Source organism: Cervus canadensis, chromosome 28, assembly GCF_019320065.1.
Source record: "Cervus canadensis isolate Bull #8, Minnesota chromosome 28, ASM1932006v1, whole genome shotgun sequence".
Lineage (NCBI taxonomy): Eukaryota > Metazoa > Chordata > Mammalia > Artiodactyla > Cervidae > Cervus > Cervus canadensis.
The window spans coordinates 29406540-29550718 of record NC_057413.1 but is presented as its reverse complement, the minus strand read 5'-3'; the positions used below and the strand labels follow the sequence as shown (position 1 = coordinate 29550718).

General features: G+C 38.1%; 3 protein-coding genes and 1 long non-coding RNA gene across 7 annotated transcripts; 2 read left to right on the top strand and 2 right to left on the bottom strand.

Annotated features, from left to right (window-relative positions):
- Positions 1-26620: 26620 nt before the first annotated feature.
- On the bottom strand, positions 26621-44821 carry LOC122430156. The gene is made up of 3 exons (XR_006266246.1): positions 44723-44821; positions 34217-34222; positions 26621-26654 (listed from the first exon to the last, which is right to left on the bottom strand). It is a non-coding gene; the product is annotated as an uncharacterized LOC122430156 (long non-coding RNA).
- A 16577-nt stretch (positions 44822-61398) lies between these two features.
- On the bottom strand, positions 61399-94482 carry MMUT (methylmalonyl-CoA mutase). Of its 4 annotated transcripts, none has more exons than XM_043450098.1 (13): positions 94280-94482; positions 87706-88130; positions 86502-86869; positions 83171-83328; positions 82522-82693; positions 81046-81294; positions 75962-76073; positions 75177-75292; positions 73221-73336; positions 71259-71390; positions 69737-69884; positions 66842-67009; positions 61399-61868 (listed from the first exon to the last, which is right to left on the bottom strand). In XM_043450098.1, the coding sequence occupies exons 2-13, from the start codon at positions 88088-88090 to the stop codon at positions 61740-61742; spliced, it is 2253 nt and encodes a 750-aa protein (XP_043306033.1). In that variant the 5' UTR covers positions 88091-88130; positions 94280-94482; the 3' UTR covers positions 61399-61739. The 4 variants fall into 4 exon arrangements, with proteins under 4 accessions (XP_043306033.1, XP_043306034.1, XP_043306031.1 ...); XM_043450099.1 differs by having other exon boundaries at positions 94304-94465; XM_043450096.1 differs by having other exon boundaries at positions 87706-88184; positions 94304-94458.
- A 70-nt stretch (positions 94483-94552) lies between these two features.
- Positions 94553-110777, top strand: CENPQ (centromere protein Q). Its single transcript, XM_043450589.1, has 10 exons — positions 94553-94652; positions 94926-95025; positions 99215-99351; positions 100128-100182; positions 101238-101364; positions 101942-102010; positions 105836-105965; positions 108861-108980; positions 109139-109213; positions 110263-110777. Exons 3-10 carry the CDS (start codon positions 99253-99255, stop codon positions 110392-110394), a joined length of 807 nt encoding a protein of 268 aa, XP_043306524.1. The 5' UTR covers positions 94553-94652; positions 94926-95025; positions 99215-99252; the 3' UTR covers positions 110395-110777.
- Positions 110778-117928: 7151 nt separating this feature from the next.
- Positions 117929-143452, top strand: GLYATL3 (glycine-N-acyltransferase like 3). The gene is made up of 6 exons (XM_043450941.1): positions 117929-118014; positions 124066-124178; positions 133513-133620; positions 134080-134206; positions 137756-137879; positions 142032-143452. The coding sequence occupies exons 2-6, from the start codon at positions 124101-124103 to the stop codon at positions 142456-142458; spliced, it is 864 nt and encodes a 287-aa protein (XP_043306876.1). The 5' UTR covers positions 117929-118014; positions 124066-124100; the 3' UTR covers positions 142459-143452.
- Positions 143453-144179: the final 727 nt, after the last annotated feature.

Sequence of the window (144179 nt, the reverse complement as noted above, 5' to 3'; positions counted from 1 at the left end):
CAATAAAAGTGTAAATACTCTTACTTTAACACTGAATGGGATCAGATATATAAACATTAAGCACAATCATTAACCAGGCCTTTTTAAGTAGTGCAATACAAAAATAAATTGAGAAAAATTACAGGCCAAAATTCTGATGTTTGCAGAAAACCCAGCACACCAGGTGCGATCAATTTATTATTCTCAACAAAGAGCTTTAAGATAGCAAATACCGTTTTAAGGTATGTTCCAAATTTTGCTAAAGCCCTCTGAGGAACAATTAAGAGAAAATGTTTGTACCATACAGTGGTACAAAATACCACTCATATGGTTACATATGAGCTTCCCCAGTGGCTCAGACGGTAAAGAGTCCGCCTGCGATGTGGGAGACCTGGGTTCGATCCCTGGGTTGGGAAGATCCCCTGGAGAAGGAAATGGCAGCCCACTCTAGTATTCTTGCCTGGAGAATCCCCATGGACAGAGGAGCCTGGTGGGCTACAGTCCATGGAATCACAGAGAATCAGACACAACTGAGCAGCAGGCATGGCATGGCATGCTTTATTTTTGTTTGAATAAAATTAGAGAGAATAAACTTTACTGCATTGTGTATCCTGCAGAAGGGAATATTTAATATTCTCAGAGCATCGTGTGGTTATATAGATTCATGAGATATTACAGTAAGAAAAAATTACATTATGTCTCTGGCTTGTGAATGACCAAGGGAAAATTGCTTCCTACTTCAAAGGGAAAAATCATAGAATTACAGAAGTTAAAACTTTAGGATGTCATTAAAACTGTTTTCCTGTCAGATGGTGTCTAAGACCAGATTTTAGAAAAGCAATAATTGAGACTTACTCATCTCATAGTGATGTCTCAAACCCCAACTCCAACACACAGATATGACTAAATGTTACAGGGTCTGTTGTGACTCCCTTTTTGATAGATTGTTGTACCTATTTTTCATATCATTCTGAGGCAGCAATGCATTTTAAAACACAGATTCACTAACAGAAGTCCCTGGGTTTATATTCTGGCCCTAGAAACTCTTAGCTATGAAACTTGCTAAACTCAACCCTTTTGTACCTTAGCTCCTTCATATGTTAAATGAATAATGCATTTACCTCAGTCTGTCCTGAGGATAAAACTGCAATAGTGACTGATGCATAGCAAATGTCTTTTTTTTTTAATTTGGCCTCGGCACACAGCTTGTGGGATCTTAGTTCACTGTTCAGGGATCAGACTAGGGCCCTGGTAGTAAAAGTGCTAATTCCTAACCACTGGAATTCCCAGTGGCAATTACCGCAAAAAAAGTTATTTACTTTTAATAAAATTTAACTATTATTATTAATCATGATTCATCAATTTCCCTCTGCCTGTTTTCACATTTTTGTATTTATATTTTCATATTAAATCATTCCTTGCATCCTGAAGTCAGATATTTCTTTTCTTGACCCCTTCATGCTTAATGCATATAGTAGGACTCAGCAAAACCATTTCAAACAAATGCACTTGGGTTTAGAAACCTCTGTATATGTTTGTCAAACGTGTGAAAAGCACTTTGCACAAAGAGGCAGATTCACTATGAGACAGACAAAAATGATACAGTTTAAATCAGTAAAGAGACAAATGGTTCAAATGGCCAAGAGCTAAAGGAGGACAGTCACAAGCCAAAGAAAACTGAGTGAAAATTTTATGTGGACTCACAGCATTAAAATGTCTTATGAAATTTTCTTTAACTTTCTACTTGGCCCTAGGTTCAAAGAGAGGGAACCTGAAGCAGAAAGCAGGACCTTGACACTGAAAAATTTCTGTATTGAGAATAATCCAAAATTTTCCAGAAGAAAAATTTTAAATCCAGAAAAAAAAATTTAAATAAAAATTCTAAATAGTCAACTGCTTTTAAAGAAATTTTTAAGATAGTTGCCCTAAGCCTCTGAAAAGTATTATGGTTGAATATATTTTATTCTTATGTTAAAAGGTTTAGAGTCAGTTTAGGAGCAGGGCTGTAGGATTACCCGTAGCTTTGTTTGCATAGCAAACATGTATTTTTTACTTACATAAAATCCTGGTGATGCTCAGTCATGTCCTACTCTTTGCAGACCCATGAACTGTGGCCCACCAGGCTCTTCTGTTCATAGAATTTTCCAGGCAAGAATACTGGAGCAAATTGCCATTTCCTATTCCAGGGGATCTTCCCAAGTCAGGGATCAAACCCACACCTTCTGCACTGGCAGGTGGATTCTTTACCACCAACACCATCTTTCTCTTTTTTCACCTATTGCATCTAGCACATCAGGAAATCCTGTTGTCTCTACTTTAAAAATATATCCCATTTGCCATGGTTCCTCCAGGAACCAATCATCACTCTGGTCCAGGACCCTGACATCTCCACCCAGGTAAGCAAGGCTGCTCCTTCTCTGTGTCTCAAGTCTTTTCCATGGGGCCATCAGAGTGGGTCTTTTAAAATAGAAATCAGATTATGACACTTTTCACAGAAAACTCCAAAAACGCTTTATCTCACTCAGAAAAAAACCATAAAATATTAAAATGATGTAAAAGACCCTCCGGGACCTGCTACCCAGTGAGCTTCTCTGCCCATCTACACGCACCCCTCATTCACGAAGCTCTGCAGCGCTGCCTCCTGGCTGGTCCTCAGACACAACAAGCATGGTCTCCTCAGAGACCCCGTGCAGCTGAGGAGCTCTTGGCCTGAATAACTCTTTCCCTGTATTTCACATGTCCAGCCACCTCAGTCCTGCAAGTCTCTCCTGGGATATCTTGTTCTGTGAAGCTTCTAGGATCATTCTAGCCACTTCCCAGCACCATTCACATCTTTATTTTCCTCCGTAGCACTTATTCTATCTAATGTATTTCATACACACACACACAGATCTCCGCTAAAGCATATTTTTCATGAGGCAGACTGTTATCTGTATTGTCAGTGCTACGTCCTCAGAGCAATAACAGTGCCTGGATCATAGAAGGAACTCAATAAATATCTTTTGGATGAACTGAATGAATCAATATTATGATTGTGTGTTTATTTATGAAAATTTGAGTGGATGATATATTATAAGATTTGGTAGGGAGACTGCCAAAGCCTTATCTCCCATCCCTGGTCCTCTCCTACCCTCTGGTGACAAAGGAGACGTGGTCCAAGATCTGAAAAGTTTATCTGGAGAAAGGAGGTCAGTGGGACTACACCCAAGTTAGAGAAGTGGGGGGGGGGGGCGGTGCAGTTGTAGGTGATGTCAGAGATAAGGTTGCCAGATAAAGCACAAGACTCCCAGGTATGTTTGAATTTCAGATAAACTATTTAAATTTAATTATGTCATGCCTTAATGCCCATTTCAAATATAATTATCAGTCAATCTCTAGATAATCAAGGTAGTTGCACTCTTATGATAGGATCAGGGGCTCACTTGGTAGCCATTTATAAAAATTATGAGTACAAAATAACTGTAGAAAATGAGTCTCACAAATATGAACTTTAATCTAAAACTAATAACCTATCCTGAACATGGCCTGGATGAAAACAGCCATACACTTGTGGATTAAATATAGATCTATTGTGCACTTATTTTTTTAATTACACCTATGGAATTAATCATTGAGATGATAAAGGAAAATGATTATATGAATAATTTTACTCTAAAATTTATTCCTCTGCCTCTCCTATGACACTTAGATTTCCACATCATAACTTTTCCATAACATAATTACCTCAGACTTCTAAAGAGCTCTTGCATTAAAAAATTAATTCTAAAGAGGAAGGAAAACTAATAATACATCAGATCATCATTTCTCTTCCTTAAGGTAAAGAATGTCATGGCCAGAACTCTTTCTTTGCAGCTTATCCTGGTAATTTAAACAATGAAAACTATATTTGGCATTTCATGAAATTTTTAATATTTCATGAATATTAAAAATATTTTAAAATATTTTTTTAAAACAAGAGGGTCTTTATTCCCTCTTTAAACTAGTGGTTCTTAACTATTTTGCATACAGAAGACAACACTGAATTTCAGAATTTAGGAAAGAGAATAAAATGCTCAAACAACATTAACAAATCATCAATAATTCCAATGCCTTACTGAAATTATTTTCAATGCCTTACTATTATTCAAAACCTTAGAATAATGTGTCATGGTGTTAATGTTTATGTCTTGGTTATATTTCAGCCTTGAGCAGCTATTTGAAAAAAACAAAAACATTGACTGCCCTCACCTCGATGATAGGCACTAGGGACAAAATCCTCTCGTGTTTCAATAAACATGTGATTATTTTTCTTCAGAACTAGCTTGATTCATGCTTATTCTAAGAAAATTAAAACCTTCTCTATAGCACACTGTATAATGTCCCCATGACCATGTAATATACATTTTACTTAGAGCTTTAAAAAGTTTTATAAAGAATGATTACTAATATCCTTAGTGAAAATTTCTTTTTTTCAGTACTATCAGAATAGTCTTTAATACATTAAGGATATTTAATTGAAAACAGAAGTCAGCTTCAAAATATTTTTCTCATTTAGAAATGCCTCTCTGTGAGTTTAGAAGGTGTTCCTCATTCATATATCCTTATTTACAAATTGAGAGAATTGTGTATTGACTACAAATTTAGATACCTTTAACACCTTCCTTGACCAACCAAAAGTAAATATAATGAATGTGGAATTCAGATAGTTAGAAAACAAACAATTACAACTTCAGTTTTGATGATCGCATATGGCATGGGAGAACACATGTAAAGCCAGACAGGACCTAATAGGAAATCCATAAATAAAGTTGATACCATTGAAAGGGAATAAATAAAAATAAACTATTAATAGAACTAAGCTGACATATAGAAGAGGACTCCAAATAAATTCTATTTAAACTTTGGCCATTTCAAGTAGTGAGAGGCAGCTTCTCCCTTGAGGCTCAGAAGCTATGCATATTTTTGAGTTAAAATTATTTATACTACGTGTGCATTCTAGTTCAGAATGGTAGTGTTTCTTTGCTCCTTGCCCATTTCCCCTCAAAAAATCATATGTTTTGTTCATTTAAACATGTGTTGAATGGGATTACCTATAGCCATGTAACAAAAGGAAATTAATAAAATATGTCCTCTTTTTAGATTCCATATATAAGGAATGTCACCTGATATTTCTCCTTCTCTGTCTGACTTACTTCATTTAATATGACAATCTCTAGGTCCATTCCTGTTGGTACGTTGCTTCATTCTTTTGAATGGCTGAGTAATATTCCATTGTATGTATGCACCACATCTTCTTTAGCCCTTCCTCTGTCGATAGACATTCAGGTTGCTTCCATGTCTTAGCTATCATAAACAGTGTTGCAATGAACACTGAGGAGCATTTATCCTTTTGATCATGTTTTTCTCCAGATCCATGCCCAGGAGTGGGATTGCAGAGTCATATCCTAGCTGTATTTTTAGTTTTTTAAGTTTTTTAACACTCCAGATTCTTGAGAGTCCCTTAGACTGCAAGGAGATCAAACCAGTCCATCCTAAAGGAGATCTAACCAGTCCATCCTAAAGGAGATCAGTCCTAGGTGTCCACTGGAAGGACTGATGTTGAAGCTGAAATTCCAATACTTTGGCCACCTGATGCAAAGAACTGACTCATTGGAAAAGACTCTGATGCTGGGAAAGATTGAAGGCAGGAGGCGAAGGGGACGACAGAGGATGAGATGGTTGGATGGCATCACTGACTCAGTGGACATGAGTTTGGGTAAACTTGGAAGTTGGGGATGGACAGGGAGGCCTGGCGTGCTGTGGTTCATGGGGTCGCAAAGAGTTGGACACAACTGAGCAACTAAACTGAACTGAACTGATACTGTTCTCCATAGTGGCTGTACCAATTTACATTCCCCCCAACAGTGTAGAAGGGTTCCCTTCTCTCCACACTCTAGCATTTATTGTTTGTGGATTTTTTTGATGATAGCCATTCTGGCTGGTGTGAGATGATATCTCATTGTAGTTTTGACTTGCATTCCTCTAACAATTAGTGATGTTGAACATCTCTTCAAGTGCCTCTTGGACATCTGTATGTTTTCTTTGGAGAAATGTCTGTTTAGATCTCCTGCCCATTTGTTGATTGGGTAGTTTGTTTTGGTGCTGCGAAGCATCTTGAGCTGTTTGTAAATTTTAGAGACTAATCCCCTGTTGGTCACACCATTTGCAAATATTTTCTCCCAATATGTGGGTTGTCTTTTCATTTTGTTTATTGTTTCCTTTGTTGTACAAAAGGTTTTGAGTTTAAGTAGGTCCTATTTGTTTGTTTTTGCTTTTATTTCCATTATTCTGGGAGACAGATCAAAAAACACACTGCTGCAATTTATGTCAGGGAGTGTTCTGCCTACGTTTTCCTCTAGGAGTTGTACAGTGTCCGGCCTCGCAATTAGGTGTTTAATTCACTTTGACTAACTGGCTTGAGTTTTACTAGAGCCTGGCTTCCCTGGTGGCTCAGCTGGTAAAGAATCTGCCTGCCATACAGCAGACATGGGTTCGATCCCTGGGTTGGGAAGATCCCCTGGGGAAGGGAACAGCTACTCACTCCAGTATTCTGGCCTGGAGAATTCCATGGTCTATATAGTCCATGGGGTCACAGAGAGTTGGACATGACTGAGTGACTTTCACTTCACTTCACAACCAATCTGGAAAAAGGGAAATACTCACCCCTCCCCCAAAGGAAAACAAAACAAACAAAAAATAAAAAAACAAGCTCTTGTGAAAGTCACTGCCCAGGAGCCCAGGTCCACTAAAAGGCCAGGACCTCATCACAGGATTATGTAACACCTGCCCTGTCCTCACACCTTATCATCACATCAATCATGTTCCTAGAAGATAACAGGGGATTACAGCTAAAAGAACTGCAAGGCTCATACCCAATTTAAGAAAGAGTCTCAGGAAATCCAAAGAATGGGGGACACTCAGAAATTTTAGCCTCCGACACCGACAGCTACAGCAAACAGTAAGCATAGCATAATTCCTAGCGAGATAAGTGTAAAACTTTCCAAAAGGCCTATTTACCTCAATTTCTTTTACCCGATACACTATGGACAACTTTCAACAAAAATTGTAAGGCATGCTAAAGGGCAAAAATAGCATATAAAGAGACAAAGAAATATCAGAACCTGATTCATATATAACAGATTTTGGAGCTATCAAGCTGTAATTTAAAGCCAGTGTGGTCAATATGCTAAACTCTAACAGACACAGAAGATATGCAAGGACACCTAGGTAATGGAAACAGAGAGATGGAGACTTTAAGAAGGAATCAAAAGGAAATGTCAGAAATCAAAAGCGTTGTAAGAGAAATGAAGAGTGACTTTGACGGGTTCATTAATAGACAAAAGTAAATAAGAATAAAGCAATATTAATGTCTGTATTAGTTATCTACTGTTGTGGAACAAAGTATCACAAACTTCATGTCTAAAAAACAACCCACAGTTTTTTCCTTCCAGTTTTCTTGAAATATAATTGACATATGCACTGTATAAGTTTAAGATGTACATCATAATGATTTGACTTACACACATCATGAGAGATTTACCACAATAAATGTAGTGAACATCCATCATCTCACATATTACCAAATTTTTTAAAAAGAAAAAAGATGTATTTTCCTTGTGATGAGAACTCTTAGGATTTACTCTATCAATTGCTTTTATATATAACATACATTTCTGACAAGTCTTTCAGACTATATTAACATGAAACAAAGGGAAATTTAAGGTAAAAAGAATAGTTAGGCATAATAAAGTTTTTCATAATGAAAAAATATTTAATTCACAGGAGATATAAAAATCTGTTTTTATTCCCCAATGACACACATTCAAAACATACAAAAAATAAATAGGAAAAAAATCATAATAATAAACTGGCAAATTCCAGTTTATTAGAGGACTTTTAAAATACCTATCAGTAATTGAGATAATCAATAATGATAATATCAAAGAATTGAAATACAAAAATTAGAAAAACTTGAATTGGCAAGAATGTATCTTACTATTTGTATAAACATCACATTCAAACATAATAGAATACACATTTATATCAAGTACAGATTTTATAAAGTGACCACATAATAATGTATGATAATGGAAATTTAAGCTATGAGGGTGGACAGACTCGTCTCTTTTGTACACAGATAGAAAGAAAAAATGAAAAGTTTCAGGCAGAATCCTGAGTATGAAGCTGAGTGTAATGGCAAATTATGATTCCCACTAAATCTATTTTCCTGGTCTTAACTTCTTTTCTGCTTCAGCTGAAAATATCCACCTGGATTTCTATAGGTGCATCAAGTAAATTATTTCCCAAAATCAGTGATCTTATTTACCAAATGAATCCTCTTCCTACGTCTCTATTTCAGAGGCTGACACCTCTACAGACTACATTAACAGTCTCTCTTTACTCTGACTTTCTGTTGGGTTTAACCAATAGGGGATGCTGAAAGGAGACCAAAGGCTGCGAAGAAGAGGAATTGGGGTACTTACTGACCCACATCTCATCCATCTCCCAGCTTAATTCGGGCAAAGGCTGCTGCTTCCTGCTTAAGAGGCTTCCTAGCCTCTGCAGCTCCTAGTGCTGTCTGCCTAAAGAAACCTTACTTGTTCCCATTGCTCTGAACTCACTCCTGTGTTAATAAATAGCTTTTCATTAAGTTATTTCTAGGTAAACCCTTTTGAGTGTGCTGTTTCCTGCTGGGGGAGTGAGGGTCCCTCACTCATAAATTCCAAACTTAATTCTTAGACAAATGCAAAAGTAATCATGTACCCTTAATAAACCGAAGCTGACAGCCAGTCTTCTAAAACACAAACATAATATGTGTTAAAAGGCAGAGGGTTTTCCTCACAGAGGAGCATAAATAATTCAGAAATTTTCATCCACTCCTGAATAAGCAAGTACTCAGCTGTATACTGTGATTTATATTCCCTTTTTTTTTTTCATACAAGACTCAATAGTATAGAGTTTCCTAGCTTCTTTTATGTGAGGTCTGTTTAACTAACAGATAAAAATGGTAAAATAATCTCCTGATATTTACAGCACTTTCATTTTACCTCTAAAAGATGTGTATCTATGAATAGCAATTGTAAACACCAAACCTATTTTCTGTGAGGTTTTATTTCTTTTGGGCAACTCCCTCAATTTTTTATTCCTTATGCTGTTCATTTTCTCTTGATCAGTGGGAAATCCTCAATGCCATTTCTTTTTGAGAAATAATTTATCTCTAGCGTGCTGTCAGGACCCTTATCATCTGTGGATTAAAATCCATGCCTCCCATAAATCAACTTGACTTAAACTTCCTCTTTGGCTAAATCTCTCATTCCTTCTCTAATCTTCCTCTCCCCACTGTCTTATCTCTTTCTGACTATTCATGGAACAGATATTTAGTCTGGTCATAAAGTTATGTGTTAAGGATATTTTTCTAAGTGATTTATCTCGGCCATTAAGGGTAATATCTCTGAAGTTCTAACAAGGTAGCTCCTCAAAGACTAGCTCACTAGCTAGATAGTAGGTCTAGTGACAGAAACTTCATAGGTGAATTGCATAAGATCCTCAAAACCCTAAAGCGTCTTGTTTCTGCTTCTTTGGGAGGTGAGGATAATCAGAGCAGTTTTTTGGAGATACAGGCATGTTGACTCTGACTATAACCTGCTAGTAGGAAAATGTTGAAAGACCAAAACTGGGTTAAACCAGTACACTGGCCCCTAGTTCCAGAAAAACAGAAGAAGTCTGAAGGAAAAAGTAGAAGCATATAGAAATGTCATCCTTCTCCCCTCTAAGGAAGCAGAATATTACTGGGCAGTACCCATAATGTGAGTCCACAGAAGGCTACTTTTAAATGTACACATCTGACAATGTAACATCAATCAGATGAACATTCTACAAAAATTTACAATTCTGTCATCAATTTAATACCAGGAAGACAGAATGGATAACTTCTATTGCCTGGGCTTTTAACAGTAGTGCAATATATGATCAAAACAAATTCTAAGCCTTTACAGTTCAAGTCTTTAGATCTATGAAAAAAAAAATATACTCCAGAGAATACCATCATATATACCAGACTCTTTGTAACAAGGCTTTGTTAGTACCTGCAGGCTTAATCATTGACTCTGTTAAAAATGATTTCTACTTCTGAGTGATTTTTCATCTTGAGATGTCAAAAGACAGTTTTAACAATAAATTAAATAGAAACACTCAACCAAAGTCATATTTGTAACATTTAGCTAGTGATCTCATACTGCTTCCTGTTTTTTAAATATACAAAATTAAAAATTAATTTGTAATTTTCTTACTTAAGTTCAACTGCCATATCTTTCTGATTTCCACTGCAACCTTGAAGAATACAACCAAAACGATGGATCTTATTAATAATAATTTGTACATCCACTAGAGAAAACAATGGAAGCAAAATCCTCTTCATCTCACCCTATAAAAGCCCTCCTACCCCTGGCCAACTCTCAAAATGGTTCACCTAATCTCCTCAGTGAATATTAAAATCTTTTACTGTTGCCAACAAAGGTCCATGTAGTCAAAGCTATGGCTTCTCCAGTAGTCCTGTACGGATGTACAAGTTGGACCGTAAGGAAGACTGAGCACCAAACAATTAATGCTTTCAAACGGTGGTGATAGAGAAGACTCTTGAGAGTCCCTTGGACAGCAAGGAGATCAAATCAGTCAGTCCTGAAAGAAATCAACCCTGAATATTCATTGTAAGGACTGTTGCTGAAGCTGAAACTCCAATACTTGGCCCACCTGGTGTGAAGACCTGACTCACTGGAAAAGACCCTGATGCTAGAAAAGATTGAGGGCAGGAGGAGGTGGGGACAACAGAGGATGAGATGTTTCGATGGCATCATTGACTCAGTGGACATGAATTTGAGCAAATTCCAGTAAATAGTAAAAGACAAGAAAACTGGCATGCTGCAGTTCATGGGTTTGCAAAGAGTCAGACATGACTGAGCGACTGAACAACAACAAAACTGTCTCCTTGTAGGCTGACACCCCTGCATCCCTGTGTCCTAAACTGTGATGCTCTGTAATGACTTCAGCATGATATGAACTGACATCAGCATGGTTTTGGTCCACTGGACATGGAACAACAGACTGGTTCCAAATTGGGAAAGGAGTACATCAAGGCTGTATACTGTCACCCTGTTTACTTAAATTATATGCAGAGTACATCATGTGAAATGCCAGGCTGCATGAAGCACAAGTTGGAATCAAGATTGCCAGGAGAAATATCAATAATCTCAGACACACAGATGACACCACCTTTATGGCACAAACCAAAGAAGAACTAAAAAGTTTTTGATGAAAGTGAAAGAGAAGAGCGGAAAAGTTGGCTTAAAACTCAACATTCAAAGATGAAAATCATGGCATCCAGTCCCATCACTTCATGGCAAATAGATGGGAAAACAATGGAAACTGTTACAGACTTTATTTTCTTGGGCTCCAAAATCACTGCAGATGGTGACGCTTGCTCCTTGGAAGAAGAGCTATGACCAATCTAGACATCATATAAAAAGCAGAGACATTATTTTGCTGACAAAGGTCCATCTGGTCAAAGCTATGGTTTTTCCAGTAGTCATGTATGGATGTGAGAGTTGGACTATAAAGAAATCTGAGTGCCAAAGAAATGACGCTTTGAACTGTGGTGTTGGGGAAGACTCTTGAGAGTCCCTTGGACTGCAAGGAGATCAAGCCAGTAAGTCCTAAAGGAAATCAGTCCTGAATATTTATTGGAAGGACTGATGCTGAAACTGAAGCTCCAATACGTTGGTCACCTGATTCGAAGAACTGACTCATTTGAAAAGACCTTGATGCTGGGAAAGATTAAAGGCAGAAGAAGGGGATGACAGAGGATGAGATGGTTGCATGGGATCACTGACTCAATGGACATGAGTTTGAGCAAGCTCTGGAAGATGGTGATGGACAGGGAAGCCTGGCGAACTGTAGTCCTTGGGGTCGCAAAGAGTCAGACATGACTGAACGACTGAACTGAACTCAATGACTTATTGAAGCCATTCATGTGATTTTTAAAGGTCTTTTTCCATCCATAAACCATTTTTATTCCTATTATCACCAACTTTAATAAGCTAAAGAAAAAAGAAACCCACCTCTGACAGCAGGATGGAATTTTCTACAGTCTCTCAGCATTAAAATGAAAGGCACCAAGAGCCTTCCAAGGAACAGGCTCTTATAACCATACCAGATGATCAGCCGAAGTCCCTGAAGGGCTGTACACTGACAACACGGAATGAAACAGATGCATGCTAAAAGGCAAGAAAAAACACAATCTGAAAAAACAAAGCCATCTTCAGAACCAACACAGATATGACACAGATTTGGGAATTATCATATAGGGACTTTGAAATCACAAGATTCATATGTTAAGGTTTCTAATGGAAAGAGTAAACGATATCCAAGAAAAGATAAATAATATAGGCAGAGAGATGGAAATTCTATGAAAGAATAGAAAGAAAATGACAGAAATAAAAAATACTGTAACAAAAATGAAGAATGCTTTGATGTGCTCATAAGTAGACTAGACAGAGCCAAAGAAAGAATCAGATTGCTTAAATATATGTCAGTAGAAACTTCCTAGACTAGTTATCATGGAGATTGCATATATTGATCCTGTGACATCAGTTCATGGGCCCAAAGAACCTACATGAAATAAACCAGACATAAATTTAGAGTAGGAGGAAAGAAAGAAAAGTACTATTATTAGTACTTCAGAGTACAATAATATGTAAACCTAAAGTTTAGGAAAATAATTTAAGAATAAATTAAATAGGTGAGAAATGATATGGTATTAATACATATAATTTATAATAAAAATAATATCCATTAGATAATTATATAACATATTGCTTCACTTGATCCTTAGGGAAAGAGCCTAAAGTAATTTTTTTTAGATGACAACTTAAAGATAATTTCATTTTAGGCTATTGAAAAAATATCTTAACTATATTGTCCATTGATTGCTATAAAAACATTTGGAAGTTTATTTTAATTCTGTGATTCATTCTCTCTGTCTTTCCCCCTGCAACTTCTGTTTCCTACCCCCAGATGGATCAGAGGTTCCTCTTTACAGAGCACATCTTCAAAAAGGTCCTTTTTCTTCTCCTATCCTTAACATTTGTTGACATTTCAAACACTGTTCCCAGTAATAAAAGCCTATTCTTGTTCCTCACAATAAGCAATAAAATCCTCATTATACAAATGAAGAGACTAAGTAGCAAACCAGGGGAAACGACCTCTTTTTAAGGTCATACAACCAATAAATAGAAGAATATTACTGAAATCTTACCAAACATATTTAGTCTTACCAATCTTCACTCTTACCGGAAGTGCCTATATGAGGTCTTTCCAACACACAGGATTGGACATGTTTAATACCACTAGGACAACTCTATTCACAGGTAGGAGAAACTAGAGGGCATTTAGACCTGGTACCATGCACCTCCAAACACTCAGCTACCTCCTATAAATAGAAATATGGCCACACATTTCATTTACCCTCCCAAGGCCAAATGGAAGATCCTTCACCTCTTATCTGAAATACGTTTTTACCACCCATTGTTAAACTCAACTTTCCAATATTAATATTATACATTTCAGTTAAGTTATTTACTATTTCTAGGCTATATATCTCAGTTTATTTTGAGGCAGGGTCATAGATAGTTTCCCTGACTCATTATTTTACAAAGCACTTAGTATGTTCTACATATTATGTTCACTATGAGTGTATGCATGGCTGCTCAGTCGTGTCCAACTCTTTACAACCCCATGGGCTGTAGTCAACCAGGCTCCTCAGTCCATGTAACTTTCTAGGCAAGAATACTGGAGTGGGTTGCCATTTCCTCCTCCAGGGGATCTTCCTGATCCAGGGATCGAACCCAGGTCTCTTGCATCTCCTGCATTGGCAGACAGACTCTTTACCTCTGTGCCACCTGGGATGCCCCCATTCTTAATGATACCAAATTTTACATGTTAAACTTCCAGAGAAATTTCAGAACAAAATTTAGTATAAAATGGCCATAAATCAAAACCAAGTGACATTTCATTATTTTACTTCTTAATCATATTTATCTTCCTCCACATAAAGATATACAGAAAGGAAGAAATGGCTTGCTATATATACATCACTTTCAAGCCTTAGGAATAATTATAATTAAAGAAATGCTGTTATCTTCTAAGCACAGCCATTTAAACTCTATCAGAGTCTTGGCATTGTTTTGCTTAATGCAGTTCCTAAAATATGTACAAATTAATTGAATGAGTTTGGTTCATATGTGTGTTTTAGCAATAAGACTTCAGAGTGCTAAATATAATTAAGAAAAGAACACTAACAAGGCATGGAATAATCTACAATTTCTACTTATTTGTTATTATTACTCATTAAAAAATCCTAAAAACTCATTCTCTCAAATTTTCATGAAATTAGTGATTATAATTTAGAGCTAAATGGCTCTTCCATTTGTCTATTAAAGAAAATCTCCTGGGCCTCATTGAAGGAGGGAGGCATGATCAGAGAATTTGCTGTACAGGGAAAATAACTGGCTGAGCAGATTTTCATATCAAAAATGTCCAGCAAATGTACCAAACCACAAATTAAAGATAATAAGATAAAGTTAAAGTGAAAAAGATAATGATGCTTTTCCTATTTTAACTTCATTAACTATTAACTGCCACTAATATCCAGGATGTTCTGCCCTTTGATAAATATGAGGGCAATTTTCAAAAGAGGTCTGGACTCAGCAAAATTTATGCACTGAATAAAATTTGAGTTAAGGGACAATGTTTATAAAACTATTTTGGAAAATTTGCAAGAGAAAATTCCTAAGCTGAAATTCAACTCTAGGGCAGTGATCTTATTAGTTTCAAGACTAATATTTAGAAATGCGTATGATCAGCTTTTGCAACTCATTTGGGTTTCAAATATCTTCTGTTTCTGAGTGTTGTTCCTGACCTGTATCCACAGTCAATGATGGCCACGGTTGCTATAATGTGATTGTTATTAGGCCAAAGACAAAACAGTAAAAGAATGGAAGCCTGGTAACAAATGTTTTAGAAAGGGCATACCTAGAAATCATGGCTGAGAAGCCAAGAGGTAAAAATGACCTCTTTGTAAGGGCATATATACATACAATCATACATGCAATAGTTAATGGAGAGCTAAAACTGAAAACTAGTTATCTTAATCCTAAATCCATATGATAGCCTCTTCTAAAATGACCCCGATGACTGCTGCCTCGTTGTACTCAAATCCCTGTGTAATTTCTGCTCATGTTATACTAGTGCTGTTCTGTGTGATCGACAGAACATGGCAGAAGTGATGACAATTAGCTTCTGATATTAGGTTATGAAAGACATCACAGCTACCATCTTGCTTCTTCGATCTCCTAGATCATTTGCTTCAGAAGAGGCCAAAAGTCATGTCATAAAGAGCCCAACGCAGAGGCCCATGTTGTGAAGAACTGAGGGGCCTTCTGCCAACAACCATGTGAGTGATCTTGAAAGCAGATCCTCTAAGACCAGCCAGCCTTCAGAGGACTATAGCTGGTAGGCAACTGGACTGCAACATTACGGGAGACTTTAAGCCAAAACTACCCAACAGCCAGTCCCAGCAGATAGGCAGATAGTACCATGTACATGACTGCAACCTAGACTTTGTCCTTGTTGAACCTAGAAAAATTAATGGATCTCTCAAAAGGGAAAAACAGAAAAAAATAATTTTAAGCCACCAAAAAAAAAAGTGTTCACAGATTACACCATTTCTCAGCAAAAGAAATAATGCCCTGAGCTCCAAGAAAGCAATCCACATGGAATTGATGTTGTGGCTTTGGGAAATATCAACAAAAAGCATTGTGTTTGCTCTATGTGCAAACTATGTGGGAGATTTGGATTTGGGTAGCATCATGCATTATAGAAAATTTTGCATAAAAAGATATCTCCTTAAAACATGTATCTATTCCTTAAAACTCTATAATTCTATTCTAATTATGGAGATTTTGCCATTATTAAAATTAAAATATTAAGGTTATAAAATTAGTTACCTAAGATAAAGGCATTGGGCACATTCCAAGTGTGAGGAAAACCTCTATCTTGACATGAGTAACAAGGACTACTTGGAACTGGACACCCATGAACCACCCTGTACATGTAAGTTGATGTTATTGCTGGGATCTCCCAGGAGGCCCAAGAAATAGGATATACTTCTGTCTCCAAATTCTAGACACATTTAGAAATAAAAGAAAGGGAATCTGGTAAAGACCAAAATATCACTGTAATAATTCATAAAGACTAAATTGGAGTGGAGAGCTTAATGTAAAGCTTTCCACAAAAAGAACTTGCCTATGTTCAGACTTCCTGAGTAAAGGAGCAGCGGGTATTCACTCCTGGCTTAATGTCTTCATAAATTTGCCAGACATAAGCACCCCTTTCAACTGGAGTAAGGTAGGTAGCTAAGAGGTGGGGGGGAACATAGTATTTCAGAAGTTCAGCCCCCTCAGAAACATCAGGAGGAAGAAAGAAATGTGCCCACATTACTACTACCACTGTTACTATACTTTTCAAATGAATCTATTTCCTTAGATGAAGAAACATTTCTGTCCTTAGTAGTGTTTTTAAAAAATGGCCTCAACTTCCCATGATATGTGTTTCCCCAAGCTCATTAACATACATTCAACTTTCTTCTCCAGCATGGATGAGGAAACCTTCTTTATTTCTCAGGAGTCAATCTTCCCACTAGTTCCAGGCCTTCCCAACACAAAACTGTAGAAAATATTGATCGGGGAGAAATCACTGACCCTTCCTGAGGCTGGACCATCTGTGAGGGCCTCACTTTGCAAAGTGCTAAATCTCTTCAAACCAGTAGACTTAAACACAATCCCACATCATTTCAGATTTTATGGACTAAGCAACTACAGCAGAGTACAAAAACTAGCAGTAGAAAGCATCTATGAACTGTGGTTTTGCATATTTATTATGGGATAATTGTCATAAAATATGTATCTCGGCTAAATCCTGGGTTCCAGCTGGAACTTTCTGAAGTTAATGCTTTGGGGGATAGCACTTGAAAAGTCTCTTTTAAATTGAGTCAGCCAGCTAATTAAGTTTCCACTTCCCAGAATTGTTTTAATAAGACATATCAAAGCTATTAATAGACTATGCAGCAAAACACGTTTTTTACCATCCTACAGACCCACAGTACAGATCTTTTAAGTTTTGATTAATGCTTAAAAAGTCTTTTAACAACTAAAAGTAATTCTTATCACTTGTGGTTCTTCTTAAAAATGTATAGATACCATAAAAAAGTTTTTCAATAAAGCATTTTCTTTAAGAGATATTTTCCAAATTCCTCATAGATGGTATATCAAGTAGCCAATAGCTATCTATCCAACCTTTAAAATTTCTAAGCAACTGACTAAAAATTGAAAAAGATACTAGATACTCAAAATATCTCAGACCCAGGATATGGTTAGCTCTTAAAATCATTATAACACAATACATTTTACCAGGAGGCCATTTGGACTGCCTGACGAGGTAGTAAGCTACAACTCAAGAGATAAATCTGGCTATTGATAAGATACTGGAATCTAAGCCCGTTTGCTGCAATGAAAATCACTGATTTTAGTTTAACTGTTAATAAACGAAGAAACACAACAGATTGCCATGAAATGATAAATGAGTTGGTAAACTGTTTTGTGTGCCTACTCAGTTGTGTACGACTTTGTAACCCCATAGATTGTAGCCCACCAGGCTCCCCTGTCCATGGAATTTTCCAGGCAAGAATACTGGAGTGGGTTGCCATTTTCTTCTCCAGGGAAACTACTTTACCTAATAATAAATCCACAAAGATCTATAAAGCAAAAGCATCTTTAGGAAATCTTCAGATTAAAAAAATTAATGACCAAGATAAAGTCCAGGAAACTTTTGGGAAATTTATCAAACTTGGAAAGTGAAGTTGGAAATTTACCTGGACCTTTTGGAAGTGAGACAAAATTTCTTCCAAAAGTCTGAATAATATAAAATAATGTATCTCTCTCAGTGTAGAAAACCTGTCTTTTTTTCACTTAAAAATATGTTTCATTAGCTTCTTTCAGAAAACCTTAACAATAAGAATTTATGTCTTTGCATTAATGTAATTGATGTTTTCAAACATATGATATATTTGAATGATTATATCTATTATGACATAGATAAGTTAGATCATTGTCCTAGTCATACATGAAAGTTAGTGTCTCGTTTAATGCTCCTTTGTCTCTTTTGAGCATCCCAGTTTTGTACACATACAGTTTCTTAAGCACCTAGTGCCTTCATGCTGTCCATCACTGCCTACTCCCTCTTGTTGTGTTGCCCTCCCTAGACCTATATTTTCAGAGCAGTTCTTGGTTGCTTGAAAACTTTCTGATTTCCAGTTGCAAACATAGAAGCACTATACCTTCTTAGCACTGTAAAGTATAACAATTGAAAAGAACCTTATAAGATATCTAGTTCAATATTTTTGTAGATGAAGTAAACAATTTACTCATTGTCAGTGAGTAACAATTTAATTTTCTTTTCTCTCATGTTCTGGTTTTGAAAATGGAAAAATTATACTTTCTCCTAGGCGAGGCACATGTTTCCTAAGGGGATTCAAATATAAATAATGGGCATTTCTGTTTACATAGGTTGAGGGGAGCCAGGCAACCATTCTCATGATGAGCAAGAGGCAGAAAAGGTATACTACAAAAGTTAAAATCCACTCATTAGAAAAAGTCTCAGCAAGCTAGGAATGCAATACTGAATGATTCCTTCCTAAGACTGGGAGTGAGACAAGGACATCTGTCCTCAACCCTCCCAGTCATCATCAGTCCTGACCAGTGCATAAAGGCAAGAAAAATAAAAGACATGCCTATTGGAGAGCAAGGCAAATATGTCTCTTTGTCATGACTTGACTGTCTAGGCAGAAAATCCAAAGGAATTTTATTTATTCATGTATTTATTTACTTATTGGCTGCACCTTGCAGCTTGAGGGATCTTAGTTCCATGACCAGGAATTGGCCCCAGGCCTGGCAGTGAAAGCACTGCCACAGGACCACCCAGGAATTCCCATAAATTTAAAAAAAAAATCTTTTGAAACAGTGTATTCATCAGAAGCCCAGTAAACAAGATCAATATACAAACAAAATAATAAAACCAAAAAAAGTTAAACAGATAGTTGATAAGTCAACAGTTTAGCATGTAAAAAGAAATTATTATATAAAATTAACAAAGAGAAAACCTCATGACATCTTAATTGCTTTCTATATATCTACTAAATAATTACATAATATTCTAAAGAAGCCTAAATGCATGACAATTAGAAAATATGAAAACAGACTGGACAAAAGTTGAAGATGAGTCATGAAGACAAATCCTATTTTCATCTCAAGATATTTGGTTACATCTCTTCAGTTAGTAAATCCAAGTGACAAGTTTTCCTCCTCAATAGTTAAATTAACGTATGTTCTTTAAAAAGGAAGCCTTTTTAAAAATTTTTTCTTAGCTAATAGAATGACCTCTGAGATGAAAATAATATTTTATTTCTCATTTCACACTGAGAAGTAACTACTTCCTATGGTTAAGTCAGTTTCTTGATTTCAAAATTATTCTCATTCATTTAATCCTAAATTAGTTCAAAACCTAATCTGCAATAAAATGCAAATAAGATGAGTTCTAACTAAAAATCAAATTCAAAAAGCTGTTCAAGACTAATTTTTCATTAAAATTCCCAGGCTAGATTTCACACCTCATAATACCACAAAATTGTTTGGTACAATACACTGAAGTGAAATGATACACAGATACTTCAGTGTATCAAAAAAGGGGGCATCAATAAACCTACATGATATAGCAAATATTAAGCCTTCAAAGTATTTAGACTCTAAGTAAAAATCCAAATTATTTTAACCCAGAGATATTTAACTTAATACCCCCACCCAAGTTCCTCAGTTTTCTATTCTTTTAACAAATGCTACATGTGCTTTCATTGTGGCAGGCAAAGTATGAGATATAAAGATATGTGTCATTTTTTTACCTGAAGGAGTTTATAATCTGTTTGCTAACTGAACTCTGCATGTGGAAATTCAAATAACAAGAGTATAATTAACATTTGAAAAATAGGAAAGATAGTCCTTCATTACCAAATGAGTGATACAGACAACAAACACATTTGAGCTCAGAAGGGAGGATCCAGTTGAGCCGCAGTGTCATAGGAGCATCTCCATGATGCCAAGGCTTGGGCTACATGCAGGAACACAAAGAATATGACATGTTCCTGCCTTCCAGGAGCTTTCAGTCTAGTTCAGGGATTGGCAAAATGTAATCACAACGCAAGGTGAGCTGTCTAAAACTATATGTGAGATATGAACATATACACAAAAGAAAGAGGAGCACTGCAAGTGTAAAGAACAGCTTGGTGAAAAGATAGAATGTTTTTTTTAAATAAACTATAGGCTAGGCATTTTACATATACTACTTTTACATATACTACTTTTACCTTCCAAAACTACATTACAAAGTTTTTGTTGTTGTTATTCTCCCTTTCTAATGAGGAGACAAGTTAAAAGAAGTTAGAGAACTTGCTCCAAATCATTTGGCTAATCCTTTACTAAATGGCAGATTAATAACTTGAGCCTACCTGGCTGCAAGTCTCCCGTCCCAGGAGCAAATGTGAAAAAGGGTGTCCTTTGTCTTTCACTTATTTTATGTGAGCAGAAAGTCTGTGCTCCCCTCTCACTGGAATCTACAGTCATAAAAATTCTAAACCTCAAATATTACCTCTGAATGAAGTTTCTTGGTTTTGTTTGTTGGGACAGAACAAAACCAGCAATTTCAAACACACATTTATTATCTCCCTGATTCCGTGGGTCAGGAGTCTTACCTGGGTCCTCTGCTGAGGGTCTCACTGGCTGTAACCAGGGCGGGAGCCACATCCACCTTCTCATCTGAGATGAGGGGTCCTCTTTGGAGTCCATGAGGTTGCTGGCAGAATTCAGTTCCTCACAGTCTCAACGTTGAGACCCTCAGCTCACGGAAAGTGCTGCCAACTTGCCACCACGTGGCCCTCTCTACTGGCGATCCCATCCCAATGCACGCTTCTGCAAGGCCAGTGGGAGAGTTGTTACTCTGGGAAGGCCCAGTTTCTTTTTTGAGGGTTTTCACCTCATTTCACCTGATAAGCTCCCTATTGATTATTTCAAAATCACTGATTTGGGACCTGCATCATATATGCAAAATCTTTTCACCTTTGCCTTATAACATAACAATCAAGGGCGTGACATCCCATCATGGTTGCCTTATTTTATTGATTAGCAGCAAGGCACAATATAAAAAGGCAAGAGTTTCAGAAGAATAATAGCAAGGGGACACCATAAGGTCTATCTGCCACACCTCCATTCACTACTTAGTACGTGTTCCCTTTCAACGTTCCTCTTTAGATTAAATGCAGAAAGAAGAGCAGTAAAGGGTAATTTGGGGTATATAACCTCTGCTCTGAGCCTCTAGCTAGAGTGTGAAAGAGAAAGTGTTAATTGCTTACTCATGAGTGACTCTACCCCGTGGACTGTAGCCCGCCAGGCTCCTCTGTCCATGGGATTCTCCACACAAGAATACTGGAGTGGGCAGCCATTCCCAACTCTAGGGGATCTTCCGGACCCAGGGATTGAACCTGGGGCTCCCATTGCTGCTGCTGCTGCTAAGTCGCTTCAGTCGTGTCCAACTCTGTGCGACCCCATGGATGGCAGCCCACCAGGCTCCCCCATCCCTGGGATTCTCCAGGCAAGAACACTGGAGTGGGTTGCCACTTCTTTCTCCAATGCATGAAAGTGAAAAGTGAAAGTGAAGTCGCCCAGTCATGTCCAACTCTTAGCAACCCCATGAACTGCAGCCTACCAGGCTCCTCCATCCATGGGATTTTCCAGGCAAGAGTACTGGAGTGGGGTGCCATTGCCTTCTCCAGGGTCTCCTGCACTGTAGGCAAATTCTATACCATTTAAGCCACCAAGGAATGTAGGTATGAGGTAACAAAAAGGAAGCATTTCAACTGTCCAATTTCAGTTGCATAGCCCCAGTCAAATTACTGTAAAATTTGGGACCACAATCTCTTCTTTGTAACCTATAGATAGAGAGTAGGTATAAGAGAAAGAAATAGGAAACATTTGGTAAGAGCAGATGTCAGGTAATAACTATGTTTTAATTCCTCAACTTGAGACTTGGGCACTGAACAGATACCAGACACCATTTTATGAAGCCCTTATCACGCAACTACCATAGCATATTAATTGAGTATCATTTGAAAGACCGGAAGTTAGAGTGCCACCAGGCACGATGCCGTGTAGATGCAGATACAGTAATGCTACAAACAGCTTGAACTCCCTACATCTACTAGGAGAGATAGGAGGTGAGCAGCTATCTCATTCTGTAGATGACTTATTTCAGTAGGGGCCTGTGGGAGAGATGCTGGAACAGTTTGATTGACTGGGGGAGAGGAATGCATATGATGGATAATTGAGTCTTATGAAGGTCACAGCAGGCTTTTTGCAATGTTTACATCTCTAGTCTGACTAGTGAGGAAACCTAAAGGAGATTTTTCAACATGCCATGCATGTTTATTACTACAGCTTAAGGGAAGCCAAACAAACCGAGCCTCACAATCATCGAAGCCGCGTTCCATGGCAACTCACAGACCTCATTCTAAAATACACAGCAAAGATCTACCCAAGCCCAAGGCTGGCTGCATCCCCTGATCAAACAAAACTGGGTCAACAGTGACAATGTGACATGTACAGTACAGGCCTGATCATTGTTACTTTAGACCTAACAGTGTCTACTTTGCTTTATATCCATATCATTTCTATGCTCTGAAAATTTTCTGTAATCCAAAGAGCAGAGTGGTCTGTGAGGTTTGCTCTTAACAACTCAGATAATTTCATCCTCTGAGTATAAGGAGAGTTTGCATTTGTCAGCATCAGACCTTTTACTCAGGAAATCAAAGAATTCTAGTCTTCCATATAAAGGATGCAAGACAGAAGAGTTACAGCAATAACTCTACCTATAGGACTGAAACACGCCCATGAACTTCAGTTTCTCTCTAGCTCTGTATTTACTGTTGTAATGACATTCTGCCCCTAAGAGAGCCTAATCTCTACAGAAATCTTTTTTTAGAGCCACAAACATTAATCTTGCAGTATACAGAGAATTTTGGACTCAATTACCCTACAGGCTTTGTTAAACTTAATTTAAAACCTTAAGATTACATCTTAAAACTTTATTACACCAAAAAAAAAAGATTACATCTTATTCAGCACTTGCCTCTTTGGGCCTTCTAGAGATACCTAAGCCCCTGTCTGGTAGAATCTTTTCACTGAAGAATTATCAGGCTCATAAGCCTTTGAAAGAAATTTTGCCAAAGGGAGTCATACTGTTATGATGGAGTTGCCTGAATAATGCTGTCTTTATATATTTCACCATTCCTGAAATATGTTACTTGTAAATCACACTTACATCATTGGCTTCTATTAAGGAACTAAAAATGTACTGCTAACCTCCAAGTACAATAGAAAATAGCAGTCTTTCCCCACCTAAAGCTCTTCACCAAATCAACCCCACAATTTAAAATCTGAAAACCATACCTTTTGCATCACACCACAATCACAGGTGCATTTTTAGAATTTTTTCTCAAAATCCTCTCTGATTCCTGAAGTTGATTATCATACATTCATAACTCGAGGTTTTAATCATGCAAAAATGAAAATATCCTGAGAAAAGAAACACTTCATTCTAACAATTCATTTATATGTTTTGTTCTGTAGGAGCAGAGAGAATTTTCTGAAAGTCAATAGAAGGAGAAAATATGAAAATACAGGGAACAGTACAAGAAAGATAAAGAATCCACCTGGGACTGCAGGAGTCTCAGGAGATGTGGGTTTGATTCCTGGGTTGGGAAGATCCCCTGGAGAAGGAAAGAGCAACCCACTCCAGTTTCACTTTCAGTTTCACCATATTATGGTCTGGGAAGAGCCCGGCAGGCTACAGTCCATGGAGTCAGAGTCAGACACGACTTAGCGATTGAGCATGCACAAGAAAACTATACTTAATTTGCCATTTCTGCCACCTACCACTCTAGAGTTATCTATCTCTTCCTTCAGTCTCTCCTTGCCTTTGTGCACTGGGGACAGATTGCCAACCAACAAGCATTCTCGTTCTAGTTACAGGAGAAGGCAATGAGGTATTGAGAGGGGTTGAAAACAAGAAATGGTGTCTACCTGCCAGATGGCAAGCTCATGTGTGTTTAACACAAGGTTTTCAAGCAGTGGAGACCAAACCTTCAGACATATGAAGAAGAGCAATTTCTATTGATACGGGAAGTTCTGTGAAATTCTGGAGTTTGAGGTACTCAGATGTCTCTGAATCCTCCAAAATACCCCCATTCCATATTCCAACATCCCTTCCTCCAAATAAATCTCAACTTCCACAAGAGATATGCTGAGATTGTAAAATGAATCTGTTGAAATTTAAGAAATTACAAAATCAGATCCTGCACCTGACACCTAAACCCTGTGACTACAAGATATAATAAGAGATTTTGTTTTTTAGTGTCATCATAGAAACCCTCTGACTTGGTTGATACTGCTTGATTCCACCATTTTCTCTCTAGCAGAGTGTGGAGATGCTGAAGCTGAAGCTCCAATACTTTGGCCACCTGATGCAAAGAACTGACTCCTTGGAAAAGCCCCTGATGCTGGGAAAGATTGAAGGCAGGAGAAGGGGATGAATGAAGATGAGATGGTTGAATGGCATCACCAACTCAATGGACATGAGTTTGAGCAAGCTCTGAGAGTTGGTGATGGACAGAGAAGCCTGGAGTGCAACAATCCATGGGGTCGTGAAGAATCAGACACGACTGAGAGAGGAATTGAACTGATAGTGTGCGGAAACCATGCCATAGTCCTTGTGTAATTTATGCTCATCATAATATGCTATGGCAACCATCACTTGGTCTATTTTAATAATTGATGTCATGGAATAATAGGTCATTTTCTAATGATAACCTGCTCCTCACTGCCTTCAAATCCAACTCGGTCAAATAATAAATTCCTAATTACCAATCTTGAGGTCTGTTGCTTGCAGTGTGCTCTGGTACCAGATGCTGTGTTGGTTCACTCAAACAGAAAACACCCTGGGTATTTTAAATAGTGAACGCGTGCTCAGTCACTTCAGCTGTGTCTGACTCTGCAACTCTATGGACTGCAGCCCGACAGGCTCCTCTGTCCCCAGGGTTCTGCAGGCAAGAATGCTGGAGAGGGTTGCCATGCCCTTCTCCAGATCTTCCTAGCCCAGGGATCGAACCTGGTTCTTCTGCGACGCCTGCATTGCAGGCAGATTCTTTTACCACTGAGCCAAGGGCAAAGCCCATTTTAAATAGCAAGAAGTTTAATATAGGGAACCAAGTGTTCACAAAATTGTTGCGAGGATTAGAATAATGCTCTGTGGCACACGTTCAGAAATTATTTCCAGGAAAATCCTGCCACAATCAAGCAGCTTCTGGATTCAAGGTTGCACAATCTTGCTACAACAGAAGATCAAGAAGCTACTCCCACAATAGGCTATTCAGAGAATATTTATAGAGTGTCTATTAGGGAAAGACTCTTCTTTGGGGGTCACTGGTGAAAGGCCTTTGCTGAACCATGAAAGATGCTGGGATTCTTGACCTCCAGAGGAGAAGAATTCAATCCAGGGCCAGTAACAAGGCTTGATCGCTCAGAGCTTTTGTGTAATAAAGTTTTATTCTATAAAAGAGATAGAGAAAGCTTCTGACATAGATATCAGAAGGGGACAGAAAGAGTGCCCCTCTGCTAGCCTTTAGCAGTATGTTATATACCTATCAGTCAGTTCAGTCACTCAGTTGTGTCCGACTCTTTGTGACCCCATGGACTGCAGCACACCAGGCCTCCCTGTCCATCACCAACTCCCGGAGTTTACTCAAAGTCATGTCCATTGAGTCGGTGATGCCATCCAACCATTTTATCCTCTGATAAACCTATCAGCAAGCTGTTAATTAGAGAAAGGAGATGTCTCACAACTCAGAATGGCACCAGGCCCCTCACCCACAACATGCATTTTGAGATAACATTGAAACCAGGTGAGTCATCCTGGGCCATAAAACGACAGGATTCTTGAAGATAAGCAGGTTTCCAAGTAAATATACAGTTTCATTAACATAGATTAGAACAATGTATGCGTAAAACAAACAGGTTTGTTGAGCCCTTGTCTGTTCTGAGTCTTAAGCAGAACTTGAAGAAAGACAGTTCAGTTCAGTTCAGTTGCTCAGTCGTGTCCAACTGTTTGTGACCCCATAAATCGCAGCACGCCAGGCCTCCCTGTCCAAACTCATGTCCATCGAGTCGGTGATGCCATCCAGCTATCTCATTCTCGGTCGTCCCCTTCTCCTCCTGCCCCCAATCCCTCCCAGCATCAGGGTCTTTTCCAATGAGTCAACTCTGCGCATGAGGTGGCCAAAGTACTGGAGTTTCAGCTTCAGCGTCAGTCCTTCCAATGAACACCCAGGACTGATCTCCTTTAGGATGGACGGGCTGGATCTCCTTGCAGTCCAAGGGACTCTGAAGAGTCTTCTCCAACACCACAGTTGAAAAGCATCAATTTTTCGGCGCTCAGCTTTCTTCACAGCCCAACTCTCACATCCATACATGACCACTGGAAGGTCTAGGGTAAACACATGGTGCATTAACATAGCTTAAGACAAACATTTCCATAAGAAAAATGCATTGGTTAGCTTAAGGTTTGAGAAAAGTTAAGTTCAGGTAGAGCTAGGTGTCATCATAGCAATGAATTTTAAAAGAAACCTCTTTCTTAATTTGTAGAGAGTAGGGGGAAAAAATCTAACACTTGTTTGTTTCCTCCTGCCGCTTAAGAGAGAGAGAGAAAACTGAGAGAATAGTGTTGAAACAAGCATACTATCTAGGGTGAAACAGATCACCAGCCCAGGTTGGATGCATGAGACAAGTGCTCAGGGCTGGTGCACTGGGAAGACCCAGAGGGATGGGATGCAGAGGGAGGCGGGAGTGGGGATCGGGATGGGGAACACATGTAAATCCATGGCTGATTCATGTCAATGTATGGCAAAAACCACTACAATATTGTAAAGTCATTAGCCTTTAACTAATAAAAACAAATGAAAAAAAAAATAATAAAATAAATTGAGAAAGGGAAAGCAAAAAAGAGAGAGAGAGAGAGAGAGAAAATGTCTGACACTTCCAGCCTATTTCCTCCGTTTAGAGACCCCTGGGCCTTCCTTCCTGTTACCCTCTCACTGGGTAGACAGAAGGAAGAAAAAGATTATAATGTGATAGAAACCAAAAAAATACAGGAGTATTTCTTTTGTTATTGAAGTATAGTTGATTTACAATGTTGTGTTCATTTCTGGTGTACAACAAAGTGATTTACTTATGTGTGTGTGTGTGTGTGTGTGTATACATATTTTTAATATTCTTTCCCATTATGGTTTATTATAGGATACCAAATATTATTCCCTGTGCTATACAGTGAAGTTTTGTTTATCTATTATATATACAGTAGTTTGTATCTACTAATCCCAAACTCCTAAGTTATTCCCCCTCCACCTCCTTTCCCCTTTGGTAACCATACTTTTATTTTCTATGCCTGTAAATCTGTTTCTGTTTCATAAATAAGTTCATTTGCGTCATATTTTTGACACAAAAATGATTGCTGGGAAAGACTGAAAGCAGGAGGAGAAGGGGAGGACAGAGGATGAGATGGTTGGATGGCATCACTGACTCGATGCACGTGAGTTTGAGTAAACTCCGGGAATTGGTGATGGACAGGGAGGCCTGGCGTGCTGCAGTCCATGGAGTTGCAAAGAGTCAGACACGAATGAGCGATTGAATTGACTGAACTGAACTGTGTCATATTTTAGATTCCACAGATAAGTGATATGATACGGTATTTGTCTGACTCTACTTGGTATGATAATCTCTAGATCCCTCCATTTTGCTGCAAATGGCACTATTTCATTCTTTTTTATGGCTGAATAGTATTCCACTGTGTATTTATACCACATGTTCTTTATCCATTCATCTATCAATAGACATTTACATTGCTTCCACATCTTGGCTATTATAAATAATGCTGTTATGAACAGAGAGGTGCATGGATCTTTTTGAATTAGTCTTCTCCAGATATATGCCTGTTGTAGCCACGCGTTCCGGGAAACAAACTCACTCAGAAGGACAATGCAGATAGTGGAGTGCAGTTTATTACACCGGTGGGCCCAAGGCAGAGTCTCCTCTTAGCCAAGGACCCTGACCAGTTTTTCTGAAAACCTTACATACCCTAAGTGTACGTGCCCAAACCCACCTCCCCAAATTCCCTGAAACTAGTCTAAACAGAGGAAAAGAAAGATACAATCAAAGTTAACCCATGATTCATATGCTTTAAGCCTAGGTAGTTAACAGTAGACAATTATCAATAGGCCTGTGGTCATACCCCAATAAGCATAATAGAATTTATGAATCTATTTGGTTACACGGATAATTAGGGTGTTCGTTTAGGCAACAGAGAGTCTAGGTATGAGCCCTGGGGCTCTTCCATCCAGGGGGCCTGATTTTCCAGTTGGTATGTCGTTTCCATAGATACTGGGCATAGAGCTCAAAGTCCACAGGCCGGCCCAAGATCGAATCCTGCTTTCAAGATGGAGCCTATTCTGTCTGTTTCCTCCTTCATGCGCATGAGTGGGATTGCTGGATCATATGGCAACTCTAGTTTTAGTTTTCCAGGAACCTCCAACCTTCTTTCCATAGTGGCTACACCAAAATCACATTCCCATTAACAGTGCAGGGGTTTCCCTTTTCTCCACACTTTCTTGAATATAGTGGTATTAATTTAGGAAATAAAAGCATGAGAGAAGCACTGAACCCAAACTTTATAAAATGTTTGATTTTGTAAGGGAAAATTCTTATTCTGATCACCTGATTTGGGAATATTTATATCTCTTAAGTGAACATAATCACATCAATTTATTCACAATAGTATTTTTGTAGCTATTGCTAGCAAAAGTCTTAGACAAAATGGCAAATAGAAAAAAACAAAAATAGTAGAGATTTCTCATTTTGTTTTGCTTCTTCATAGACATTTGAAGCTATGAGGCTCTCTTTTTTCCCCACTGAGTAGAAAAGGAATATAAAACCAAATATTGTACTTTGGGACTCTAAAAGAAAAGCAAATAATTAATATAACTAAGTGATTCTGCTAAAAACAGAGGCATGGCAATTAGAAAAAAGTTTTAAAACTCACTATTTTCCCTATAAAAGTCAAACAATTTCATTTGGGATGATGTATCTTAAGAGAGGTTCTCCCACAAGCAGACCCTGAGACGAGAACTTGAGGGTAAGTAGTTTATTTGTAATGAGACCTTAGGAAGCCCCAGTACAGGCAAGGCAAAGTGAACCCAGGAAGGAAAGGCGGACAATAAAGGGCATGCCAATGAACCAGTTACTGCTCTTGCTGGCTGGGTGTCAATTCCGTCAGGGACCTCTGGGAGAAGCTATGAAATCACCTCATACTTATCCCACCTAAGGAAGCCAAGGTTTTTATCCTCCCATCCCCATCATCATTGATGAAGGCTGCTTCTAGGGGCCTTGCTGCCCTGAACTCCCAGCCTAACAGACGGAGCACACAACCGTCCACCCCTGCTCCAAAGTATCACAGGTGCTTACATAAAGAGGCTGGGAACGTGTTCGGCCCCTGTGACTGTCTGTGTGTCTGTGTTAATTATCTCAAGAGCTATTTCAAGTACTTACACTTTTTTTTACAATAAACACTTTACCTCCAGCAAGACCTCCAAAAACTCTTAATTGACAAGTTACTTTAATGCCCTTAATTAAAGCTCTATTGGACCAGAAACGAATTAAATAGCTGTTGAGAGAAGATAATAAATAAATGGTTTATTTTATTTAATTATCCATGTTAATTCTTCATTCCCTAGGAAATGTGACTTGCTAGATTACCCCTTAATTTTTTTTTCCATACTGAGAACAATATGCTAGATTTAAATATCAGTCTTTCACCTCAGTTAAATGTATAGCTATTCAGTATCAAGAAATAACTGTGAGGGGAAAAAAAGAAGCTGTGTGAATTTAGATAGCTTATTAAACACAAATCAAATCAAAATTTACCTGGGATGTCTTTTTTCTTCTGCTTTTATCTCCTGCTGCATTTCTTATGTCTACTATTGCTCGTACTTTTAAATACCACTTAACAACAGTTCTAATGCCTTTCTTTAAGAAAAAACATCAACATTCTACAGCTAAAATGTCCCTCAGGACTCATCCAAAACTTTACCACTGAATTAATAATGACAAACCAATTTAAAAACTTTATTATTTCAGTTGCAACAACATTTTGGCCCTATATTTTTTTCTTTTGGCAAATAAGAAATCAACCATGCTCTCATCTTTGGATCTGAAAGGCCCTGAGCTTCTGTTTGACTTTTTTTTTTTAACCATTCCAACTGTGACAGGCAGAGTTGATGATGGCAGTAAACAAATATTGAACTTCTTTTCAAGTGTCTCCTTCCCAAAGGACTCTTTTTTTTTTTTAATGAAATTGAGCAATCTGGGAAGTTTGTCCTTTGAAGACTTCCTCCTTTGGAAAAGCGCACCAGTGAAATTCAGCAAGGAATTAAGTCTTCCCTTAAGGAAGGAAGTCATTCTACCGCCAGCAAAGCTAGAGATATCACTTTTGTGACTGAGCCACAGGAAAATTAAAATTGCCCTTACCAATCTGAAGATTATCAGGTGCAAGAAAAATACACTTTATCCATTTTTTAAAATAGGCATACAATCATATAGGTTAAAGATGATTTCTCGGGTCCAAGGAAAAATTTCATTTACATGGCACTCATCAAAAGGTGAGTTTTCAAAGTTAGTTAATCAGGAATCATACTTAATACAATAATTTTCTTAGCAGTGAAACATTATGGTATATTTGGCAGTACTATTAAGAGGATAATTTGGCGACCTCTTCACTGAAAATGGCTCCTCTTGAAAACCTCATAAGATTTTTTTGCATATTCAAATTTCATTTATATGCAAAGAATTACTCTAGAGAAATATATCACTAACTTTTCAGTGCTGGAGTCAATAAAATCTAGCTATGACAGGCAGAGTTTAAGGAGGAAAGGTAAAATACAGTAGAAGTCCATTTTGTTAGAACCACTGTTTACCTATCTAGAATCCATTCTCCCCTTCATTCTGACGAATGCTGTACAGGCAATTTGCCAACTAAAATCAATATTTTTCAGCCTGCCTTGCAGCAGTGATGGTGACACATTTCTGGACAATAATATATAAGCCATACTCTGCCAGAGGCTTCTAGAAATGCCTTGTATTACTGAGATAAGCACTTTTTGTTCCTTCCTTTTTATGCTTGTAACGTGGTCTGGACCTGAAGCAACTATCCCAGATGGAGCTAATAGTAAAGAATCTGCCTGCCAATGCAGGATACGCAAGAGACAGAAAATTTGACCCCTGGGTTGGGAAGATCCCCTCGGAGTAGAAAATGGCAACCCATTCCAGTGTTCTTGCCTAGAAAATTCCATTGACAAAGGGGCCTGGCTGGCTACAGTCCATGGGGTCGCAAAGAGTCGGACATGACTGAGCATGTGCTCTCACATACACGTCATGGAACCAAAAGTACAAGGGCCACACACCCAAGATGATGGGGCATAAAAATACAGGATGACTGAGACATGCATGAGTGATCTCAAGGGACTGCTACCTCAGACCTCAGTAACCACTAGCCTCAATACTTCTTACATCATACAAAAAACTCATTCCTTTTTGGCTAAGCCACTAGCATCTGGTCCCATGACTTCATGGCAAAAAAGAAGGGGGAAAAGTAGAATCAGTGACAGATTTTACTTTCTTGGGTTCCAAAATCACTGCAGACAGTGACCGCAGCCATGAAATTAAAGGATGCTTGTTCCTGGGAAGGAAAGTTATGACAAATCTAGAAAGCATATTAAAAAGCAGAGACATCACTTTGCTGACAAAGGTCCATATAGTCAAAGCTATGACTTTTCCAGTAGTCACGTGCAGATGTGAGAGTTGGACCATAAAGAAGGCTCAGTGCCGAAAATTTGATGGTTTCGAACTGTGGTACTGAAGAAGCTTCTTGAGAGTCCCTCAGACAGCAAGGAGATCAAACCAGTCAATCCTAAAGGAAATCAACCCTGAATATTCATTGGAAGGACTGATGCTGAAGCTCCAATATTCTGGCCACCTGATTCAAAGATCCAATTAACTGGAAAAGACCCTGATGATGGGAAAGAGTGAAGGCAAGATAAGGATAGGGCAGCAGAGAATGAAATGATTAGATAGCATGACCAACTCAGTGGACATAAGTTTGAAAAACTCCAGGAGATAGTGAAGGACAGGGAAGCCTTAAGTGCTGTAGCCCATGGGGTCTCAAAGAGTCAGAGACGACTGAGTAACTGAACAACAACAAAAACGTTAGTCAGGTTTCTGTTACATCATGCCAGATGCAATCCCTAGTGCACAGTCATATTTAATGTAACTACCAAAAAGAATTGCAGCAAACTACTTGAATGAGGACAGCTATTTATTCGAACATTTATCATGGGTCTTAAGTGATACTGGTAGAAGAAAACTTTACACCTGAGAAAATCATGAGCTTCTGAAATGGTATTCTCCTCTGATTTCTGTACAGAATGTGAGAAAATCTAATATGCAATAAATAAAGTAGGATAAGTGAATGTAAAATTTAAAATGTCACTCAGCCAGGGCCTAAGACACATTTGCTACAGAGTCAAAGAAGAGGCTTCCTGATGAAGCATCTTAAATGATCTTGGCTTACCTTCCTCCCCTTCTTTTTCATAAAATGACTCTTCAGTTAATTATATTACTCCTTCTCAACAAACACAGGACAACCATCTGTATCTCAGAAGCTCTGAAAGTTAGGACAGACTTTCTGTCCTAACATTAATAATATATAATATATTATATATAATAATAATAAAATGTTCTGTCCTAACATTAATAATACACGTGCTTCTTGAAAGTTCTAGGAATGGTCATAGTTGATGACAGCTCTAGAGAAAGTAGCTCAACTTTCCAAATAGTCAGATGGATCTGTTATGAGCTCTATTTCTCAGCTGGATTGGAATTGGCAAATCTTAACTGCGTTTGCAAACAACCTCCTTTAAGTCTTTTTTAAAACTTCCCTAATTCTGTCAGTTCTGCAAAGTCGATGCTTAGAAACTGTTTCACTTCATAAACAAAAACCTAACCATTTATAGGTAGACACATCTCTTTTGAACCATTAAGTCAGTCTTACCCAAATGCAGAGTTGTACATATTCATATAATCAATTAAAATATCAAATGAACTTAGGAACTATTTGAGTCATTTTATCTGTAGGTTCTTTGCTTTGATAATTCTAAAGAAAGAAACAGCACAGTTTAAATGGAGGTCTCAGCCAACTATACAGGGATTTCTGTATTCAGAGACCTTCAAAGTTTTCTTAAATTGAGGTAAAGGGTAAGGCTTTACCACTACATTTTCTATTATTGATAATTATTAATAGTAATTGGAAGTGGGTTGCCCCTGAAGAGGAAAACTATTCTTAAATGAGTCATTTGTCATCAACTATGATAATTCTGGTGTTTTCCTGGTGGCTCAGAAGGTAAAGAATCTGCCTGCAATGCAGGAGACCCAGGTGCATTCCCTGGGTCAGGAAGATCCCCTGGAGGAGAGCATGGCAACCCACTCCAGTATTCTTGCCTGGAGAATCCCACGGACAGAGGAGCCTAGAGTCACAAAGAGCTGGAGACGACTAAAGGGACTTAGCATTCACGCACCCATGGTAATTCTGAGGAACAGCAGCAGCCGACACTCGCCTTAATCAGGGGCATGAGTATATCAACTTGGAGGGTCTGGACAATGCACCTCTGAGACCTTCTCATCAATTGAAGACTTCTGGGAAACTCTTATATGAGATATGGTTCTCATCACACTCGGTGCCCATACTATAAACCCCACACCCAGACACACACTCTTGTCAATTTTACAACTTATTCTTTCCAAGACCATTTGACCAACCTATTAGTTTCTGCCCTTGAATCACTGTAGATTCGTACCTCAAGCTCTCTTCCAACCTGAAGTAAATAAGCAAAGGCACAACCCAAAACACTATCCATTTAAAGGACTTCTCTTACTATTTTCAGAACCAACCCTGCTAACCAACTGTGCGGATAACATGTAAAAACTAGTCCTTACTTTTCCACAGCTACAGGTGAAGGGAAAAACAAAGACCTAGACACCAAGGTGCACAGATCTAGTCACTTCTTTCTCCAGCTCACTCTGAATGGGAATAAGAGAGAATTTCTTAAAAGTAGACACATGCAGTGGGAAGCTGACGTGTCCAAAATATATGTATGTAAATGATATTTGTGACTAAATAATGCACCAGAAGATATGAAAATAATTTTCTTTTCAAGAATCTGTTACTTAATATTCTGTGTAAAAAAAAAAAAAAACTTTTTTGCATAGACCATGAAAAAGAAAATTTCAGCCTTGTTTCTGAATACAAGCCAGTGAAGTCAGTTAGATTTTATAAAACTGTAGAGCTGAAATTTTTCTTCACTGTGTTCTAAGTGCTACAGTGCTGAAGAGGATAAGGGGAAGGAGGATGAAGAACAACCTGGTCCAGTATTTCATCCTTTTTGGCAAAGGTCCAACCACACAGCAGAGATTAAAAGTAACATTTAGAACTCTGGGAATTAAACTTCACCAGTACAATGCCACAACGATCTGCTATAACCAAGCCCTGCTAGCAATTACCTTTGTCGAGAGATCACTGAATTTCCCCTGGGAAACCTTGAAAGAGGAAACCGTGAAGCAGAGGATGAGAGTTATCCACAAGATAGCATTTAAATGCCAAAGAAAGGGCATTTAAAAACTGTGGCTCTGGGAGCTTCCCTGGTGGCTCAGTGGTAAAGAATCCACCTGCCAATACCAGAAACACGGGCTGGATCCCTGACCCAGGAAGATCCCACATGTTGCGGAGCAACCAGACCCATACATCACCACTACTGAGCCTGTGCTCTAGATCCCAGGAGCTGCAACTACTGAAGCCCGCACTCCCTAGAGCCCACGCCCCGCAACAAGAGAAGCCACAGCAATGAGAAGCCTGCACACCACAGCCGGAGAGCAGCCCCTGTTTTTCACAACTAGAGAAAAGCCCACACAACAATGAAGACCCAGCACAGCCAAAAATAAATAAATAAATAATTTTTAATTAAAAAAAAAACTGTGGCACTGGAAAGCAAGTCCATTGTTGAGGGGGAAAGCAAGTTTACAAAATGCAGTATTTAACATGAACCCATTTATTTACAAATATATAATACCTAGGAATAGGTAAAATATATCTATATAAATATAACACACAGAAGAAAAGTCTGAAAACAAATACAAAATAATGCTTTGAGAAGAGCATGATTCTCTTTTCCTTCTTTCTGATTATCTTACTTTCTAAGATTTATTATATATAGATAGAACTTTTGAAATTTTCAAAGTTATGTTTAAACAGTTATGGATAGGCTGATGAACTAGCCCGTGGACACAAAGGCTTGCACCATGGACAGCTCTAGTAATACACAGCATTAAACCAATCAACGCTTATCATCTCTTCCCCTCAGTAAACTCTGAGCAACTTGAGGTCAGGGAGAGGGGTCAGATACTTCTGGGTACCCAATTCTAAATGAAGAGGTGTATGTCTTTAATTACATGGAAGTAGTAATCAAGCTTAACTCTTATAACAACTCCGTAATTGTCACTCTGCCCAATTTTACAGATGAGAAATTGCGCTTAAAGATATTAGGTAGCATGTTCTTCAGTTAAAAGCACAAGACCCAGGTGCACATCTGTTTGATCCCGAACTCATCTTGGTGTTAAAATTTCAAATCTGTTAAACGGAAGAGATAAAGGGAAAGGTATAAGCCATGTAGACCTGGAAGTTTAAAGTTACTAATGTAAAGCAAATTAAAAGAAGATAATATAAAATACACAATAAGCAAGGGTTTAAAATATGTATAGAAAATATGCATCTTATGAGCAAGAATGTTATCCCTGGCTGATATATCCATGTGGGAACTGAATTATTACCACTAAAGAAAGCTGTCACAGAGATTGCTGTCCTAAGGGCAGATACTTTTAGGTAATATCCAGGCTTATTCATCTTGGTTCCCCTGTATTTTATTAAGGTTAGTATCTCAATTTTTTAATGAAGGTCCCAGGTGATTTTTTTAGGGACAGAAACCTGTTTCTTTCATCTTACATCCTCTTTCATTTGGCAGCAATGCACCCCAGTGGTGCATGAAAGAAATAGCAATCAGAGGAGATTCATGATGATTCTAATGGATCACAAGAGACAGGCCCTTTGTTTCAATGCATTAGCAAAAATCATGGATGTAAAGCAGTCCCCCAGGTTTTCTGGAGTTTCTTAATAATTCAAAGTTATTCCATTAGTGTTATCTCTGGGGCATTATGCCTGACTTTTATGATAGCTTTAATCAAAGAAGATACACCCATGCGTAAATGCTGGGATATACTCAGAAAGTAGGTCAGGCTAAGGTTATCCAAAAGCGTAGATGAAGTAGTTGATTTTCTCTTTGGGACTTAGAATTAATTTTATAATACCAGTTACCATATTACTCAAGAATGTGGCTATGAATTAAAGAGCTCTAACAATATTGCAATTTACAGCTTCCTACTCTAAGCAGATAGTCCTAAATATGCCCTGACATTTTTTTTTTTTTTTTGTCTTCGACCAACATGTCTTGGCTGATGATAGAACCTCATTTTCATTGGAAGTTGGCTCTTCTTTTCTGGATGGGGGATTGTGAAAGACGTTGCATTAAGCCCATTTTATAGATGAGAAATCCAAGACAAGGAGATTTCATAATTTGTACAAGGGTATACAAAGAATGTTCAAACTACCACACAACTGCACTCATCTCACACGCTAGCAAAGTAATGCTCAAAATTTTCAAAGCCAGGCTTCAACAGTACATGAACCATGATCTTCCAGGTGTTCAAGCTGGATTTAGAAAAGACAGAGGAATCAGAGATCAAATTGCCAACATCCTTTGGATCATCGAAAAAGTGAGAGCTCCAGAAAAACATCTATTTCTGCTTTATTTACTATGCCAAAGCCTTTGACAGTGTGGATCACAACAAACTGTGGAAAATTCTTAAAGAGATGGGAATACCATACCACCTTACCTGCCTCCTAAGAAATCTGTATGCAGGTCAAGAAGCAAAAGTTAGAACTGGACATAGAACAACGGACCGGTTCCAAATTGGGAAAGCAGTATGTCAAGGATATATATCGTCACCCTGCTTATTTAACTTATATGCAGAGTACCTCATGCAAAATGCCGGGCTGGACGAAGCACAAGCTGGAATCAAGATTGCCAGGAGAAATATCAATAACCTCAGATATGCAGATGACACCACCTTTATGGCCCAAACCGAAGAAGAACTAGAGAACTTCTTGATGAAAGTGAAAGAGGAGAGTGAAAAAATTGGCTTAAAATGCAACATTCAAAAAAACGAAGACCATGGCATCCAGTCCCATCACTTTATGGCAAATAGGTGGAGAAATAATGGAAACAGTGAGAGACTTCATTTTGGGGGGCTCCAAAATCACTGCAGATGGTGACTTCAGCCATGAAATTAAAAGACACTTGCTCCTTGGAAGAAAAGCTATGACCAACCTAGACAGCACATAAAAAGCAGAGACATTACTTTGCCAACAACGGTCCGTCTAGTCAAAGATACAGTTTTTCCAGTTGTCATGTATGGATGTGAAAGTTGGACCATAAAGAAAGATGAGCGTCAAAGAATTGATGCTTTTGAACTGTGGTGTTGGGGAAGACTCTTGAGAGTCCCTTGGACTGCAAGGAGATCAAACCAGTCCATCCCAAAGGAAATCAGTCCTGAATATTCATTGGAAGGACTGATGCTGAAGCTGAAACTCCAATACTTTGGCCACCTAATTCAAAGAACTGACTGATTGGAAAAGACCCTCATTGGAAAAATTGAAGGCAAGAGGAAGAGATTACAGAGGATGAGACGATAGGATGGCACCACCGACTGAATGGACATGAGTCTGAGCAAGCTCCCGGAATTGGTGATGAACAGGGAAGCCTGGTGTGCTGCAGTCCATGCGGTCGCAAAGAGTCAGACATGACTGAGCAACTGAACTGAACTGAACGGATACATTAGCATCCTAGGATTCTAAACGAGGAAGCCTGGCTTCAAGTTTGTATTTTTTTTTAATTTATGACTCTTCATTTTATTTTTTGGTCACACTGTGCACCATGTAGAATCCTAGTTCCCCAACCAGGTATTGAAACCATGCCCCCTGCAGTGGAAGCTTGGAGTCTAACCATTGGACCGCCAGGGAAGTCCCTGCCCTGACTTTGAAATAAGTCGTAAATTATGAAGGTTGGGATGAAAAGTGAGAGAATCCAGGTTATTCATTCCCTGAATGTTTTTCAAGTACAGGGTAAAGAAAACTGTGCCATTCAAAGAATGGAACTTGATATTTTTTCCTACATCATGAATTGCATGGACAGTGACATTAGAAGTACCACCTATAGTATTTAACAAATGTGAATGGCTTGATGTCATGACAGACATTCCAGAGTAAAACAAATATCTTGGATTCTTATGATATGTATCTACACAAAAGAGTACACCTTTTCACTTCTTTTATTTTTTACCAAATCTCTCATTTCTTATCTATATCTTCAAAGCCTTTAATCCTTACAAGGAGCACAAAATAAATGTGTCTGGTAGAACTTGATAAATATCAAGTTCTATCCCTGGGTCAGGAAGATCCCCTGGAGGAGGAGATGGCACCCCACTCCAGCAGCCTTGCCTGGAGAATCCCAAGGACAGAGGAACCTGGCAGACTACAGTCCATAGGGTCATAAAGAGTCAGATATGACTGAGCTTCTGCACAAACACACAAGATCAAAAAGGTCTACCCGAATGAGACAAAAAGAGGTGATTTCTCCTAAGAAATCTTTTTTTGTGAGACAGTAATAAAGCACAAACTAAACTGATATTCGAAGCACTCTGCTGGGCTCAGGGTATCAAAGATAATAAATAGCTTCTTCTCAGAGGAACCTATTGTCTATAGAGAACACAGACCATAATAGACAAATATAAAATTTTGAGATAGGTATGCTGATGGAGATATGCACATGTATTTTATGTTCAGTAGGAGGTGACTGCTAACTCAGGATACTGGGGTGCTGGAAGGGCTTCCTGAATATCTGCTGGAGCTGAGATCAAGTTCTATAGGTTTTAACAAAGCAAAGGGGTGGGTGTAGAGAGAAGGAGAGGAGGGAAATACATGCTGGAGAGACGGGGTTATATGAATGAAAACAAAACAGTGAGAAAATGCAATGGTGAACAATGAAAAACTTTAAAATGACAGACAATAAATTACAGAGCAGAGAAAGAAGAGATATGAAGAGGATACAGTCAAGCAGTGGGTAGATGACAGATGAGAATATTGGTACATGAATGAGTTAATCCTTGGGGAGTTGTTATTATTCAGTCACTCAGTCGTGTCTGACTCTTTGAGACCCCAGGGACTGCAGCACACCAGGCCTCCCTGTCCATCACCATCTTTCAGAGCTTGCTCAAACTCATGTCCATTGAGTCAGTGACACCACTCAACAATCTCATCTTCTGTAGTCCCCTTCTCCTCTTGCCTTCAACCTTCCAGCATTAGGGTCTTTTCTAAAGAATCAGCTCTTTGTATCAGGTGGCCAAAGTACTGGAGCTTCAGCTTTAGCATCAGTCCTTCCAAAGAATATTCAGGATTGATTTCCTTTAGGACTGACTGGTTTGATCTCCTTGCAGTCCAAGGGACTCTCAAGGATCTTCTCCAAGACCACAGTTCAAAAGCATCAATTTTTCAGTGCTCAGCCTTCTTTATAGTCCAACTCTCACATCCATACATGCCTACTGGAAAAACCTTAGCTTTGACTATACAGACCTTTGTTGGCAAAGTAATGTCTCCACTTTTTAATATGCTGTTTAGGTTTGTCACAATTTTTCTTCCAAGGAGCAAGCAAATTTTATTTTCAAATCCTTCGGGTGTTACTGAAAGGTTTAAAGCTATCAAGTGGTATTGTGCATGCTAAGTCACTTCAGTTGTGTCTGAGTCTATGCAACCCTAAGGACTACAGCCCACTAGGCTCCTCTGTCCATGGTATTCTGGGATTCTCCAGGCAAGAATACTGGAATGGGATGTCATGCCCTCCTCCAGGGGATCTTCCCCACCCAGGGATCGAACCTGTGTCTCTGATATCTACCTGTCTTGGCAGACAGGTTCTTCATCCCTAGCACCACCTGAGAAGCCCAAGTGGTATTACCAAAGCTGAATTTCTTTTATTTACTTATTTATTTATATTGAAATGCAGTTCATGTACAATATCATGTTAGTATCAGGTGTGATAATTATGACTTGACATTTGCTCTCATTCTCTAGCTCTTTTAAGAAATAATGATTACCTTCCTAGCACTTTTTCATCCTTCCAGATATCTCACACTTTCATTCAGCTACAAGATACCAAAAGCTCCAAAGACATCACAGTGCACACACAGAATACAGATAAATTGAAATCATATATGATGAAATGATGAAATGCACCATTTCTATATTCAAATATTCTTTCCACAGATGTCCCAATCTCTTACTGCTCAGCCTAGACTCTGGTGCTGTGAATACTGACTGCTACGTTCTTCTTAGGAAGATAATCCAATTAAATCTTACTTCACAATGGCACCTGCTTCATCCTTGGGGGTGATATCACACAGGCTGAAGATCATTAGATTTTGGATTCTTCACTAGTAAGAAGTCTCATAATAAGAAACGTTCACATATATTTTTCCTACCCCAAAATCATACCTTAAGGGGGTACTGTGTAGACTCACTTGAGATCTTTTGTGTGTGTGTTCCCCACACTGTCTTAAATAAACTACTCATTCAATCCTCACAACATCTCTGTGATACATTTTTATTATATTTTTCACAAAAAGTAAACCAAAGAAAGTTGCCAAATTTATCCAAGGATCTGTAACTAGTTAGTGATGAAGGAAGACCCAGGGAGTCCAGAACCAGCTAATGAAAGGCAGAACCCAACATAAAACTCAAGTTCCTGACTTGCAAACGAGTGTCACCACCAGTGGGCAGCAACAGCAGGCTCAGATAAATATCCAATCCCTTGACAGACTTACAAATTTAACATCTCCAACGAGCACTCCTGACATTGATTGAAAGTGACATCTCAACCCTGAGGGGGCACTGTCTTTCCTCTCTGGAATCCAAATGCTCTGAAGTATGGAAACGATCAACCACGGAGTGTATCTGGAGAACTCCTATGCTTACGCCCCAGACTGCACTACCCCCGGCTCCCTCAGGGAGAAATACCCAGGCCCACCTGCTAACAAACATGCATTCTTTCCCTTTTCAGGGTTTTCATTCTGAAAATATTTTCAGTCACCTCAGGAATGCTTACATATGTAGCCTAGAGAACACTTTCGCTCCAGTAACCTTGGCTGTATCATATGGTAACTTGTATGTGTATTTTTTTCTCATAGAATCAGAGCAGCAGTCCCTCTGCACCATACCTGATATTCAAGCTTCCTAAGTTCTTACTGAATCAGTTTCACCATTCTTTTTCTTCCCCCATGGGTGAGGGGAGATGACATGCAAAGCACATACAGGTGTTAAGAGTGTTCTAGCATTGTCTCACCAGTTTCCACAACCTGGTACATAGTACGGCTTCATACATATCAACTGAATGAAGTTTTAAAATTAATAAATGCATATGAGAATAAAGGAAATTTTCTCCTTTCTAAAATTTACCTTTACTTTGTTCAAGGTATATGTCACCATGTGGTTATATGAAAGTTATTATCATATGTATTATTTTGTAACTAGACTTTATACCCTAAAAAGGAAAAATTCTACATTTTTTTGTGTACCCTCATACACACACACCAAGAAATCCTATGCAGCTGATGTCAAACAATGTCTCTTAAATAAATGAGGAGGGAAAAGGGAAACTGTCTCAAGTTAAGCGGAGAAAAGCTAACTAAGGTTTCACATGTTTCCTTTCCCGGGAATATTTGAACTGAAAAGAGTATCACTGAAGAGTTATGCCTGATAAGCTAATGTGGATTCACAGAGTTCACAAACCACTTTTATCTTTTTTCAAATTCCATTCCATAAACAGGCTCCTCCTATTGGCCTGAACATAAATGGCTCTCTTTGTAAAAGAAAAGAAAAAAAAAAAAAAACACTGCAAATGACCTTAGGAGATTTTTGTCAGTCTCCTGCTTCCCTATTCTTCATGTCAAAATGTGATGGTACCCATAAACGCCAGCATTTGTCCTCTGAGGGTGCTTTGATCAACATCCCCCAGCTCTCACTACCAGCTTCCTGGACCAATTCAAGATGCCCCTGTTCCATCTTAATAATGGAATCCTCATTCAATGCTCTTCCAGCAAGAATCAGACACATTTCCTCTGTTAAATAAACATATATTCAATCATTTTAAATTTCCAAGAAAAACAAATGCAGGGTTTGATTTAAAATATGAGACACGATTATCCTACATTCCTCTGTAATCAGAGAATGAGCTCATTCACTCTGAACAGCACACCAGGAGTCAGGCGGGATGTTAAATACCATCATCCTGTCACCAAAAGATGAATGTGTCCAATTATCAGTGGCGCCTTGCCCTCGGTAGAGTATAAACTAAAAGGTAACAGACGAGAGCTCCTTAGCTCCAGGGCCAGGGTTTTGTGACCCAAAACTCAAAAGCGAATTCTGCTCAGCACAATATAAGATGTCCAGCTTTCTTGCTACTGCTCCGGGAAGGCTTCACTGTGTTAAATCACGGCACTTAAGGCAATCCATTCACAAGTATGCACTGACACCTCGATTTCTGATTTCCCCTTGTGCTGGAAGAGCTTAGGTTTGTACCTCCCTCTGACTTGCCTTCCAAATCCCTCACTGGAGATAGCGAGGGTCTCCACACTCCCTTCACCACTCCACGTGGGTATGTGGATCGAGAGCGGAAAGATACTATAAAGGGGAAGAATTAATACAGAAGCATGGAAACTCATTGGGGATAAAAGGGCGACCTCTGACTTTCCTGAGATGGATTGTAGCTATCCTCACCCAGCAGCAGGCAATGGCTTTGAAAATAAAAGTAGAAAGAGAAGCTCTTTAGCACTAGAAATATATTCATGCCACCAAAAGTAGCCCTCAGTGCTACCATTGGCATCCCATAATTTAGTCTGTAAACCTTCTTCGTGCCTACATCGTTAGCCCAGAGGCACAGAAGAGGCTGCACGTCAAAGAGAAAATGCAAGACAGGGTGTGATTCAGTTCACCTTATGAAATCAAACGTCTTTGCCCTTTCAGAGTATAATTCCGTATACACTTATAAATGTGAATACACAACACAAAATAATGACTTCCAAAATGTGGTTGTTTTATGGAATGTTAAAATGAACATTTGTCATTTTGGAGATATCTAATATGCAAATTTTTTCTCTGTTTGAGGGGGATCTCAAAGTAGAGGTGGGATTCCATCTCTCATTATCTGAAAAAAAGGAAAAAACTGTCCTTCCCAGCTCTCTGAAAGTTGGGCATGGGTGTCAGACATAACCTTAGGCAGTACAAGTACCAATTGAATTTTTGAACTTTGAGAAATTAATACAAAAAACTTCAGAAGAAATTAAGACCTCAATAAGACACTGGAAAACAGAATCTACAATATATGAAAAGAATTGTACACCATGACCAACTAGCCTAACATCTGAAAATCAATCAGTGTAATACACCATATCAGTACAATAAAGGACAAAAGCCACATGGTCATCCCAACAGTTGCATAATAGATGCATTTCACAAAATCCAATACCACCTCATAAAAACAACAACAACAACTCTACAAACTAGGAATGGAAGGAAACTGTATCAAGCTGATAAATGGCATCATGGAAAAACTGACTTAACAGTGAAAGACTGAATACTTTTCCCCTAAGGATCAGGAATAAGATGAAGATGTGCACTCTGGTCACTTCTATTCAACATCATACTGAGATTGTAGTCATGGTAAGTAGGCATGAAAAATTAAATGAAGGGGAACTAGATTGGAAAAAAAACAAGCAAAACTGTCCCATTTTCAAATAACATGATATTGCATATGTCGTTCAGTGGTTAAGCAGGGTCTAACTCTTTGCAACCCCATGGACTGCAGCCCTCTGGGCTCCTCTGTCCTCCACTATCTCGCGGAGTTTGCTCAAACTCATGCCCATTGAGTTGGTGATGCCATCCAACCATCTCATCCTCTGCCGCCCCTTCTCCTTTTCTCTTCTATCTTTCCCAGCATCGGGTCTTTTCCAGTGAGTCAGCTCTTCCCATCATGTGGCCAAAGTATTGGAGCTTCAGCTTCAGCATCAGTCCTTTCAGTGAATACTCAGGGCTGACTTCCTTTAGAACTGACTGGTTTGATCTCCGTGCAGTCCAAGGGACTCTCCAGCACCACAATTTGAAAGCATCAATTCTTCAGCACTCAGCTTTCTTTATAGTTCAACTCTCACATCCACATATAACTTTGAACAACCACAGCTTTGTCTATGCAGATCTTCGTCAGCAAAGCGATGTCTTTGTTTTTTAATGTATTGTCCAGATTTGTCATAGCTTTCCTCCCAAGGAGCAGACATCTTTTAATCTCACGACTGTAGTCACCAATCCCAAAGATTTTGGAGCCCAAGAAAATAAAATCTGTCACTACTTCTACTTTTTATCCTATTTGCCATGAAGTGATGGGACCAGATGCCATGATCTCAGTTTTTGGAATGTTGAGCTTTAAGCCAGCTTTTTCACTCTCCTCTTTCACTTTCATCAAAAGGCTCTTTAGTTCTTTTTTGCTTTCTGCCATAAGGGTGGTGTCATCTGCATATCTGAGGTTATTGATATCCTGGAGGTCAGTCCAGTAACAACAGAACAAAGGATGCTCCTATGTGCAGGATGAAATTTTGGTTTTGACATAGCTTCAAATTTTGGTCCACTTTCTTAGTCTATTTCTTCCGCCCTCCCTTAAATTCAGTGATCTGTGGATCTCAGTAAATCCCATTTAGGCAGAATTGGTGTCTATTTTTCGGTAACCAAGAATCCTGACTGGTACTGGTATTATTGCTGCTTAGTTTTCCTCCTCTCCTAAAGATTTTTACTTAGGAAAGGAAAAGCCTTTATAATTCCTAAAATACATACTTTTAGCCATTTCTAAGTGCTATTGCTCTCCCAATGTTTAATTCATTTTCACAATTTAACCATATAACCTAATAATAACCTCAGAAGGCACATATTATTAATCCTATTTTTATATGTGAGAAAAGTGTTAGTCACTCAGCCGTGTCCGATTCTTTGCAACCTCGTGAACTGTAGCCCACCAGGCTCCTCTGTCCATGGAATTCTCCAGGCCAGAAAATTGGAGTGGGCAGCCTTTCCCTTCTCCACGGGATCTTCCTGACCCAGGGATCAAACCTGGGCCTCCTGCATTGCAGGCAGATTCTTTACCATCTGAGTTAAAAGAAGTTAAATGATTGTCTAAGAGAGGATAGACCTCAGGTGGAAATCTAGATCTGCTGAGCATGGATCCTGAGCAAGTTCTACTATAATAAGCTGTTTCCTTGATTTCCTGTCCTCAAAGCACAGGTGTGTCAGCTTGCCTCTCCCTAAGGAGAGTGACACTGAGGTCAAGTAGAACCCACGCTAAGCAACATAAAAACTCAACAGTTACAGAAACAGTTACATGAATTACTCACATGCAGTCAATGGAATAGCAAGCAGTCATTAACAGCTATGTTTTCAAAAGTATTTAATTACATGACAGTATTAGTTAAAAATTTCAGAATAAACACTGTCAGAAACAAATCCAACTGTGTGATATATAGACATGTATGTGTCTCTTTATACATGTGTTCATGTATTAGACAGATATAATACTGTATAAAGTGCTAAACATTAATAGCAGAAAGATAAGGAGGGAAAAGAGTATACATTTTGAGAAGAAATAGGAGTGGCTGGAGGTAGGCAATTGTAAAGACAATAAATAGCTCCAGTCTTGGGCCTTGAAACTACTGGAGCTATGCAGTGCTATCATGCGATACTCACCAAAAACCTACTGTGTGCTCAAGTCCCTGAGAAAGCCAAACCTTTCCTTTCTGAGTCAGAGATTCCATCACTTTTCAATTGCCTCTGGCTTCTCCAAATAGCTTCTGGCTTCTCCAAATAGCCAGATCCTCCTATAGCTTCCTGAATGCTGACCTCTTCTGGCCTTTTATGATATTGCACCTCTTCTGATGGAGACAACAACTGTTGAGACAGCAATCAACCTGTTGTCTCTTCACATGATGCAGATGAACTGAGACGTCCAGAGGTGCCTGAGAGGCTAACGCTGCTAGAGACCCACTACCAATAATCCTCAGTGTCCTTAGTGTCAGTCTTGCCATTATCCACGTCCAAGTTCACCATGCGCGGGCATTCTCAAGAGCTCACGCATCACCTAGCTGTGGGCACTGGACTTCTCTGCTGTGGACATTTTTAGACTCGGGGAGTTTTTTCCCAGACATGGTTCCCACCATTGGTTTGAATTTTCTCACTCTCATCTGCGTTCCCTGGTTTTGTGCCTTTCTGTTCTCATCTGTGTCCCCTTTCTGCCTAATTGAACAGCACGGCTGGCTTTGATCATTATGAGTCTCCACACCAGACGAAGTTGGCAGCAATATCAGTTATGAGAGAAGGAAGGCTGGGCCCTTGGATGACTGAAATTCCATCTGTCACTCCAGGGAGCTCTCAGTGTAAGGGGGCTGTGTCGTAACATCTAAAAGGAGGCTCCAAAGGTCTGCAGCTGTGGTGGAAAACAGAACCTCGCTTTGGTCAGTCCTTATGGACATCAGTCCACTACCAAGCAATTTCATGGGTCATAACACTATTGTAGCCACTAATGACCAGCCAGCCTTCTTGTCAGCAGCACAACCAGCCCAATACAATCATTTGATAAGGGCATTTGTCAGTCATACCAGCAATATTTTCTCTTCATGCTGAGAGTTAATAGCTGGCTGGGGTAGAATTAGAAAGCAAAGCTTTAACAATGAAAACTATCCAACTGGTAAAATGCATCTGATGCCATTTATATTACGGTCATAGCCCGACAACCAATTTTGGACGGATTATTTTAGGTGGCACAGATATTCCGTGATTGCCTTGGGATTTTCTAAGGGTCGCTCCCTTAGAAAGCGTGGACACGATTTTTGAGCATTCCTGAGCATGTTTATGGCCAGTCTTTCTGAATTTAAATTGTGACACAGCCCATTAAATGACAAACATCTCACCCCAGGAATGAGAAGGGGGAGGAGGGGGAAGAGAAGAAGAAACAGCCATCACCATAACGAAGCAAGCGTGCGGCTGTTTAAGCAAGAAGCTGTGAAGCTCTGTGTTTCCAGTCTGCAGAGTCACAGCTGGAAGCACTGTCCTCAATCATGGCTTCCATTTCCACTGAATCTTTGTATCTTGCCTACAGCGTGTCTGCTTTCAATTTAAGTCTAGTTTATTTCAAGCCTCCGGGCTGTGGAGTCCTGCTAATGACAGGGTTGTATAATCTGAACAATCTTTGTTTTCCTGGGGTGCAATTTCTTTGCCTTTGCAAGGAGCCTGGGAACACAAGTATCCATTATGCAAAAGCATGTGATAAAGAGAAATATAATTATAATCAAACAGGAAGTATTTAAGAACCTAAACTTGCACAGATATAGAGAACAAACTAGTGGTTACCATTGGGGAGCAGGAGGGGCAATACAGGATAGAGAATTCAGAAGTACAAATTATTATGTTTAAAATAAGCCACCGAGACTTCCCTGGTGGTCCGGTGGCTAAGACAGGGGTGTGGATTTAATCCCTAGGGCAGAAACTAGATCCCAAGTGCTGCACTAAGACCCGTTGCAGCCAAATAAATATTTTTTAAAAAATAAAATAAGCCACCAAGGATATATTGTACAGTACGAGGTTTATCGCCAATATTTTATAATAACTGTAAATGGAATATAACCTTCAAAAATTGTGAATCACAATGTTATACACTTGAAATTCATATAACATTATACATCAATTATACCTCAATTAAAAAGTTTTTGAAAAATAACCTAAACTTGGTCTTGGCACTATCAAAGATACAAGAGAAATATACCTTGGGTGGAATGTGTTGGGTGCAAGAAACAGAATACGCAGCTAAAACTGGTTTAATAGGTCAGAACAGTTATTTTTCCCCATAACAAAAGTCCTGGAGGCCAGGCAGTTCCAGGGTCGGTGTGGTCACTCGTCAATATAATAAGAGACCCGTGTTCTATACAGTTTTCCACTCTGCCACCCTTAAATTACTGGCTCTCATTTTTGGCATTTCTCCTTGGAGTGACAAGATAACCATCAGAGCTCCAGGCAGAAAACCGGAAATTTTGTTTCCATGCATTTCTTGCAATCAGAGAGTTAAATATTGCCCAGGAACCACAGAGCTGATCTCCATTCAGGTCTTAAGAGACTAGAATTAGGTCCCCTGACCAAGTTCTAGCTGCCAGAGACGCGCCAAAGGGAATATTTAGACATTTTCAGCCTCGACAGCAGGAGAAGGATTCTGCCAGCAAGGAAACGGGAAGAAGCTCACAATACACATGAGCAGTCAACACAATCTGTCACACAAGACCAGGAGCATTTCATTCTCAAGGAGTTTACAACTGACTGTTAACAATAATACCATTTTGGTGACTGACAGTTCACAAAACCCTTTTGAATAAATTACCTCATTTAATCATCACATGACCCTGCAAAATAGATTAAATTGCCCTTTCCATATTTTTAAGGAGGAAACTGAATCTCAATATGGAAAAAGGTTAGTAATATAGTACAAATTAAGCCTCCTTCAACCTTATAAGTCTACTAGTATACAAAGTTATAAATCATGGGGATCATATGGAATTGGAATGAAGATATAAAAGTCAGAGACTGAGTCAGGGAAATCAGGATCATGTAGGTACATCACCACCGAAAATTAGCAGATAGTCTAGGAGAAGAGGGAATGAGCAGACACGAAAAAATGAGTAGCCAATGAAAGGGTAAATTTTCAGACAGGGATCATGAATGCAAGACCAACTGAGAAGTTTAATTCTGCGTATTTATTGGGCACTTACTCTTCGTGTAAAGTTAGACTGTGGAGAAAATCAATGTGAATTAGACTTAGTCTCTGTGATCTGAGAGCAGAGTCTAATGCAGCACCAATTAGTAAATGCTCTGATAGAAACATGAAGCTCAATATCTCATGAACATTTGAGGGAAGATAAAAGAAAGTAGGCAGATTTTACAGAGTAAGACACCACAGTCTTTTATTTAGCTCTCTTCTCCCTCCATATGAGATGTTCACTGTTAATGAGAATTCATTTTCTTCCTACAAAGTGAATTTTTGTTCCCAGATCATTTGACATGAACACCAACCAGCCAGGATGGATATCGGCCAGGGTGCCATATTCTTAAAGACCCATGCACATTTGATACGAGTATGAGTGGAGAGAGACACATCCCATGGTTCATGTAGACCCCTTTGGAGAACTGTCATGATCTGGTCAGAAGAGTCCTTGGCCTCCATTTCACTACATATTTTGTTCTTTGTGACCCTCAATTTCTCCTACTGAGATCAAGTGCTTATGGACCTGGCTGTCAAATCCTTAATAACCATGTAAATAAACACATTGTCAAGATCTAGGTTCTATCCAAAATGTGACCTAAAATATAGTTATTTAGCCCTAACTTTTCAACATCTTTCTAGTTTTATTTTGTTTTTTCCTTAAATCTGTACCGCTAGGAAACCCTAAATATATTTGCTCTAAGCAGATCCTTATGAAAGTGATACAATTAGAAACATGGAGAGGTGCTGCAAAGTGCTAAGAAAAAGAGCTGGGAAGCTCATGAAAACAGCACAGATTTTCTATAAACTAAAATAAAGTGAAGTTAAACATTTTCTCTACCTTCAGTATTCTTTAAAAATTGACTTGCCCTCACAAAGGAACTTCTCTTAAGCTGTTGCAATGTGCTCAGGAGATTTTTCAAGGACATTTCTTGAAAGAGCACTGTGTTGTTGAGACCATCTGGACTGAATACACGACTGAACCCAATCAAGGCCTCTATAAATTTGGAAGACTGATGGATGCGTGTGAAGATCTACTTATCTTGCATTCTTCCAAGACAAATCTCATTTGTAAGTTCCTTTACTTATTAAAACTGCTACCTACCAATCTGAAGTGATCTACCTCTTTCTGCATTCTCTCTTTGCCCTCTGTGTATAAGAGCCAATTTCAGATTTCATCTACCAAGTTTTCAAGATTGCAAACCAACATTGTCTGACCTTCAAATAAATAGAGCAAATCCAGATTTGGGATCGTGCAAACTCTGCCTTGCACACGACCTTTCAAAAAATATTTCAGGGACCAGCCCTCCAACTGGCATTTAGTATTTTGTGAACAGTGATAGCTTATTGTATATAAACGTGAGAATTGTTGAGCAATGTGTACAGTTCATGGAGAATAAAAGCAGCCTTCTCAGAAGCTAATAAAAGGCCATCTGGAGACACCCTTCAACACTGATGTTACATTTCATTTTTTAATGCACTAGAGATTGCGTGGAAAATTAGGTTTTGTGAAAGCTAGCATAGTGGCATGTTGTTGCCTTTCCTTCAAACTTTGTCACTTATATTCATAATATTGTTTCTAAATTGACAAGGCGACAAATCCAATTTTAGAACCTACTTCAGTTTAGTTGCTGTAGATTTCTATATATCACAAATCCACACCTTGTAAACAGACTAAATAAATATCATATTTTATGTACCAGTGTTCTTTGATATCTTTAGTAGTCAAGGTGAAGTAGAAAATCTGGTTTTTTTTTCCTTCCAGTCTTAATGAATGAAAAATTGTGCCCACTGTCTTCTTGGACAACCACATTGAGTTTTCTCCCTCTCCCTGAAGAAAGTGAAACTAACATTCTTCACTGTTTACTTTGAGACCTGTGTTCATATACAAAACATTCAAAATGGGCATTAAAGTATACAGAAAACTGAGGCTCAGCAAGACAAGTAGATGAAGTGACCTACCACCCAACATCTGGAAAGACAATAAACTAGAACCTGGGTCAATCTAATGCCCAAGTCCATGTTCTTTCCACAGCTGGACATGATTAACTGAGGCTGACCGGAGAATCTACTTCCTGGGTACACAATCATAAAAGCCTCAAAAGGGTATGTATGTGAGTGTGTGTGTGTATATATAATGGAATATTCAGAAAACTAAGATCATGGCATCCGGCCCCATCACTTCATGGCAAATAGATGGGGAAACAGTAGAAACAGTGGCTGACTTTATTTTTTGAGGCTCCAAAATCACTGCAGATGATGACTGCAGCCATGAAATTAAAAGAGGCTTACTCCTTGGAAGGAAACCAACCTAGACAGCACATCAAAAAGCAGAGATGTTACTTTGTCAACAAAGGTCTGTCTAGTCAAGGCTATGGTTTTTCCAGTAGTCATGTATGGATGTGAGAGCTGGACTATAAAGAAAGCTGAGCACCAAAGAACTGATGCTTTTGAACTGTGGTGTTGGAGAAGACTCTTGAGAGTCCCTTGGACTGCAAGGAGATCCAATCAGTCCATCCTAAGGGAGATCAGTCCTGGGTATTCATTGGAGGGACTGATGTTGAAGTTGAAACTCCAATACTTCGGCCACCTGATAGGAAGAACTGACTCATTGGAAAAGACCCTGATGCTGGGAAAGATTGAGGGCAGGAGGAGAAGGGGACGACAGTGGATGAGATGGTTGGATGGCATCACCGACTCAATGGACATGGGTTTGAGAAGACTCTGGCAGTTGGTGATGAACAGGGAGGCCTGGCGTGCTGTGGTTTATGGGGCTGCAAAGAGTCAGACACAACTGAGCGACTGAACTGAACTGAATGGAATATTACTCAGTCATTAAGAAAGGAATGAAATAATGCCATTTCCAGCAACATGGATGGACCTAAAGATGACCATATGAAGTGCAGTAAGTCAGACACAGAAATACAAATATCATATGATATCACTTACATGTGGAATCTAAAAAAATCATACAAATGAACTTATTTACAAAACAGAAATAGACTAACAGATATAGAAAACAAACGTGATTACCAAAGGGGATGAGGGGATGGATAAATTAGGAATTTGGGATTAACATATACATACTACTATATATTGGAGAAGGAAATGGCAACCCACTCCAGTATTCTTGCCTGAAGAATCCCAAGGACAAAGGAGCCTGGTGGGCTACTGTTCATAAGGTCACGAATGATCGGACACGACTGAGGGACGAAGCACAAGCACTACTATATATAAAGTAAATAAGCAATTAAGGACCTACTGTGTAACACAGGGAACTATATTCAATATCTTATAGTAACCTATAAGGGCTTCCCTGACAGCTCAGTTGGTAAAGAATCTGCCTGCAATGCAGGAGACCCTGGTTTGATTCCTGGGTCGGGAAGATCTGCTGGAAAAGGGATAGGCTACCCACTCCAGTTTTCTTGGGCTTCCCTTGAGGTTCAGATGGTAAAGAATCCGCCTGCAATGTGGAAGACCTGGATTTGATCACTGGGTTGGGAAAATCCCCTAGAGAAGGAAAAGGTTACCACTCCAATATTCTGGCCTAGAGAATTCCATGGACTGTAGTCCATGGGGTCGCAAAAAGTCAGACACAACTGACTGACTTTCACTTTCGCTTTCTTTCAGTAACCTATAATGGAAAAAAATCTGAAAAAGAATATATGTATATATATATATATATATATATATATATATAAAATCCGTTTACTGTATACCAGAAACTAACACAACATTGTCTGCCAACTACAGGTCAAAAAAAAAGTAAATATTTTTTTTTTTTAAATGCCACACACCTAGAGAAGCCTCTTGGTCAACAGAACAAAAAGAAAAAAGAAATGTATTTTCATATTGGAATCTGAATCTTAGAAATAGAGGACCCCAGAGGGTGACCTCTGCCCTGATGCCACCCCTTCCCAGCCCAAGTCCCCAGAGTGAGGTTGGGGAGTGCTTTCCCAGGCTCTGGTGGAGTCGCTGACTACATTTGAGAAAGGAATACAAGAGCACAGATATTTTGGGAAAGCACCAGGAAAGATCATGGGCAAAATAGGCCTTGCAAGCTAAAGAATAAAGACCCTGGGGGGCCTGAGTCCCAGAGGAGGGAAAAAAACAGGCTTAAAAGATTAACTTTATCTCTGTTACACTAATGAGTATACCTAGTTGCCCCAAGACAAAAAGCTCCACTACAGATGTTCACCTTATCTCTTCCTGTGCTTTCTTGCAGAAAATTCTCCTGCATTTCTTTCCCCCCACAGAAGCACTCTCCACTCCTGATAGCCACCCCTGGAGCCCCTTGAGGCTGATCAAAGAAGTATGACGATTTCTGGAAATTACCAGTGACTGTGAGACAAACCCTTCCATGTGTTATAAAAGCATCTTGCCCCAAGGACCTGGCACTTTCCTTCCCCCTGCTTTCTTCTCCCTTGTGCACAGGCTCTCTCGTCTAATAAAATCCTGTGCTTGTACAAGAGTCTTGTGGAAAATACTCATTTCTACCGTATTGCTGTCCAGGAATCTGGAAAGGTTTGGGCAACACAGGGAGGGATGCTCCAGGTTCGGGGGATAGGCTACAAGGATTCAGAAGCCCCCGCCGACCCACTTGGGACGGAGCGCCCAGAAATGGGAAGGCGAGTGCAGGGTATGGTGCTAAAGGTTGCAAAAGGCCGCGGGGAACCAAAGATGGAGAAGAGGGGAGACCTGCAGGTAGAACCTGGAAGGTGCCAGAAATCGGAGCCAAAAGTGTTGAAGGCGCAGGGGCGGGGTGAGAGAGCTTCGGGGCTAGTGGCAGAGACCCCAACCCGGCTAACTCACCGCAATCAGTCTTTTGAGCTGCGACGGCCCCGGGGGGAACGCCAGGACGTGGGTACAGCCTGTCTTGGAGCCTCCTCCAGGCCTCCCGCGCCGCAGGGGGGGATCCCGGAAGCCCTGAGACGCCTTGGCCACGCCGGGTCTGTTCCCGCCTGGCGGGGCGCGGCACTTCGCTTCCCGTGCTTTTTCCGGGACCACTTGGAGAGCCCTACTGTGTGCCCTGCACCTTGTTAGGGGTCCAGCGGGGACCAAACGGCCCTGACCTAACGTCCTGGGGCACACAGGCCAAGGGTACTTAGATTCTGTTGTCTTATCATCATTCATTTCCCAGGGACCCTGGAGAGGCTGCAGGCACACCCAAGCTGCTCAATAAATGTGTACTATTAAATTTTTTTAAAAAATTAAAAATAGAAAGCTTTATACCCATCAGTACCCACAATTAATTAATTTGCTTCCACATCACCTGCACGCCTTCAGTACCATTTAGTGGCCCCTCAGCAAAGATAAGAAGTAAAAGAGGTTTTTTCACCCTTGGGTGTGCGCGCGCACACACACACACACACACACACACACACACACACATATGCATGCACACATACATGTTAAAAATACTCAAACTATTTAATGCAAATAGAGTTTGACAGAAGAAATGTGTCTATATAGAGGAGATGTACATACAGCATTCTCAAACATACATAATTTCTTTCCATCCTTGGTTCTCTATGGAGCACACAGTTCTTGTTGACATTCTCTTTAGCAAAGTGTCCTTTTGGACATATGTTGGGGTCTCCTTGTTCTTGAATCAAATTTGGCCTCAGCAAACCCACTGGGAATAGTGGGATAGTAGAGTGGATGAGAGTATAAGTTATACACAGGTAACCGGAAAAAAAAAACAAACTTTTTTGCCAATTTCCCATTGTTTAGGGGATTCAGTTGCAAGAATGTGGCTTGGGAATTCCCTGGTGGTCCAGTGATTAAGACTCTGCGCTTTCTCTGCTCCAAGCCTGAGTTTGTTCTCTGGTGGAGACCAAGATTGAATTTGAAGAAAAAAAAAAAGAAAAAGATGTGCCTCAATTTTCCTTTCTTCTCTGTCCACCCCCCATTCTACTATTCACATAAATACCCATTTTACCTCTTAGTTTCTTTATAATCTCTCCCAGATCAAAATGCATGTGTGTGAAAACATCTACTATGAATTGTCAGCACGTCTCCCAGAATTATTTACAGTTATTCTCAGTTCCTACTGGAATTAAGGATGTGGCCTACTTTTATAGGCATTTCTAGCACTACTAAGCATGCAAGAAAGTGTATTTGGGGGTGGTATCTTTGAAATCATACTAGTTGATTATTTCTTCTCTTGGTCTACAAATTAATTGCCCAACTGAATAGTGACTTTGATGAGAGTCAGAAATTTTGTGTTCTCACACAAATGACGTTGAGACCTCCTTGACACCATGCAGTTACAATCTTCCTATGAGTTTATCTCCTGCAAACTGGCCACCAGCTCCTTAAGAAGTGCCACAACATATGTACACATTATTTTTATTTCCAAGGGCTAGAAGTGAGGCTAGCATAAAGTATAATAATTACTATAGAAAACATTCATTGGTCTTTCACTATAAGCTGCACAGTTCAAAGCAGGTTACATGCATTATCTCATTTAATCCTTAAGACAAACATTTGACATGGGCTCTGCCATTATCGCCCCTTCAAGGTGGAAAACAGCAATACCAAGTATGCAGGGCTATGAAAACTCAAGACTACAAAGTAAAAGCCTCTCTCTGGAGTTGGGTAGTGCCACAACCCATGCAGAATTAGCAGTGGTCTTCTCAGTCAACGCTTTCAGAAACAAATATAATGTTCAACTGAATATTAGACTTTTGAGGATTGACCACAAGATGGCAGAGTAGAAAGATGTGAGCTGACTCCTTACAAAAACACCAAAATCACAACTAACTGCTAAACAACCATCAACAACAACAAAAACCTGCTGGAACCTACCAAAAAAGATACCCTACATCCAAAGACGAAGAAGAAGCCACAAGGCAATAGGGGGGTGCAGTCATGATAAAATGAATAGTAGGCTTTTATCAGATGTATTGGCAATTTTGAAGAATATTTTTAGAGGTATTGATGCCTTGAACCGAAGCACGTTATAGGCAAAGAGAGCCATCTGCTTAGTGTCCTTCAAAACTTATTGTCCAAGTAACCACTTAATCTGACAGAAAATTGTCACTAGCATTGTTCTGATGACCATATGGTCTAATGAGAATGAGAAAACTAAAGGAGACTAATAGGACAGACTGTTTGAAGTAAAGATAGACCAGAAAATCTGAGAATATCATCACTGTTACTCTACTACAAGCTTGAGGCTATTTTAGTGCTTGATTATTTCATGGAAATCTTGCACATTTTTATTTTCTAAAAGTAATACCACATTAGAACTTGACAATTGGCCAATAGAAGCATACATTACATAAATTTACGGCATTTATCTAAATTGATATTTTGTCCATGATCTCAGAATCAAAAGGATATTTGAATAATCCTGAGAGAAGTTATTAAATTCTGCATTTCTCTTTTTTAAAGGAATCTGTATACTGTGTTGTGTGTGAATTCTCTTATTATCATCACTCTCCAATCTCATGGTAAATAGTAACAGAAGGTCAATATAACAATAAGAGGTTTGAATGCAGAGGGAGGAAACAGGTCATGAAGAATTAGTAAGTTAAAATGAGTCAGTGTGAATTAGGGATGGATTTACTGAATAGAATTCAATAATAATCTCATATTCAAGGTCATATTCTAGCTTCTACTAATGAACTAATCATGTTAGCACAAATGCAGCACAGTTCATGAACGATCACCAACATTTAGTTTTATCACAGATCTCAGTCACCAAGGATGACATTAGGTGTATCTAAATAGATTATCAAAGAGATTTTCTGAGAGTGTTTATAGCACCTATGGGTTGCCAGAATGGGCATCATTTCAAATATTGTTTCAGAGAGATAGAATAATCCTGAACTTAGGGAGACACCTACAGGCACAGTTGAAAAAATAAAATAGAAAGGAGGATCTGAGAGTCAGAAAACAACATTTAATCAGGAAAACCAAAATAATCTTCTTTGAAAACACTTTTGAATGCTGAAAACATTTTTTTATAATAAGCACAAATTAGACAAGAGTATCTTAGTAACAAATGTGTATATATATATTATCTCTCAATTTCAGGCTAGTTATAAAAATCAATCTTTGTCAAATGGTCTAAAGCACGGTCCATAATTGTTGGAAATGGGTCAGGATTTATCAATTGGTAGAAATAACATTAGTTGCTGTCATCATTGTTATCATCATCTTCATCATTTTTACTGAGTGTCTATTGAATAAAAATAAGTTTATTTAGATATTCATCACTTTGGTAAGTTTTTTCCCCTTATTTAAAATAAAAATACTTCTGGTAGAACAAACATGGCCTATGCTAGCACATTTATGCCTTAACATAGACTTCCCTGGTGGCTCAGTCAGTAAAGAATCCACCTGCAATGCAGGAGACACGGGTTCAATCCCTGGGTTGGGAAAATTCTCTACAGAAGGAAAAGGCAACCCACTCCAGTATTCTTGCCTGGGAAATCCCGTGGAGAGGAGTCTGGTGGGCAACAGTTCATGGGATCACAAAGAGTTGAATATGACTTACCAACTAAACCACCAACCACCAGGATCTGTTTTTAAAAAAGGATTGTTGAATAGCATAAAGTGGATGGGAATTTACAGATACTGGTGGAGGGTGGTAGTTACATCTGACATAGTCTTGTCTGTGAATATAGATCTAGAACTGTTATCAACCCTCCCCACTACCTCCGTTACAAAACTCCCCACTCTCTGAAACAGAAATCAGAGGGGGAATTCATCCTTTTTTCATGTTACTTTATCTCTCCTGCTTCCATGCAGGTTTTGCTCAGAAAGTATGCCTCTTCAAACCTCTCCTCCACTTCTGATATTACTACTATAATATTTATAAAACACAAATTTCCATTAAATTGCAGGGAAAGGATTTCAACATCATTCTAAAGCCCGACACACGTCCAAAGAAAGAAAAGCTTCTAAAGCTCTGATATTGACCAAAAAAATCAGAAAACAAATCCTGTAATTCAAAATGTTGACATTAGGGCTATGTATCCAGTCGTGAAATCACTGCACATTTTTAAAAAGGGTCCACAAAAGAACAACTAAAATGAGTGATGGAACAGCAAATTCCACACAGCAAATACCTAAGGATCGAGAGCCTCCTTTTTTTTTTAGATAAAAGACAGATTCTGTCCATTCAGTCTTCCAGTATAAGATCATAGCCTCTCCATCTTTTCCATCTCTGAACAGCACCTAAGCAGATAAGCTTAGATACTTAGAATTTCTCTAGTATATTATTGCAACAGTCTCTTAATTCTTATCTCCAGTCTTGCCTCCATTAAAAGGCATCTTTCACACAGCTGCTATGCTAAAACTCAAATCTCATCAGATTATTTCCCTGGTAAAAATCCTTATATGATTATCTTTATCTTCAGGATAAAGTCTGAATCCCTTAACTGTACAAGCCTCTGTGTGAGATCAACCCCTGCCTACCTTCCCAGTTTCATGCTTAGCATTCATTCCTTTTAAAATAATAACCCTAACATTTATAAAACATGCCATATACCAGGGCTGTCCTAAGTATTTTTAATGGTGGTAAACATATACAACATAAGTACTTCCCAGGAGGCACTAGTGGTAAAGATCCCACCTGTCAATGTGGGTTTGATCCCTGGGCTGAGAAGATCTTTTGGAGGAGGGCATGGCAACCCACTCTAGTATTCCTAGAATACTGGTATTCTCCATGCGTGGAGAATCCCATGGACAGAGGAGCCTGGTGGGCTACAGTCCATCGGGTCACAAAGAGTTGGACATGACTGAAGCGACTTAGGACGCAGTACACATACACAGTATAAAGTTTACCATGTTAACCACTTTTAAGCATATATTTCTGTGGCTTTAAATACATTTATATTGTGCAATTATCACCACAATTCATTTCTGGAACTTTTTTATCTTTCCTAACTGAACCCATTAAACATTAATTCCCCATTTCCTGCTCTCTCCAGGCCCTAGCAAACACCATTCTACTTCCTGGCTCTATGCATTTGACTATTCTAGGTATAACAGCTCATATAAGTGAAATTGGACTTCCCAGGTGATGCTAGTGGTAAAGAACCTGCCTGCCAATGCAGGAGATATGAGACACAGGTTCAGTCCCTGGGTCGGGAAGATCCCCTGGAGGAGGGCAGGGCAACCCACTCCAGTGTTCTTGCCTGGAGAATCCCACAGACAGCGGAGCCTGGCAGGCTACAGTCCATAGAGTCACAAAGATTTGGACACGACTGAAATGATTTAGCATGCATGCATACATAGTGAAATCATTCAATATTTGTCCTTTTGTCACTGAAGTATTTCATTTAGCATAATGTTTTCAAGATTCATCTGTTATGTGTCAGAATTTCCTTTTTAAGGCTGAATAGTATTCTATTATATGTATTTATTACATTTGCTTATTCATTCATCTGTCACTGGTCACTTGGGTTGCTTCCACCTATTGGCTACTGTAAATAATGCCGCCATGAACATTAATACACACATATTAATGTACAAGTATCTTAGTCCCTTTGAATTCTTTTGGATATATATCCAAAGTAGAATTGCTGGGTGATATGGTAATTCTGTTAAATTTTTTTGAGCGCTGTCATCTTCGATGGTGGTGGTTAGCTGCTAAGTCATGTCCAACTCTTAGCAACCCCATCGACTGTAGCCCAATAGGCTCCTCTGTCCATGGGATTCTCCAGGCAAAAATACTGCAGTGATTTGCCATTTCCTCCTCCATAGTAGCTACATAATTGCACATCTCCATCGGCAGTGTTAAAGGGCTCTGTGATAGTTAATTTTACATGTCAACTTAATGGGGTACCCAGATTAAACATTATTTCTAGGTGTGTCTGTGTGTTTCTAGATAAGATTAGCATTTGAATTAGTGGACTTGGCAAAGTAGACTGCCTTCCCCAATGTGAGTGAGCACCATGAAATCTGTTGAGGGCCTGAACAAAAACAAAAGGTAGAGAAAGAAGGAATTCACCACTTTTTTCCCATCTCACTAATTTGAGCTGAGACATTGCATCTTCTCTGGCCCTTGGACTGGGATTTACATCATGGGCTCCCTTGGTTCTCAAGTCTCCAGACTCAGACTGAATCAAATCACTGTCTTTTCAGATACATACACAATAGCCCTTCTACACTCCTAGCTCATATCATCATTCTGGAGGAAGCCACGCTAAGTAAGAGCCTAAGAACTTTCATTTTAGGGACTACTCATGAAGATCCACTCTCCTGGGTCTTAAGCCAAGCCCAGAAATAACAGGGGGGTCATGTTCATGTCTAAGATGAAAGCAAAGTCACCTGAAGAATTTCTGCTATTTCTTTCCTGTCTCCCCATTCCAACTTCGGGTCTGACTTAATACCTGTATCAAAGTAATTCTGGTAGAATTTGACTGAGGACCACAACCACAATATAGTCCCTTCATAAACACTCCTACTATTTTTTCCAAGATAGGTATAATTATTTTATTTACATATGGATTATATCTTCTGGTGTTTAAATCAATTAAAACCAAATTAAAGAATAGGACTAGTCAAGGCTATGGTTTTTCCAGTAGTCATGTATGGATGTGAGAGTTGGACTATAAAAAAAGCTGAGTGCCCAAGAATTGATGCTTTTGTACTGTGGTGTTGGAGAAGACCCTTGAGAGTCCCCTGGACTGCAAGGAGATCCAACCAGTCCATCCTAAAGGAGATCAGTCCTGGGTGTTCATTGGAAGGACTGATGCTGAAGCTGAAACTCCAATACTTTGGCCACCTGATGGGAAGAGCTGATTCATTTGAAAAGACCTTAATGCTGGGAAAGATTGAGGGCAGGAGGAGAAGGGGACGAAAGAGGATGAGATGGCTGGATGGCATCACCAACTCAATGAACATGAGTTGGGTGAACTCTGGGAGTTGGTAATGGACAGGAAGGCCTGGTGTTCTGCAGTCCATGGGGTCACAAAGAGTCGGACTGAACTGAGTGACTGAACTGAACTGAAAAAATAGAACTAGTCAAATTGCTTTAGGCATTGTTTAATTCTTAAAACAGAAAGTAAACGATTTATAAGAAATATTTCAAAGAAATATAACGATTGTTAAAAATAATACCTTTCTCTCGAGTTTCCGACAAAGTACTTAGCATGTATTATAGAGAGTTTTTAAGGATAATTTTAATTTTTAACATTAAAGTAAAACTGTACACACACACACATAGCATGACAGCATTCTTATAAGTCAGGTATTTTAATGTAAAGCTTTCAGGAAAGCACATATTAGGTGTTGAATAATTTGAAGACATGGCCTCTTTGATTATTACTGAAAGAATAGATTAGAAAAAAGCTAACCCCCAAACAGGATGTTACATAGACTGTTGCTTCTTTTCCAAACACTTCTCAATATCATCAAGCACTTGAACGGCAGCCTTTGGAATTCGAGTCCCAGGACCAAATACACTGGAAACACCAACTTCAAACAGAAATTCATAATCCTGTTGAAAGAATTTATTTTATTAATAGAAGAGACAATATTTCTATTTCAAGAAAGTGAAACAAAAGGACAATGAATGCTGTCCTTTCTTCTTTATCCTCAGTGCCGCAAACTTTCTCATCTGGTACACTACTGGCATTTGGGGCTAAAAAAATCCTCCATGACTGGGCCTGCCCCAACCCTAACCCTTACACTCCAAGACATTAAAAGAATAAAAGACATTCTGCCCATTTCCCAAATACCTCAGTGTATTGTTTGTGGTGGGAAGCTGTACGGTCCACCAGCTGAGAACTTCTGGACCCTCAACCATATTACCTCACCTAAATTTTTACTATTTGCCATGATTTGTGTTAAATTTAGTATCACATTATAGGTTCAGATTTACAGGCTATTTATTTCCTCCAAGGTGCTTTGTCTGCCGCTAGTGAACGGCAGTACTTTGAATCTGGCTTCATGCTGGAATTAGATTTTCTATAAATGAAAATTGTTGTTGTTGCTCAGTCACTCAGCTGTGTCTGACTCTGTGTGACCCCGTGGACTGCAGCAGGACAGGCTTCCCTATCCTTCACTATCTCCTGGAGTTTGCTCAAACTCATGTTAACTCATTTGAAAAAAATTCTCTGTTGTTGTTGTTGCCGTTTGTTAGTTTGTTTTAAACACAAAGTTTGAGTGAAAAAAGATTCCCAGGCACAAATATTGTTCCAGGCTTTAGATTGTTTTAACATCAGCGTATTTGGAGCTATATCAAGTTTAGGACATGCTTTAAAGCCCTAATCCTCATTCACTAGGGTGATCATATTTCCAGGACATCCTGGCTTGTGCTTACTATTGCAATACCTTTTCTTTCCATGAGTCTTTTTTTTTTTTTTTTTTTAAGGTATAACTGACATTAGTTTCAGGTGTACAACCTAATGATTCAATATGTGTATACATTGTAAGATGATCACCATGGTAGATATAGTTAACATCTATTACCATAAATAAGTAAAAAAATTTTGTGTGTGCACATATGAGTTTAGAACTTTTAAGATTTACTGAAAACCATGTAACACTGAGCTCTTGGTAACTCTCTTAGTTACTTAGTACTTGAGGATTTCCCTGGTGGCTCAGTGGTCAAGAATCCCTCTGCCAATGCAGGAGATGTGGGTTCAATCCCTAGGTTGGGAAGGTCTCCTGGAGAAGGAAATGGCAACCCACTCCAGTATTCCTGCCTGAGATCTCATGGACAGAGGAGCCTGGAAGTCTACAGCCAAGGGGTAGCAAAAGAATCGGACACTGCCTAGCACCCAGACAACAACAACGTCCTCAGTCCTTGGTCTCTAAGTTACTCCTCAGTTACAAAGTTACTTGCTACTCTGTTAGTAACTTTCAAATATGCAGTGCAGTACTAGTAACCATGGTCACCACACTGTACATATATTCCCAGAACTCATTTGTTTTATAACTGAAAGCCTGTATCTTTTGGCCCCCTTTGCTCATTTCACCTCCCCTCTACCCGCTGCCTCTAGCAACCACCAATCTGTTCTTTCACATATAAGTAAGATCATGCCATATTTGCATCTCTCTGTCTGACTTTTTTCACTTAGCATAAAGCCCTCAGGGTCCACCCATGTTGTCATAAAATAAGGATTTTTTTTTTATGGCTGAATAATATTCCTCTGTGGATGTGTGTGTCACATTTTCTTTATCCATCCATGTCCATGATGGACATTTAGATTATTTCCATGTCTTGAATATCGTAAATAATGCTGCTATGAACATGGGAGGGGGCAAATATATCTTTTCAGGCTAGTGTTTTTGTTTTCTTCAGATAAATATCCAGCATTAGAATTGCTGGATCATATATAGCTCTATTTTTAACTTTTTGAAAAATCTCTGTACTGTTCACCATAGTGGTTGCACCAATTTACATTCCCACCAACAGTGCATAAGAGTTCTCTTTTCTACATATCCTCAACAACACCTGTTAATTCTTGTCTTTTCGATGACAGCTATTCTAACAGATATGAGGTGATATCTCAATGTGGTTTTGATTTGCACATCCTTGATAATTAGTAATGTTGAGTATCTTTTCATGTACCTGTTGACCATTTGTCATCTTTGAAAAAATGTCTATTCAGATCTTCTGCCCAGTTTTTAATTGAATTGCTTGTTTTTGCAGCACCCTTTTAAGTAGTATCCATTTTTTATTCTCAAAACTGATCACATGAGATGATAAATTACATGGTCGTGCTAATTATCCCCCAAATACTTCTTTTCTGTCTCTATTATTTCCTTGTAATATTCTTGTAATACCATAATTCTGTAGTGGCACTTTACATATATTATTGCTATAAGCTCCACAATGGCAATGGTTAAATCATTTTGATTAACAGCCATACATTAGTGCTCTCTAATTTAAAAGCTAAGAGACTTTCAGCTGAATAATAGCATCATTTTATATATTTACTGAAAACAAGTAATGAGAAAAATGCATGGGTATTAACTGATATCATTATATTAAAAAAGATGCCCATATTAACACACAAGTGTGTCATTATAAAAAATGATCCTTCATCTTTAAACTCATGAGGAAAAAGCACAGCAAACACCCACAGATGTTCTAGGTAATTTAAATATCCAGGGACTTCTATGATATATACGTCTTGGAAATGTCAGCCCCTTGTATACAGGCCTGCATTTCTTCTCAATTTGTTTTTTTTTTAACACCAAGAACATTTTGTATTGGAGTATAACCAAAAAGAATGTTGTGGTACTTTCAGATGAATAGCAAAGGGACTCAGCCACGCATATACATATATCCATTCTCCCCCAAACTCCCTACCATCCTAGCTGGCATCAATTGAAAAATGCCACTACTTTGTACTGCCTAATTATTTTGGGTCTTACATTTTAATATAATGCCTAAGAGCTTAGGTATTAATATTATGGGCTCTAAAACCACAATACAGATATAAGTGTTCCATAGTCAGACAGTAATAAAGAGTTAAAGCCCTTTATATTCTCAAATAATAAACTATACTTATCAAAATAAGAGGCAAATGTGCTAACAAAAACAGCTTTGTGTTGACTAATAAATAAAAATTAAATAGTCACTCAGTCGTATCTGATGAGCCACGAGGCTCGTCTGTCCACGGAATTCTCAAGGCAAGAATACTAGAGTGGGTAGGCATTCTCTTCTCCAAGGGATCTTCCCCATCCAGGCACTAAACCTGGGTCTCCTGCACTGCAGGCGGATTCTTTACCATCTGAGCCACCAGGGAACGAAACCACTTTTGTGTTGACTATACCACATTAAGTATTGCTTTGTTAGAAAGAAGTAATACACAGCTTGGTTGCCAGTCCCACATTATAACCAACCTCACAAGCTCATACGTATGTATTTTCTCAATTCTTAAGTAGTGTATACATTCATTATTTTATATTCTTAATTGTAGCAGAAGGAGAAAAACTGTAGACATGGGCACCAAGTCACATTTCACTGACAGGTTCCTGCTATATAGCAGTGGGGCCTTTGTAGTACGTACGGTCATATGCTTAGGAGCAATCTCATATACAGTTCTTGTAACTCAATATTTTTTCCATTCTCAGTAAAAACACAATTTGATATTATTAAAAACTGGATTGGAAATAGACCCAGGTTATACCTTAACTATTTTAACTGATTGGTAAGGTCATATATCTGGGTTGGGACGATCCCCTGGAAAAGGGATAGGCTACCCACTCCAGTATTCACAGGCTTCCCGGGTGACTCAGATGGTGAAGAATCTACCTGCAATGCGGGAGACCTGGGTTCAATCCCTGGGTTGGGAAGATCCCCAAAAGGAGGGCATGGCAACTCACTCCAGTATTCTTGCCTGGAGAATCCCCATGGACAGAGGAGTCTGGCGGGCTACAGTCCGTGGGTCACAAAGAGTCGGACATGACTAAGCGACTAAGCACACACAGCACAAGGTTGTATATGGACAGCGTCCCTGTCTCCTTAATAAATTAATTGTTACCTAGCATCCATTTATCTTTTCCTAAGAGGATCCTTATTCTTGTTCTAGAATCCACATCTCCATTCAGCCATAATTTTCAGGACAGGCTGATTCCATTTATGTCTGAATTAGGTGTCTTTGGCTCTCAGAAAACTATATTCCAATTGAATTAGCTTCATTAAAAAGGGGGTTTTATAGGGCCATGTAATTGATACAGTGCTAAGTTAGGGCAGCATTCAGGGATGGGGATATGGAGGAAATGAACAAGCTAGCAACTCTGAAACAACAGAAGCAAGTGCTACGGACTGATCAGCTAAAGGACTGACTTCACTGCCAGGATGAGGGATGTTCACATTTTCCCTGGGGAGCACTGATAGCCTCACTGTGTGTTCACCATTCTTCTCTATTCCAGTTGTGAGATTTTATTACTTTTAGCCTTTCCTTTTCCATCAGTGCTTCCTGAATATGAAGAAGACAGATCTCTGTCTAAGTGACTAATTTGGAGGGAGGCAACTCTCTCATAGAAGCATTATATATTATTAAATTATGCATACTGAGGGCTTCCCAGGTGATGCTAGTGGTGAAGAACCCACCTGCCAATGCAGGTAGACCTAAGAGACACAAGTTCAATCCCTGGGTCGGGAAGATACCCTGGAGGAGGTAATGGCAACCACTCCAATGTTCTTGCCTAGAGAATCCTGTAGACAGAGGATGGACTACAGTCCATGGGGTCGCAAAGAGTTGGACATGACTGAAGCAACTTAGCACGCATGCATGCATACTGAATTATAATATAGTCTAAACAGAAAATAACACTGACCACTTTTGTAGAATTTACTTAGTAGAAGCACTAGGAAATAATTTGGTTCTAATTTGGCTCGAACTCTGCAACACATTTTTAGAGAAAGCATACAGTAAATTAAATAATTACATACAAACTACTGTTACTCAGCAGTCCCAGTACAGGACTGGAAAACGTAGGAGATGGAAATACCTGCGGAGGTATCACTCCCCCACACATGACAAGAATATCTGGCCGTCCAAGGGCGTTGAGTTCCTTGATGAGCTCGGGAACGAGGGTCTTGTGCCCGGCGGCGAGGGTGCTCACGCCCACGGTGTGCACGTCTGCATCCACAGCCTGCTGGGCCACCTCCCGGGGAGTCTGAACAGTTACAGAGTGAAGACGCAAGTCGGCATTAACCCCAACAAGTGCTTCTAAAGTGTTGTAACTACTTCAGTCGACATTCCACAATTTTTCTCATTAAAAATCTTGATGTGAATATAACTTCATATTTCACCATTCTCAAATACCACCTCATCCAATTGTTGCAATAAACACCAGTGCTATGTCTGCTTCTAGCTCTACCATCTATCAATTAAATTTAAGTTATATTAAGATGAAGTTCCCCACAAAATCTTTAAGATAAAGTGGGGATATAGGCAAAATATATTATCTCTTCATTATAATTTTTTAAAAAATACATCTGTTGTCTTCATTACCAACATTAACTGAGAAGTAACATGTGATAGGATCTAGAAAGAATTAAAGATTGAAAAAAAAAAGAATTAAAGATTGAACTTAAAATGCAACATAAAAAGTGAACCTTTGAATTAAAAATTGAATGACAAGACACAAGATGGTGGGCTATGGAGCACCAGGACCTTGTTCTTCCATGGAAATATGAAATTAACGGTAATATATGGAGCAAACTAGGGCTTCCCTGGTGGCTCAGATAGTAAAAGAATCTGCCTGCAATGCAAGAGACACACGTTCAATCCCTGGGTCAGGAAGATCTCCTGGAGAAGGGAATGGCTACTCACTCTAGTATTTTTGCCTGGAGAATTCCATGGACAGAGGAGAGCCTGGCAAGCTACAGTCCATGGGGTCAAAAAGAGTCAGACACATCTGAGCGAATAACAATCTCACTTTCACTTCATGGAGCAAAATAACAGGAGAATTGTAGAAACTAGTTAAGGGGCTATAGCATCCAGGGAAGTGTATAAACAAGAGAAGGGATGGTTCAGGTGAGGCCATGTCTCTCATTTATTATCTTAGTTTACTACTGGGATATAAAATTATAAAGGATGTTTTCAAACATTCAATTATGAATTAACAAAGATCACATCTCCTTTGTTATGAGTCCATGACATTGCTTTGATAATGTACATGAATTTAAATCATTTCATATAAAAAAAAGTACCTACATGTCTCTCATGGTACATACAATGTAAATCAAGACAACTAGGAAGGATAAGACCATCTGAGAAACCACTGCAAAATTATAAGCAGAAAAAATACTATAAAAATTTGTGAATTTTCTTGGAGTTTGGCAAGATTTTAAGACTCAAAATTTTAGTGCAAAAACAAAGGATTCTATATTCATTAATTCCTTCTTCCAGTAGTCATGTACGGATGTGAAAGTTGGACTATAAAGAAAGCTGAGGCCCAAGAACTGATGCTTTTGAACTGTGGTGCTGGAGAAAACTCTTGAGAGTTCCTTGGACTGCAAGGAGATCCAACCAGTCCATCCTAAAGGAGATCAGTCCTGGGTGTTCATTGGAAGGACTGATGCTGAAGCTGAAACTCCCATACTTTGGCCACCTGATGGGAAGAGCTGACTCATTTGAAAAGACCCTGATGCTGGGAAAGATTGAAGGCAGGAGGAGAAGGACAACAGAGGACGAGATGGTTGGATGGCATCACTGACTCAATGGACATGAGTCTGAGTAAACTCCAGGAGCTGGTGGACAGGGAGGCCTGGAGTGCTGCGGTTCATTGGGTCACAAAGAGTCGGACACGGCTGAGCGACTGAACCAAACTGATATTCATTAATGGAACCACATTTAAGAAGATCCCAAGGAAAGTCATATAACATATTGGTAAAACGTTGAGTCTGTGAAAAATATTAACATGAAATTAAAACCTTTTAAAAATGTGCATATTCTTGCTGTTGATTTCTTAAAAATAAGGCATTTAATTTAAGCATGATTTGTTATTCATATCATCCATGCTACCAAGATTTATCAGATTAAAACTCCATTTGAATAATTCAGTTCCATGCCTTATGTTTATATAAGTCAAACTGGAAATTATCAAATGTTGCAATTTTTAAAATATCAAATCTAATATTTTTATTAAATCAGTCATCAAAGTACCACATGATTGTACCTTCAGCTACAGATAACGATAAATATTTTTTATAATTATTTTTTAAAATGATGCAGAATTATGGTAACAAAGCTGATGGTACTAAAAGACAAATTATATTTTTAGAGATGGTATTTGATGGGGAAATGAACTTTCAGGTATTTGTAAAATTTCTTTAGGTTCCAACGGCTGACAACAATTTTTTAAAATTCTTTTGTTTTATGAAAAAACATTTCCCAAAAGCTAACCACTAAATATTTGCATTATATTTGGTCACTATTTAAAATAAGCAAACAAATAAACTACAGCAAAGGGATAGCAAAGTGTGAGTAAGAAAATAGAATGGAAAAGTATTGAACTTAGAAGACTGAAAGCAAACTAAATACATTGTATACAATTTATTTAATATGAAATATATTTAAGATTCTTAACAAAACTCACATTAAATGTGTCAGACTCTAAACAATTTACATATTTATCTACCAATACAGTTTAAGGACACATACCCAGAAGTCTGGGCTAACTCTTTATCGTAAGAATTTTTTCTAGCTTTTGTGAGCAACATCTTAAAATCCCAAACAGGAAAACTAATGGAAGACTCAATAAAGGCTGGGCCTCAAGAGTAAGGTTTACTTCTTTCCCAATAAAAATTCAGGGAATACTCTTTAGTCTTCATTTCAGTTGACCTATCTGCAGCAGGTAACAACAGCACTTGAAATTCCTCCCAACAGTTTTCAATACCTGAAAAAGAGGACCAATATCCACATCGAAACCAAGGTCAGCAAATCCTGTAGCAATAACCTTTGCTCCTCTGTCATGTCCATCTTGTCCCATTTTTGCCACAAGAAGACGAGGTCTGCGACCTTCACGTTCCATGAACTTCTCAACCCTAAGGAACATTTTAAAATATATTTTAAGGCTTAAGAGTCCTAAAAAAAAAAAAAAAGAAAAGAAAAGACAGTTTAGTGTTAGCAGGTGTGAGTATCACTTCTAGAAAGAAACCTTCAGGACAGGAAGTCAGTAAAGAAATAGCATCACAGACCTTCAAGATTATGATGTTATAGAAGAGTTATATTTAAGGGGCTAGCAAATAAAAGTGAGAATAAAGGCATTAGATACCAAAAATTAAATAAAATATAACAGTTATACATTAATTGCCCAAAGGTAAGATAAAACTATAATTTACCTGCAGCAAATCTTTCAAGTTCATATAAAAACACCTAATCTGTTTATTCATATTTTATTAATATCTTTGTTTTACATCAAGAACTCAATTAAAGCCTGAATGTTTACCATCTCCCACCCTAGAAGAGAATTTGAAAGACTGTAAGTCTGTAACACTGAGAACATCACAGTGAAGCAAGATGAGAAAACAACAACTTTACAACTTCTTAAGACAGTATCCAGAGTAATGCAGAAATAGTAAAATATTAACTAAAAAAGGCCTTCAGAATTATTTGTACATATTCTTGACTCACTAACTGTTTTGGACTGTCCATATCTCACTTACCATTCACAAGTGTGAACTCCTCCAAGTGGCCTCAATGTGATATCTTATGATAATGTATTATCAAAATAGTTCCTTGCTTAAGTCAATATGAAAGTCAGATGAAAAAGCACTAAGAAACAAATTTACTTTTGTTAAAAGAAAAAAACACGTGCCATTTTGATGACTTTCACCTTGGCTGTTCTGATATTTATCTCATATATGAGTAGTGACATAATTGTGGAAAATTTATTACAGAGGCTGAGAAAACCAATCATCAGGAAGCTACTCCTCACACTACAGAAACATGGTCAGTTTATAGTAATTCATATTTCCAGCTCATGTTGGACTGTGTTACTTACTGTCAGTTCAGTAATGACTGATTTTAACTTATTCATAGATGGCAACCAAATATTTACTTTCAAACAGGAAAAGCAAATATTTTATAATTATTTGAGGGATTAAACAATGTAAATAAAAGCTAAGCAAATATAAAAGTGTACCATCTTAAGGAGATTGAAATCTAAGTCCCTGGAGGATGTGAAGCAATATTAACATTAATTAAACAAACATTTGCTTTAAATGAGAAACTCCTAAAGGGGACTGTGGTCAAAGTTCAAAATATTATTTTAGTAAAGCTACAGACTAAAGAAGAAAGTATAAGTCAAATATCAATATTTTCCAGTGGTATGTGAGAAAATTAAGCCCACAGTAGATACACAAGAACCGTGTTAACAGAAAAGATGGCATTCTGGTTTAAGAAATCTCACACATTACCTTTTGATAGCAAATGATATCTCTTTACTTTCTCCAAATTCCTGGCGATAGGCTCCACTCACCATACGATCATTAGCTTTATGTTCACCAAATACCTTTTTCATGGCATCTGTGATTTCTCCAACTGTACATCTAAAATATTAAATGGAGGTTCTGACATCATCACTATTTGGGGTATAATATTTATCTTAATATTCAATATACTTAGACATATTTTATTACCACTGTCAAAAACCTAAACCTGAATGCTCTTTACTGCATTCAGGACTGCATCTTTCCTCAGAATACTTATGAAAAAAAATACTCTGGATACCTTTATACAATGTGATCTCTTTTCAACATTTGTCAACTGAAAAATGACCAAATGACCTAAAAACTACTAATAGACAAGTATCTAAAGGTTACTGAACAATTCACTGCTTAGCAATATAAATGGGCAAAGAGCAATATTCCCAGTGAGTTTTTCTTTGACAAAAAGTAAATCTTTTATTAATAGCATATTTCATTTTTGTTTATTAATTCATTCAACATGTACTGAGTACCTAATATGGGGCAAGCACTGGTAAGTGCTAGAGATATAGTGATAAATACAACCAAAAACAAAAACCTACTCTTGCAGAGCATATCATCCAGTCAGAGTATACACACAGTACACTAACAAACAAATAAATAAGATAATTTCATATGGTAGTAAGTACTATAAAGTCATTAAAATAGGCAAAATAGAATGAGGTGCTTGAGACAGCTGTTTTAAAGCAGTTGAAGACATGAAGATACAGCTTTTGAACTAAGATCTAAATGATGAGAAAGAGAAACTCAAGGGAACTTAAGAGGGAAAAGTGTTTGAAAAAGCAAATGCTAAATGTAATGACTCTGAGAAGTAGGAAAACATATGTTATGTGCTAAAAACAGAAAGAAGGAAATTGGGGACACTAATAAAGGAAGCAGGATAAGACAAGGTCAGAGAAGTAGGCAAGAGTTACATTCAGCCGTCTTACAAGCCATAGTAAGATTAGGGTTTAATTTAAAAGGAATGGGGGGTACTCTTTTGCCCCCTTCTGATGCCTATGTCAGAAGCTTTCTCTATCTCCTTTATACTTTAATAAAACTTTATTATGCACACACACACACAAAAGACAAGAGATGACAAACGCTGACAAAGGTGTGGTGAAAAGAAAAACCCCATACAGGTTTAGTGGGAATGTAAACTGGTACATCTAAAGTGGGCCTTAGGACACATCAAAAAAAAAAAGAAAAAAAATAAATAAATAAAAGGAATGGGAGACCATTGAAGGATTTTAAGCAGAGAAGTCATCTTATTTCTTTTAAGAAATTAGAACTGAAAAACAAACAAAAAAGTTACATACTATTCATTCTATCCCTTAAGCAACTGAAACAACTTAAAAGTTCATTAATTATATTAAGCAATAAACAATAAAAGCAAAACCAGTTTCTTTAGTGACATCATCATATATTGGGAGAAAAGATTTTGCAGGGTCACTTGCTTTTCTGCATGTTCTGTAAGGCAAAGGACTAACTGCCTTTATTCTAGACTAACTTTTCAAAGATGTCTACATAGTACACAGCTCAGGAAGAGAGAGATACTGTCCACTTTTGACAAAGGGCAGGTTTGCTTATTGTGAGCATAATAATGTCTTCCTATACTTGAAAGAACATCAAATTTGAACCTGTAAATCAGTGACATTGGTTTATTACAAGAGCTTCAAATGTCCTGAGCCACAGGGAAATACAGCTATTAATATACTGCATGCAAAATGGATGAATGTTTTTAAAATACAGATATTAAAAAACAAAACAGAATTAATTTTATTTTGGTTTCCAATTATTTTCTTTCAGGTTCACATGGTTTATAGAGTCAATCTCTTATTTAAGACTGATTCTGAAAAGCTAAACTGGTCAACTTTTAGTATTTGGAAAACTTCAAACTCACATATCCTTTACCTTGCTCGAGTTGCATCTACAGCAAGAGCGAGAATATTCCCATCTCCACTGGCAGCACAGGCAGTCAGAGCATCGAGACACCGTTCAGCCAAAGCCTGATCCCTAGTGGATTTGACCTTACAGAAACAGGTAGGGAAGGGGACAGTTTGTGTGATTAGAAAATAAAACAGATCAGATTATACCTACACACACACACACACACACACATATACACATACATACACACACACATGTATCATATGGAAACTGTTTCAAAATCCTAACTTCAAAAGCAAAAGAAAAAAAAAAAAGAGAGAGACAACATGTATCCTACATTTGGTATTCATTTCATTTATTCACTCCCTCAATATTTAAGAACTTCCTAAAGTAATGGCAAATTCTATATAACACTGATAATTCAGAAACAAGCAGGGCAATAATAAATAATAGTGCTAACCCTCCCAAGTACCTAAGAGATCAAACTTATTTAATTATATAATACTTTATTAGCTCTGGACCCAACCACATTCCTAAACAAAGTTACCTAAAATTCAACTTTTTACAAGTTTTCACATCTGTATGAGTCTAAAATATGATACTGCTTAAGATGCCACTAAAATTTTATCATATTTATAAGCAGAGGTGGATTAGAAAATTTATATTAAAGGCAAAGAACAAACCAAATCCATTATCATTACTGAATTTCTCACTGTTATCTAAAAATGTTATATTATCATTTATGGTAACTGCATGCCCTCAAGTTGTGAGTTTAAGAAAATTTAAGTACAAGAGAGGAAACAAGGAGTATTCCAAATATAATAGGCAAAAATGTAGGGGAGGAACAATTAACTCCTGAATGAGGGTGTAAAAAGAAATAATATTAAACATCTGCCATTAACTCTAATAGAAAAAACAAACGGAAGATGAATGTTCTGCATATAGTCTAACCGGACAAAGTCTATTAGATTCTTAAAAGAATACTTGAACTGAGTGGGGGGAAAGTGCTATCTTAATCACAAGGATAGTAAACAGAGAAAATCATTAAGGAACTTCAACTTTCCTGCCTTAGAAATAGCAGTAATTACTAAAGCCAGAGATTATGAGACAAAGTAGCTCCATACAATAGAAATATAGAGGTTACAACAATAAGAATTAATATGTTTTATCTATTTTAGTACTTCGTATACTTTGGTTCATCTCAGTAAGAAACTGGAAATAAAAAATTATACCAGTACTCTAGTTCCAATCAAAACAAACATCTTTCATTCTAAATTATATCTTACTGAAACACTATTCATATATATTTGAATTAAAAAAAATTGAAAGCAAATAATTCTTTCATAGTAGTATCAGGAACACAAAAATAAATTACAGTGAGAAGACCTGGGTTCAAATATGGACTCTGAACTTAATCTTGTTTTTAACTTTGAGCTGCATAACCATCTAAGCCTTACTTCAAATCAATAAATTATTGATTTATTATTATTATAGAGCAGTTTTTAATAAGAAGGGCTTCCCTGGTGGCTCAGAGGTTAAAGCGTCTGCCTCCAATGCGGGAGACTAGGGTTCGATCCCTGGGTCGGGAAGATCCCCTGGAGAAGGAAGTGGTAACCCACTCCAGCATTCTTGCCTGGAGAATCCCATGGACAGAGGAGCCTGGTAGGCTACAGTCCACGGGGTCGCAAAGAGTTGGACACGACTGAGAGACTTCACTTTCACAAGTTTCACAGAGGCAGATATTATGATTAAAAAGATGAATGTTTAATATCAACAAACTTAGATTTGCCTAATTATTTATCCTGGGCAAGTTTCTCAATCTCCCTTATCTTCAGTTTCTTTATCTCTAAAATGTTGGGAAATAATACACACCTCACATGGTGGTTGTAACAATAGAGCAGGACATGTGAGGGCGTGGACAGTGCCCAGCATACCAAAAAAAAAAAAAAAAAAAATTCAAAATATGATACCTGTTATTACCTTCTTAAGTTTTTCAATCTGCTTATTACGCACTGAAGTATTATCTATTGCCAAAACATCCACAGATTCTTCTTTTTCCAACTGGTACTTATTTACTCCAACAATTACTTCAGAACCTGTCAATTTCCCAGAGGAAAATAATATGTAGATTCTATTCACAAATAATTGTCTAACAGTAATGCTCTGATCATCACATACTTTTCTTATAAGTTTGATATTTTTAAGCAGTATTCTTAACTCTTAATAGACATCAATAAAGATCAGCAAATACCAATATGGAATAAGGGTAGAAGGGGAAAAGACGAGTATATATCAGAATATCTGTAAGGGAGGACTTTTCTTATTCTCCCAAACTTTCCCAGAGCTTCTGATAAACTCTCTTCTAACACTACAAAATTAAGGCAGTAGTAGCAGCTACCATCTAAGATTTATAAGGTAGAAGATAAATGTGCAAGAGCTTTTCTAGTAGTTTAATTCCCTTACAGCCAACCATTTTTAAACAAACAAACCAAAAAAACTTTAAAATTTATAAACGATAAACTAGAATTACAAACTCTGCTTTATAATGCCTCCAAATATACTTTATACATGTTTTCCCATGTGTATCCAGGCATGCAAAAATACAAACAGAGATAGATACATATAGATTCATGAGAAACATTTTATCCAAGTTTCACTTATCCATAACTTTTGTTCTATTAACTATATATGCTATCTTCAAATAGAAATTAATATTTCTTTTTAAATACTGCATTTCACATAAAAGCTTTTCTACTTTGTCTTACCAGAATCTATTCTAGCTTGTCTTCGGGCAGCACATTCTTCAATTCGAAGCTTAGGTATTCCCTCTGCTACAGCTTTGGCCATTCCGCCCATCTCTTCAATTTCATTAATGAGCTAATAAGAAAAATACATTAATAAAACTAGAAGAGAATATGAAAATATTTTAATAAATAGTACAAACATGTTATGCTATGTAAATACTAAAGTTAATAAAATTATAAATTATTTTAGTGGTAAATGTTTCTTGAGAAAAGAAGTAAGTTAACAAGAGCACTGATTAGAAATTCTGCAGTGCTAACAATACTGTGTGATAGATTTGAAAGTTGCTGAGAGAGTAGATCTTTAAAGTTCTCATCACAAGAAAAACTATGTGTAGTAATGGATGTTAACCAAACTTATTCAGATAATTCTTTAACAATATATACAAATATTAAATTCTTACATTGTACACTTTAAACTAACACAATGCAAATATGCAAATTACATCAATTAAAAAGGACATTCTGTGTTTAAAAATCATTTAAAAAGACAACAGAAGTGAGGAGAGGACCCAAGATGGCGGAGGAATAGAATGGGGAGGCCACTTTCTCCCCAACAAATTCATCAAAAGATCATTTGAACGCTGAGCAACTTTCACAAAACAACTTCTGAATGCTGGCGGAGGACACCAGGCATCCAGAAAGGGAGCCCATTCTCTTCAAAAGGAGGTAGGACAAAATATAAAGGACAAAAAGTAAGACAAGAGTTAGGAACGGAGACCCGTCCTGAGGAGGTAGCATGAAGGAGAAGTTTCCAAACAGTAGGAAACTCTCTCACAAGCAGGTCTGTGGGGAGTTTTGGAATCTCAGAGGGCAACATAACTGGGAGAGGAAAAAAAAAAAAAAACCCACAGAATATGTGCCTAACTGCAACTGCCAGTGGAGAAGTAGCCCAGACACTTGCATCTGCCACCAGCAAGCGGGGCTGGACAGGGAGGCACGGGCTGCATAATGGGTGCTTAGGCTAAGGACCGGGCATGAATGCCCTGAGGACAATCCGAGGGAGCTAACAAGAGATGGCAACCCAAACTGTGGGATCTCCAGAGAGAGAAAAAAAGAGAGAACTTTACTGCGAAAGGCTCTAACGTGCAGACTGGCCTGCTCACACAACAAAGGATTGAGCAAATACCAAAGGAGAGCTAGTTGGCTGCATACAGACCCCTACCCCCGCCAGAGGCAGAGAGGCACGCAGAGAGGCACCCGACAGCCTGAACCAGAAGGCAAGGGGCTGCTGCGATCTCAGCCCCAGAGACCGGCATCCTCCACCAAACTGTGAGCAGGCTCCCAGCTGCTAACCACGTCTTCCTGGGACCCTGGAGGCTGACATCTGCCAGGAGGGTCGCAGCCTGAGATCAGCTCCCCAGAGGAGATACACAGCACACCTCAGACAACGCTCTCGTGGCGCACCCAGGAAACCAAGCGGCCAAGACCAGGGAGGTGATTAAGACACACTGGCCCACTGGGAACAGTGCGCTGGCCAAGCGCCTGGTCCCCTGAGCTGCTCAGACCTGGGAAGGGCACAAAACGCATGCCCAACCGCGTCTATGCACTTGCAGAGTATTGGAGAACCCGAGCGGCTTAGACCTGGGAAGCACATGCTGCCTTGAGCTGGAGCAAACCCAGTGTGTTCCCTACACAGCAAGCACTCCCCACACACTTCAGCGGTATTTGTTTGCAGTATCCCTCCCTCCCCACAATACAACTGAACAAGCGAGCCTGAGTAAGTGACCACCTTCGCCCCCTTGTGTCAGGATGGAATTTAGACACTGAAGAGACTTGCAAACAGAGGAAGCCAAAATAAACAAGAGGGAACCGCTCTGGAAGTGACAGGTGCAACAGATTAAAATCCTGAGGTTAACACTGACTAAGGGGCCTATAGACCCTGAGAAGAAGTACAAGCTGGAACAAAGAGCTATCTGAAACTGAACTGACCCCTCACTGCTCACAACAGCTCCAGAGAAATTCCTAGATATATTTTTACTATGATCACTTTTTAATTTTTTAAATTACTTATTACTCCTTTAATTTTCATTTTTATAACCTACAATGGTCTTGCAAAAAAATAAAAAGACCCTATTTTTAAAGCAAATTTCATATATATTTTTTTTATAATTTTTATGATTGGTTTTGTTTTGTATTTTTAATATGTATTTTTGAGAATCTAACCTCTACTCTAGATTTTTAATCTTTGCTTTTTGGTATTTGTTATCAATTTTGTACCTTTAAGAATCTAATCTTCAGTACCCACTTTCACTTAGGGGTGTGATTACTGGCCTGATTGCTCTCTCCCCTTTTAACTCTACCTTTTGTTCCCCAGGTCTCTCCTCCCTCCCCCTTCTCTTCTCTTCTCAGTTCTGTGAATCTCTCTGGATGTTCCGGGCTGTGGAGAACACTTAGGGAACTGATTACTGGCTAGCTTGCTCTCTCCCCTTTTGACTCCCCCTTTCTCCTCCTGGTCACTTCTATCTCCCTCCTCCCTCTTCTCTTCTCCATGTAACTCTGTGAACCTCTCTGGGTGTCCCTCACTGTGGAGAATCTTTTCACCATTAACGTAGATGTTTTATCATCTAGGATGTTTTACCATGTGCTATATGGATGGGGAAATCTTGAGGCTACTGTAAGAATAAGACTAAAAGCCAGAGGCAGGAGGCTTAAATCCAAAACTTGAGAACATTAGAGAACCCCTGACTCCAGGGAACACTAATAGACAAGAACTCACCCAAAAGACTCCAACTACACCGAAACCAAACTCCACCCAAGAGCCAACAATTCCAGAGCAAGACATACCACGCTAATTCTCCAGCAACACAGGAACATAGCCCTGAGCATTAATATACAGGCTGCCCAAAGTCACACCAAACCCATAGACCAAGTTCGATACATGAAACAGGGCACTCAAAGCCGGCGCATTGGGACAACCCAGAGGGATGGGATGGGGAGGGAGGTGGGAGGGGGGGCTCGGGATGGGGAGGGAAGTGGGAGGGGGGATCGGGATGGGGGACACTTGTACACCCGTGGCTGATTCATGTCAATGTATGGCAAAAATCATCACAATATTGTAATTACCCTCCAATTAAAATAAATTAATTAACTTGAAAAATCAAGAAAAAAACAAAACAAAAAGACAACAAAAGAACTAACAAGTACACTTTGGAAAACACAACATCTCTCACTCGTTTTAGAAGCCAACTAAAGATAACACTAATTGTGTAGTCTTTAATTTTAGTTATATAAATAGTTTCCATGGTTAGATAAATACTCTAAAAAACAATTTCAAAATGCCATGTGATTTTTTATTAGAGGAATAGAGTAATGATATAACTCCATCTTTATTGACATCAAGAAACATCTAAACCCTCAATCACACCTCATATATACATGAGATAGTGGAAGATGGATGGTGGAATAGGATATGACTTCTCAGAAAGAAACAAGGTCAAACTGGCTTTCCCCTGACAAATTTAAGAAAGAGAAACCTATACTAGATTCAACCAGAAGCTGAGAATCTTTTAGAAAGCCAAAAAGACGGAAACCACTTGAGAGTTTGTAACTACCTTTTCCCTTTCTGTCAGGAAAACCAAAACTTACTAGACTAGAGAAGCAATGGACTATGAAACATCAAGTGCCAGAAGAGGCAAGGATAAGATGTACATGAAACAAAACCCTGCATTCTGAGTAAAACTGCAAACAAAAAGGTCCACAGAGGAAACACTGACAACATGGGATATACAAGAAAACTTCAGAAGATATAACTGTCCTCAGAAAAGAAGAGATTCTGTATTAATGAAACAAATGGTATGACATGCAAGCAGAAAAACTGGAATGTAAAAGTGACCTTTTAGAAATTAAAAACATGGTATATGAATTTTAAAGTATTTAAGTAGAAAGATAAAGCTGAAGAGTCTTCCTTCAAAAAAACAGAAAAAAAAAACACCTCAAAGATGCATTATAAGAATGTCAGAACATGATTTCTAAAGTTCTAAAAAAGAGAAACCACAGAAAAATGACAGGAAAGGAATTACCAAAGAAATAGTATATGACAATTTCCCAGAGCCATGGAAACATGAAAAAGCGGCCAGGTGAAAAAATGTCCACCAAAGGTCAAGGACAATGTAGGGAAAAATACACATACCAAAGATCAATCAATACAAAAATAAAGAAGAGATCCTTAAACTTTCAAAAAGAAAGAGCCTGAGTAAGAATGGCATCAGATTTCTGAACAGAAATATTGGAAGCTGGAATAAAAAGTAGGTGAATGCTTACAAATTTGCTTGCAAACTCCCAAATGAAAAATTCCAAACCAGACTATCAAATATGAAAGTAGAATAAAGACATTTTCAAGCATCCAAACTTTCAAATAGTTCATTTCTCATGTACCATTTTTAGGAGGTTCTCATAAGATGTGCTTCAGAACAACAAGGGATAATCAACAAAGAGACAGGATTCAAGATACAGATTCAACATAGCAGAAGTGAAAAGAATTCCCAGAGTAATAACAAAGGGAAGTCCAAGGATAGTAATGGTCCAGAGAGAAACCAGTCTAAACCAAATGAGAATTTAGAGGGCTTTAGGAAGGTTTTACACTGATATATAATTATAACACATGAGTATTATGGTATGGCAAAGAAGGGGCAAGATCCAGCTAAAATACCACACCACCATACTAGCAAAGCAATAGATAAGGTCTAAACCTAACTGAGTTAGGACAAACAGTATACACATGTAATTTTAAAATATGGAAACAAAAACAAACAAAAAATGTAGCTGACTCAAGGAAGCATGAAAACAAGTAAGTGGAGGACAAAGGATTGCTTATTTTATTATAGCCTTTTAACATTAGTTGTTTTTTTAACTCTTTGAATAAAATAAATAAAAATATATTTTTAAATTAAATGTTTTAAATAAAGTCAAATCTAAAATTCCCCTTTTCTCTCACTTTATAAATCCTAATACAAATCTATAAATGATTTCATTTATAAATCAAAAATCTATAAATCTTCATAAATCTGTAAATCTTGAAAGCAAAGTTTCAAACAGGAGAAACTCACCTTCAAGGCAGCATCATAAATATCATTTGTGAGAGATTCCATCATATATGAACCGCCCCAAGGATCAGCCACTTTGGGAATCCCAGATTCTTCTTGAATAATGATTTGTGTGTTCCTGGCAATTCGAGCACTTTTCACAGTTGGCAAACCCAGGGCTTCATCAAAAGAATTTGTGTGCAAAGACTGGGTACCTCCAAACACTGCTGCCATTGCTTCTACTGTGGTACGAATGATGTTATTGTAAGGATCCTAAAACGTTTAGTAAAAAGCAAAACAAGCCAATTGATATACTGCAGCTGTAAATGATGATATGAGTAGGAGTGCCTGATGCATACTTTCTTTGCCAAAATCTGCCTTAGTCTTCAGAATATCAAATAAATTTAAACAAACTAGGAAACAAACTAGACTTAGAATTAAGAGTCCAAGTGCCTAGTCCATGCTGGAGCAATAAAACATTGCCTCTTATAATCATTTGAAATATTAAATATTTGTTGTGCTTATTTTTTATCACCTAAATAATCTTCTATATGAGCATCAGGAGTGTAATACATTGTCTACTTAGATTATTAATATCCTTCATCTCATAATTAACTATTTCCTAATTACTGTATACCTTTAAGTATCTACTCTAATGAGGTGGCCAAAACTGGCAATGATTTGTTAATAAAACAGATAAAGAATGGACTATAAGACAGGAAATATGATTTCGAGTTTATTCTGTTCCTAACTGTGATCTGGGCAAGTCACTAAACCTTTCTGAATTTTAGTTTACTTAGCTGTAAAAATGAGGGGATTAAGACAAAAATGATTATTGAAGTTCCTTCCAACACTGAAATTGTATTTTTCCATTTATAAGTACCTGAAGTCATATTTAATATGGATACTTCTAGTTTTTATTTGCTTTTAAATGTATAAAAGCAATGTAACTTTAAAGTTATAACTTATTTTTAATATATCAAAATAATTCAATACATTAAGAAAATGCATGTTAAAAAGATCACCACTATATAATTTTTTAATTAAATGAAATTAAAATAGATTATCCAAGTGACAAGAGTTTTTAAGTGGTTTATTTGCTGGATGCTTACTTAAACATGTAACACATACATAAAAAGTATGCATAACACCAACTTTAATGAGGAAGTTTTGTGATAAGAATTTTAATCATTAAAGTTACTTAAGATGATATTAAATTATAACTGTACTTCTTCCTCATCATCACTTATTTTTTACTCAAAAAAGTAACACACACAGCCATACAAGTAAACTCCATACAAGATTTAAATTATTTTATATTGTTAACCACTAGAGGGAGCAAATTTTATTATAATTTGTGTAAAAACAAACATTAAATATGCATTATGCTTCAGAACAATTGTGATTTTCAAATATTAGCAGAAAAGTTCTTAAATACATTTCTTGCCTAGGCCAAGTTGCTTAGAAGAAAACAAATGACTTCTTAAAATTCATACATACTTGCTCAGTAAGTGACCATCCTGATGTCTGACAATGTGCTCTTAGGAGAAGAGATTTAGAGTTTTTAGGCTGAAACATTTTCTCTATTAAGTGAGCCCAGAGTCTTCTCCCAGCTCTCATTTTTGCTATTTCCATATAAAAGTTCATTCCAATTCCCCAGAAGAAAGACAACCTAAAATAGTAATGTTAAGTCCAAAATCTGATTATAAAATGGAAAATAAAACAAATTGCATCACACACACGCACACAAAAACTCAGATTTTAATTTCAAATAACTTAATTTGAATTAAAATCAAAGCATATGTACTTCAATAACCTTAAACCTATAATAGAGGACCTGTCTTTTAAAAGAACAGAAACAAATCTGTCTTGAAAATTATATTTACATTTTAAAATTATTTTTCAAAATGTGTCAGTTAATTATTTTCAGAATAGCAGAGAATAAAATTCCTCTAATTTACAAAGAAGTATGGTCAAACTTAACTCTGAATTTTACTAATAATTATAAAGAGTACTTGCTTATTCCCTAAAAGAATCTGGTATATTTGTATACACAAATTCATTTTATCAATATATTTTGCTATACACTCATAAAATAGTCCTATAAACTTTTTAATGTTGAGGTAATATTTGAGTTTAATTTACTCACCTTGGTGCAAATTCATCAATGGTCAGGCCAGCTTGGAGTCCAGTTCTACAGTACTCCAACCCATCTGCTATAGTATAGGCCAGTTCCAGAATGGCATCAGCTCCTGCTTCCTGCATATGGTATCCACTAATTGAAATTGAATTAAATTTTGGCATGTGCTATACAAAATAATAAAAAACACAACTTTAAATAAAAATATAAAAAAGGTTCCATAAAATTTATTTTCTATGAGACAATACTACTTTAAAATGATGTTCAATTCAGATATAACATTAACTGAAAATATTTAATGTTTAGTTATATTCATTTTTCAGTTTAAATGGCTCATCCAATGAACCACAAAGGACTACATGTACCTGTTTTATTTCCTAGTGAAAAGGAATCATCAACTATTGATCAGCACCAAAAGTTAAACATTGAAATTAGTTGGCTGAGATTAGGAATGTAACCTTTGGCCCAAGAATTGAATGATGACATCTTTAGAAACTGATGTCTCTGACCTCATAAGAGGTCCTAAGACCTCAAGTCTTTGGGCATATCTGCTGAAGATGCATAAATTTAATTATTGTTAACTAGTTATTAATTATCTTATTTGAAGATGAATAAGTACACAGTGGAGGAAAAAAAGAAAATGATTCAGTGCTAGTACTGTATATGAAAACTAAACATGAAAAACGCATGACTTAAAATTCAAAGATTTCAGTTTGATTTACTATGACATTTAATGCTTAGGATATCTCAGACAGGTTCCTTTTACCACAATCACTAATCCACTATTCCCCTAAAATGTCATGTTAGGTAGGGTACATATCACACAGAACCTGCAGAACCAAAAAAAAAAAACTATTATCCTTCAAAGAATTAATAAAAAATAAATAGTAAATAATAAGTCACAGATATTCATTTTAGTGGGTTCAGAATGTGAACTCAAGTCAGAGTGCTCAAATTCCAGTCATATCACTTAACTAGCCAGAGGACTGTAGGACTTGGTTTCTCAACCTTGTTATCCTTTGGCTTCCTAAAGTTTAAAATAGATATCACAATTCTACCTTCCTCATGGAGTTGTGGGATTAAAAGAAATGACTCACCAAAACCACTTAGTATTATGCCTATATATAAAGTATTATTCAAAAAAAGTTAGTTGTTGGTATGGTATGGATTATCTGTATTTTACACTTGCAAATAAATACCTTTTATAACTAACCAACAGCTCTTGAAAAACATTCATCACAAAAGTAATAAGGGGACTGAATTACATGACATTGACAGACTACTTGAGCACATTTAGAGTTACAAAGAAAGCAGCAAGGAAACAAACAGGTGCTTCCCTACTGAGAGCAGTTTAAGAGAATTTCTCTAAGAGTAACAGAAATGCTAGAATACCGGAATATTATTCAGTCTTAAAAAGGAAGCAATTTCTGACACAAGCTACAATGTAGATGAACCTGGAGGACATTATGCTAAGTGAAACAAGCCTGACACAAAAAGATAAATACTCTACTTATAAGTACAAACAGAAAGTAGAATGGTGTTTGCCAGGGGCCAAAGGGAGGGAGAATGGAAAGTAATTATTAACAGACACAGAGATTCACTTTTGCAAGATGAAAACAATCCTGGAGATGGATGATGGTGATGGTTACACAACAAAGTGAATGGACTTAGAGCCACTGAATGGTTTATTTGGAAATGACTCAGATGGTAAATTTTACGTTATATGTGTTTTGCCACAAGCAAACTTTTTTAAAGGAATAACATAACCACGCATGGGTTAGCAGAGCAGTCATGAACAGGAAGAATAGTGCTTAGGGTATTTGAGGCCCATAATCCAGATTTTCTGATTAATTTAGCCAATAAGGAGCTTTTGGCTTATGAAGGAAAAAAAAAAGTTTACAAAGTACTTCAATATAACATATTTCATCAATATCTGAAACTAGCACATTTATCACTTACATAAAGAATTATATAAAGCAATTTTGAACTTGTAGGTGACATTAGAGTCTTTCACAAGGTTTAAAGTCCAAGACCATAATGGCAGATTGCTACTATCTACCCCAAGAACCACTCTCCACTCTCCTCTTGTGAACCATGCATTCAGAGAGCCAATGTGTTCTACATTTCCAATCTCCTCTCTGTGTGTCCACTGAGATGGAAGTGGAAGTTTGGTTCCTTCCTTCTGGAAGTTCACCTTTAACCAGAGGGGTGGAGTCCCTCTCCCCAAACAAAGTCCGCCTCCCTACTTCCTTAACCATGAGTTGGCACGCTAAAAATAGAGGAGAAAGCCAAATGAAAGGAGACTGTAATCCTATGGCTGTGGAGCTTCCATATAACCAAGACCTTGACAGCCTACCTTCCAACTTCTCTTATGAAAGAGAACTTCTCTTAGTATCTTTACTTAAAGACACTGCTATTTGTGTGTGTGTTTGTCATTTACTGCTCAACTAAATCCTCCTATGCATGTTTGTAGAATTGAAAAAGGTGATAGGCATGTATAATTCTATACAATTCACATAGGCAGATGGAATCTATGGAAAAAAATAAAATGGAAAAGTGTAAAGGCTAAATATCAAATGAGGAGAGTAGGCAATGCTAGCAAGGGTACGAGAGAATAGCAATTATAAGAGGTAAAGAGATTAAAAAAAAAAAGATTTGATGACAGAATGATTTGCTCTTTACTGTGAAATAATGGTCTAATTTTAAGGTAGATAAGAAAAGAGCTTTGCCAGCAAAAGGTAAAGTGTGAATGACAGGGGAAAGTATAAATGAATTACTTAGAGGAACTGAAGAAGCTCTGTTTCCCTGTGGAAGGTTTGCTGCTAATATAGAAGTACTATAAGAACCTTCTTTTCCTACCACTCTGGGGAAAATGAACCTACTTCAGGGGTGAAATATTAGGGATCTTATTGTGGTTGCAGATACAAGTGATATCTTCTAATCCAGTTTTCTTGCAGAAACAAAGTTGCTATTTTGATTCCCATCTATCTGACACCAGTGTCTATTCAATTGATTCTGAAATCTGGAGAGAAATAAAGAAGTGTAAATAATGAGCCCTCCCTGATTCTAACAATTATCAGAGAATAAAAATTTTAACAATAAAGAAAATACAATAAAGGCCTACTGTTCAGACTCCTATAGGTAATGAGAGACCATAAAACTAGTATATTAAAGACTAAAAAATAAAAGCCAACAATATATATACAAACACAAATCCCAATCCTGACTATACTATAACTACTACTCAGACTCAATTACCAAATTCAAATTAGGTTATGGCATTTTATAAAAATTCCTACATTCTAAAAACTACAGTAAAACCTCTAATAACAAAGGATACCTTTGCTGTATATTGGAAGATGTCAGCAATAATTTTCATGGATGGTTCTGGAGGAAAAATATAAGTATTTCTGACCATAAATTCCTTTAGTATATCATTTTGGATTGTACCAGTAAGTTTCTCTTTAGGTACGCCTTGCTCTTCTCCAGTTACTATAAAAGTTGCAAGAACTGGAATAACTGCTCCATTCATGGTCATGGAAACTGACATTTTTTCTAAAGGAATTCCATCAAAAAGAATTTTGGTATCTTCCACAGTGTCAATAGCAACTCCAGCCATTCCAACATCACCACGAACTCGAGGGTTGTCTGAATCATAGCCACGATGAGTTGCCAGATCAAAGGCAACTGATAATCCTTGTTGACCAGCTAAATATATAAAGAAAAATTAGGTAAGATTAAACAGTCTGGCATCAAAGTAAACTGATTTTAACACTACTAAAAGTACTGATTCCTCTCATCACAGTATACTTTGATAATAGACAATCTTTATGCTCAAAACAAACTTACATAAAGTTACTTTAGTTCCTAAGAATCTGCTGTTTCCCATGTACTAAAAAACACACAAAGTGAATTCCAGACTTCACTATAATAAAGAATAGAAGGAATAAAACATATTGATCTCATGTCCATCTGAGGATTTTTTTATCTTAACAATTTTTGATAGAAATATTTTTAAGATTCATGGGAAGATATGGCTGTTTATATACAGTTAACATAATTTAGTACTTGTATGCTCATTTATTTTTGCTCTTGTCTTGGCCATTCAAATTTAATGGGAAATAGAATTACAAAAACCATGCAAAAAACTAAAATTTGTACCACATTATTTGTTTATTCCTTTCTTTGATCATCTCATGAAACATTTTCCCCTCCCATTCTTATCCTGACAGTTTTAATTAAAAGTTTTTCAAAGGCAAAGCCAACGTCTCAGAATTTTCTTCATATAACTTCACCTAATTCCTTTTATACAATGTGCATTTAGGTATTATTTTATTTCAAGAATTGAGCACTTTATTCTGGGTTATCTAGTTTTTTGACCATGTAAGCTGAAAAACATTTTTTTTTTTGAGAGTATAGCCTTGACTACTAGATTATAAAGTGACTATTAGCTCTATAGAGATTAACTAGCCTCCCTTCAAAAAGCCAAGATGAGGAAGTGTTATGTTTGATCATAAACACTATGTCTCACATTAAAATCTCACCCTTAATATTGTCCTTATAGAACTTATTGCTCTCTTCCACAGTACTGAAACCAGCATACTGGCGGATGGTCCAGGGCCTGAAAGTATACATGGTGGGATACGGTCCACGTGTGAATGGCTTCATTCCTGGAAGTTCTTCAGGGAGGTCCTTAGTATCCCGGCTGGAATATAAGGGCTTTATGGAGATCCCCTCTGGGGTGTGCCATATTAGTTCTTCTGGGTTTTTGCCTTTCAGCTGCTTTTTAGCCAGGGCAGCCCATTCTGGATGAAGGGGCTGTTGCTGATGCAGAAGTCGTTGCCAGGTAAGCCTGGAGCCTGATGACCCTTTCAGCTGCCTCAGGCGATGAGGTGAAAGCAAAAAGAGCCGAGTCTTAGCCCTCAACATGATGGAACACGGAGCACGCCAAACAAGAACAAGAACTGACCTAGAAAAAGCAGCACAGTGCATGTATTCAAGAAACTGGCAAAACAGGAGCTTACTGGTGAGAAAGGAAAAGAGAAAAAAGAGTAAATAAGTATGATTTCATCTCTTCTCCTTTTCTGTTCCCTACACGTAATATTTTATAACTCTGGTCCCTCATGTCGACAACTACTATCATTGTTCTAGTCCAGTCCTCTTCCTCAAGAGCCTCTTAGTTGGTTGTGCTGACCAGTCTTAGCCCCTCTCATCCATTCTGCACACTGACACCAATGCAGAGATGATCATGTCACACTTCTTTGAAGATTTTTCAAAGGCTATGCATCATGTAGAGGATGCGGCATAGCCTCCTAATAAATTTTTCACTCAGGTTTTTATTTAACATCTATATTATGACAGGCATTGTACTGGACGCTGGAGGGAAAAAGTGGTGAATAAAACAGGCATTTAAGCCCCCTTCGCCCTGATCCCTGCTTATCTCTCAGAATTACCTCTGCCTTTGACATCTACACATTTTGTATTCTAGAAATTCTGGATTACCTACAGTGCCTTCCGTGTATCAAAGTTCCATGACTTGCCCTTGCTCTTCCATTGACCTAGTAGGCACTATTTTGGCTAAGGCATAACCTCTGGTATGCAGGGCTTTCTATGTGACAGGTACTGTTTAAGGACTTTATGTAGAGCAGCAATTTTAATCCTCAAAACACCACTAAGAAATAGGCATTGATACTAATATTATCCCCATTTCATATATGAGGAAACTGAGGCAAAGAGCTACTATTTAATCCTGGAAAGCAGAGCATTTAACTAATACATGCACAGTCTGTCCCTGAAACTACAAACTGGATTAAATGGCCTCTTCAGCATTCTATACCAAAGAGCTCTGTTTCCCTCTTTATAAATCTATCATCTCCCACACTTCAATAGATTAGAAACACTGCTTTTTATGTTCATATAAAATATACTTGTTTATGTTTTGTTTATGCAAAATATATGTATATAAAATTTCATGTATATAAATTCTCTTCTATAAACTGATCTAATATCAAAGCTATATATTCCTGATAATTACCCAGAGTCTTATACTATGTAACTAAGTCCAATTTCATCATTTTACAGATGTAGAAATTAAAGTCCAAAGAAATACAGAAATAAAGTAGCTTATCAAAATTCCACACAGAAAAGCAGTACTGAAAGTTCTGAATTATTTAATGCTTATCAGAGTCACACAGTCTCAACATGTAGAGCCTAGTATTTAAAAGGATTTTGAGTGGAAAATTTTATTAATATATTCATCATTCCCTACAATAAATAAAACAAGTGAGTTCAAAATTCTGTTTTCCATACCACTTCTCATCTATCAATTTAGTGAATTTTAAACAAAACAAATAAGAATACCCAACATTTGTTACGGAATTATAAAACAAAAGGGAATCCAATTGGTGGGAGTATTAGCTGAGTTTAACTATTTAAAAAAGCAAACTGGAAACATGCACAAACAATCTCTGAAATGACCATGCCATTCCATGATCACTACTCCTGGAAAAATTACTAGATAAAATCCACATTCCCTAGTACTTTTACTTATACTTAGGAAAACTTAGAAACATCATCAATGAAGAAATAAGTAACTTCAGTATTTAAAACTTATAGAATTTTATGTAGCTGTAAAAATATGTTTAGGAATTAGGCAAAACTAATCTTTGATGTCAGAAGAGTGGTTATGTGTGGTGACTAGTTGAGAAAGGAAGAAAGGAGCTCTAGGGTGATGGTCTTGATCAGAATTCCTATTACACAGATGTGTTCAGTTTGTGGAAATTCATCAAATTTTACAATTATGATATATGCACTTACCTATATGTACATTATACATAATATACATAAGTTAAATTTTTTTAATTTTTAAAATTTACTTATTTTAGTTGGAGGCTAATTACAATATTGTAGTGGATTTTACCATACATTGATTTGAGTCAGCCATGGGTTTACATGTGTTCCCCATCCTAAACCCCTCTCCCACCTCCCTCCCCATCCCATCCCTCTGGGTCATTCCAGTGCACCAGCCCTGAGCACCTGTCTCATGCATCGAACCTGGACTGGCAATCTGTTTCACATATGATAATATACATGTTTCAATGCTATTCTCTCAAATCATCCCACCCTAGCCTTCTCCCACAGAGTCCAAAAGACTGTTCTATACTTCTATGTCTCTTTTTCTGCCTCGCATATAGGGTTATTGTTAGCATCTTTCTAAATTCCATATGTATGTGTTCAGCTCAGTTCAGTTCAGTCACTTAGTCATGTCCGACTCTTTGTGACCCCATGGACTGCAGCATGGCAGGCCTCCCTGTCCATGACCAACTCCCGGAGTTGACCCAAACTTATGTCCATTGAGTCAGTGATGCCATCCAGCCATCTCATCCTCTGTCGTCTCCTTTTCCTCCCGCCTTCAATCGTTCCCAGCATCACAGTCTTTTCAAATGAGTCAGTTCTTTGCATCAGCTTCAGCATCAGTCCTTCCAATGAATATTCAGGACTGATTTGCTTTAGGATGGACTGGTTGGATTTCCTTGCAGTCCAAGGGACTCTCGAGTCTTCTCCAACACCACAGTTCAAAAGCATCAATTCTTCGACGCTTTGACGCTCAGCTTTCTTTATAGTCCAACTCTCACATCCATACATGACTAATGGAAAACCCATAGCTTTGACTAGATGGACCTTTGTTGGCAAAGTAACATCTCTGCTTTTTAATATGCTGTCTAGGTTGGTCACAACTTTTCTTCCAAGGAGTAAGCGTCTCCTAATTTCATTTCACTGCAGTCACCATCTGCAGTGATTTTGGAGCCCCAAAAAATAAAGTTTGTCACTGTTTCTGCTGTTTCCCCATCTATTTGCCATGAAGTGATGGGACCAGATGTCATGATCTTAGTTTTCTGAATGTTGAACTTTAAGCCAACTTTCTCACTCTCCTCTTTCACTTTCATCAAGAGGCTCTTTAGTTCTTCTTCACTTTCTGGCATAAGGGTGGTGTCATCTGCATATCTGAGGTTATTGATATTTCTCCTGGCAATCTTGATTCCAGATTGTGCTTCATCCAGCCCAGCATTTCTCATGATGTACTCTGCATATAAGTTAAATAAACAGGGTGACAATACACAGCCTCGACATACTCCTTTCCTGATTTGGAACCAGTCTGTTATTCCATGTCCAGTTTTAACTGTTGCTTCCTGACCTGCATACAGATTTCTTAGGAGGCAGGTAAGGTGATCTGGTATTCCCATCTCTTGAAGAATTTTCCACCGTTTGTTGTGATCCACAGAGTCAAAGGCTTTGGCATAGTCAATAAAGCAGAGGTAGATGTTTTTTTGGAAATCTCTTACTTTTTCGATGATCCAGAGGATGTTGGCAATTTGATATCTGGCTCCTCTTCCTTTTCTCAATCCAGCTTGAACATCTGGAAGTTCACAGTTCATATACTGTTGAAGCCTGGCTTGGAGAATTTTGAGCATTACTTTGCATGCGTGCAAGATGAATGCAACTGCATGGTAGTTTGAGCATTCTTTGGCATTGCCTTTCTTTGGGATTGGAATGAAAACCGACCTTTTCCAGTCCTGTGGCCACTACTGTGTTTTCCAAATTTGCTGGCATATTGAGTGCAGCACTTTTACAGCATCATCTTTTAGGATTTGAAATAGCTCAACCGGAATTCCATCACCTCCACTAGCTTTGTTCATAGTGATGCTTCATAAGGGCCACTTGACTTCACATTCCAGGATGTCTGGCTCTAGGTGAGTGATCACACCATTGTGGTTATCTGGGTCATTAAAATCTTTTTTGTATAGTTCTTCTGTGTATTCTTCCCACCTTTTCTTAATATCTTCTGCTTCTGTTAGGTCCATACCATTTCTGCCCTTTATCGTGCTCATCTTTACATGAAAAGTTCCCTAGGTATCTCTAATTTTCTTGAAGAGATCTCTAGTCTTTCCCACTCTATTGTTTTCCTCTATTTCTTTGCACTGATCACTTGAGGAAGGCTTTCTTATCTCTCCTAGCTATTCTTTGGACCTCTGCATTCAAACGGGTATATCTTTTCTCCTTTGCCTTTAGCTTCTCTTCTTTTCATAGCTGTTTGTAAGGCCTCCTCAGACAACCGTTTTGCCTTTTTGCATTTCTTTTTCTTGGGGATGTCACGAAACTCTGAACCTCCATCCTTAGTCCTTCAGGCACTCTGTTTATCAGATCTAATCCCTTGAATCTATTTGTCACTTCCACTGTAAGGGATTTGATTTAGGTCATACCTGAATGATCTAGTGGTTTTCCCTACTTTCTTCAATTTAAGTTTGAATTTGGCAATAAGGAGTTCATGATTTGAGCCACAGTCAGCTCCTGGTCTTGTTTTTGCTGACTGTATAGAGTTTCTCCATCTTTGGCTACAAAGAATATAATCAATCTGATTTCAGTGTTGACCATCTGGAGATGTCCATGTGTAGTTTTCCTTTGTGTTGTTGGAAGAGGGTGTTTGCTATGACCAGTGTGTTCTCTTGGCAAAACTCTGTTAGCCTTTGCCCTGCTTCATTCTGTACTCCAAGGCCAAATTTGCCCATTACTCCAGTTATTTCTTGACTTCCTACTTTTGCATTCCAGTCCCCTGTAATGAAAAGGACATCTTTTTTGGGTGTTAGTTCTAGAAGGTCTTGTAGGTCTTCATAGAACCGTTCAGCTTCAGCTTCTTCAGCATTACTGGTCAGGGCATAGACTTGGATCACTGTGATATTGAATGGTTAGACTTGCAAACAAACAGAGATCATTCTGTCATTTTTGAGACTGCATCCAAGTACTGCATTTCAGACTCTTTTGTTGACGATGACAGCTACTTCATTTCTTCTAAGGGATTCTTGCCCACAGTAGTAGATGTAACAGTCATCTGAGTTAAACTCACCCATTCCAGTCCATTTTAGTTCACTGATTCCTGAAATGTCGATGTTCACTCTTGCCATCTCCTGTTTGACCACTTCCAATTTGCCTTGATTCATGGACCTAACATTCCAGGTTGCTACACAATACTGCTCTTTACAATATTGCAGGTAGGGCTTTGCAAAATGCAGGTAGGGCTTTCCTAAACCTGGATAAATGATAGGAAAGAGCCCTATGTAGGTGACTTCCTGAAAATCACATGGCAAATTGGTAAAGACTGGAAATAGACATCATTTTTAGAAAAGAACACAACTTCGGCTGATGGAAACAGGATTTCTGAACTTTTCTCAAAAGATCCATCAACAGACACTTGCAGCAACCAAAGAAATAACATGCAAAGCAAATATAATAAGTTACGGGTGATTAAAATGTGTGAAAGAGCAACGATGAAGCAACATCTGCCACACCCTTAAAAAATATGGGTAAAACACCTACATACAGCTCTGAATCAAATCACTTTCAAATTTGTTTACACATGATTCCACTTTAAAAGCTAGCCGCCTCCAATGTCTGGCCAATTCAGGTAGAGAGGACAACACAGAGCATGCAAATTAAATTTAGTATCAGCATAAATAAGTCATTAAAATACTGGGAGAAAAATCATCAAGTGATTTAAAATTTGACACACATACACAAATATATTACTCAGAGTTTTGTGCGTATAAAAGATTGCTCTCTTTCCAGATAAAAACGAGAACAAGTTAGCAGTTTACACTTCCATGTAAATTTAGACCTGTCTTTCCATCTCTCACCATCACCTTCATCTGTACTCAGAAAGAAACTTCCAATTCCGCCACCTCTCACAAAAAACCCTCACCATCACCGCGGCCTCGAAGGAGGCAGCTCTGGAGAGAGCATATTCCTCTGGAATCCTACAATCGCTCTCTGCCCAGAGGAACTTCGGGGTTTCTGGGTAGCCAGGGAAGATGGCAATATGGCCTCTGGGAAATTAAAAGCACCTTCTTTTCTGCAGTACCTCCGAACTTCCACGGACCTGACTGAAAAAGAGAGGCCAGTGGGGCATCTAAACCTAAGAAGCGGGTAGAGGAGAGTGGGATCCCTTCTCAGCAGTAAAGAAGGAGGAGGTTGGGAGTTGGGAAGTGAGAAAGGACAACTTTCTCCGGGGAGAACTAAGGGTGGGGAGGAGTCTGAAGAATGGAGGGATCTGAAAGGCAGACGTGCCTCAAGGTGCACGGTCTTACTCACGGGTCGGCCTGGCTCGGACCGAGACCTTGGAAGAATACGGCTGGACCTCAGCACCCCGAGCTCTGCAAGTCAGAAGTCGCCAAAGCAGGGCCCGGGACCAAGCAAGCGCAAAGGCCAACGGGGATGGGATGGGATGGGGGCGTCGGCTGACCGCCCTCGTTCCAACCAATCCCGTCAAGCTCTCGTGGGCGCGCTCCTGATGACGTTAGGGGGCGTGGATAGATGACCGTCACCCCCATTGGCGTTTTCCGGTTTCTTTGTGCTCACTTCCGGGCCTCTGCAGCTTTGGGTGGTTTGGGCGCGGAATGCTCTGAGCGCAGCTCCTGAAAGGATTCAATGATCAGTTTTTGTGAGTAGTGAAAGCGCTTCGCTCGCCGGTGGCTCCAGTTTGGGGGATGAGTTTTGCGGCCAACACGTTTGTGGCAAATTTGGCGGCTTGTGTTTGAGGAGTTTCAGATGGCTTTCCAAAAGGGTGGGAGATCCGAACAGGTTTGCCTTTTGCAGCCAGGGATAAACAAAGTACTCTTTGATTCGCAAAGAGGGAGTGAAGCCACGCATGTTTCCTCCCTCCCTTCCCCGAATCATCCTCATCTTCGTCCTGCTTCCTTACTCTTTCCCGCAGTCAGTCGTGGAGCGAAGTGCAGCGTTAGTGGTGAGTGCCTTGGAGCCTTAAGGAAACTGCGGTTGGCAGCGTCGCTACCCCGAGGCATCAGTTGCAAAAAGTAAGCATTGCGTAAGTTTTGGCAGACGTCGCGTTCACCTGTTGTACCCACATAGAGATTTAGATTGGTGATTTCCGCGAGTTTCAGCAAGCTGACAAAAAAAAAAAAACAAGACAACCTAGAATGCTTCCCTGTTTCCTACAGGGTAAAGAATACATTCTTTACTGCAGTATGTAGTCTGGCCGCAAACTACAGTTCGAGTCTTTCTTCTGCCCATTGTTTCTGCACATGTCAAAGCCTCTCTGAATTTTCCCTGAGCAGACTGACTTCTTTTGAGCTGTCCTGCCAATGGGCCTTTTTTCCTCTCAGATACTTTACTTCCCTTTCTTCTGGCTAAATATTTCAAAACGTAATTCGTGTACTGCTTTTTTCTCTGAGTACCGTATATCCCCCCATGCACACACCAGTTTGAGATATGCACTCGTCTAACATTTGTTGCACTGTATATAATTGACTGTACACGGGAACTGTTTTCGTATCTGTCTCTGCCTACTACTACTTGTGGTTGCTATTCAGTCACTAAATCGTGTCCATCCGATTCTTTGATACCCCATGGACTGCAGCACACCAGGCTCCCCTGTCCTTCACTATCTCCTGGAGTTTGCTCAAATTCGTGTCTCTTGAGTCAGTGATGCTATCCAACCATCTCATCCTCTGCCTTCCCCTTCTTTTGCCTTCAGTCTTGCCCAGCATCAGGGTCTTTTCCAATCAATCAGCTCTTCACATCAGGTGGCCAAAGTACTGGAGCTTTAGCTTCAGCATCAGTCTTTCCAGTGAGTATTAGGGTTAATTTTCTTTAGCATTGACTGGTTTGATCTCCTTGCAGTTCAAGGGACTCTCAAAAGTCTTCTCCAACACCACAGTTCAAAAGCATCAATTCTTTAGTGCTCAACCTTTTTTATAGTCCAACTCTCACATCCATATGTGACTACCAGAAAAACCATAGCTTGACTGTACGGACCTTTGTCAGCAGATGTCTCTGCTTTTCAATAGGCTCTGTAGGTTTTTCATAGCTTTTCTTCCAAGGAGCAAGCATCTTTTAATGCCGTGGCTGGAGACATCATCCTCAGTGATTTTGGAGCCCAGGAAAATAAAATCAGTCACTGCTGCCATTTCTTTCCCCTCTGTTTGCCATTAAATGATGGGACTGGAAGCCATGATCTTAGTTTTTTTATGTTGAGTTTCAAACCAGCTTTTTCACGCCCCTCTTTTATCCTCATCAGGAAGCTCTTTAGTTTCTTTGCTTATTGCTTCAAGTATGTATCAATGAAAATAGAGCTTTTCAGATGGTCTGTGGTAAAGGACCAATTTTTTTTGTTATTATTACTTTAATTTTTAATCAGTCACCACAACTGCTACTTTTGTAAAATACAATAAAAAAAATTACTAGTCAAGTCCATGAAACATACAAGGAAGAACCCTAGTGTAAGCCATAAATTTTGGGTGATATGATGTGTCATTGTAGGTTCATGGATTGTAGTAAATACACTGCTGTGGTAAGGGATGTTGATAGTAGGGAAGGTGGGGTGGATATATTCAAATTTTATATTTAAATTCTGCTTAATTTCTCTAAAACTTATCTTTAAAAGTCTCTTTTTAAATGAATTACCAGAAAAATTAAACTTTAAAAAAATAAAGCCAGTTAGTTTTTTGACCAGACCTAACATACTTAATCCCAGGGACAGAGGATACTGGTGGGCTGCCGTCTATGGGGTCGCACAGAGTCGGACATGACTGAAGCGACTTAGCAGCAGCAGCAGCAACATAGTTAAAATTGTTTTCAAATTGCTATAAAAGTTTCTAAGTGAATATTTTTATTCTGTACTTAAAAAGACTGTAACAGTATGTGAATCAAATTTGGAGTAGCACTAAATTACATGTTATTGAACAAAGAATATCAAGAAAAATGATTAACAAAACCAAACTAAATAAGTGCCAAATGAGAGAGACCTTAAGAGCCCACAGACTTATAGAGAGCAATGAGGGAAAGTGGTTAGGAAGGTTTTCAGAAGCAGATGGCTCACAATCTGAGAGGAGGGTGGGCACAGACAGGAGAGTGAAGCTCAGCTAGAACTAGTGCATTATTTTCTTCCTGAATTTGGAATTGGAAACAGCTAGTGGGGTTGACTGATGACTTTTCCATGCAGGATCAGCTGCAGCCTGTTGGCTCAGGTACATGCACGAGACTGGCCAGTTGATGCTAGCTCTTGGTTGGAAGTTCAGCTGGAGCTTTTGGCGAGGTCCTCAGTTCCTCTCCATGTTGACTTTCATCACAGTGTTAGCTAAGTTTCAAGAGCAAATATTCCAAGCAAGGGGTAGTGGCAGCTACTAGTCTGTTCATATTTGGCCAGGAAACTGGTACAGAATCATTTCTATGATATTCTACCACTTAAACTGCTACAGAGTCTATGAGATTTAAGACAAGGGGACATAGACTTAACCTCTCAATAACAGGAGTAAGAAGGAATTTGTACCATTTTTAGTCTCCTGAATGGAATGAGGAGTAAATCTTAGTCCTCAGTGGTTCCTTCACCTGGATGCTTTTCTCCAGTGAACAACCTGAACTCCTGTACATGGCAGCCCTTCCAGGAGAGGTCCACAAGCAAAGCTCTCATATGGTTGGTTTCTAATTAGGGGAAGTAAAGGGCATGAGTGTTCAGTTAAGAGAATTAGACATTTCAAGAATGAAGCAGAGGAGACTGGTGTAGTATAAGGTACCACATTGTTCAAGAGCAGAGTAAAGTGTATTTTAGCTTCCACTGTGTTTTGTGAATGTGAGAGTTGGACCATAAAGAAGGCTGAGTGCTGAAGTGTTGATGCTTTTGAACTGCGGTGTTGTAGAAGACTCTTGAGAGTCCCTTGGACTGCAGGGAGATCAAAGCAGTCAATCCTAAAGGAAATCAATGCTGATTGTTCATTGGAGGGACTGATGCTGAGGCTGAAGCTCCAATACTTTGGTCACTTGATGCAAAGAGCTGACTCATTGGAAAAGACCCTGATACTGGGAAAGAGTGAAGGCAGGAGAAGGGCACGACAGAGGACGAGATGCTTAGATGGCATCACCGACTCAGTGGACGTGAGTTTGAGCAAGCTCCGGGAGATGGTGAAGGACAGGGAAGCCTGGCATTCTGCAGTCCATGTGCTTGCAAAGAGTCGGACACAACTGAGCAACTGAACAACAAGTGTGTTTTGTAACTGATTTGACATGTAGTCCCTAAGTATGGTTCATGATCTCTCAGTTGATTCTTTCCCACCATTTTGGGGGTGAGGGGAAAGTTTGAACTTTTCCTTTTAAAATTTGAGGGAATAGATTTATCCAGAGTACATACTTTTGTCTGTCTCTAAATCTGCATATATTACTGTATTAACATAATTAACTTTGAATTTTTAGAAAAGAAATGTGACTGATTTATCTATATATCTACTTGTGTGTGTGTGTATGTAATGTACACACCACACATATTTGAGGGGGCAGTGTGTGCATGTCCACATACTGTACCTAACGGGTACCTAACTCTAAACTGTCTACTCCTTATGGTCTAATGCAGAAATGAATATTTTATTCCTCTGTTTCTTTTAGCAGAGATGAGTTTGGTGTGAAGAACCTTTGTTATAATTCTTGCAACCTAGCAAGAATTATATCTTAAATTCTTAAGAAGGAATTTGCCACATGAATTTCCACGGTGTAGACTCATGGTATAATCCTAAAAGTTATCTCCTCCCATCCTTGGCGTAAATCTGTCTCTGTGTGTGCTGAGTCACATTGAATCATGAATCCATTAAACCTAAAATAAGACCTGAATGTTACTCCGAGTTGACGTTATCTGTAACCAGAAAAAAAACAATTCAGCACTTTATATTTCCCTTTTCTTGGATTTTAGCATGGAGATAACATTACTGTATGGGGGAGTATAAAGTAAGAAATGTGAAAGTGGTCTTATATGACTTTTTAAGGCCATGCAAATGTCAGAAATTTTTTAATGAAATTGAATTAGACATCTTTAATGAGAACCAACATTATTTATTTTAAAATATGTTTAAATGATTTAAAAACACACAATACTATCCCCAAACTATCGTTCTGATTGTTCAAAGGCAAATTTGGAATATTTATAAGTAGTCTTTTTAACAAAATATTTGTAATAAAACAAGTCTTAAGCATTTTTCTGTGTCCTTTTCATCTTTACAGATTTGAAACACTGTTACAATTGTTCCCTTTAAATCAAGATGTCTAGCAAAGCAAATGCTTCCAAGAAAAAGTCTCAACAGTTAAAAAGAAATCCAAAAAGAAAAATTGATGAAGAAGCAGAAATATCAGAGAATAAGGTAATCATTCAGGACTCATTCAAAGAGTTTATCATTCAGGACTCTGGTAAAAATATCATCTGTTCTGTACAAAGGAGTATGTGAAGACTAAAGGTCAGCTTTACTACAAATTACAGTAATTTATATTCCATATATATGGTTATGGGGAGCTGCTGCAACATGATTTATAAAAAGTTGCAGGTAAAGATTTTTTACTTCTTTTCTAAAATATTAATCAGAAAATTCTTTGGGGAAGATGCTATGGGACATTGCTAAGGTGTTCAAATAGGAATAGTGGTAATAAAGTGTATAGATTCTATGGCATTCATATATTAAAAGACAAGAGAATCTGTCAGTTGGTGGAGATTTTTATTTACATAGAGAAAAATTAGTTGGAGAGGAATTAGCTTCTTCCTGCCATAATTTTGTGCCTCTCTTATAAAAGAAATAATCAGCATTTTTTTCTCTGTATTAGGCAATGCCTATATTTTTTGTTTTGCCGGATAAGTATTTAACACTATTTCACAGGCAAAATGAGTAATGATTTCTTTAAAACATTCTTTAGCACCATATGAAAATCTGTTATACATCATCACTGTTGTTCGGGAGTTGCTTTAGTGTATCCTCCACTTGTGATAAATACACACCTTTTTCTGTAGAAGTAGCAATATACTTTTTTCATCTTTCCAGAAGGTATATGAATTCACTCCAACATACATGACAAATCTATTGCAAAAGCAGTATATTTTTATCTAGTGCTTAATTGTGTGTGCATGTTTCTGTGTTTTTCTCTCTAGGTTAGAAACACAGTGAAAAAAAATAAAAATCATCCAAAACATCTGTCTTCTGAAGGTATTTCTTTTCTATGTTTTGTTTCACCATATCTTTCTCAAGCTGTATCTATTTATGAAAAAGTTCTCAGCATCATGTTTATGAATTCTGCATAAGCAAAACATAGTAATAAATGGTAGCATTCTCATTTTTGCAAGAATACAAAAATGCTGATTAGTAGTGCTGGTTAGTCAGATACCTAGGCCAGCTGAAATTTTATTTACCACCACTATCAAAATACAGTATGAGTTTCTAAATTGAAAGGAACTAGAGAAGTTCAAAGTATACAACAGTCTGACTTATTCTGATTTGTGATGTAGAGACACACCTACTGATTTCTCTTTGAGACAAATATCCTGTTCTGCTACCCCTGTTTAGGTTAGATTGGAGCTAAGTTTGTCTAGAGTGAATTTGTTTGGAGTGATCATCTTTACTTAAAGATCACTTCATCATGGAAGAATTTTCTAGCTCCTCACCCAGGAACAGGTTAGGTCCTCTGGTTTTATACTTACGTAATGCACAGTGCTTTTTCTTTTGTAATGCTTTGCATACCTGCAACCATAAGTATTTAATCTCCCTTCTCTCCAAAATGAATCTTCATGTAAACCAATAGTGTATCTCCTTTGTTTGTTATAAGTAGAACAATGTCGGTAACCTACCAGACACTCAGTATCTATTCTTGGTTTGGTTAATTGCCTTTGTTCCAGTTGCCATCCAACATATGGCAGAATTCATTCTCCTAGTCTTCTCAATAAGTCCTTTAATTCAGGTCATTTCTGAGAACCAGACTTTTATGCTGAATCCTAATCATTGCAGCTTGGTTCTTCATTTAAAATTGTCTTGGGTTTGTGTCTGCAATATCAGTTAATAGTATTTAAGTTAACACAATAATATATTCATATTCAACACCTGGCATTTTATGACTGTGCAATAAAAAAAGGAACAGCTAATACAGCTTTATAGTATTGTGGTTCTCATAATTCCATTGGCCCTTTTTAGATAAATTTGTCCTTGAGTCACTTTATAAATAAAAATATACACATTTCTAGATTAACCACAGTCTTTTCTTTGACCAGTGACAAGACAGACAAAGCATACTACTCTAAAACAGGTAAAGATCGCATCCAGCAAGAGAAAAACCTGGCAGCCTCTTTCGAAGAGTAGCAGAGAACATTTGCAAACTATGATGGAATCGGTAGTAATGTGAGTATGAAATTTTTTCCACCTCACTATTTTCATTTCTACTTATGTTCCTACAGACAGTATCCTTTTAAATATTATTGTCTATTTTATGGTGATACAGTGTTTTTCTCTTTAGCCTTTTGTTAAAAAAAAAAAAAGCCTTTATAAATGTCAGAAACTTGGAATTTTATCAGTGAAATAAAAATGCAATCTACATGCCCTAATCTGCTCTCTGTAAACTTATAACTTTTTTCTGTTAAGAGGGATACTTTAGGAAGAAGTTTGCTCAAATTGATACTTTACATGGAAGCTGCCAGTGCTAGAAGGAATACAGAGATAGGACTCTGCCATCGAGGTGCTGAAATCTATGAGAAGAGGCATATAAATTAGTTACAATGATATAATGTGATAAAAAAGAATTTAGATTATTCCTCTGCTTTAAATGTCCTTGATGCAAAATAAAATGATTGATTCTGCCTGGTTAGTAAGAAGGGGTACTGAAAGAAATTAGAAAAAATAACAGATTATATTAGTAATGTTTCAAACTAATATTTATTCAATCCCAATATTTATTCAATCCCTATTTTTTCTTTTCTAGAGCAATTCTGAGTAACAGTGTTAGAGAAAAAGAACAAATTCAATATCATCTGAATTTCCTAAAGAAAAGGTAATATAGTTATGCAATTAAACAAACAGTTGAAACATAATTGGTAAATATCCAGTCTGTTCTTGTGTTACCAGAACAGATATTTATGGAATATGTAAGTTTTTAATTTTGGGTTTTCGTTCTCTTGTTTTTGTTGTTTTAAGATGAATGGTTTGGGAATATGTATTCTACCCTAAGCTGCTGCTGCATGGGATTTTGAAATAAATTTAAGAAAGTTCCTAAAGAATCTGAAAATCAAAAGCACCTACTTGCAAAGTTCAGTTTTCTGTGTTGAAGTTTGAAAAAAAATTGTCAACTGTAACTCTGTTCAGCTTCATTTTAAACAATTGCAAGTTAACAGCTCACCACTCTCATTTGATACTTACCCTTTTGTGTGTTGCTTCATATTATATAACATTATTTGTAACAAGTATAATTTTCCAGGATACTACTGCTCTTTATTTCTGGCAGGTCACAGATGGAGGCTTCTTTTCAAGTGTTTTTTGTTTTGTTTTGTTTTCAAATAATTGTATTTATTTATTTATGGCTGTGCTGTGCTGGGTCTTCGTTGCTGTGTGGGCTTTTCTCTAGCCGTGGCAAGTGGGGGCTACTCTCTAGCTGCAGTCCATGGGCTTCTCATTGTGGTAGCTTCTCTTGTTGCAGAGCACAAGCTCTGGGGCACACAGGCTTTAGTAGTTGCAGCTCCGAGCCTGTAGAGCACAATCTCAATAGTTGTGGCACAGGAGCTGAGTTGCCCCGAGGCGTGTGGGATCTTCCCCATCAGGGTCAAACCTGCGTCTCCTGCACTGTCAGGCAGATTCTTTACCACCAAGCCACCAGGGAAGTCCTCCAAGTGTCTTTAAAGTCACCACTGCCAATAATTTTCAGTGACTTCTTTTTTCCTACCATCTGCCCTAAGCTGCTGCTGCATGGAATTCTGAAGTAAGTTAAGCTTAAGAGAATTTATAAAGAACCTGAAAATCCAAAGCACCTACTTCCAGCTTTCTTTTTGTAGAAGAATGTTCTGCATCTTAGTTTCCTCAAGTTTGCCTGGAAATGTTTGTGACCTAGCACTTTATTCTTGGGAAGTGTGAGCACAAATACTGCTTTTTTAAATAGAATTCTCAATGATATTAATAGTAAGAAAATAGAAAGGGTAAGACGGGATGGAGTGGATGGGTGTGAGAGTTTGTGGAGACAGGTTGAAGAGATTAAAGAAAGACAACTAGTAGTGAACTAGTAAACTGTTTACAGGAATGACAGCCTGTTAGTAAAGAAGAAGGACTGACTAAAAATTTAGTAGTTAAACTAATATATAATAAAAATGTAGGAAAAATAAATAAAGTGTAGCTATTTATGATCTTTTTAATGGTGGGGCAGGGAGCCATGTTTGGAGTGTATAAATGAGAATATTTTAGTATGTAATAGCTATTCTTCACAGCGATCACACTGGATCATCAGAAAGGATTCAATTCTGTTCAACAGATAACCTGTTTTTTCACAATACAGCAGCCGTGGGGATACGTATTTCAAAGACTGCTTATTGTCTCCTCATTTTTGCTTTCACATCGCGTGCTCGTTAGTTCCCAAAGTAGCAATACTCAAGATACTTTCCCCTCTACTGATGTGACAGAGCGTAGCCTTAGCAAATTGATTCTAATTAGAATCTGAACAAATTTTTCTCTAGCAACATTTCTCTGGGCTTCCCTGGTAGCTCAGCTGGTAAAGAATCTACCTGCAATGCAGGAGACCCCAGTTCGAGCGCTGGGTTGAGAAGATCCCCTGGAGGAGGGCATGACAACCCACTCCAGTAATCTTGCCTGGAGAATCCCCATGGACAGAGGAGCCTGGCGGGCTACGGTCCATGGGGTCACAGAGTCAGACACGACTGAGCGACTCAGCACAGCATCTCTCCAAGTATAGCTGGGACACTTGTGCTTAGAGATACTTTGTGAATAAAAGTGATAAAGGTTATGTTTCCTGGTATACTAACATATTAAAATCCTACAGTAAATTCTTTCATTTTGTTTAACCTGGTGGTAGAGGTTTAGTCTCTAACTCATGTCCAGCTCTTGAGACCCTATGCACTGTAGCCCACCAGGCTTCTCTGTCCGTGGGGTTTCCCAGACAAGAATACTGGAGTGGGTTGCCATTTCCTTCTCCAGAGGATCTTCCCAACCCAGCATCTTCCAAGTTAGTCTTTACCAAAGGAACTCTTTATTTTATAATTAGTCTTGTCTCTGCTTCTGTCTGCATGTTGTCTTCATTCTTTTAGACAAGTTGTCCTCAATAGATTAGAACTGTATATATAGATAGCTTCCTGTTTATCTTTTAAGCCTTGTGAAGAAAGAGGCAAAAGAAAGCTCTTAGCCTCTTAGCTTCGGTTAGAATATTCTGGGTGATGGATTCTGATTGGCTTGGGTGATTTGCCTCTCGTATTGATTCTGTGGCAAGAGCTGTTATGATTGATATAGATTGAATCATATATGCTTTTCCTTGTCATGAAACAATAGAGTTGCTAGTCAATAAAAATTAGCCACTACACTTTCTAGAGAAACATATTTTGGGGAATTCTGGCTTATAGATATATTTATAGTTTATCTTATAAGTATACTTAAAAGTATATAGATCTGACTTATAGATATATAGATGTTGTAAATGGTGCTTAGATGTTGTTGACATAGTATTATGATAGGTATATTGTAACATGATAAACACTGGTTATATTTTTAGTTTAATAAGATTTTGTAGAATAACTTACAAATTTAGAACATTTGGAACAGTGAATGACCTTTCTGCAGAACAGGTTTGATAAAGTTTTAGAAAAAAAACTTTATAAAGGGAATCTTTATTTTACTTAAACCAAAAATTCAGACAGTTTTGTGCTTATGGGCGAATAGCTGAAGTTTATCCTGACAGTTTAATGGAAAGTATGATTGATAGAGTTTAAACAACCGACTTTTTTCTTTATAAAAATTAATATTTTGAGTAAGATCCCGGGAAGACAAATCTTGGGTTCCACTGTTCTTCTAATTGCCTGCAAATCTCAAGTAGTAGGATTTTTTTAGGATCCAGATACACTGTTATTAGACAGAAGGAACCAAATTTAGATTTTGCCTCTTGATTTCTTCCTCGTGGAACTCAAGAATCAAACCTGGGAAAGCTGTATTGCTGTCTGCTGGAAGTGAGATTAGTCACAGGTCAGTTTGTTTGGTGACTTCACCAGATTTGAAGGGGATTTTTTTTTTCGTTACTTTTTAACGAAGCACTCTAATCCCTGTTTTGTTTCTGTTAAACTCCATGGAACTAAGTGTTCTTTAAAGTCATTAAGTTAGGAAAAAATCATTAACTTAGAGCAACATACAGGCATTCTCTTTTATTGGTCACATTCTGTGAAACAACTGAGATTTAAAGTTCAGAGTCATAGTTAAGACTAACAGAATAGGGTTCCATCTCTTACCAGAAATTCACATTAAATGATAGACTTATGTACTGTAATAGTCCAGGAAACACATTCAGAAGATACAAGGAAATTTTTAGTTTATTTTAAACTATGTATAAATAATCAATTGTTAAATGTGTAAAATAGAAACTTTCTCTTTTATAAAGCAGCTTAGGTACCCCATGATTTGTGGTAAATCTTAATCAATCGAAAGACTTAATGAGGACTCATCAGGGCTTTTGGTGGGGGGGAGGCTAACCGCTAAGATTAGCCACTGTTAGTAAAAGAATATTACAGCCTTTAGAAATATGAGGGAAAGAAAAAGGGGACTGCGGTATTTCAAAACAAAAACAATACTAATGGTACTCAAAAATAAGCAGTTATGTTTTTATTCTGTTCCAAAGATTGCTGCAACTGTGTGAAACCCTGAAAGTCCCTCCCAAAAAGCTGCAAGATTTATCTCGTGTGTCAAGTCTACTGAAAATGGAAAGGGCACAGCACAGAGCTAATGAGGAAGGTCTAGCATCTTTGCAGGTATGAAGTTTGAAAAGGGAATTCATTATTAGGGGAAAGGGGAAGAGATTTAATTAAAAGTTTTTAAAATTATGTTATTCTTCTAATAACTATTACTACATCTCGGACCAGGTTTTTTATTAACTTTTTTTTTTTAATCAAAGCAAAACCTTTCGATTTTGGTCCTGTAAAGTTAAGACTATTTCTAATATATTTGTAATTAAGTAGCAGCCTTATTTTTTTAATCAGACTTTAAATATAATGAACTATCTTCTTATTTTTGATTAGCAAGTTATAGGAATTCATCACTAAATGCTGTAGAATTTCAAAACATTAGTTTTTCTGTCCTTCAATGCTACTTTATTGACAAGAAGAACACAATCATCATCATCATTTTTATAATCATTATAGATAACATGTAACAGGAGCCTTCTACATTCTAGTCACTGTTCTAAGCACTTTACAGTTATAGCCCTTAATGACTTAAAGAGGCCTGCGCTATATTTCTTGTTTTACAAACGTGAAAAAGAGAAATATTGGCACTTTCAGCTGAACTTTAGACAAAGTGCTCACAGTTGTGATGCAGTCCCATTAGTCCAACTTTAGGGCATGTGATTTTTGATCTTTATCCTGTGGAAGGTAGTGGGAGATAATATTTGCTGTTAGGATAAACAGCAGGCTTTTAATTAGTGGATACTTTAGCAATTAAGAAAAGCAATCTTAAGGGGCTTATTAATTAATTATTAAAGCTAAAACAGATTGGACCATATATCCATTTGCTGTTTTGAAGTAGTTTGTAGATCTGGTCTTTGTCAGCAGGTCAACTTTGTAAAGTAATACAAGGTGGTGTAAAGTAATACAAGGTGGTGATAGTTTAAACAGGGGATGCATCCCCAGTGAGTTCTAATAAGTCAGCATTCACAAATAGGTCATTCCAGCTTTTCCATGTGATTGAGAATAAAATTGGAAGGGTTTATTTGTAAGCAGCAGATCTACTTGTAGATCTGTAAATTACAGATTTATAAATCTTTACTTTATATATTGTAAACTTAATATATTTTGTAAATTTACATGTATTGTAAATTTACGTTGTTGTTGTTCAGTCACCAAGTCATGTCCGACTCTTGGAGACCTCATGGACTATAGCACGCCAGACTTCCCTGTCCCTCACCATCTGCCGGTATTTGCTGAGTGATACCATCCAACCATCTCATGCACGTTACCTTCCTCTCCTTCTGCCTTCAGTCTTTCCCAGCACCACAGTCTTTTCCAGTGAGTCAGCTGTTTGCATGGCCAAATACTGGAGCTTCAGTTTCAGCATCAGTCCTTCCAAAGAGTATTCAGAGTTGATTTCCTTTAAGATTGACTGGTTTCATCTCCTTGCTTTCCAAGGGACTCTCAAGAGTCTTCTCTAACACCACAGTTCATAAGCTCTGGCTTCTTTATTGTCCAGCTCTCACATCCGTACATGACTCCTATAAATTTATACAGTGGTGTTTTTTAGTGGTTTTCTCACTTTCTTCATTGTGTGAGATTATATTTAACTTTCATTCCAATGTTACTTTGCAAGAGTATATTATCAGTACTGTCACTAGCTTCCCCTCTTAATGAACAGTTGGGCAGCATAATATGGCTTTTTTTTTAAATTTCAGCTTTATTTGAGATATAAGTAGCAAAATGGTATGATACCTAAAGTGTACCTCATGGTGATTTAATGTGTATGTACATTGTGAAAGGATTTCCCCCCATCTTGTTAATTAATGCATCTGTCACCTCACTTTTTTTTTTGGTAAGGACATTTAAGTTCTACTTTCAATTATATAATACAAATTTAAGTTATATAATACATTGTTCTCCATGTTTTGTATCAGATCCTGTGACCTTGTTTGGCCTAGTAAATGGAGCTCACAGACCTAGAGTTTTGGGTACTCAGGAATCAGCACACTCTTTCTGTAAGGGCTAGATGATAAACATCTTGCTCTTTATGAGTCGCATTAGTTTTCATTGCACAGTCTTTTTTGTTTTTTTAACATCCTTTAGAAATGTAAAAATCATTCATAGCTCTTGAACCAATCAAAAACAGCCCATGAGCAGCTGCAGACCTCCCCAGGTACCTTTTCTAATGGTTTCTAGAAGCCATAATATATTTGTTAAGGAAGATTACTATAATTGACAGTAACAATTCTGCTTTCAGTATTTGGAAAATGATGTTAAATGTAAATACCAACCATATTGCTCATCAGGATTTCAGAGTTACTACTTCATTACTTTCGTGTGGCTTCTGTGTGGCTTATTTACTTGTTCCCTGATCCCCAGAGGCCGCGCTGTCCTTTGCTATTGCTAGGACTAGATTTGAAAGCAATGCAATACTTAATACCATTTAGAAACCCAGAAGCTAGCTAACTCTATGTGTGACCTACAGTCGTTACACCCCTGGTATTACCGTATTTATTTCATTTATTTTCTCTTTTGTTTTCCTCCATACATTTTATGTTCTTTTTATGTGAGAAACTGCCACTCATTTTCTGTTATTATCTTTGCCCTAATGTTCAGCACTTTTTCTTTTGGCAAATGAAAATAGCACTCAAATGTTCCTAAATTAGAATTTCTCTGCTATTACTTACTGCTTAAGGAATGCGGCTATACCTGCTGCTGTGAATCATTAGGTTCTGCTAAATTCACATAGGTCTTCCAGGATCTCTGATACCAGCAGCTTTGGTAAATTTTTGAGGAAAGGTTCCTGTACATCTTTGTTCCATTGGTAAATCAATCTCTAGGGAGACTTTTTTGAAAGAAAAATGAAAATTACCAGTTTCTTCCAGAAGTGTTTCAATATGTAAGATGTTTTTTAAAATGTTTGGGTTTCACTTAATAGTATATTTAATTTAAAACATTAGCTTTCTTTTTCTGATGCAGGAAGAAACAGATAAAATGGTAGCGACTATAGAGTCAATGACTGGGGATATTCACAGCCTAAAGAACAAAGTTCATGTTCTGACAAGTGAGGTGGAAGAAGAAGAAAAGAAGATAAAACAGGTAATTGTTCCAAAAAAAAAAAGTTATTACTAGAATCTGGATATAATTTTTCATTATTAGATTTTACCCAGACAGCTTTTGAGTGTAATAAGAGAAGTCAACTTTTTGAAACAATCTAGCTTTACAAAATAATCTATAGCTTTCTTTTTCTACTTTAGATGTTTCAAATAGATAGTGGGGTGCTCTCTCTTCCTGAACTTTCTCAAAAGAGTCTCAGAGCACCCATCCTTCAGGTAAGTACTTACAATTTACCATATTAACTGCATCACCAGTTATAAATTTCATATATGTAAAAACATTACATGCTGCTGCTTCTTTTAAACAAATGAAACCTATGATGTAAACTGTAAGGGAAAATTATTTTTCTCATATGATGGCATAGTTTGAACATCTCATGCTTGTCAGTCGCTGTATAATATTCCATTATATAGATGTGCCATAAGATAATTTGTGGAGAGTTTGGAAATAAATAATTTTTCTAGTACAGGTAATGCTATGTACACCTTTGTATATGCATTATTACACAGTTGTATAGTCATGGCTGTAGAATAGGTTTCTGGAAGTAAATTCTAACAGTTGCTTTGTTCATGCTTCTAATAATGACATGTAACTTTTCCTAAAATAGTATACTACGTCCTGTTCGTAGTAGGCTGCACACTGGTGACTTATCTTTTTTCACAGGTCCCCAGTAGATACTGTAGTCTCACTGTTTACCCTGGTAGAAAGTCTGTATGTTTTCTCAAAAAAATTTTTAACAAAAATTTTCCAGTCTAAAATCTACGTAGGGTGAGAGGAATGGAATTGGGCAGAGAGGAAACAGAATAATATAGATTTAAAAGAAGAATGGCAATTAGTTGATAGATAATCGCATTTGAGTGATTATTTCATTCTCTCTAAATAACATATCACTACATATAACATTTTTCATGGTGAAAAGTTAAAAACTAATTACGTGGGTAAAGTCAAAAGGTACACACTCATAAATAAGTCATGGGGGATGTAATGTATAAGCTGGTGACTAGAGTTAATACTGTATTGTACTTTTGCTAAGTTTTGCTAAGTTGCTAAGAAAATAGATCTGAAAGTTCTCATCACAAGGAAAAAAAATTCTGTAACATGTTTGGTGATAGATGTTAACTAGACTTACTGTGGTGATCATTTTGCAGTGTATACAAATATCAAATCATATGTTGTATTCCTGAAGCTAGTATAATGTTCATGTCAATTCTATATCAATAAAAAATAAAATTTAAAAAAATGAATTATTCTATCATGCCCACAGAGAGAAATTCTGATGCTAATTCCAAATCAGAACGGTCTTCTGAAGGACTTGGAAGTTCTCCATAATTCATCCCAGATGAAGCACATGTTCACCTTCGTTGAAGAAGTCTATAAAAGACTGGATGCCTCTTAAAGAGTTGTTTTGTTTTGTTTTTTTGTAGATTGTCCCATATTAATTTAATGTTTATGAATTTGTAAAAATGTTGATCTATGTGATATTGCAAAGGCTGAGGCTTCTTCAGATACGCACTTTAAAATTAACCTCTATAGATCTACCATAAGCATCTAATGTAGGCCTTAAAGACTGTTTTTATCAGTTCACAAGCCTAGGAACTCACATTTATGTTACTGTATCTCCAGTTATGTGCCCATAACCATAGTGAGAATAGCCACAATCTGATGGTTTATAATGGCTGGATAGAGCTTGTTTATCGTTTAATGCAAAGCAAGTGTGATACTATGATTTAATATATGTAAATAGTTTATAGTGCCTAGCACATAAAAACATAAACATAAGCGTTTGCTATCCTTATTGTTCTTTAGCTGATGACTTGCATTTTCTGTCTGGTCCTGTGGAACTCGCTACATCCCCAAATGCCTTTGCTCTTTTACACAACACCCTAGACTTTTTGTGGCTTCATTAAGATTTGCCAGGTGTCTTTAACTTTAAAGGCAGCATGAACGTTTTGTTTCTTTGTTTAGATTAGTGAATAAATGTTGAATATTTATTTTCTACTCTCATCAGAGCATACCTTTATTTCATAAAATTGTTAAAAAGAAACCCAAGCTCATTTACTCCCTTAAAACAAATGCCAAGCTGCCGGGAGCCATTATGGGAGATCCTGCCCATGACGAGGTCATGAGGAAAAAACCTGACAGGCAAGGCCGTCCAGGATATAAGGGACCCTCCAGGTTGTCCTCGGTCTCTACCCCACCCTATATCCTCCCCCCTTATCTGCTGTTCTTGTTTGCCCTGCTGCGGATTCTTGTGTTGCCTGCCAAGAGCTCTCCTGCTCCTCTTTCACTGAATAAAGACCAACTTAAAACCCTAATTAATAAATCTCCTGGACGCTGGTACCCTATGAAGGGGCCAGGGATGAAGGAAATGCTTCAATTCAAACCCTTTTGCTGGCATTCTGGCTTGTTTGATAAATGTGTGCTCTCATTGCAAAAATGCGCATGATTGTCCTAAACATCCTAAGCACAGTACACTAACAAAAGAAACTATTAAGCATAGGCCCCTTCGTGGGGTGAGAAAAGCTCCACAAATATGATAGCCACAAATGTGCCTGATAGAAAATAGTTTAGATAGAGATTAGCTGGCGACTTCTTGCAGGTGGTTAACTTTTAGACTAAGAGCCTGTTTTGTGCCATATCTGTTGTTTCTGCAGTCCTTCGCATTTCTATTCTGTAAAAATGTAATCCTATCTAGTTCCCATAGAGATGACGCCTATTAGAAAGAAAATAGATTAATCACAAGAAAAACAGGGTCGGCTACTGAAGTTGCTTAAGTCACACCAGGTGCAAGCCATAAAATGTTAGCAGGCCTGAAGGCCAAATGATAAGAAAGACTCTTGTGAACGAAAAGTATGTGGGTGACATCCCGTTTCTGTTGAAGGTCAAGTTGCTATAATGTTTTGAGATGACCTGTGTGTAAGCAATATGCACTTCCCCCAAAAGATGTTCTTAAGGGTATAAAGGGGCCGTGCAAAAATAAACTTCAGACTCAGCCCCGAGCTTTGTCTGTCTCTCTCTCATTCGCCGACGCCGTTCATCCTGAGGGTTCTCCTGGATCCTGCTGGGACTGGACCCCAATACCAAGCCAAAAAAAAAAAAAAAAATCCCTTCTTTCTAAACCTTTCCTCATTATGATAATAAGCATATACATGTGAAGATATTATCACTTAAATATATTAAAAATCATTTTTAACCAATCACAGGGTATCTGTCTGGGTTGCTTTTAAGTATTTGTAAAATAAAATAACTAATTTAATTACTTTTCTGTCTAACCTAGGATGTTTAGTCAGTTCATTTAGAAGGTGCAATAATTCTGGTGATGTCCTCCAGGCTGAGACCACCAGGAGCACAGCTTGGGTTAAACAAGTCGGGTTTAGTGCTCACTGTGGTCATTGGGGTTGGGCAGTTCAGCAAAAGGGTCAGAAGCAACATCCTGTTAGGAAATAATGGTCAAGAAGGATATTCATAGAGTTTAAGGGAAGGAAGGTCTTTGAGAAAGGAAACCTGTAGTACAGCATTTAAAGAGAACATGATTGTATATGCTTTGAACTGTCTACTGTGTGCTAGGAAAAGCAACTAAAAGAAAAAGCTTTTACAAAATGTCTTAAAACTTAAAAAACCGTCACTTGGAAGTTTATAGTCTTGTGTTCCTTGAATGCTAGGAGAGCCCCAACGCACTGATTTTTGTCATTAGTCGTGATGTTTATCATCGTTTTTGGTAGGATAAAGGAGTTACTAAGTCTACTGTTCTGTCAGAACATCTGTTCAACAGGTGATTGAAAGTCAGCAGGAATTTCAGTTCACCATTGTTGCTAAGTGACAGTTCTTTATCACACATAAACTGGTCATACTACCCTCTTATAGCTTAGAAATGGAGAAGGAAATGGCAACTCACTCCAGTATTCTTGCCTAGAGAATCCTGTGGACAGAGGAGCCTGGTGGGCTGCTGTCCATAGGGTCACACACAGTCGGACACGACTGAAGTGACTTAGCATGCATGCATGCCTAGCTTAAAAAAGTACATGGCCTAATTTTGAGATATATACAGTATCTTCTGGCAGTAGGCAAAATATACAATATTTTCTTCAAATGCTGAATTTTGGTGTACTCTTTGTGAAGAATTTAAGAGTTAATAACAGACCCAAATAAAATTGAAATTCCAACTATACAAGGTCCCAGTAATGCAGATGGTTATCCTCTTGAAATATTCTTATCTGTCTAAATTCCCACATACAAAGGCCATGCCAACTATGATACATGTTCTCTTCAGTGATAAGTACCGATGGCAGAAACTTCAAATTCTAAAAGATATTTTGGAACAAAGGATATATGTTATAAAAATGCAGCCTATGATAAAGCTAGCATATCAAATAAAATGTAGAGAAAATATATTATTCAGTAAATGATCTTGAAGAAACTAGCTAACTCCACTGGGGAGAGGGCTGGAGCATGGGTGCATACATACTAAGTCACTTCCGTTGTGTCTGATTGTGCAAGATATGGACTCTAGCCCATCAGACTCCTCTGTCGAAGGATTCTTCAGGCAAGAATACTGGCATGGTTGCCACACCCTACTTCAGGGGATCTTCCCGACCCAGGGATCAAACCCATGTTTCTTTACATCTGCATTGACTGGGGTGGGGGGACGGACAGGCAGGGATTCTTCACCACCAGCACCATCTGGAAAGCCCAGGGTGTGGAGGGGTGGTGGTGGTAAATACTCCCACTTTATGACAGAATAGATTCAAAATAAATAAATGAAAAAATAGAAACTAAAAAGGATTTATGAGTGAGTTATTGATGTTAGTGTGTCTAAACCCCTACAGATCTACTCCTCTTGTAGTACTTTATTGCATTTCGCAGATACTGCATTTTTTACAAATGTTTGTGGTCATCCTGGATCAAGCAATATTGATGCCATTTTCTGAACACCATTATTTTTTAATTAAGGTGTCTACATTGTTTTTTACAGTTAATAGACTTACAGTATAATGTAAATGGAACTTATATTTGCCGTAAAGTAAAAAAATTGGTGTGACTTGCTTTGTGGTGAGATTTGCTTTATTGTGGTGATCTGGAACTGAGCCTGCAGAATCTATGAGGTATGCCTGTATTATGCATATAAACAAAGATAAAACCATAAAGAAAAAAGAATCAGTAGATCACTACATAAGACTTTGAACTTTTTAAGATAAAATTTTTTTTAAAAAATGAGCCAAAGGCACAGTACAGACTGAAAAATATCTGCAACATATATAAAACAAATAATATTTTTATTCATAAAGCTCTAAAATCCAGTAACAGATTAAATACCAATAGGAAAATGGGCAATTCTCAAAGGAAATAAGTAGTCAATAAGTATCAATACTTGAAAGATTTTCAACCTTAAAAGTCATGTAAATGCAAGTGAAGACAAAACTTTTTCAACTATTGAATTGGAAAAGACTGAAAAAGACTGAAAGGGAAAGTTGCTGAACATACAGGAAAATGGGTACCCAGTAATGCTGCTGAAGGAAGGAGGGCAAATGGTGTCATCAGGCAGGGGGCGGGGGGAGTGCAACCTGTACAGATACGTTAACAGAAACACAGCTTACTGTCAGTCTTTTAAAGTCATTATTTTGTATTAATTCTCCCATTGTCACAACTTTCAGTTGGGCATGTTTAACAAACAGGTTTTGCCTAAATATGAGACACCTGCTCAGTGACCTAAAATTAAAGGATTTACTCTCTTTAATTTGGTTGGATAGAATATCTTGGCATTGTTTACTGAAAATAAATGCAGGTGCACCTGTCAGAATTAATATTTGAGTCGTTTAGATTGGCATAGTTCCCAAACAGAAGCCTCCTACATCCTCTCAGATTTCATTCACTGTCAAGAAATATTCAGCTTTAATGAAGAAAGAAGGAAAGCAAAAACAGAAATTCATGTTTCCCATGTGCACTTTATTCTTTTTAAAGTGACTGATGTATTTTTCTGTCCTAACTAGTTTTCTTGTTAAGAGTTGCTGCCCTTTCTTTCTAACTTCACTCTGTAGGACAGTCTCTGGGTCCATCCACGTCTTTACAAATGACCCAATTTCGTTCCTTTTCGTGGCTGAGTGATAGTCCACTGTATATATGTATGACATCTTTATCCATTCTTCTGTTGATGGATATTTAGTTTGCTTCCATGCTCTGGCTATTGTAAATAGTGATGCAGTGAACTTTGCGGTGTGCTCTGTGGTGACTGAAATGGGAAGGAAAGGCAAAAGAGAGGGGATATATGTATATATATAGCTGACTGATTCAGTTTATCATACCGGAAAAACTAACACAACATTGCAAAGCACCTATACCCCAATAAAACTTAATGAAAACATCAAAAAGAGCTGCTGTCCTTGAATGTATTTCTTGCCATTCACCGCCACACAACCACTTTCATTAAAGTGGTTGCTGCTTGTAGAAGCCATATCCAAACACTGGTCATATTTGTTAAAATTGGACAAAGAGGAACATAAAGGAGGGACATTTTCCAAATACAACAAAGTGGGAATTCCTTGGTAGTCCAGTGGTTAAGACTTGGTGCTTTCACAGTCAAGGGCCCAGATTCCATCCCAGGTCTCAGGGGTTTAAGCTACCACAAGCTGTGTGGCAAGGCCAAAAAAAAAAAAAAAAAAAACAATAAAACTGTCATACTTTTTTTTTTAATGAACTTTTTCTTAACTAATAGAAACAAATGTGCCTTAAAATCAGTTTTAATCATTTCCACTCCTAAAGAGTTCCTTAAAATTAAGGTAGATTTTCAAATGGAATGAAAGCTATATAACAAAAATAACAGTGATAAAGTGGCTGATATTTATTGATCTGTGCTACATGCCAGGCACTGTTGTAAGCCCATTACATGTATACATGTATTTATACCAATATTTAATCCTAATTATGGGGATCAAACCCCACAGTAATCAGTGTTATTCACATCCTACATAATCTGAGGCAAAGGAACCTAAGTAACTGAGATCACTCGAATAGTAAGTGATTGAGCTAGAATGTGAAAAAAAATTATAATTTTGACTTCTTAGGAATTTGCTGATAAGCTCCAAATAGAAGGTAGTTCTGAAGCTAATGAGTGAATCCTAATAGAACAATGTACAAATATTTGATAATATGTATTATGAAATTTGTTCAGTTGGATTTCTAGAAGAAAATCTTAAATTTATCTTACATTAGAAACCTTTTTTTCCCCTTTTTTTCCTTTTTTCCTTTTAATTTCAAGAGTCAAAAGTTTAGGTTAGGGGAGAGAGGCAGGTCGGTGTTTCAGGATAGGGGGACACATGTGTACCCATGACTGATTCATATCAATGTATGGCAAAAACCATTACAATATTGTAATTATCCTCCAATTAAATTAATTTTAAAAATTTTCATTTGGTAATGGATATTTTGTAACCTATCATTCCACTGTAGAATTAAATGTATTTGAAAAAAATTTTCTTTACACCCAAATATATATATATATATAAATATATATATTTACCCAAATTCTCCCATTTTGTGGGATTTTATGATCAATGTTTCATTTTGATTTTTTTTTGTCTTGTTCTACCCATTCTTCTTTCTGATTTCATCACTTAGCTTCTGCTTCAGATAACCTGCATTAAAATTTGTCTTTGATGTTCTACTTGCTAATGACTGTACAGAAATAAAGTAAAAAAAAAAGTTTAGGTTAACTTGATGAATCTATTTCAAGTTTAATTATCTTCATCCAATGCAGTTTTCCTGGAAAAGATATTTTTCCTTTTTAGCTATTTCTCATATGGCAAAAAGCTACTATTCTAGTTAGTTCAGATGTTAAATAAACAGCAAAGAATTTTGTAAAAATAATAGAAGTTTCTTTTCTGGAACATGTACTCTAAACCTGGGAAGAAATGTATATGTCCCTCCAAGTCCATAAATAACTTGGCCCCTGACTTTTTAAGGTTTTCTCTGATACTATACCTCATACCTAAAATAGTTTCTGTTCTATAAATAACAACTTCTGTTCATTTTTTAAGATCCATTTTCCTTAAATAATGTACAGGAAAGATTAGATTTATACAGGCCCCTTAGGACCATGCATGGGTATAGGTTGCCCTGGGTAACACCATTCTTAAAAAGTTATCAGTATACCAGGATCAAAAATGCTCTTACAGGATCAAAAATGCTCTTACTTATCCAGTAATTGTCCTCTGAAACAATTTCTTCCAGTCACTTTCAACTACCAACTACCCACTGTGTTACTTAAACCAACATCTTCAAATAAAGAATGCCCTAACATCTCTAGGTTTGATCTTGACTTTGTCAGACTTAAACATGGTAAACAGTATCCTCCCAAGTGACCACATTCAAACTGAAGTTCTGTCTCTATACCGCTGAGACATTCGTACTATTTATTATCCTACGGCTCAGGTATTGTGTGCTGAGACGCCCGTGGTGCTTGCAATTGCAGCCAGTGGAGCCGAGTAAATTCTGAATGAATTTTCATTTGAAAGACCAAGGTAAAGGAATTTAAATTCTCAAAAAATACTCTGTTCCGTGAGGGGCCTCCTTAGAGATCACTCTCTTTCAGACTTGGAAGTTTAGAGCAGCAAAATCATTTTCTTCAGAATAGACAAAAATACATAAGCACTCTGTACTGTCTTCCTATTTGTCTGGGTCCCATTCCTTTTTATTCTTTTCCATTGTATCCTGTCAGAAAGATAGGTTTTATGTCTAGAAAACATCCATCTCTAAATCAAGATGAGTTTTCAGTGCCTTTTACACCATAATACTAAATGTATTAGAAAGAGGAGGAATGAAAATACTCATGGTGATTTTTTTCACCTGACGTCATAAACTCCTCCCTTCCTCTTGTTGTGGATAGCCTGTCTTTCTCCTGCCCTCCTCTTTCTGCATAGAAGGGAAGTAAGGTTGAAGAATTAACCAGCCTTGGACACAGAAGAAGACACTGCACTGCCACGCAGTTTAAGACCTCAGTTCCAGACTGAACTCTCAACATTAGGTAAGCATTTATTCATTAGAACAACAAATATCAAGTCATTGTTTATAATTACAAGCAGAAATGGGAGACATAGAAAGAGGAGAGATGAAATTCAATGTTGTATAGGAAGACCAAACTATATTTAGGTTTACAGGAAAAGATAATTTCTTGCTGTTGTTTTGGGGTTTGGGGGTGCTTTTGTTTCTTTGCTTTCTTAAGTTTTGATATGGAGAAAATAAGCCTTACAAAATACAAAATTATTTGCATCGTGACATGGGCACACTAGAGGAACAGACAAGAATCTCTCTAAACAGGAAAACTATCATCTGAAAAATAATCAGTGCTATTAGATTACAAGTACTGTAAGAAGTTCTTTATTTCCTCCTTAACAAACATTCACTATTGTATTATAACGTGGTGTGCTGCACTAGCCACTCAGTCATGTCCGACTCTTTGTGACCCCGTGGACTGTAGCACCCCAGGATCCTCTGTCCATGGGCTTCTCCAGGCAAGAATACTGGAGTGGGTTCCCATTGCCTTCTCCAGGAGATCTTCCCAACCCAGGGATGAAACCCAGTCTCCCACATTGCAGGTGGATTCTTTACCGTCTGAGCCACCAGGGAAGCCCATAAATGGCATATCACATCATAAAAACAGAGACCTTATGTTTTATTTATTTATAAGAATGAATTCTAGGAGCGTGCCGTGCCTTTCTTGTCTGATTAATATTAATAATATATTTTAGCTGCTTGCTGTGTCCTGATGGGCACCCAAATGCCTCAAGAAAGCTCAGTTCCTAAAACTTATGTTGAGTATAATTATTTTCCTTGAGACAGTGACTCTGCTAGTGATAAAATTTTGGCTAAAGGAGGTACAAACCTTTACTTTCCTATTCAAGAACAGGTGTTTATTTAGAAACAAACTCACAGACATAGAGAACAGACGTGATTTCCAAGAGGTGGCGGTGGGGAGGGATGGATTGGGAGTTGGGGATGAGTAGATGCAAGCTATCATATATAGAATCATATATACACATACACGTATACACATATCGTATACACATATCATATATGTGTGTATAGCACAGGAAACTATGTTCAATATCCTGTGATAAACCATAACGAAAAATAGTGTACATATATGTATAACAAATCACTTTGCTATACAGCAGAATTTAGCACATTGTAAATGGACTATACTTCAATAAAATAATTTTTTAAAGAACATTGGCTTATCATAGGGAATTTATAATTGAGTCATGTTCAGTTCAGTTCAGTTCAGTCACTCAGTCGTGCCCGACCCGTGAACTGCAGCACGCCAGGCCTCCCTGTCCATCACCAACTCCTGGAGTCCACCCAAACCCATGTCCACTGAGTTGGTGATGCCATCCAACCATCTCATCCTCTGTCATCCCCTCCTCCTCCTGCCCATATAACATTCTGATCTTACACTTTTCAGAGTTAATAGTTGTCATTGTGACTTTCTAATGGGATTCCAAATAAAAAATATTTTATGAGACTATTTTTCATTCTTATTCTCTGAGAATTTGTTTTCTTTTTTGTTAGCTTTAAAATTTATCTTCATCTTTAATAAAGAAAGATCCTTATGAAATTTATCACTTTTTCACTAAAGGATATTGTCTAGTGTTGTATATTAATTACAGTGTCCTCTTTGTGTGAACCCATAGAACTGTCTCTCTGATTTTAATGTCACCAATCTGTGACCCTGCAAAATTTGTGAGTCAAAAGAGCTGGTTAGCCTAGAAAGATAAACTGAAGCCAGAGCAAGGTAGGTTTTGATTATATAGAAGTTAGAGAACTGGACTTAATTTAGAAATGACTAAGTGAAATTTGAGCAAATGCTCTGGTAAAAAGTATAAGGATAATTTTATGGGCAGTCTGAATCATGTTTATTTCTCTTTGTGTTAGCTGCTAGAAAGCTTAGAGTAAAATATGGACCCTTACCTGCAAGTATAGTTGATTTTCATTGTTCTTGATAAGGTTCAAAAAGTCACCTGTGAACACTGTCTTAATTATTTTTGAACCATTGATCCTAAGGAAAATTCAAGATTAGATTCCTGCAAGCCTCTGGTCACAAGGTTTTTATCGGCAGATCAATACATAACTTTGTTATATGTGTATTTTCATTTAAAGGCACATTACTTAATGTATCTTGTTGATTATCGCTGAACTTACAATCAAGAGCATTATAACCCATGCCTAAAAGAAACTTATCCAATATATGTATTTTCTCTAGGAAGGTACATGACAGCCTTTTTGCACGTAGGAACACTAAACAGCACTTAAGCACTATGCTTGGGGGCCATTTTCAACAGTGAAATAGGCAACAAAAAGCAAAAATGCAAAAGAACACGGCACTGGGACTTCCCTGGTGGTCCAGTGGTTAAGATTCCACGCTTCCAATAGGGAGTTGCAGGTTCCATCACTGGTGTGGGAACTAAATCCCAACTAAGACAAACCAAAAAACAAAAAACAAAAAAAAAACACAGCACTAACTAGACGTGTAAAGGACTTGTTTGCAGTAGGGGAGCTTGAACAAGAAGTCAGCTTCTTCAGCTTCAACTGGCTGAAGATGTGGGCATTGGGAGGCTCCAATTTTTCACTGCCCTATCCATGTCCACAAATGACTTCAGGATCACTGTCAGTACTCATTTGAAGTTACAAATAACTTTTAACAAGTAGGTGAATTCACAAATACGAAACCCATGAATAAAGAGGACCAACCCTACATGCAAGATTGTACTCTATATGCCTTGCCTGCCTACTTCACTGGTAACTCCGTATTTCTTTTGCATCTTTGTGTTTCCGGTAGCAGGAATTTTTATTTTAGTTTAATTTTTTATGTATTTTTCCTGTGTGTATAAGTGGTTTTGAACCCTTTGGGGAACAAACCAAGCAATTAATAAGCAAATCAGCTACAAGTATTTAGAATTCCTCTTCTTTGCACTAGCAACCTTACTACATAATTGTATACAAAAAGATCTCTGAACATCAAACCTAGGAAGAGAAACATGATCAACTTCCCTTTAAAATCATTTCATTTCATTTTCTCTCAAAAGACTTTGAATTAGAATTAGTGAATGTGTTTAACCTAAGGGTTTACTAAGAAGTTAAGATTGCATTTAGAGATGAGGTGAATGAGTGAAGAGTCAAGCAGATACAGGATGAGGAGATAGTTGCTATACTTCCTTATCTGTTCATCCTCAACTCTGAAAACTTCCTCTTTTCAGGGCTAACAGTCCTTCATATCTCTTCTGACTCTTGCTGGGAATGCAAACACCTCAGACATACCCTTCAGTGGACTGGAGCCCAGGGGGCCTGATCATAAGAAACATGCTTCTTAGAAGTTCAGACTCACATAAACTATATGACAGAGATTTATGATGATGGATTTTAAATAAATCTACAGTCATACATTCTGAGTATCTCATAGCCACACAGAGATGCCACATAGAGAAGTCAAGTAGCTTTCTCTGTCTGAAAAATGTATTGTAAAGAAATAATCCAGCAGAAGCCTAGGTTCTCAACGTTTAGTTATCTTTGCATCCAAGTGCCTGGCTGCTCAGGGTAGGGAAAAAGAGTAAATTGGATAAACTCTATCACACTGGATAGAGGGAAAAAAAAAAACTTTTTTTTTCTCTAATTCAGTCAAGACCTGATTGGAAATATGGGGGGTGGGGGGCGGCGGGGGAAGTTTTCTTGGAAACAAAAAGCCATGGGACAGAGCCCCCAAAATCTACAAAATGCAATTAGATAAGAATGCATGGAGTTGTGTACGTTACATTTAGGCCCTTTACATCCCTTAATTTTATCGGACTAAAATGAGCCTCCGCCTTTGCTCACATCTGATTCATCTTTAAGCTAGGTATTTCTCTCCTCTTAACCACCTGACCCACTCAAGTTTTTCTCTGGTCTTTGCCCCACATTGTGAAAATAAGTTTCCCTACTTAACCTAAGACTGTTCCTCTGAGCTTCATATCATGCATTCAACAACTACTTTCAGCGACCTTACTGTGTGCCAGGCCCTGTGGTAGGTGCTGGGGATACAGCGGAGCACAGAGCAGACATGGGTCTTTCTTCATGCAGCTCATACGCTCCTTAAGACAGGCTTATACCAAAGAAAACACAAATAAATATAAAGTTACAACTGTTGGCCTGTCCTGAAGGAAGAATTCAGAGTACAGTGAACATGTGTAACAGAAGACTTAACCCAGTGTAGACACTCACATCTCCCCAGGATCCAGTTTTGTGAACTTTCCATTTCCAGTGATTCTGATTGACACATCCCAGGGCCTCCTTCTCTCTCTCTTTCTTCCCTCTTTAGAGGAAGATGGCAGTCAGAATTAATCTTAAAAAAGATTGGTGGTACAAGATGAACCTGTTTGCAGGGCAGGACTAGAGACCCAAAGGTAGAAAACAGACATGGGGACACAGTGAGGGGAAAGGAAGGGTGAGATGATGCGGAAGACTAGGATTGACATATATACCCTGTGCTGTGCTTAGTCACTCATTCGTGTCCGACTCTGTGCGACCCCATGGACTGTAGGCCACCAGGCTCCTCTGTCCACGGGGATTCTCCAGGCAAGAATACTGGACTGGGTTGCCATGCCCTCCTCCAGAGGATCTTCCCAACCCAGGGATTGAACCCAGGTCTCCCGCATTGCAGGCAAATGCTTTACAGTCTGAGCCACCAGGGAAGCCCAAGAATACTGGGGTGGGTAGCCTATCCCTTCTCCAGGGGATCTTCTTGACCCAGGAATAGAACTGGGGTCTCCTGCATTGCAGGCGGATTCTTTACCAGCTGAGCTACCAGGGAAGCCCAACATATATACACTACCGTACGTAAATAGCTAGCTACTGGGAACCTTCAGTAGGGCAGAAGGAGCTCAGCTCCGTGCTGTGTGACGACTTAAATGGGTGGGATTGAGGGGGTGGGAGGGAGGTCCAAGAGGGAGGGGATAATGTATACATATAGCTGATTCCCTTCATTATACGGCAGAAACTAACACAATATCGTAAAGCAATTACACTCCAATTAAAAAAAAAAAAGAAAGAACTACACCCTCATCCCTATGCAGTGAGGCTACTGGGGAGACTGACAAGCCCCATAGCAACCCTTGCAAGGTGGCTGGCTGCTGTGGCTTTGTCCTGGAGTACCACATCCCTGTCCCCAGTGGCACTAGCATCATCCCAGCCCCTGTGTCTAAGAAATTACTGACAATAGCTTGAATTGGTGACTTTCTGTACCTCTGCCAGGGGCTGTACTGCCTCCATGGGCAACTTTCCCAAGGCCTTTTTTTTTTTTTTTTTTTTTACACTTGCTGAAACATATTTACCTGACCAAAGATTGAACCCATGTCCTTGGCAGTGAAAGCAGGGAGTTCAGTTCAGTTCAGTCGCTCAGTCGTGTCCGACTCTTTGTGACCCCATGAATCGCAGCACACCAGGCCTCCCTGTCCATCACCACCTCCTGGAGTTTACTCAAACACATGTCCATCGAGTCGGTGATACCATCCAGCCATCTCATCCTCTGTCGTCCCCTTCTCCTCCTGCCCCCAATCCCTCCCAGCATCAGGGTCTTTTCCAATGAGTCAACTCTTCGCATGAGGTGGTCAAAGTATTGGAGTTTCAGCGTCAGCATCAGTCCTTCCAATGAACACCCAGGACTGATCTCCTTTAGGATGGACTGGTTGGATCTCCTTGCAGTCCAAGGGACTCTCAAGACTCTTCTCCAACACCACTAAATAACTTTTGATGCCATTTCCAAGACCTACAACTAGCTCACTCCTGAAAGAGATGGTATTCACCAAGTCTTCATATTAGGAATTCACCAACCATCTTAAGACCCACACCAGAGTTTCTCTGCAGAAGACCCTGGCTCTAGTTGTAGCCACCATATCATTTTACATGAGAAAAAGTGAATGAAGCCCAGTTTAAAGAAACAAACAAACAAATGAACCAAAAAGACAAAGAAAAACTTCAAGGATCTTTCTGGGTAGATTTAAATACTAACAGACAAAAATTAAATACATCCTTTCATGTTTTTAATTAGGGGTGGAATTACTAGCTCTCCACTCTCCAGAGAACATGCCGGTTCTTAACTGTTCTACCAAATTACTGATCCTGGAAAAAATGCTGAAGAGTCACTTTCCTGAATCACTTAAGGTATGAAACATTGAATAGTTCTATCTTCTTTGTTTTATTAATCTGTGAAATAACATCAGACTTATAGCTGTTTCCCAACTTTTCTTGATGGTAAGATGTGAGTACTTAGTAAACATACAGTTTCCCAGTCCCCTCCTGCTAGAGGTTGATTCAATGGATTGGGGATACAATGCAGTAAGTTATATTTTTGACAGTCTTGCTAGATACCTTCTAGGAAAATTCAGGCTGTGCTGGACTGGACTATTTATGAAGTAAATTTCAGTTCTAAATTTTATTAAATAGCAGAAGGGTAATTTCTTACTTGTTAAATTTTTATTTTTTAAAAACTTCTAAATTCAGATTAGTTGACTTGACCTGAATGGTATGTATAATTTTTTTTTAAATATCTTTCACATTATCTCATTTGAGCTTCAAAAACACCTAATCAATCCCTCTCTAAAATTAATTCCTCTGTAATATTAAAACCTCTGAATAGGCAGATATTTATATTATAATTTTACAGATAATATTACTGAATAACTTCCCCATTTCCAGGTGCTAGAATTCAGATTTAAATCTAAATTATCAAATTTCAAATTGAGTGTTTTTTGGAAATGCCTGCCTCTCACAACAACATCTGAAGTAAGAATTAAGGAAATGAACCGTATAGGCATAGATGCCTTTCTGAGAAATCTCCTCTTTCATAGCTGCTTAGCTCTTTGCTCCTAATTTCTTATTTTTCCTACCCTGAGTCTTTTTATCCCTAAATCTCTTTATCCTCCTTTAATGATTTCATTGTTATATAATGCCTGGGTTTGTTCTCTGACCACTGTTTCAAAATACCCTTTCAGGAAACACTAAGTCCTTTTGTGAATAAAAAAGATAAAGAAACCATAGTCTCAGTTGTTTCCTCTTCCTCCATCCACTGGAATATATAGCTGCATATTTTATAATTCCACTGCCATCTCCCTCCCCCTGTGGTTTCAACCCATGCCAAAGCTTTCAGTTGGTTCTGATCTTTACAAGCTAGTTATTTTTTCAGAATCTGAATATTGTAAAGAAGTTTTTTTTTTCTTCTAACTGTGTGAACATTTCAATCATGTTTAAGTTCCATTTTTGAATAAGGATTATGCTTTCCTCATGTGAAACTATTTTAATAAATGTATTACTCCATACACGTAAGATCATGAATTCCAGACTTTAATCATGAAGAGAACAAGCATGACCTTTCCAGGTTACTTTCGTTTGTGGATTTTCACTAAGTATGATCCATGTTGCACGTTAGGATTAGACTACATTTGGAAAGATACAGTCTATGCAAAAATTTGAGTGAGGTCTCAGTTTGGGTAAGACAGAAGAGAGTTGGATCATCTTCTAGGCATTGAGATGAGGTGAGTGATTTGAACTAAGATAGTGATAAAGGAGATAAAATGTAGGCTCTGAAGCCCTTATAATTTAACTTTTTTCTTTGAAGTATAACACTAGAAAGGGCTTGACAGGTGGTGCTAGTGGTAAAGAAACTGCCTGCCAATGCAGGAGACATAAGAGCCCCTGGGTTGGGATGATCCCCTGGAGGAAGGCATGGTAACCCGCTCCGGTATTCTTGCCTGAAGAATCCCATGGACAGAGGAACCTGGAGAGCCGTGTCCATAGGGTCACAAAGAGTCAGATAGGACGGAAGCAAATTGGCACATACCCACATAACACTAGAAAGTGTGCAAAACAGGATACAGCTCAGTGAATTTTCTCAAAGTGAATATCTATGTAATTTCTACTCCATTCAAGAAAGAACAGTACATCAAACACCATTCTTCCCCCACTCCATACTCTTTTCCTGTCAATATCTTTCCCTGGTCTCCCATAGCAACCACTATTAACTTCTAAAGTCATCATTTAATTCTCCCTGTCTTTGAATGTAGTATAAATTGGATCACACAGTAAGTATCTTTTTGAACTTAGCTTCTCTGGCTGGACAAGCTCAATACCATGTTGCTCTTTTGTAATCCATGGTAGGAATATGCCACAATTTATTTACTTATTCCACTGTGGCTAGATATTGTTTCCAGTTTCTGTCTACAGTATTATAAAGATGCTGCTGTCAACACTGGCCTATAGCTTAGCTCTCCTCCTTACCAGCACAACCTTATCTTCTCTAGAAGCACACAGGTAACATAGGAAAGTTGCTTTGTGGGACAGACATCTTTGATTCTTAGTGGAGAAGAAAGTGTGAAAAGTCACAGAACGGAATTCTAAGATACTTCAGTATTATTTAGTCAATAAGCCTTTGGTCATCTCTGTCAGACTCCATGGAAAGAACAGTGAATAAGACATAGTTACAACCCTCAGGGAACGCTTAAACAGACCTGCTCTATCAAATCTGAAATGCAGGATATGCTTTTGGTTTTTTTTCTGGGAGACAGTATCTCAGTCTCAAGTGATATTTAATTGTAATTCAGGGTTGAAAGAGTGGTTGTACTTCACATATGATGTTCAGATAGTGTAGTAAAGTTCAAAAGCAGCTGCACATCAAAATTATCCATAGAACTTTTATTTATTTATTTATTTATTTCACAAAAAAGGGAAGTTTATTGCTGACTCGAGTCAGGGCTCACTGCTGCAACCAACGCAGTGGTGCAGGGTCAGAAAGCGCTGAGCCCGAGCTGTTACCCAATTTATAAGGTGTGCATAAGCAGTTGGTAGCTGGCTTAAGTGGATTGGTTACATGTTTGCAAAGTAATCTTATTGGCTCAAACCTTCACGGAAACTTGGGCGTTCGCGGGCTTTTCAGCTTTCCCCTGATAGGTTCCCTTTTCCTTACTGGGCGCATATTGATTGGCTGGCTCCAGGTGGCCTGATAATCATGTTACCCTGGAAAACCAGGCCTACTCTTAATCTAGGCTGCCTATCATGGCGCAGCCTCACATTCCCCCCTGTCTTGTTGTTTCTGTGGAAGGCCCAATCATGGGTCTTCTATATCATCTGTGGGGGCAGTCGAATATTGAGATCTGAGTAACATTAGGTGGATGGACAGGCAGTGTGTTTTCCCTAACAACTCTCCCTTGAGAGACTTCATACTCAAGATGCTTTTTGGGAATTGGGGCGGAGGTCTCTTTCTTCTGTAACTTCTTCCTGCTGTGCCTGGGCGTAGGCCTGCCTAGCAGAGCAGAAGTCTCTCTATACCTGACCTAAGTTGGGGTGTTTTATACTGAGACCAGCTTTTACTCTTGTAATAACAGCAACTTAGTTTGAAACTGTTGGCGCCTCTCAGAGATAAAATAGACAGGGGCCAAACAGGAGACCTAACAGGATGGTCATCACTGGTCCCCAGAAACAGGAGGCAACATTTGGGGTGATTGGCTGGTGGTCAAGCAACAGAGCTGTGTTCTAGGAATCTTGTGTTTAGTCTGAAGTTACCATTTTTCACCTGGGTGGGGGCTCCAGTTCTGTAAAAGAACTCAAAAGACATTGTTATGCATATTTCCCTGAGTAAGAACCAGGACCGTCTCAAGGCTGTACCACCATTTGATTGTTTTCCCTCTGTTTCTGTATTTTTTCTCTTCCCTGATTAGCAACTGCTTGAATCCACCCCATGGAACTCAGGGAAGGTCAAGGAGGCCGAATAAAGCCTATATTTTACAGTACAGCAGGTCTGTACTCCAGAGTCGCCACCCCACAGAGTCCTGCTCAGCTTTAATTTAGGGAACAGGGCAACTATGACTGTGATAATCTCTTGTCAAAATGGGGCATAGGACTGCCTCAGCCTGGAGAAGAGACACTGAATTGGAAGTATTCCTGAGTTCCAAGTCCTAGATTTGAGCCTTGTATGATTAAAATCTCAATCCCTTGGTCTGCCATTTTGTTGTAACATACCCAGTTAGTAGTAGCTAGAGGAGGGATAACTGGAGTTTTAATAGACAAAATAAACCTCTTTCTTTTAGAAGAATAGGCCTGAAACCCAGTCTGGACCTGGCACTTCAGGGAGACTTGTAGCCAGGTGGCCAGTTGCCTAGTTTTATAAAAAGTAAGGTAGAAGTTACTAGCTTCCAGCAGACATTGTTTTGAGAATGGTGGCATCTAAGCCTGACATGACTCAGAAAACTCAGGTGTTTAGCAATACAATGTCTAATCTGAAATTACACCCATAGTAACACCTGGTATTTCTCAGGATGTCTGAACCACAGCTGAGTACTCTATTTTGACTTTTAATTGTAAAATTTTTCCTTAATAGCCAAAGCAGATGGCACCATTAATGATGTCAGTGTTTCTCTATGTATGAGAAGATGCAAAAATTGGGACTCATAAAATCTCCTGAAAAGATCTAACTATCTGAAGGCCTGTTCTGCCAGTTTTTCCCAGAGCATGGAGCGCCTCATTCTTGATCTTCACCCTGAACTCCTTTCAGGGCCGTTGAAAGTCAGCAGTTGCAGTGGCCATGATATAATCTCTGTAGATGTAGATGGCAAGTGTCAATCTTCAGTTGGCAGAGCCCCTTTTTGCTCATAAACTTGACCATGATTTTGAGGGGGGCATTTCATGACCATTTTATCCCAAGGTGCTGAGAATGTCCATTCTCAGGTTTGGCAAAGATTTTGTTGACAGGTCACTCAATGTGCTGTTACTGGACTAGACCATAAAACAGTATCCAAAATTCTCTGGACCACCTGTCTTACTAGCCTCTTGGTCCAGGAAAACATTCCCTCTTGTTGCTTTTTCTCATATCTAGAGTTACACTGCCATCATCATTGATCTCATAGGGAACTATATATTATTTTATCAGAGGCCTCAGTCACACATTTGGCACTGTAAGAAATAGCAATTTTGTAAAACAGGTGAAATACAAAGAACATAGCCAGCAGTACTAGTAAAGTCACAAGTAAGACTTAAGAGCTTCCATTAGATGTAGCCCAGTATATCCCAGGTCGTCTGACTTAGTCTACTCTGTACAAATCTTTATCTTTCAGGAAATTATACATTGGCACCACCATCTATAAGGCACATAGCCCAGTTTTCTAGTGTTACTAGACTGATTATCCTTAGCATGATATAATTGTTTTCAACACAGAGGAGACTTTAAACCTAAATTACCATAGCCTGGTGTTATCTATAGAAATCCATCTTATAATTGTGGAAGATTTCTTTTTCCTTTGTTGAAACTTCTTTGTTGCTCTGATTGAGCTTGAGGAATAGAAAAAGGCTCAAATTTATGGCCAGAGTCAGAGTAGGCATTATTAATTGGCCCAGTGAGGGGATCTCGTCTGGTAGTATCACAGTGACCTGAATATGACTATAATTTTTTTTTTTTTTAAGTAAATTTCCTCAGGGCCAACCAGTTAGAGTCTTGTAGTGGAGAAATTTACCAAGGTAACCCAGAACTAGATACAGGTAATTGGCCACAAACCCAACAATTGGATTGATTTCTAAAACTGGCATAGAATCAGGCCTATGATAGAAAATCATTTGATTTATATGCAAAGGTCTAAGAAGTCAAGAAAACATTACAAATGATCATACGAAGCAGATCCAGCATCTTGGGCAAGCTGTCTACCTCTGATGTTGCTGTCTTCTCATCCTGGTGTAGTGTAGTTTCTCTTGTTTGAGCATCATTTTAAGGTGAGATCAGGTCAGCTGTCTTCTCTATAGACCAATCCAGTGTAGGGGCCTTTGGAAGTGGGAATTAATCTAAGAGTTAATTTCTCTTCAGTTTCATTGTGCATGAGCTAGTTAAAAGTACCTGATAAAAAGTCCTTCCATTCAGGTTGGAGACAGTCTCTTAAATTATGTCTTTTTCCAGTCCTGGTTGCAGGTCATGAGGCATCTGATCTTCATCCAAACATAGATTACTGAGATAAGCTTCAGAAACAAACTTTCACATTAATATCACATAACAGCAAAGAACTATCTGAGAAATGAGTCTTACTACATGCAGACCTCCATTAACAAACTGGGATTTAACATTTTTTTGAAATATCTTTTTCTCCCTAAAGTTACCCTCATTTTTATCAAGTACAACCAAATTAAGGCTAGTTTGCTTGCAAAATAGGTCTCTTTTCACTAATTTTGGTCTGATGATTTATATAACCATAATTGATCATAGACTTTTTATTTTGCTGAAACACTTATTGGATCTCAGACTGAACTTTTAATATAAAACAGGACTGGGAAACTCACACCAAAGGCTTATCACAGATTTTGCCTAACAAATCTAGGTGAACTCTTTTCTTTTTAAGGTCTCAAAAATTCCTTGAGATTTTTGTACCTGTTAGTGAGATAACCTTCTTAGCTCATTTGATAAACTTACTGGAAACCTAAGAGTTTCAAATTTCTGGAGGAGTCAGATAGAGAGAAAATATAATTGTTTTGTTTATAACATGTAATTTTACCAAATTATTTTTATAACTAGTTTGAGAGGAAGGTTTTTCCTATTCCCGGAAAACACACGATTTAAACCTGTAATTTCTCAGATAGAAACCATAAAAGTTATAAGCATATTCGCTGGTTCATTCAGTCCTTTGTTAACTTTTGTGAAGTCATCAGGTTTTTCATTAGAATACCAGGACGTATCAAAATGTTAAGAAATCCATATACTTTCTAGGATATCTGTATTAGTAATTTTTCATACATTATAACATGAGCGGATTTATTACTCATTTGATAATCTTTTTCATGTAATATAACCAACCAAATAAACAATTTAATATCCCTCTTTGGGATGTTTCAGGGGCCCTCTGAAACACCCCAAAGTTAGCTAGATGTCAAAGGAACTTCAAAAGAATTCGATTTAGGAAGTTTTATCGAAAAGATCAATTAAAAGCTTTAGAACATTTGGTCAGATTTAGTCAGTGTTGATGGGTGTATCATTTAGCTTGTTGATATGTCACAATGGGCGTAAATACCAAGGCTCAAGGTCTAGTGAAAGTCAGCTCAGCTATCTTGGACCTAATTGGCTCTAAGCAGTTTTCTTACAACCATGTCATTCCTAACAAAATTCACTTATCTAACTAATTGTAATCCAATTTTAGAAAATCCTGATCATGCATAACTCTTTTTAGTATTTTTTTCATACTTTACTGAAAGCACACTTCCTGCTTTCCTTTAGCAATCAAGAGCTAACTTTTATATTAGCATTTTATAGATTGGTGAGTATAAATACCAGTGATAATTTCTAAAACTCTTGCTTTCTTAAAACATTTTAGGATGGCATCGAACATTATTCATTTATAGTCCCAAATCTCTTTAGTTTTTCTGTAAAAGGAAATCAGTGTTTAGTAGTAAATGTTTCAAAATCTTATTTCATTTGGAAATGACCTAATTATTTAATAGACTTCCAATACTTAGTTTAGCACAACCCTTAGAAATTCAAGTTACGCCAATCTGGGGAGACCATTGTAGACAGATATTCTTAAAGAATAATTATTCTTAATAGTTATTCTTAATAATAATTATTCTTAATAATTATTCTTAATATAATATTCTTTATATGCAAACTCATACCTCATTTACATTTTTTAGAAGTTTTTTCACTCGAGGTAATTTCCTTGTTGACAAACTTGTAATAGGTATAATATTTAACTTATATTAAACCTAGGTACAACGAAAATATTCTACTTGATGTTAATTACTCTAAGACATGTCTATATTAGATAGGTCAACAAACAAACATTAATATCAAGTATTTAGTACTGAATATTTCCCAGTTCACCTAAACCTGGAATTTATTGTTTAATTTAGAATTATTTGATTTGTAAGTGCTTACCCCTTTTTTTTAAGCCAATTAAATAGAGCTCATTTACAAATTAACCTAAAAAATATTTTCCAGAGACAAAGACATACCAAAACATATTTAGACAGACACAGTGCAAGATCTAGCTTCATTTTCTAAGTTTGGTTATGAATTAGATATTACAATATAAAATTTACTAGTTTATAAAAAAAGTTGAAATAAATAACATTTTTAAAGGCTTTTTTCCTTTTTCTCTCAGTCTCAGGAGTTAGAGATGGTCTAGATAAGTGTTCCTGAGAGCCGTGGTCTCATGGCACAGGAAAAGAAAATCAAGTTTTAACAAAATGGCGGCAGGTCTAAATGGTGGCCAGACAAAGCAAAATGGCCGTCACAAATCACAACACAGAACAGAGTTAAAACACACACATATAAACCTGGCAGTCCTCATCAAACACTCCCTTAAATACAAGAATACAGTCTCTCAGAAAACCTTCTATAGAGACACAAAACTTCAGATGTCTTCAAAGATTTCAAAAGGAGGAAAGAAAGCCAGGTTGAAAGAAGGAGGAGGAGGCGGCGGGAAAGGGGGGCAAAAGGGGTGGACTTACAGATGTCTCCTGCCACCTACAGACACCCAGGCGTTACAGGACTTTTCCCTGGGCTTCCAGAAAAGGGAGACCAGAGACAATGCCAGCACACACACAAACACGGAGAGCCAAAGACAAACACACGGACAGATAAACATCGGCCGACGACACAGCGCAGGGTTTTTGGGCCCCCTGAATTTTCTTGCCCCCCGGTACAAGGTTTACCTTACCGAATGGCGTTCACTGCTCACCAGACTCGGGATCAGGAGAGGAACTCCCCCTCCCGCAGAGCCGGCTGCTTTCCAGTGCGCTCGCTGGCCTCAGTCTTGCGCCAGCTGGAACGTCCAATCCGTTCCCCCTTTATAGAAAGCTTTCTCCTGCACCAGATACCTTCCTGCTTCTCAGCAGGGCCTCGGATTTACACTGGACTTTCTTGAACTGCCTGAGCACCGGTGCTATTATTTATCCTTCCCCTCTGTCCTGAAAGTGTTCTGCTTCCCCGGTCAAGGGATTCCGGACGAGTCCCCAAATGTTATGCCCGATGTCCGAATCCCCGAGTGGAAAGAGAGAAGGCTTCCAAGACAATGCAACTCGCAAAAAAGGGAAGTTTATTGCTGACTCGAGTCAGGGCTAACTGCCACAACCAACGCAGTGGTGCAGAGTCAGAAAGCCTCCATAGAACTTTTAAAAGATATATGAGCTCTAAATCTAGATATCAGATGCTGATTCATTAAGTATTACTGACCTATGTTCCAAGTCCCTGTCTGGTAAGCCTATTGATTTGGTACCTCTCACCACTGTGCTAAAAAAACACTACGTTTTGGGAGCATTTTCATAGACTGTCATAGACACTTTAACGGTTTTCATGTGCACTGATGAAATAACAAGGGAGAAGTCTGTATGTGTGTGGGTTGTGAATATACGTGTATATATTTATCATTTCCCCTCATGGCCATAAGTTTGCAGTAGTACAAGAAATCAAAAGAGTAATAAGCATCTGAAACGGTTAATAATATGACTAGCCATTCTTCTGGGTTCTCTGCCTTAGGTTTATGGAGCAGTGATGAACATAAATCGTGGGAATCCCTTTCAAAAGGAAGTGGTATTGGATTCATGGCCTGACTTCAAAGCCATCATCACACGGCGGCAGAAAGAGGTACAGTTTTAAAAGGCAAAAAAAGAATTGGCGCCAACTGGAATGAAAAGATGAAGTAAAGGGGAAGTTGTAACCATCATAGCTTAACAAGCTATACACCTCACCATTGGCTGCTAATTTGACTGGCTTTGGCGTATCAGACATATGGAAACCTCCAGTCTAAATGTGTTCACTAGGATGCTTTCTCTAGTGTTTGACAATCCCTAGAAGCATAAAGCAGATATGCTTGTACACACTAGTTTTCCCACTGGGTTGATGATTCCTTATGATCATTGACTTTGGTCGTATGGATAAATATGAAAGAAGATTGAAAAAGACAGCATCCTCCCCATTATGCCTCTGAGACAAAGGAGAGGCTCACTTGATCAAAGGTAGTGTCCTGACCTCATTAGGAAGGTACTGGAGTTCTGTATCTAGAGGATGTATTTTATGTGTTTGTGATTATGTCTTCTGTCTTAGGCTGCGACAGACAACCTGGACCATTATACTAATGCCTATGCTGTGTTCTATAAAGATGTCAATGCTTACCGACAGCTGTTGGAAGAACATGGTGTTATCAACTGGGACCAAGTTTTTCAAATACAGGGTGGGTCAAGTACAAGACACGAGACAGGCATTTTTTTTCTCCTTTTTATTATATCTATTAGATATATAAATATGATGCACTTTTCACACATATAAGCACACATATGTACAAATACACTTACATACATTTTATATATTAACAGTTTATGTATTACAGTCTTGTAGCAATACTTTTTTTTATTGCTAATGAGGTTTGGCCTTTGCAGTTGGCGGAAGGCATTTAAATGAGACTGCTTTTAAGCGATTTTTTTTTTCCAAAAAAAGGTATCAGTAAATATCACAGGATATTTCTCCTTACTACTTCTAACCCTCTCCTATCATAATCCTTTAAAGTAAATCTAATTTAAGTCTAAGCCAATAGGTAAGCCTTTGTTCTTTCTAAAGCAAATGATTGTTGAAAAAGATAATCATCTGGTCTACATAGGATAAACTGAAATGATTTTATAAGGAAAGAGTATATGTGGGCTCCAAGGAGATAACTACATAACCATCAATGCTTCTGGAAGAACTTCAGGCCAAGAAACAGATTATGACTTTTGATTATTGGGATGGATAGCTTTGGCTTCAGTGTATCACTTGCTCTCTCAACTTTTTATAATGATTGGGAGTTGATATAGGCAATGAAGTTACTGTGTATAGCTCTTCCAGTGAAATAAGTTCCTTGATCATTTGACAAGAAGGTAGGAACCCCCATGTTAGATATGTAAATTCTGGTAATTTTTATCAGCCAGAAATAGCTGGAGCCCTTTACAAGAAAAGTTTCTGTCCACCTATAATGATTTATGTAAATTCATAACCTAAAAACTTGGGATGTTATATATATATTTTAAAAAAATCCCCTTGCAAATGCTCAAAAAGACTTTATAGAGGCAGTTCTAAACTCTCTCACACATTTACAGATTTACCCCTGGTATGCTGGTTAGAAGTGAGGCATAATTCAACCACTTGCTTATCTAACTAACAATTCAGAAAAATCTCACCAGGATTACTTTAATGTGGAAATGAGTATATCTCCTCCTTAATGTGAAAAGTCATGGCAGTAACTGGATGGATTTTGGTATTATTGGTTAATATCCTCAAATCCTCTGAATTCATCATTATGGAGAGACCATCCCTCTAATTGCCAATACTTTTTTTCAGAAGCTGAGCTATTAGTTGTGAGTTATACACATTTTAACTGATAGTCATCTTTCCTGAGGGTTTGGTGGGGAGAGATGTGAATTATAGCACCTAGTATAGCTGGAATGGTAAAACCCCTCATTTACCATGTAGAGTAGTACAGGCTCTTGATTTCTGATGTGGTCTCAACTGTAGGTTTCTGTGGTAAGAACTATAATCTCTCTAGGACACTGAATAGCTTCTAAGAAGTCATCAGGGTCTTTACTATTCTTATTCAGAGAAACTGAAAAGGTGGCATTTCTATAACATCTCTAAATCATGAGCCTCCCTAAAGCCTATCAGCTAGACATAAACAGCCTTTTACTTTCTGCTGCAGTGCAGGCTAGGTCAGAACTAGCCTGCTAGTTGGGCTGGTGGATAGATCAGGATTTAGGCAGTGAAGCTGCTTCAGTACTGTGTGTTTAGAGCAAGAACACACCCTGCATGGGAATGCCTTTGTCATTTTTAATCTAAGAACCATCCATAAACAATGTTAAATCAGGGTTAATCCTCTAACAGACTCAGAGGAGCCAAACTCCTTGCCATTGCCATATCCAAGGGCAAGAAACAAAAATATGCACAATTGTCCAGACAGACCCTGCTCGCTGCTCACTGCTAGCTGCATGGATGAGACAGCTTGTCTACAGGAGGACCAGCCTGAAAGTTTCAAAGGCCTGCTCACTGGTAACTATGAACCAAAAAAATGTCCTCAAGTTCTGGCTTATTCGGTTAGCAACCCTTCCCCTTCTAAGGAGGTGGAGTGAACAATAGCAGATGAGAAGCGGAGGTTCCTTCTTTCTTGAGAAAGGAGAAAATCATTTGTTAAAAATGATACCCTGTCAACAGATAGAAGGACGTGATCCACAGCACCATGGAGAGATGATCGGCAAAATCTAAACAACAAATCCTGTGGTTTGGTGATTAGAGGCCTTAACCAGCAGGATTCGCTGACAAAAGAAGTTTTTAAAGGGGGGAGAGAGGAGTTTAGTGGGAATCGAAAGATCTGTTGATGAAAAGACTCACAGGACAAAAAGTGGGCAAAATCAAACTACAGTGTTTAAGGATGCAGGCTTGGATAATAAAACTGTAAAGAAAACAAGAAAATGGTTATCTTAAAAATTATTATAATGATTATTTTTGGAGGAGAGAGAAGGAATTGTGATTAAAAGATTGGGAGACTGATACCATACAAGGGAGCTCGTCAAATTCTATCTGTGGCTTTAGAAGTAGTTAAAATGTATGCAATTATTACTAATTAAGCTATCCTTTTTATGCAGTTTTTGTTACCTGTTACATCTTATAAGTCTAAAAGGTTATGTTTTAATGTTAGGATGACTTTTAGAAAGAATTGACTCAGTCTAACTTAGGAGAAATAAATTCTGTTGGAACTACCATCCACACCTTGAGTCAGCACCGCTCACTGCCACTTAGATGTAATTCAGTGTTTTAATATGGAGTGCTAGCCACAGCATCTATAATTTTAATAGCATTAACTTGAAGACTTGCTTATCTTTTCTTAGACTTAACTCCCTGATGGAGAAGCCAAGGCTCAGAGCACAGTCTGTGTTCACCAGGACCTGCCATTAATGTTTTCTTCAAGATGAAGTGATTTCCTAGGAGAAGGAAACAAGCAATTAGATATGAAAGGAAGTGGGAAAGTCAGTTTCCAGAGGATTCAAGCCATCAGCAGCCAGAATGGAAAGGACAGAGCAGATCAGCATTTGGAGAAGCAGACAGTCAGTTCTAAGTAAACAAGCCCCATGTGCCATGCTGTAATTACCATCAGAACAGAGACAATGGCATTCTTGTATACCACTCTGGAGCTGTGCCCAGCTTTACATACAACAAGAACTGAATAAGGGTTTATAGAGAATACAGTATAGCTATGACAAACGAGTGAGTTCTGGGTAAGTTAAGTTCAGAATAAACCTCACCAGTCCAAGTTTATATATTGACATTGCCATGATGGGCATTTAGGCAGGAGACTGAAAGACAGTCTTTAAAGTGAGATTGCCCTGCCAAATAAATTGAAGCTCTTTCATACTTCTAGAGCTAGAAAACATCCCTTACCCTCAGGGACTTAAGAGCAATCTTAGAAGTCAGGAAAATAAAAGTTCCCATAAGACACTGCAAATTTTAAGGGATAGTCCCATTGGAAATTCCCATGGAAGATCATGATCAACATGGATATTTGAAAATATCATACAAGACTTGAAAATCAAAGGAGTAGCTCTGATAATACATATAAGAATACAAGGTGGTTAGGATAATACAAGGTGGGAAACTGGTGGTATTGATTATACCAAGTATAGAAATACTATAACAAATTTCCTTTTGGCATTTTCAGATAAAGCGTCCACATTTTTTTTTCATTTTGTGTTTCCACATACAGGGCTGCAGAGTGAATTATATGATGTTTCCAAGGCTATTGCCGACTCAAAGCAGGTGGATGTAAAGCTAGCTTCCTTCAAGGCCGTTTGCTTATCTACGGTTTCAACTGCAGACACCAGTTCCTTGTATGTAAACCAAGTTTCTCCTTCTGGGGGAGCACTTATGCTATGGATGTACAAACTGCAGTACCCGGAGTACTTAATACCATTAAGGAATATTCTGGAATGTTGGATTTAGGTGACTGAATCTAAATGTGTGTGTGTGTTTACTCTTTTCCTTTTGCTCATAATTTCCTGCAAAATCAAATCTGTGTCTCTGTCCATAGTAATTAACTATGGACAGTTTTTTCACAGAATACACAGAAAAAATCATTTCTTGGGCATCATCCTCCTCCAAATAATTCTAAATAACTTCTGCTGTCTGCACCCAAGGTGGTTATAATTGTTTTTTGTTGTTTCAGGGATGAAGGCGTTTAACTGGCTTAAGTGTCTTTTATGCCAGGCACTAAAGTTTTAAATACGTTGTCTCTTGAATCCTTTCTACAACCCTATAAAGCAGTACCATTATTATTCCCTTTTTGAACAGAATTGAAATAACACACAGGCGCAAACTGTAGAGCCAGAAACAATCAAATCTAATTCCAGAATCCAGCCCTTCAGAACATGTGTTGGTTTATATCTGCATTCTTTTACTTCGTGGTCCCTGATCTGTCATTCACTAGTTACTTTCCATCTTGCCTTATCTTTCTGTGTGTGTGTGTACGTGTGTGTGTGTTAGTCAGGCAGTGTGTCTGATTCTTTGTGACCCCATGGACTCTAGGCTGCCAGGCTCCTCTGTCCATAGGATTCTCCAGGCAAGAACAGTGGAGAGAGTTGCCAGTTTCTTCTCCAGGTTATCTTTCTGAGCCTCAATCAGTTCTTTGTAAAAATGAACCTATAATATCTTCTTGGCGTGTTTCTTGTAAGCAAATGAAACCTGATACCTGAAAAGTACCCACTTCAGTGAATGTTACTTTTCTTCACTTCTGTGGTGTATGTTGAAGTAATTATTGAGCAAAACAAGACTAAACCTAGAAAAGAAGGGAAACTTTAAGTCACATAAAGCAACTGGATTTTATTGTTACTTTTTCAGTTATGAAAATTTTCAAACACAAGAGTTGGGAAACTAGTGTAATTAACCTCCAAAACCAATATACTTAAAAAAACCCTTAAACATCTGCCTCTTTCAATCACAAAATAATGCAGTTCTCAATTTTGTTTGTTCTTCATTCAATTCCAACTGTAACCTTTTCAACAATACATTTTCCTATTAATTGAATTAAAAAAATATAACCAAGCTTGTGCTCATTAAATATACATGTATATTTTTAAAAATATACAAAAAGTACTAGATTTATATGTTAGGAATCTTTTATCCAGACCTCTGTCTTTTCCACCCCCTGATTTATTCTAAAGGAAATATCTTAGATATTATTCCTTTATACTTAAATATTATATCTCCAAAAGAATTATTATTATTATTTTTTTTGGCCAGGCCTCACAGCTTGTGGGATCTTATTAATCCCTGGTGGTTCAGATGGTCAAGAATCTGCCTGCAATGCAGGAGACCCCAGTTCGAGCCCTGGGTTGGGAAGATCCCCTGGAGGAGGGCATGGCAACCCATTCCAGCATTCTTGCCTGGAGAATCCCCATCGACAGAGGAGCCTGGTGGGCTACACTCCATGGGGTCACAAAGAATTGGACATGACTGAGCGACTAAGCATAGCATAGCATGGCTTGTGGGATCTTATTAATAGCTCCCCCATCAGGCATCGAACCCTGGCCCCAAAAGTGAACACATTGAATTCACTCAGGGAATTCCCAAGAAATTTTTTAATTAAAGTGCTATAGTAACATCACCTCTGTGTCAGGGGTCCCCCAGACCACCTACAAGTTCAGTGATTGGCTAAGAGGACTCACAGGACTCAATATATTTAGTTGCGGCTATAGCTTATTATAGTGAAAAGATACAAAGCAAAATCAGCACAGGGGAAAAAGGTGCTTTGGCAAAGTCCAAAGGAAACCAGGCACAAGCTTCCCAGAGGCTTCCCTGAGCAGAGTCAGACAGTATGCATTTGATTCCCAGCAATGAGTTGTGACAACACAGATAAGATTTTTTTATTGGAGGTGCCCTCTGCAAGGCATGCACAGATTTCCTAGACTCCCAGGAGGAAAACAGGTGTTCAGCATAAATTACATTGACTGTACAAACAGGCCAAGCTAACCACTCTTAACCAGTTCTGGGAATGGCAGGACTCCTCCAGTAATCCAAAAGTACCAGACACCTAGCCAAAGGCCAACCTGGCAAGCAGGTTCTCTAAAAACAGTGGCCTTAAGCCTGCTTTGTTGGCTCTTTCCTTAAAATTTTGTGAACACTATTTCCTAAATATAAAATGACCTGTTAGTAGTCACATTTCCCCAATTATCATAAAACTTTTAGCACTTTATTTGTTTTGAATAAGCACCTGGTTATTATATGCAACTGGTTAATATCTCTCTTAAGTTTCTTTTGACAGATAGGTATCCCTTTCATCTCTTTTTATTTCTTATGTTACTTTTGGTTGAAAAAAAATCAGGCTATTGGTCCTTTAGAGTTTCCCATAGTCTGTCCAATTCAATAGACATGAATTTGAGCAAATTCCAGGAGATAGTGAAGGACAAGGAGGCCTGACATGCTGCAGTCCATGGGGTTGCAAAGAGCTGCTCATGACTGAGCTACTGAACAAGAAGTCTGTTTGCTGTCATATCCCTGAAATGTTATTTAAAATTTTCCTCAATCCCCCGTCAGATTTTTTTAAATCAAATTTTCACTTGAGTTGCTCCTTTCTGCATAGGAAGTTAGACGATTTGTCTTTAAAACCTAAATCATTACCCAAATCTGTACACTTTATTTTGGATACCCGCCCTTCACATACAAGGTCATTGTCTCGAATGTCCCTCCTGAAACACATGGTTTAGTGTTTTTATTTGTAGTGACATAACTACCTGAAGCTTCTTTGACTTTGTTCTAAAGTTTATTTTCAAGAATTAAATGAAAAAATCCTATTAAGCCAGTTATTGCTTGCATTTATTTATATTCTTTCCCCCTGCTTAGTGGTTAGGCGAATGGCCCAGTTCCAGGTCTCACAGAATACCTGAAATATGAGCTAACAGTGCATAACCACTAATTAAAGAAAACATAAACTTGTACTTCATAAAGAAAGGCCTAGTACAGGACCTCCCTGGTGGTCAAGTGGCTAAGACCTCACACTCCCAGTTCAGGGAGCCCAGGTTCAATCCCTGCTCAGGGAACTAGATCTCACCTGCTACAACTAAAAGATCCAAAATGCTGAAACTAAGACCTGGAGCAGTTAAGTCATTTTAAAAAAGGACATAGTGAGAGTGATATCAGTGACCTCTTAACTGGGGATGGTCTTAGGATATTGATAACTTCAAGCATGAAAGAAAACTCAAAACACAACCAGCCCCCCAGAGACTTGCAACTAAGTAACCTGTCTCAGTTCTTAGAAACTGCAACAATTTTTGTCCTTTTTGTTTTTTTTAATCTTAACACTCATGGATTTTGAAACGTTTTTCCAGAATGTTTAGGGAAAGGTCTGAAAGAGCTAGCATTTCTTAAGCATCTACAAATGCCTAGAACATTAAGCAGTTTATATTTCTTTTCTGGACATGGTTGCATAAATATAGGAGTCTTATCCTAAAACATTTATTGTTACCAATAAAAAGGTTAGGGGCCCAAGTATCTGGACTTGTTCAAGGCCTCAGAGAGGGTGTCAGCAGACTCAGGACTTAATAAGAACAAGTCTGAGGTTTATTCTCCAGAAAAATGAAACCCTTCCCTTCAACTATTCTGAGGACAATAACAAGTGGGCATAAAATTTGAAGGAAAGACTTAGACTCAATATAATGAGTGTTTCGTCCTGTTAGAAATGAAATCCTAAAAGATGTTTGTAAGTGGTAAGTGATGGATTCTTATTTATTGAAAATATTCTAGTATTTGCAAGGCACTATCTCCAGGATGCTTTCTCAGTTTGAATCAATGTAAAAAGAGAGGTAGTTGGGGAATTCCCTGGAGGTCCAGTGGTTGGGACAGGGTACTTTCACTGCTGGGGCCAGGTTTGATCCCTGGTGGGAGAACCAGGATCCCCCAAGGTTTGAAGTGAATAAAAGAGGGAGAAATACTTGTTTGTGGTCATGTGATCCCGAGTTCATATTTCTTCCCGTCTCATTTTCTTCAAGAATGAGTTCTTCCCTACGACTAACCTACCTGAGTGTTGCTGATGTTGACTTACTCAACCAGACTTGGTCTCGGGGCGGCAATGAACAGTGTCGCCGATACATCACCAACCTCATCTCCTGCTTCCCCAGTGTGTGTGTCCGTGATGACAAGGGGAACCCCGTGTCTTGGTCTATGATGGACCAGTTTGCCACCATGTGCCATGGCTACACCATGCCTGAGCATCGCAGGAAAGGTTATAATCGGCTGGTGATCCTCACGTTGGCCAGAAAGTTGCAAAGCCGGGGATTCCCCTGTCAAGGCAACATCGTGGATGACAACACGACATCCATTAACCTCGCGAAGAGCATCCATGGTGACTTCTTGCCTTGTCGGTTCCATAGGCTGATTCTCACACCTCCATCTTTCTCTGGGCAAGTTCACCCCTAGCCCATTGGAATTCCAGGAGTTCTCTTCCTTTTTCTGAATATACACACACTCCTTAGCTGCCAATGAGGGAAAAATTAAAACTAGAATCAGGGGGACTTTAAATTGTTGAAAAAGACCAGAAGACAAACAGGCTTAGGCTGGGAAGCCCTAACTCTCCCTGTCTCAGATTTCTACGGTAGTGACGATAGGCGTCAGAAACAGCTGTGACTAGAAACAGGATAACTATCTTCCTTTAGGATCCACTGCAGGAAGAAGGTTCTAAAGCCAGCAGTCTTAGCACAGGAGCAGAAATGACTGCATGAGAACAAATGACTAACGTGGGCCTACCTGGATACTGCATTATTATTGCCCTTGGGCTTATGCCCGCTTTTCTACAACCACACCGGCATCCTACAACCATAAATAACACTCTCCTGTGCCTGCCACTGTTCTGTCTCCCCAAATCTCTTCCTACCACCTGTGACTCAGGTTCTCTGTAGACTATCCTGCCTTCCCCCCTCCCCCCCTTTAATTCCTGTCTCTTCTCTAGCCTATAGTTCTTCCCTGGGAATGTTTGAATGTAGTGGTTCTCACATTTTAGTGCACTTCAGAATCATCTGGAGGGCAGGTTGCAACAAAAATAGCTGAGTCTCTCCCCACAGCCCCTCATTCAGTGTTTGAGGATGGGTCTGAGGTCAGGCCTGAAAATTTGTAATTCTAACAAGTTTCCATTTCTCAGTTGCCTTGGATGGAGGAATGAACACACGAGCATTTTAAAAACTAGAAGCAGATGCTCTCAGCATGAAACTGGACACTGCCTATCACCTATTCCAGCCCACTTGTTCATAATCAGATTTCTCATGGAAAACTAAGAGGCCTATTTATGTAGGTGTGCATTTGACATGCAAATATAAACATACATATACATATATTTTCACTTCTTTCTTACTTCTGTATGCATCCGTACATACTCAGAGAATTGTGGTAAGATAGTAAACTAGTTTATTCTCATTAATTATGAATATTTGTGTACCAAAGAAAATAAATGACTTCTTCAAGATTATAAAGATAACCAGTGCTAGAGGTTGAGCCAGAATGGTGTTATGTTGATTTCAAACTGTTTTCTTTTCATTAGACCATGTATCTTTTTAGGAAATGTAAAAGAAATTTAAATGATTAAATAATAAAATCAACATCTCCTTCATCTTTTATTCTTGTCAGTATTTTTTTTTTAATTTGGGTTCCAATTTCTTCTGTCTGTGTATCTTTCAAGGACAGTAAAGGAAGAGATAAACATCACAAGCTGTGTTCTTCTATCTGCAATAAAAGCTGACACAAACAATGGTTGGATTTGTCTAGTCTGGATAAAGTTGATTCAGCCATATAGAAAATATATGGCTTATATGGTTTCTTATTGTGTGGAGGTCACAAAAATCTCAACTACAAAGATAAGAGGAAATCTAAATTTTAGGTGTTTATTCTGAGAAAAGTAATGGAGAAGGAAATGGCAGCCCAGTCCAGTACTCTTGCCTGGAAAATCCCACGGACGGAGGAGCCTGGTAGGCTACCGTCCATGGGATCACAGTCAGACACGACTGAGTGACTTCACTTTGACTTTTTTTCTGAGAAAAGTAAACTGGCTGAAGGAGAGCTTCAGGTATAATGAAAACGATTCCTCGGGAGTGAATATATGCTTAGGTCATCCTGAGCCAGTGGTTACCTAGAGACTTATCCTTGGGGCC

Bases quoted from the DNA above. Each gene is read 5' to 3' on its own strand.
- MMUT (XM_043450096.1), bottom strand. From the start codon at position 88,153: ATGCACTGTGCTGCTTTTTCTAGGTCAGTTCTTGTTCTTGTTTGGCGT. The intron at 86,870-87,705 runs GTGAGATTTTAA...TTATATATTTAG, and splicing joins CTATAAGGACAATATTAAGG to CTGGTCAACAAGGATTATCA. The intron at 76,074-81,045 runs GTGAGTTTCTCC...TTTTCTTATTAG, and splicing joins TTTATGATGCTGCCTTGAAG to CTCATTAATGAAATTGAAGA.
- CENPQ (XM_043450589.1), top strand. From the start codon at position 99,253: ATGTCTAGCAAAGCAAATGCTTCCAAGAAAAAGTCTCAACAGTTAAAA. The intron at 101,365-101,941 runs GTGAGTATGAAA...TTTCTTTTCTAG, and splicing joins ATGATGGAATCGGTAGTAAT to AGCAATTCTGAGTAACAGTG. The intron at 108,981-109,138 runs GTAATTGTTCCA...TTTCTACTTTAG, and splicing joins AAGAAAAGAAGATAAAACAG to ATGTTTCAAATAGATAGTGG.
- GLYATL3 (XM_043450941.1), top strand. From the start codon at position 124,101: ATGCCGGTTCTTAACTGTTCTACCAAATTACTGATCCTGGAAAAAATG. The intron at 133,621-134,079 runs GTACAGTTTTAA...CTTCTGTCTTAG, and splicing joins TCACACGGCGGCAGAAAGAG to GCTGCGACAGACAACCTGGA. The intron at 137,880-142,031 runs GTATGTAAACCA...ATTTTCTTCAAG, and splicing joins ACTGCAGACACCAGTTCCTT to AATGAGTTCTTCCCTACGAC.